General features: G+C 29.2%; 1 protein-coding gene across 1 annotated transcript; it reads left to right on the forward strand.

Moving 5' to 3' along the window:
* The first annotated feature begins 33,493 nt into the window (after nt 1-33,493).
* LOC142325738 (adenosine receptor A2b-like) lies at nt 33,494-86,635 on the forward strand. Its single transcript, XM_075367771.1, has 4 exons — nt 33,494-33,808; nt 46,226-46,511; nt 66,190-66,350; nt 86,258-86,635. Exons 1-4 carry the CDS (start codon nt 33,494-33,496, stop codon nt 86,633-86,635), a joined length of 1,140 nt encoding a protein of 379 aa, XP_075223886.1.
* Nucleotides 86,636-144,179: the final 57,544 nt, after the last annotated feature.

The following is a 144,179-nucleotide window of genomic DNA, read 5'->3' on the forward strand; positions in this document are numbered from 1 at the left end:
ATTTGAATCTTTTACTTCATTTTGTACATCATTAATATAACATTACGACTCCCTTTTCCCATGGTTAATTTTCCTTCAAATTAAAAATGTTATTAAAAAAAAAAGATTGTAGTTTTATTTTTGACTAAATTTTTAGATTTCTTTCAAATTATTATTTTGTTTTTTTTTTTAATTTGTTGCCTTCGTCACTTTTATAATTAGTTTTTATTTACAATTACTTTTTAATAAAACTGTCCTGATTCGTTACAATAAAATTAATGTTTTCAGTGATTGATAATCTCTCAAATTATATTCAAATTAATACTGAGAGGATTTATTTCATAAAACTCCTCAAAATTTTCTTTAAAACAGTTTTAAAAAAGGCTTATTTTGTAATATTTTAAACATCTGATTATTAAAAATATATATATTTTAAAATATAACATTTTTTTTATATTTAGTAATAAAAAATTAAATTAAATATATATATATATATATATATATATATATAAACTCTGGGGTATATCCATAAAAAACGATTATAGGTTTTATATTGTAGTACCAAATATAGTGTTTATTTTAATAGTCTTGAAGCGACAAAATTAAGTTTTAGTTTACACATTCTCTGTCAGATAGCTGCTGCATTAGGTTGTTACATAGGCCAAACTGTTTGAGCCCGGGCTTCAGCACCATGTCACAAAGGAAAGCACTGCGCGTGTACTGATTCGCAGAAAAAAATTGGTGATTGTCGTACAAAGAAGTACTCTTGTCTCGCAGACACACCCGTGACTCTCCTCGCTAGATCTTCATTATAACGTCTCGCTGGACCTGTTCGCAGAATTCCGCCAAACTCACACAACTCGCAGCCTTTACTCACTGAACTTGCAGAACTGCCCTAGCGGGACCGATGCCTAACGTCTAGCAGACTGGTTCTAATAGAACTCCGCCGAAGTCATGTAACTCGCAGCCTCTTCTCGCTGGAGGATGTAGTAACGTCTCGCAGAACAGAACTGATTTTTAGCTGGTCTTGTAAAACCATTTATACTGATAGCCTCTTCACCTGTCGGACCGGACCCAAATCGAAGCGTGAGAAAAGTTGACCGAGGCTTTTGTTCCCATGAATTCCACTTGGTCTCTTCTCACCGTATAAGGTGTTTATTATTTGTCAGCGGGCAGTATAACAAGAGGATTGTAAAACGGACCTATTATTTACAAAAAGGGTTCTCCATTTTGTCTCTGTCTGGATTCCTCCAGTTATTATTCTAATTATTATTGTCATAATAATTGGAAAGAATCCGTTACTCAGGCCCGCTATACCGGACTTGTTATAATATTGTCTTTTACAAGAAATTTTTACGCGTGTAATCTCTTAATACCCATGTACCGCGGACGTGGAACAATAAATTTAATTATAATATGAAATTTTTTATAAAAATGATTTTTTTAACAAATCATTATATATTTTTAAACATTTACTTTTGTGAGGAAACAACTCAAAATCAAGCTTTTTTATCTTTTTTTTTAATTATGTAAAAAAATTTTTCAATTTTTTGTTTCTGTAATTTTGGTACGAAATAACCTTTTTTTAATTTGTTTTTAAGAAAGAACTGTTATTTCCACTTCTAAATAATATTAACCATATTATATCATACATATGACTTTCTGAACTACTTGCCGTAGACTTTAGAAATTGTATTATTAGCATATTCATGGAGTTTGTTAAACCAAATCATGATTTTAACGACATAATATTAATAAATGTTTAAATAAAATGAATAAAATTATTCACCGATTATTTTTTGTTAGTTATAATTTGAGTGTTAATAATCATACGCCAAGGGTTTCGGAACTTCTTGTGCGCGTTTCATGTTGTTTATAACTCAACTATAAAATCAAAGGAAGTTAGTGGTTTAAACCGTTGTGAAATAATCTAAAATAAATATAAAATAAGATTTATTGATAAATTATATCTTATAAAGCTATTGATATAATTAAAAATAAATAAAATTTTAAATAAGTGTTTAATTGACTCGTTTATTGGACTCCTACATTAATTTGATATTTAACGCGAGTATTTAACAAAGTTTTATTGAAGAGTCGAGAAGTATGAAATCCGTAAATGGAATTTAGAAAAATCTCCTCATTTAATTAAAGTTTCTGAAATATGAAAATAAGTTTTGAACTCTTAACGTTTCATTTAAAAAACTTCGTATAAAAATTAGGGCTAAAAGTCTCATATAACTTTAATAAACTTTTTAAATTTATATGCTCTTAAATTTTCCTATCACGTTCGTTTTTCATAATATTTAGTCTATCATAGGCTGTATTGGAGGTAATAATTCGATGAATTAATAAACTTAAAAACCGTAAAAACTTAATTTAAAATGTATTTCAGAAACTATTACAATGAATAAAATATTCATTGATCATTTTATATTAAAATTATCGTAATTTTTGTCAGAAAATCAGGGGCCAAAGGATTTCAGAACGTCTTGTGTATGTTTCATATCATTTAAAATGCAACTGTAAAATCAAAGGAATTGTTAAAAATGTAGTGGTCAAAACCATTGTGAGATAATCTAAAAAAAAAATATAAAATTATCATAAAACAAGATAAATTATATCTTGTAAAGTTTTAATGACATAATTAAAATATATATATATCATTAACAAGTTTACAAGTCCATTAATGTGAAAAATAACGCTGAAGTAATTATAAACAAACCGTTGTATGCTAAACAGAATAACCCCTCATTTCTGCTTGAGGAATGGGTTACCTTTGAAAGGTTATAATCGTTTAAAGGAACGAAAGGATTACATGGATACTTGGACTCTTTCTTTCAATCCATTTAAAAAAAAAATAAAAATATTGGTGCATGACCCATAGGTCATAGGTATACGTTTTTGTTTTTGTATACTCTTTTTGGTTATTTTCCTTTTTGATTGAGTATTTTTTATGTAAATGATTTTTATGGTTATTTTAATTCTTTATTCTTTGATTTTCTTGTTAATAATTATTTAATGTTTTATTTTATTTTATTTTTTGATTAAGTTTCCTTTATTTGACTTCCATTTATGATTAGCAAAGACTCATGTTGATTTTCAGTTAATCAAAATTATAAATTTAAAGTAATTGGCGTTAAGTTCTGATACCAATAACTTGTAATTTTAACCGAAACATAAATGCTAGTGATTTATACTGAAATGTACAGCGTTGCTTGTTTACAAAAAGGTTGAATATTTATATTTAGAAACCGATGGTTTTTTAGTCTGTTTTCTGATCAATTTATTTTATAATTTTCTCAAGATAACTGGTTTTTATTGGGATTAACACTTTCGGTTAATATATTAGACTTAATATGTACATAAAACCATTTACGAAGGACTGGTATTTCAGTTTTTTTCACTTATTTATTGAAATAGCGTTAAGGAATTTAATTTAATGGCTTAAATTAGAATTTAGGTTAAAAATTAAGATGTTTCAGTGGGTGCAACTATGTATAGAATTCGATACCGTTAAAAATGTATTATCCTTTCAATTAAACACTATTTAAAAAGAATATAACAATAGTATACCTTAAGCTATTATCATAACATATTTTTGTGCCTAGAAAAAATGTTCTTGCTGATTAATTTAATAAATTATACTTTTTCTTTGATTTTATTTTATTACACTCTTAATATACATAAAAAAAAATACTGGGAGTAATTATAATGATCACATTCCTGTTCTTTGGGGAGAATAGATTTGTTTATTTTAAAATTGGATAAAATTGTCTATCTAATTTTAGTTCTCTTAAAGTCAATAATTTTAAGCTACATATCCAATAGAACGTAAGAGGTTACATATAATCCTAAAAACATGACTGTCATCTATTCTTAAAGTTCACTTCTACAAATCACGGTAGTCATTTATGTCCTCCACATTTCTCACACACATAAGTTCACTTTAATAATAGGTTTATAGTTTCAATTTTTATAAGAAAAAAAAAATTAAATTACGATATGTTTAAATCAATATACGAAGGTATGTCGTAAAGCTATTTGTATAATGTTAAGAGTTTAATAAAAAATAAACTGATGTAAGCACACATGACTTCCTTGTAGCCCTATTAAATTACACATACACATTATTTTTAAATGAAATTTACATAAATATTATTTCACTAATTACTTTTGATAAACTTTGATAATTTTTAATAATTAATTAATTTTTTAATAATTTTTTTAAATTTTAATAATAATTTTTTGGATAATTTTTAAAAAATTTTTATTATTGAATTATTATTAACGGTAAAAATCTTTTTACAATCACGGTTAAATAATTATTAATAAATGATTATATTTAAATTACAAAAAAAGAACTTAAAAAAAGAGGAGATGAAGTCTGATTCGAATCGATGTGCCTTCCCGTTGTAAGATCAAATATTTTATTTATTAAAATTTTATTTGGCTATAACTGTGGAACCAATGAAAATAACTACCACTTATGATATATCGTTGAAAAGCTCTCAATAAGGCCTTATAACTGCAGTTAAGAAAAAGTCAAAAATCCAAATGTTTTTTTGGATTTTGGGCTATTTTGGATAGTTCCGTCGATTACAATAAAAAGGGGAAGTTCACAACTAGATGTTATAACAGTACTAAATCCAAATTGTCAATATCCTACAGCTAATTGTTTTTGAGTTATGAGAAATACATACATACGTACAGATGTCACGCCGAAACTGGTTAAAATGGATTCAGAGATGGTCAAAATGGATATTTTCATTGAAATCTGAAAACCGAAATTTTTCGCAATCGCAATACTTCCTTTACTTCAAACAAGGAAGTAAAAAAGGTTGAATCTAAAGAATTTCTTATAGGTCATCGTTACAGAGGGTATATGTTACGGTAAATTTGATTAATCCAGTGATTATGCATAATTACGATGAATTTGATTGATCGCCTCTAATGTCGAAGAATTTATTAAATATTCAGCACTTTATTAAATTATAACGGTCGGTTTACATGTTCTCGATTTTAACATATTTAACGTATTAAAATAACAATCGACTATAAGCAGCAGTAATTACTGAATTTATTATTTAAATAATCTAATCATTAGTGTTAACTGGTTGAGGTTAGTGACCGAAGCGAGCGTACGTTATGTTTGGCTAGACCACCCCAGGAATGTAAAACCCACCGTGTTGGTCTAGTGGTGAACGCGTCTTTCCAAATCAGCTGATTTGGAAAGTCGAAGGTTACAGCGTTCAAGTCCTAGTAAAGCCAGATATTTTTACATGGATTTGAATACTAGATCGTGGATACCGGTGTTCTTTGGTGGGTTGGGTTTTCAATTAACCACACATCTCAGGAATGGTCGAACTGAGAATGTACAAGACTACACTTCATTTACACTCATACATATCATCCTCGTTCATCCTCTGAAGTATTATCTAAAACGGTAGTTACCGGAGGCTAAACAGGAAAAAGAAAGAAGAAAAGCCCAGGAATGTAAAACCCACCGGGTTGGTCTAGTGGTGAACGCGTCTTCCCAAATCAGCTGATTTGGAAGTCGAGAGTTCCAGCGTTCAAGTCCTAGTAAAGTCAGTTATTTTTACACGGATTTGAATACTAGATTGTGGATACCGGTGTTCTTTGGAGGTTGGGTTTCAATTAACTAACATCTCAGGAATGGTCGAACTGAGAATGTACAAGACTACACTTCATTTACACTTATACATATCATTCTCATTCATCCTCTGAAGTATTATCTGAACGGTAGTTACCGGGGGCTAAACAGCAAAAACAAAGAAAGCCCAGGAATGTAGGGGGAAAAACCGGTAGGGGTGGTCTAGCCAAATATAACATAAACACAATAACACTAACATAACAAAACATAAATATAAAACACTGACCAACCCACCAGCTTGGTCTAGTGATGAATTCATCATCGTAAATCAGCTGATTTGAAATCGAGATTTCTAAGGTTCAAATCCTAGTAAAGACAGTAACTTTTATACGGATTTGAATACTAGACAACACAGATCTATCTTGCTAGAACTATCTATGGTTCTACTAGAACCATACATCTCAGGAATAGTCGACCTGAAACCTACATTTCATTTACATTCGTCCTCATTCATCTTCTGACGTAATACCTTACGGTATTACGTAAGGTAATTCCGGAGGCTAAACAGAAAAGAATGAATGATTATCATAACATAACCAAACATAATTTACGTTCACTTCACCCGCTAACCTCGTCTAATTAACGTTAAATAGATAAATTATATGTTACTCTCCAACATTAAAAGCGATTACTCAAATTCACCGGTAATTAAGCATAATCACCGGATTAATCAGATTTGCCATAATATATACATGCTGTACTCATGACGAAATATATTTTCCGATGAGTTGGAAGATTATTAACCCGCTTTATAATAACGTACAAAAGGGAGTGTTGGTTTGTATTTTGCACTTCACTTCTCTGTTTATCAATGGAATTTATTTCGTTTGCAAAATTTATCGTCAAAAAATGAAGAAAAACTAAAGAAAATTACCATCTTTTAAATTACTTCATAATTATACGTAACTTTGCGCCTATCTTTCATTATAATATATTTTTTATTTACTCTAAAATAAAATTTATTTCTATAATGTCGATACAAATCAAATGCAATGCAATATTTTCCGTACTCAGTTGCGTTGAATTTTAACATTTTTTCCTGTTTACGATTGTAGCTCTTAATTTATAATATTTTTATCTTTACTTTTATTTTATCTTATCGGTAATCAAGTTGTTTTTCTTCTTACGTAAAAACTATAGCGGCAAAATAAATTTATGTTGATTTAACTAAGTCGAAAAATAAGAAATTATTTACTTAATTGGAATTGAATCTACTGATTTCAATATTAAATAATGTTTATTACGTAAATATCACTGTTACTTGGATTTCACCTAGAATAAACGGATACGAAATACGTCACCATTTTTTGGTTTGAAGATTTAATTAATACCTTACAATTTTTAATAAATTATTTTTTTTTACTTTTAATTAATTTTTAAATCCTAAAGCTAATAAATAATAATATAGAGATGAAATAATTTTTAAACGATAAGTTATATGCTAAAAAATTCCCACCGGTATATTTGTTAAACAATATTTTAGCGCCTTCATTACTGCTGAATAATGATCAACGTGTCAGTTTATTTTTAACTTCTATTTCTTTAAAATATTAAGAATAACCATTGCAAGCGGTGTAATTATTTTTCTTAAATATCTTTTCCTCGAAATTTTTGTTATTAACATATTTTATTACAACAATGTCTGACATCGTACACTGTCGAATAACCGATTTGTATTTTAATTAAACTTTTTAATGTTAAAAAATTAAGATGCTAGTCGAATAAAAATTTTACTTTACACGCTTTTATTTATAATCTTCCGAGGAATCTTTTCCCATGTTTATTTAGACAAATTATTAGGAAAAATATTTTTCCTATATTTCTCTTTCTAATCAACGGGAAAACTAAAGCTGCTTAAATTAACAATTACTAATATAAAATAGTTATGCAAATATATTTTATTTTCCAAACGTGTACGTTGCAATATGTTCAACTAAGGAACAATCAGCTTAGATAGGATGCTTAGATATGAGGGACTACCATAAGACGAGATAGCGGCTCAATTGGAGCAAGAATGGCAGTTGGAATGGTCACGCTCAAGAGTCGGGGATTGATATAGGTAGGTGGTATGGAGGTAGACGCGGAAACGTTGACTTCTATATGACACAGTTATTATCGGGGCATGGATCTTTCGGGCACTACCTAGCCAGAATTGGAAAAAGGGACTCACCACTATGTGTTTTTTGTGGAAACACAAAATGCGGAGCACACTATATTTGTATGTCCTAGATGGGCTGAAAACAGGAGGTTAAAAAAAACAAATCGATTAACACCGGATAATCTAATTAATTGGATGGTACAAAATCAAGAGAACTGGGACTGGTTCAGAAGGTTTGCTGGAGAGATCCTGAGAACTAAGGAAGAAGAGGGCGGTAGACTGTGATTAAGTTAGGTAGGGAAGGGTGGACAGTCTCTCCGTGGAGGGCCCGTATGCCCTGGTATGCGGGTTACTGCGAAGGGGAAGAACTCCAGGGGAGATGGGAATAAAAGAAAAGACCGAGTCCCGGCCGGCGGTGTTTCTCCCTGCGGGCGTCTAGGCGCTTTGTGGGGTGGATACCGTCGGTTAGAGGCATAGGCGTAAAGACCGAGACCCGGTTCCCTGCGGAGGGGCTGGGGGACGGCATCGCCGGACCTTGGCCCTAACGCGGGGAATTAGAGGCAGGCAAAAAATAAAACAAAAGATCCAAGACCGGGGGGGGGCCATCCTGCCGTGCCGGATGTAAAGCCGGTAGGTGGGGGACGCCCCCTTTGAGTAGAAGGACACTCTCCCCGACTGAGTATACTTAAATGGATATCCGGTCGGGGAGAGTAGGGAAAAAAAAAGGAACAATCAGCAACTCCCTACGATTCGTTGATATGCGGATGACATGTAGGACATGTAAAAAAGGTGTAGTCTTGTACCGACTCAGGCCGACCATTCCTGACACGTGTGGTTAATTGAACCTCAACCAACAACGTAAAACGGTATTCACTGTCCAGCATTGAAATCTGTATAAAAGCAACCAACGTTTACTAAGATTTGAACCTTAATACCTTCGACATCGAAAATCAGCTGTTGAACAATCGATTTGTTATGGCAAGTTTTTTCACAAGACCAAGTAATAATGATATAATAAAATTTATTTCAGGTCATATTTAAGTCTTGCATATTAAAAAATAACACAGAAAAATCGTGTTTATTTAACAATTGTTAAAAATGATCAAATATTGTTCCTTTTTTACAATTTTTTAATTAGATTTTTAAATAAGTTGTTTGGAAGGTTTTTTTTAAATTTAGATTGATAATAAATTAAATACGACTACGTTGTGCGACGAGTAAATAGTTTTTCGTTCCTTTGGGTATTGATTTTTTTACAATTATATTAGTAAAAATGACAAAAGTTTTTATTAAACGAAAAATATTTGAAAATATAAACCCATGAAAATATAAATTTTTTATCTGTAAATCATAAGTCAACATAATCTATACTTACTGCTTTTAAACAATAATCTAATTGACCGTTTTCACAGCCTGAAATCTTTTCCAAAAATTTTTAACGAATATCTTAACGATAATATTATACTTTAGAAATATACATTATGAATTTATAAAAAAAATTAATTAAACGATTTATAAAGTAAAATGTATAATTCAATTTTTTGTATAAAGAAAAATATTTCTTGGATTTATCTTCTAATAAAAAGATCGCAAAAAATTTTACAATACGTTTAACAGAAATACGAATGAATTTATTGGGAATAATAATAATTACAGCACTAATGAAGATTTAGCGATAACCTTTCATTGAAAAAATATTTACCGAATACTCGTATTTTTCTATTTAAACTAACATTTAGTTCAATCAAATGTATGTTTTTGTTTTTACAATATAATTGTTATTTAATAATATAATTATTATTTATATTTATTATTATTGAAGTAAAAGAGTATATGAACTAAAACAAAATTTGTTGATCCTCTAGATTATTATTTTCAGTTACACAACATGCTTATAATGGTTATTAAAACTACTTTTAGTTTGGTAAATACTATCATATGTAAAGCTATAAATATATATATATATATATATATATATATAAAAAAATGTTTTAAACCATAATATCAGATGGAAGTATATGCAAACTGTATTAAGCAAAAACATATTCTGGCTTATACTATAGCAAATGGGATAAAATTATTCAAAATATTATACTAGCATTATATATTGAAAAAATATGATGAGTTATCTATTTGCTAAGTATATGTCTTTTACGTTGTATGGCATTTGCTAAATTCTTTTTGATTTTTATACTTAATAAATTAAACTTTCTTCCTTTTTCCTGTTTAGCCTCCGGGAATGACCATTAATAAATTAAACTGTATTTTAGTAATGTTATATAATAAATTAAGAAGTATCGATTCTAGTTTAAATTAATTCTGATATTCAGTTTTATTGATCAAGTATTTTTTTATAGATTCGTAAATGGTATTAGAATAATTTATGACATGATGAAAGTTCCCATGAATTTATACCGACATTAAACTATCTTCATTATAAAATAATACTCGTAAAACAAATTTTGATGATACAAAATAAATAATGTAAGACTAAATTTTTATTTGTTCCATTTTCAGTGATGATTTTTTTAAACATTTTATTATTCTATTGTTTACTACTTTTAAGCAATGATGTCTTCATATTTTTCATACATTTTTGAAAATTATATTAATAAAATTTTTATTTGTTAATTATAATAATTTTTTTTATTTACAAATAAAATTTCAGAAAACCGTTTTAACAGATAACTTGTAGGAAAATATTATTATATTATGCTTGTAAATTGAATAAATTATATTGAAAAATACATTAATTTGTCATTAGAAATCCATTAGCGGAATAATATTTCTGAAGTCAAACAAACTTTATGCAAAATTTCATTTATAATTCAAGTCAGAAGTATTATCATCATTTCACCAATAAATAATTTATTAGTACATATTTAATAAAATTATGTTCTTTTAAAAAATGAATAAAGTATAAATTTATTAGCTGTCTCATCCTGAATAAACTTATTTCACCGTAACTGAATTTTTATAATTCAACAAAGTTTTATGTGTAAACTTGTTATTAAACTGGTATTTTCAAAATAGAAAATAAATCCCCTTACTTCTCTTTTAATCAACACGCACAAGATTTTCTACTGCGGTGTATTAAATCCATTATGTTAAAGTTATTTCTAACCATTTTAGTAATCAAATCTCTCAGATCACAGTTCTACTACAGGTTTTTATGCATAAAGTAATAGGATTGGCATTACTCTGTTAGTTAATTTTTATATACTGTGTATTCCATTAAAATGTAATTGATAGTATTATTAATATAGATATAGTGGAAAATATCAGACAAGAATAAGAATCTTTCATTAAATTTTGTTAAATGTTTTTACAATTTTTATTAATATCAAAAATTTAAAGAAAATGGGAAAGCAATACATTCATAATATATAGGAATGTTTTATAGCAAATCTTTGATTACAACACTTCACACCTATTTACTTCCTTCTGCGAAGTAAACGTATTGTGATCGCGAAAAATTTCGATTTTCAGATTTCAACGTAAATATCCATTTTAACCATCCCTGAATCCATTTTGAACAGTTTCCAGGAGACGTCTGTACGTACATACGTTTATATGTATGTACTTACGTACGTATGCTTAGCCGTAGGATGTTGAAATTTTGGATTTAGATCTATTGTAACATCTAGTTGTGCACCTCCATTTTTTATTGCAATCGACTGAACCAAAAGTGTCCAAATAAGCCCAAAATCCAAAGAAAATTTGAACTTTGGGCTTTTTCTTAACTTCAGTTAGCTCTCATTGCTTTTTACAATGTACTTACCTTTTCAACGATGTATCATAAGTGGTACTTATGTTCATTGGTTCCAGAGTTATAGACAAATAAAACTTTAATCAATAAAATATTTGGATCTTAAGGGAAGGCACGTCGGTTTGAATCAGACTTTTTCTTTTAATTCAAATATATTGATTTATTAATAATTATTAAGCTCCGATTGCAAAAAACGTTTTGCGACGAATAGTAATTTAATAATAACAGTAAAAAAAACATATATATATATATATATATGAAAAAATATCAGAACTTATTAATGAAAAAAAAATTATGTACTTTTCATTTAAAAAAATAGTGTGTATGAAATTTAATAGGCATACAAGGAAGTCACGTGGTGCCCACGTTAGATTTTTTTAATTATAAGTTGTTATAATATAATAAAAAGGTAAATAATTCCGAACATAAAATAGTTAATAAAAATATAAAATTCTATATATCTTATTATAAATATCTTATTCTATTATGCTTTATGTAATTTTTTGTCGTCACAAATTAAGGTCCCCTTTCCAAACTGAAGTCAAGCCTACTTCAACCGGTCTAACTTGTGGTACGTAGTTACCTACATGGGAGGTTTTCTCAAGTCAAATACAACCAGGAATTGTATGACTGCATAGAATCTATTAGAAGTTCCACAGGCTTCTGTTCTAGGTCCGATTCTATATTTGATATACACTGCAGACCTTCTCAGTACAGAAGATTTATAGTTACGTCCTTTGCAGACTACACAGCGATTTTGGCGGTAGATGGTGACCCCGATCTTGCCTAGGATCAACTGCAAGTTGCACTCGACTTTATCAACGAATCGCTGCATAGGTAATGGTTCAAAAGTCAATCCTGCCAAATCGAGTCATGTGACATTTACCACGAGAAATAATTGCCCACTGGACAGTATTCTCATCTTTGATGCGGACACGGTACGGTACCTAGGGTTATATCTAGATCGTCGATTGACTGGAAGGATGACTCAGGGAGAATAGGAGACAACTGAACGCTACACTGGTACGAATGTACTGGCTCCTTGGTAGACGGTCTCATTTGTCCTTGACGAATAAAACGTTGCTGTATAAGGTTTTCTTTAAACCAGTCTGGAGATATGGTGCGCAAGTATGAGCACTACATGTAATAGCAACGCTCATATCATTTAAGGTTTCAAAACAAGATTTGCAAGATGGTATCAGGAGCCTTATGATTCGCTAGAAACGACGAGGGACATGGATATCTTGGTGTGCATGTGTTCATGAAGAAATACGGAGAACCTGTAGGGACTAAATACTGAAAGTTAGTATTTAACAATCATGTGCATCATCTGGCGCTCAATTTACTTCGACAATGGTAAGACGATTAAGAAGAATATATGTACTGGATCTCGCTGATCTTTGAAGGCATGAATGATCATTGAAGTGCGTGACCTGTGATTTTACTGCGGTTATTAAATTAAATATAAACTATTAGAATCCAAGCTATTTTTACCTACTTTATCTGACCTTAATGTTTGTAATTGTACTTGGATGATTTTAATTTTTGTTACTTTATTTTTATTATCTCCTTCATCTGACTTTATTATTTGTTATCCGTTGCCTTTATTATATGTTATCTTTGTTTTTATTTACTAATTGCTTCGTTTGTGTCATGAGAGGTTATGCATATTATTAATATTGTATTTGAGGTATGCAATCTTTGAATGGTCTACTGACACCTTAGCCATACAACTTTACTTATGTTCACAATCCTTTTGGCGACCGATTGTAAAAAAATAAACGACACGAAAAATAGACGAAGCTAATGAAAAAGGTATTATCATTTATAAAATACATACAGAACACTGTAAAGAGTTTTACTGTGTTTTAAAAATGGAATTATGTATGTATAAAGTATTAAGATCGGTAGAAATTAAAACAGTATTCAACAATAATCTACGGCAACAGTTTAATTTCCGCTATTATAACACACTGTTCATTTCTGTTCAGTAAATTTTGTACCATATAATCTGTAAAAAAAAAGTTTATCTAATTACAAAAAGTAGGTTTATTATTCTTTATTTCCTATTTTTAAAACCAAGTTATTTTTTAGTTTCTTCTTGCTTAATTATTTTTTCTTTTTATTCTTTGTTCATATTTATACTTGCACTTCTTTCTGTAACTAAATAAACCAATATTGCTGTAATATACGATACAGCAAATTATATAGAAAAAGCTATTCCAGAGGTTCTTTACTCAAACCAATTTCATTCTAATTTTATTGACCCATCTCTAAGTTTCAAACATTTTTTTACATCATATTTCAGGAAAAGAAATAGTTTTTATTGTTTTTCTCTCAGTTTTTGTAATATTTTATTTTAATAAATTACAACACTCATTTATTTTTTTAAAAATCTCTTCATAATTTCTGACCCTGTAGAAATTAATTTTTGCCTAAATTTCTTCAAACTGATATTAATGTCTTCCATACTCGTTCATAATTTGTAATTTTTCTAAACTAAAAACAATCAAAATGCGATAAAACAGATATAACAGTAGCTGACATCAAGGCCTTCAAATAGTATCTTTCTTCAAAATTTAAAAAAAAAGATGAAATATCCAAAAAAGTTATACTAAATGCCAAAAAAATTCAAGGAAAAAAGACTTCCTTTTACTCAACATATTTATGTAATTTTTTTCCCCATTTTACTTCAGACAATTTTTTTACTTCCTTGCACGAAGTAAAGGAAGTATTGTGATCGCAAAAATTTCGGTTTTCAGATTTCAACGGAAATATCGATTTTGATTGCAATCGACCGAACCAAAAGTGTCCAAAAAAGTCCCAAGACCAAAATATTTGGATTTTAGACTTTTTCTTAACGTCAGTAATAAGCCCTCATTAGAGCTTTTCAACCCTTGAAAAATGTTCAACGATATATCATAAGTTTTACTTATTTTCATTGATTCCAGAATTATAGTCAAATAAAATTAATCCGACTTCATATATATATATATTTTAACGTTTTTTTAATTTTAAATATATCTATTTATTAATAATTATTAACCTATGATTGTAGAAGGATTTTTACCATAAATAATAATTCATTAATAACAATAAAACAAAAATAATATGAAAAAATACAGAAGTTATTAACGAAATAAAATTTTATGTTCTTTTCATTTAAAAAAAATGTGTATATGTAATTTAATAGGCGTACAAGGATTCTGATGTAGTGGCCACATCAGAATTTTTTTTTGGAAAGAAATAAAGATAACAGGATAACTAAAAAGATAATTAAACCTTTTTCATCTATTAAAACATAATAAGGTAAGGTTCAAGTTAGCCCTTTTAATTAGCCGGCCTCCGTGACGCGAGTGGTAGCGTCTCGGCCTTTCATCCGGAGGTCCGGGAATTGAATCCCGGTCAGACATGGCATTTCCACACGCGCTACAAATCATTCACCTCATCCTATGAAGCAATACCTAACGGTGGTCCCAAAGATTAAACAAAAAAAAAAAAACTTTTAATTATTATTAATTAATTTTATATTTCTATCATCAGTTAATTATTTTTATTATTAATTGTATAAATTCAATTAACTCAATTTAAAATAGAAAATTCAAAAAAGAAGAAGTGAAGAAACTGTTACTTATAAAGGTTCTTGCAAGAAGAAAAATAAAACAATAAAGATACATATTATAGCCCTCAAGATTTAATTAAGAATTGTTAATAAAAAAAGTATAAAATCTAAAAATGAGAAAGAAAATATATTTCATTTTTTAATGCAGAGAATTGTAATTATAGAGTAAAAAAAGATAACGATGGAATATAAAGAATTGCATCCAATTAGCGAGGTGAAATTAAAACCTTTTTTCACATAATATTGCTATTTAAAAAACCATTTTGCTACGTTAAATTAACTATAATTAAACTTCTAAATCCAAGCTATGACTGAAGATGATTAGTCTAATGAAATACAAACTTTAAAAGGATGCTTGGTGAATGTACAAAGTTAAATGTTATTCCTGTATATCATATTAGCAACGACATAGCTTCAATATTATTAAACTTAAATAGTTTAAAGAGGATATACATTTAATCTTAGTAGCTAAACGAGCATATATATATATATATCAACATTGGTTAAAATAACCCCCAGTAATATTTATTTATATACGATTGCAACTACTTAATTACTTAACATTTGCAATGTTTCCAGGTATTTTTTCCATAAATTATTAAATACAATAAGTTCAAAGTAAATCAAAATTAGCAGAAAAAAATAAAGATTTCCAGCGTCCATTAAAATTAAATGTACGGAAGATAAAAATAGATTGGAATTACTATCGTAAGAAATCTTTCTTAAGTGTTCATTTTTTTACTACGTATCTGAATTATTTAAACTTAGAAAAATAAATTAAAAATGGAGAAATCATTAATAATTTACTATATAGATTAAGAAAGATGAAAATAAATATGCCGAGTATACGCAATTAAAATTTGAAAAATAAAGGTAAGTGCGACTTAAAGCGGATAAGCAACCAAAAATCCAAAACTAAAAGTTTTCTTCTTCTATTCTTTTTAATAATATCCGAAATAATAAATAGATATATCATCTAATCAAGATCATTTGGAAAATATCTGTACAAAGACTTTGAATTAACAACTAAGTGGAAAAGAAATTCCAAAGGAAAAATAAGACTGACAAAATTCCAAATATGAAAATTAAAGAAAATGCAGAAATAAATGACAAAAATTACACCTGATAACTTAGGAGATTAAAGCAGGAAGAGATAAAGACGCAGGAAGTAACATTGTTTTAACACTGACAAACTTTAAAAACATTCCTTTTAAAATATACGAAAAACAGTTTTTTTAATTATAACTGCTTCCCCATTTGCGTAGTAGAGCATTAGTTGCTAACCGGGGTTAAAAATAATGAAAGTTATTTTAATATTATTATTATGTTTCTTTTTAACTTTTTTTTCTTAATTTTCCCTACACCCTGGACCGGATTTGCTGTCAAGCATGACTCAGTCCAGGGGCGTGTCCTTCCAACTTTAACCGGCCTATAGCAGGTCCAGCATAGCAGGTCGACCCGCCGGTTCTGGATCTTCTTATTTTAATTTGCCTGACTTTAACTTAGAAGGTGGGGGGGGGGGAGTAACCGAGCCCGGCTATGCCGTTCCCGACATTTTTTTTAAACTAAATAAAGTTAATAAAAGTAAATAAACAAACTTTTCTTCCAAATTTATGGTTTTAGAAATGATATACCGGTAGTATGCACTCAATATATGATATTTGTTGTCGCGTTAAATTTATGCTTTTTGTAAGAAACCTCATAAAACGTATTTTCTTCTTCCTCTTGTTTTGACCAACCTACGATCACAATATTTTAATCATTTTTTTCTCTTTTGACTTCCTTTCTTCTCAGTATTTCTTCATTCTTTATCCATATTTTCGCTTTCGCTCTCACTCTATCTGTAGTCAATTTCATTTTCGGTTTTTCTTCGCACCCTTATTTTCTGAAATTATATTTCTAAATTTATTTCTATTTAAGATTATTTCTTAAATAATCTTATTTAAGTTATTAATGTTATTAAGTTCTCTAGTATCCTTTAAAGTTTCATTAAATCACGCATTATTAACTTTTTGATTAAAAATTATTTTAATAAGACTTTTTTTCCATTTTAAAAAGATAACCAGACACATCGGTCTTCTTTTCGTTATAACATCTGAAAGTTTGTTATTAAATTTATAAAGCTCTTCATTTTTTTCTAAACCTCCACTTGTAATCTTCAATTTTAATTAGCCGTATTATTTTTCTTAAAATTTTCTTCTCTAGCGCTTCAAATTTGCCTATCATATTCATACATAAACACTCCGAGGCATAAAAAAATTCAGGTGTAATAACTATATTATGTCTAATTATGGTTTTTCTGGAAATTGAGTTTTTACTCCATAATTAATTTGTAGTGATACGCAGGATCAAATTTACTAGTTCTAACTTTATTCGAGTATTTAGCCACAGCGTTGGATTTAATTATTTCACCTAGATATTTAAATTTATTCACTATTAATTTTTCCATATTCGGTTTTTAAAATCTTTGGAGCATTTTTAATATTTTCAATAAATTCTTTTTTTTGAAAAGAAACTCTTAAACCTGTTTTTTCAACTAACATTTTTTTTTTTTTTATTTCTGCAGTTTTAATAACCGGAAACAAAACTGTCAGATCATCTGCAAAGGCCAAACAATTGATTTTGAAATTCTTATCCTTACTTCCTAGTTTCACATACTGTAACATTAAAATGTTCTACTGTTTATTCTACTCCCTAATTACTTTCTTAAAAATTATATTAAACAGTAAGATCATCACTTTGCTTCGCACCTGTTTTGATTTCAAAAGGCTTATTTCTTGAAATTTTATTTTTGAGAAAGTATTCGTACGGGTTTCTTTATTAAATTCAACGTTTTATTTTCTATTACTTAAAACTACGTTTTACTTAAAATTCTTCTAATATGTTGAATAAAGCTTTTTTTCTATTTATTGAATCAAGGATTTTTTTAAAATCCACATAAATTATTAATATTTTTACCTCTTTTATTGATTTTTAACTTAAGATTTTATTAATTTTTTACCTTTTATGATTAATATTTTTACTTTTTTTACAGAAATATCAAATAATTGTTTTTAAACTAAAAATTTTCTCTGAATAAGACCGTTCCTTTTTGAAACCTTCCTGGAATTCACCAGTTTGAGGTTATAATTGTTCTTCCATAATATTTACAAGATTTTTAGGAAAATTTTATAAGCTAACAGTGAAATGTCTCTATTGTTAGCAATTCCATCTTTTTATCACCTTTTTATGAAGTGGGTGTATAAGAGCACTTTTCTAATCAACAGGAATTTTTTCCACTTTCCAGATTTGAATAAATAGCGTTTCTAAGCTTTCTACTGTTGTTTCATCTGTATATTACCGTATTTCAACAACTGAATCTTCACCAGATGCTTTATTACTTTTTAAGGTTTTAATGATCTTTTTTAATTATTTTAAATCTGGTAGTTTTGAATCAGAGAATTTTTGATGGGTTCAATTTTTGTAAAATTTTCTTTCGGTTTTTCACAGTTAAGTAGATTTTTTAAATTGTTTGGCCAAGATTTCACAATTCTCTCTATTGTTACCGCTAGGGATCCATCTGTTCTTTTAAAATAAAAACTTGAAGGTTTATAATCCTTTAGCTTATTTTTAAAAGTTCTATAAAAAAAGTATTTTTTGTAATTCTCATGTTCATAATAAATACTAACCACACAACTGTTTTTTTAAATTATTAAACAATTAAATTCCATTAAATTTAATGAAGAATAATCAAATTTGTATAACAATGTAAATACTAAATAAAATACTTTAAAACGTATTTACATTAAATATGTACAGAATGAAAACAAGTAAATTTCTATAAAATAAAAAAATTCATTGAGTACAAACATTGCTTTGTTATTATTTGCTTCTTTTGTAAAAGCAATTTGTGTAGAAAGGCGTTTAGCTAGATCTATTGTGCAATGTAGAGTTACTTAAGTCATTGGACTGCAGCCAGTAAAAGAAAAAGCTAAAAAATCAATGCAAAGGCCCTGGGAATCACAATGGAATATCTCTAAGAAGCAATAGAAAACATGTTACAGCTTTAAATTTTATTGATAGTCGTGAGACGGTTTCTGAAAAGGACCCTTTTGTTGTTTTCACAAATTGATTCTACAAGTTTAGCAGTCTCTGAAGGATTGTTTTTTTTTTCTTTTGATAGAATCTGGCATTGACATTGTTCATTTAATACAAATCCATAGGCTTTTCATACAAAGCTAAAAAGGTTTTTGAACTTGACCATAGTTTTTCCTGACTACTCCAGTAGAAGGGTTAATGTGTTTACATGACAGATTTGTACATGTATTCCTATATACAGGCATGGTTACACTGACTTTCATGAGAACAGTAGCAAAAAATTTGTGTTAGTCGTAAGACTGTTTGATGTTCTAAATAAAAACAATCTGATGTGGACACCATGACTTCCTTGTACGGCTGTTAAATTACATATACACTTTTTTTTTTAAAACGAAAAGTACATAAAATTTTATTTCATTAATGACTTCTGATATTTTTTCATATTTTTTTTTTTATTATTATTATTGTTATTGTTGAATTTTTATTAATCGTAACTTATTTTTTAAAAATCAGAGGTTGATAATTATCAATAAATTCATATATTTAAATTTTAAAAAAAGTTACAAAAAAAGGAGATGAAGTCTGATTAGAATCGATGTGCCTTCCCTTTGTAAGATCCAAATATTTTATTAATAATTAAAAATTTTATTTGACTATAACTCTGGAACCAATGAAGATAAGTACCAGTTATGATATATCGTTGAAAAAGCTCTCAATGAGGGCTTATTACTACAGTTAAGAAAAATCCAAATCCCAAATTGTCTAGATTTTGGGCTTTTTTGAACACTTTTGGTTCAGTCGATTGCAATCAAAAGGAGAGGTGCACAATTAGATGTTACAACAGCGCTAAATTCAAAATTTGAACATCCTACGGCTAATCACATAAGTTTTTGAGTTATCCGAGAACTGGATATTTCTGTTGAAATCTGAAAACCGAAATTTTTCGGAAGTATCACAATACTTCCTTTGCTTCGTACAAGGAAGTAACAAACTGACGGATGGTAGATTCTTCCTAGGGAAAAATTCAATTTTTTGAAAATTATCTGGAACAATATAAAATAAAAGTGCTCACCATAACTTGTATTTAAATGATATCAAAGTATTTTCTAATACAATTATTGATAAAATATTAATAAAAATCAGAAATTTACACAATCTACAAAAAAAAAAAAACATTAAAATTAAAACAAAAACGATTTTCGTCTTTTTTTTAAATTTAAAGATCATATATTAAATTAAAACGAAATTAGTTTGATTTAATATTAATAAAACTTTTATTTATTACTTTTTATTGGATAGAAAATTTCATCTCAAAAATTAGGTTTTGTTCTTCCTCTTCTACCAGAACGTTTTTATCTAATTACGTTGTGTTTTTTCATCAGTACAACTCATATTAAGTACAACTTAGTGAAGTGAATGATATACTCAAGATCTAACGTAAAATATTTAACGCAATGGCCGATTGTGACATGAAAATATTTGCACGTTAGAAGATTAATAAATAAGAAAGTATTTAAGGGTATAAAAAATAGTTGTAATTTTTTAGATTAATTATTTTTAATTTTGTGTTGGTTTTCTAATAATTATTTTAGAGAATACTTATGATATTTTACGAAATCTTAGTTCTAAGGTAGTCTGTGTACGGTCTAGCTCTTTTTTTAAATGGAAATAATTATTTACTTCTAGGAGAATTGCATAGACATAGGTTTTTGTAACTGAAAAAAAAGTGAAGTTTATCAAATTGGCGTTTTTTTAACGTTTAATTTATTTGTTAAAATCATTGATTTAGAAGATGAATGTTTTTTTTTAATTATCAATTTAAAAGAAATTTATAAATAAAATTGTGTAATCTTTTTTAAGATCTAATATTTACAATCCAAGCTTTAATAACGGTTCAGATTATAATTTGGTCTTGTCGAGTCTCGGGTCAATTCATAGTACTGTGTCGCGTAACGTGAACAAATAGATTATTTTATTCAGCAAGACATTAAAATTAACTAGTTAAAATTTAACCTGATTTTTTCTCCTTTTCTTTTGTATTTCAATAAATAAAAAGAAAGACTCTTCTACAGTCGCCAAACCTAATTAAAATACTCCATGAGATTTTTTTTAACATCAGGCTGAGTAGTTTCATTAATAAAATCTTCAATTAAACCTCCGGGACCACCGTTAGGTATTGCTTTAGAGGATTAGATGAATGATTTGTAGCGTGTGATAATGACATCCCTAACCGGGATTCGAACCCGGGGCCTCCGGATGAAAGGCTGAGACGCTACCATTCGCGCCACAGAGGCTGGCTAATGTATTTAATTATTATTACTTTCTCAAAACATCACCGAATCCTAACAAAATCAACCGTTTTATAAACACCACTTACGCGCCACTTGTGAGCAGCTGTAAATATCAGTTGACTGGCATTGAATCTTACCACTTTTCTGACTTGTGAGACATAAGAATCAATTATACTATCTTTAATTTTTATTCATAGATTATTACTTAAACTTTGTATTTACTTGATCGATTAATTAGGACATTCAAGAAATTTAATAATGTATTAAATTTGATATTTTTTTAATAAAATTCTACAATAAATAAATTCATTTATTAAAACAATGCGGTCTTACTATTAGAGTAAATTAAATAATATGAAAATTTGATATAAATTGCTGTATTATTATTATTATTATATTTCTGATATTTATGATATAATATGCAGTATGTACACTATGGGGATCTGTTAACAGATCCATATGATATACAAATATTTGTACCAGATACATTGTGGTTTATACCCATTGTTACTTATCGTTAACCACTGATTTAACTGTTATGCTACAACAAGAATGAAATTACAAGTAGCATCTGCAACTACAAATGTGCAAATGCAGAATTAAATCGAACTGCGATGATATATTTGAATAACTATATTATCTATAACTAAAATTTCTCTTTTTCGTATAGTTTTCGTAGTTAATGATTTTTTTTTTTTTTTCTAAAACATACTTTGAAAACCTTAGTAATTTGAAAAAAACCTAAATTTTAAGTAAATAACACCGTTATATCAAAATGTCTTGATAATAAAAATAAAACTTATATATTTTCACTTAACATGGTGAAATAACTTTTTTAAACTTCATGAATTGTATAGAATGTAGAAATATTTCCTAATGTTCGTGTATGTATGGAATATACCAAATACCCTTACGCTAATCGTAACCCATGACCTTCCAAAAGTAATGAATCCCTTAAAAGCAACAACAAAGAAATTGGAGGAAAATATTTAAATCAACAGAAAAAACAATTGAAATGAGATCTAAATAAATAAACTTATGTCCTTATAGATGAAATTGTATTAGCCTCCTTTGGCTAATAATTAGATATGATTATCTCACCGAGGATTTATAAAAAAAAATTAGATTGTCGAGTGTTCTAAATTTTCAAAATTGGAACTTTTTCATAATCTTTTCTAAATTTTCATATGCCATATGGCACGGCATATGAAGTGTACGACACAACATCCTAAAAGGGAAAGTGTATTATTATACTAAGATAAAACCCCCTTTAAAAATCCTATAATGAAGACTTTATTGTCAAATTGGATTTGATAACAAAGGGAATTTGAGAATACAGTAAAATTCCCTTTGACCAATTGAGTTTATTCCCTATCGAATGTCTTTCAAATTATTTAAAAAACGTCTAATTGTATCTTAAATGCAAGGTTGGCTTGATACATTTTGTCTCATGATTATAAATTTTAAACAAAATACAATTATCTTTAATAGTAAGATACAAAAAAAAAAATCTGATGTGGGAACCACATGACTTCCTTGTACGCCTATAAAGTTACATATAAACATTTTTTTTTTTTTTTTAAATAAAAAGCACATAACATTTTATTTCATTAATAATTCTGATATTTTTTCATATTTTTTTATTTTATTGTTACAGAATTATTATTTATCGTAAATATTTTTTTTTACAATAAGAGGTTAATAATTATTAATATTCAATATATTTAAATTAAAAAAAAAAAAGAAAAAAAATGGTTAAAAAAAAGGTGAAATCTGATTTCAACCTATAATAACCTGATAATTGGCCTATATTTTTAATATTCAGGATTGTTTTTTCTTTTTTTTATTCAAATTTATGAATACAAACAACGTTGTAAAAACAACGGTAAAAACCACCATCATTAATGAACATGCATTTTGTTACGTTTTACTGCTAACAATGAAAAAAAATCTGATGTGGACACCACATGACTTCCTTGTAAGCCTGTTAAATTACATATACAATTTTTTTTTAAATGAAAAGTACAAAAAATTTTATTTCATTAATAACTTATATTTATTTATTTTTTTTTTTTTGTTATTGTTATTTAATTATTATTTATCGTAAAACTTTATCTACAAGCGGAGGTTAATAATTATTAATAAATCAATGTATTTACATTAAAAAAAGAGGAGGTGAAGTCTGATTCGAACCGATGTACCCGGTATAAGATCCAAATATTTCATTAATTAAAATTTTATTTGACTATAATTCTGGAACTAATGAAAATAAGTACCGTTTCTGATATATTGTTGAAAAGGACTCAATGAGGGCTTATTAATGAAGTTAAGAAAAAGTCCAAAATCCAGATCGTTTTGGATTTTGGGCTTTTTGAACACTTTTGGTTCAGTCGATTGCAAACAAAACTGAAGGTGTAAAACTAGATGTTACAAAGTCCTAAATTCAAAATTTCAACAATCTACGCCTAATCGTTTTTTAATTATGCGAGATTTTTACGTACGTACATACAGACGTCACGCCAAAATTAGTAAAAATGGATTCAGGGATGGTCAAAATGGATATTTCCGTTGAAATCTGAAAACCGAAATTTTTCGCGATCATTCCTTTACTTCGTGCAAGGAAGTAAAAATAGATAAAACTTAACCGTAATATTGTTTCTATAACTCGAAGAACTATGTCCGTTTAACGATGAATTTTTTTAAACAATGAATTTTAATTTTAAACTGTTATATTAAAATTATATTTTTCGGTTTTATGTTACCTTAAATGATTTGATATTTGGTCAAGATTATAAAAAAATTAAACCAATTTACAATATTACGAGAACATCATGTTGGGCTTAATGCGCACGCTCAAAACGAGTACAACAATTCACAAAAATGAGATGTAAATCTCATTTTTACTATCCGATAAATGCAAATCCGATAGATGTAAATCTCACTTACTATCCGACAGTAAGTGAAAATCAGAGCTAGCCTATACTTTTGATTTGCAATTTTAAAAAAGTGTAAAAGGACCAGTGACTCAACAATTTTTATTGAACGTCATTTTTTCATTTAAACAGTTTTATAGCACCTAGAAAGAACTTTTAATAAGTGTTTTATACAGAAAATTGTGCATAACTTCATATTTTTTACAATATAAAAATTATACACAAAACATTTTTTACTGTATAATTTAATTTTACTTTTTATTTTCGAGTTTAAATGCTTACTGACATCTGAACTTTACATAGTTTTCATTAATGGTGAAGAAAAACTATTTCGTTTTATTTCTAAACAATTTGTTTTAGACATATTCAGTCCTCAAATAATTTAATATTTTTCTACTTATCTTTTTATTTAAACTAATAACTAATTTTTTTTTTAAATAAAATAAAATTACAATATTTATCCAATTTTGTTACAAAAATAGTAAATATGTGATCACAATAATAAAATACTAAACAAGACCTATATAATTTATGGAAATTGAAAAATAATAAATCTTAAAATAATGTTAATTTGATGACTAATGATGACCAGATATTAAATAGTATGTCTGTCTTAAAATTTCTTTCTAAATTTCGTACTTGTATTTCTATTTATGATATAAAATTAAGAGGTATACACCTCTGTGTCACTCGGTTCATCCCACTGTATTTATTACTCTAAACTGTAATTTGTTCATCATCACATGTGTGTGAACTAATGCCATTTATTTAAGTTACCGCGTCTGTGAGTCAGTGAAACATCGCGTGTTCACGTATATGAGAGGCGGTGATTCGGTTGTGGCAGCTCAGAGGCAATTCCGCCGTCATTTCAACGTCGGCCGACACGGAGCAGTTACAACACGAAAAACCATACTGAAATGGGTTGAACATTTCCGAAACACAGGTAAAGTGAATTCGAAAATGTCACCAGGGGTTGAACGTACGGTGAAAACGTAAGAAAATGTGGAAAGAATGAGAACAGCAGTTCTCCACAATCCGCAACGTTCGGCAAGGCGCCGCGCAATAGCATTACGATTGGGACCGAAATCGGTAAAGAGAATTTTGAAAACCGATCTTTAATTTCATCCGTACAAGATGGGCTGTCTGTGTGCAGCAATTACTCCCAAGAGATTATGAACAGCGGAATGAATTTGTTGCGATGATGCAAGTCCATCTCCGCAATGAACCAAATGCGCACATGTTTACGAGCGATGAGGCGCATTTCCATCTAAACGGATACGTCAACCCAAGACAGTGCATGAACGACCTCTGCATTCATCCCGTGTGACGTGTGGTGCGCGACATCAAGCCGTTATGTTATAGGTCCTTACTTTTTTTTAAAGAGAAGGGTGTAGCAGTTGACAGTGAATTCTCACACGAAGATGATTACCACATTTTTCCAGTCAGCACTCCAGCGCTTGGACACGGGTTCAGAAGTGTGGTTCCAATAAGATGGGATGACAGCACACTATTCCGCTCATTCAATGCAAATCTTACGACAATTTTTTCCTGATCATGTAATTTCCAGGTTCGGAGATGTTCCTTGACCACATCGTTCTCCCGACCCGAGTATGTGCGACTTCGTAGGGAGGTACGTATTCCTCCCTTATTCGAAGGGAGGTACAGTAGATCACGCAGGAGACACTGGAACGGGTGTGGGTCAGGTTCATTTCTCGACTTGAAACATGAATCAGGGAAGATGGTAATCACCTTCCAGATGTAATTTTTGCCACCTAACATAAACGGCATTTGTTTCTCTACATATTTCAGCCAACATAATAATGTTTGGTAAAAATTACCTATGTCGTGTTCATAGCAAAATGGGTATACATATTTGTATCATCCTATAGTATTGTCTCCAGACTGAGTGTTAGAGTAAATCAAATACATAAGTAGATTTGGGCCTACAGACTGTATAAAAATAGTATAATATTTTTAATTACTTAAGCATAATACGTTTTTCTTAGTTATGAATTAACAATATTATTTTTTTATATCCTGAAAGGCATCAAACCTTTTGATAATTTCTCTGTACTTTCTTTCCTAATTCAAAATTGTATGTTCTTCAAAGTATACCCAATATCATCATTCAACATTCTTAATCATTCTCTCGATCCACTGGTTTTTATTATTTTTTTCTTTTATATATATATATATATACATAAATATATTTTTTTTTATAATAGAAGCAATTAAAAATAATTCTAGTTAGTCTTTCTCCATCTATTCGATATACGTGTCCAAAGTAGTTGAGCCTTCTTTTTCTCATTGCATCTTCTATTCTGTACATTCATTTTATTTTATACAGTTCTTCTGCTGGTCTCACTCTTTACTGTCTTCTTTCATTCACGTTACGTCCCAACTTTATTCTTAGTAGATTCTTCTCCACATTTTTAATCGTTAGAATATGTTCAATATTGTTCATAGAATGACATTACATTGCGTCTCACTATTGTGCAACACCTTACTATTGCTACGATCGAAATGGATGTTTTATTGTAGATTATTTTTGTCAGTTTACATACTAGTTCTATTTTATGTTTCTTGTTCTATAGTAACTTGTTTTCTTGGTAATTTGGTTGGATCTACTCTCCGAAGTACCTGAATCTTACTCTTCGCTGTATTATTCCATATTTTTATCTTCCTGTTATCCACTATTTTTGGTGCGATGAACTCCATTTTTTCAAAGGATATTCTTAAACAAAATTTCTCAGTAACTTATTTTTGTACCTTTATATGAGTTTTAAAACCGTTAATTTTTACTACAAAAATAGGTATATAGTTTGCAAATACATTAAATCGACTTTTATCTTATTGTTTTTTGAATCCTAGTTGTTTTTTATACCTTTCCCTTCAATTTATTTCTCCATTTTCGGTTTACTTTCTCCAGAACATAGTTGAATAAAAGTGGTGAAACTATATCGGCTTGTCAAACTCATGTCTTAATGAGTATTATTTATTCAACGTAATATTATTTTATTTTTTCCGGTAAAATTCGACCTTCATCTGTAATCTACTTTTATATACATTAAAATTTAATTAATATTAGATGTCTCCTTAAAAACTGAAAAGTTAAAATTAAATTGACCTGATATTCACTCAGAAACTTACTAGAATAAATTAACAATTCATATTAAAAAATAAAATAACTACATCCAATATATATAATAAAATGAAAATTTTATAATATAATATTTATAAAATAATTTTTTTTTTTTTTTTAAAATAGTTATTTTAACGTAGAAAACACTTCCTTAGAAATCTAAGTATATTTGCAGGAAGAAAACGTTAATTGATAAACTGATTGCAGCTTACTGTTAGAAACACAATTTCAGCAACTGCTTCATCAAAATAGGTAACCCGCTAACCAAATCAGCAAAGCTGCTTCGTAGTCTATTCTAAGACACCCAATTATTGCAGTAATAAAATAATAATTGAAATATATTTAGAAAATTTATATAAGTGAAAAATATTAAGCATCAATGAAAAAGGGTTCAATTTAATAATATTATTAGTGTTAATACAAAATAGAACGTAAAATTAAAATAAATGATGAGAACTAAGGAAAATCTATTGATGAAAATCAATTAGAATTTAAAAGGGTCTGGACATCTAAGCTGAACAGACAGAGAGGCCAGTATTTCAAGGTTTTATTGGAAACTTCTTCCTTGTTCATTTTGATGATAATTAAAGTAACAAGGGGTTGTAATTAATTACAATATTAAAGGAGCACTACAATTTCGAAAGAGATTAGACAGTGTATGGTATACATGCACGTAATTACCCTAGACCTACGTAATAAATAAATATATTTATTATAATACGCAAATGATAATTCTTGAATTTAAATATTTTAGTAGAATATGATTAATAAAGAATTATTATTTTGTTGATCGTAAAAACAATACAATGAATACAGAGTAGATGATAGAATATATGAAATTTTATCGGATATACAGTGGTAATGTTGAGCGAAAGAAAATGACACAAAACACAAACGAATAAAAAAAGACAGCAAATCAGTTAAACACCAGAAAAACTAAAAGAAAAGTCTCAAAAATTCATTAATGATCTCTTAATTTTTTATAAATAAACTAAATTCCCCGCTGGTTTTAGATTTTGTTTAAACTCTTTGATAGTGTACTCTGCTCCATTAGCATTAATTTTTTTTTGTACTAAAAAAGTATTACTTATTTAAGCTACGATTTTTTATTAATTTTCTTAAAATAAATTATAAAAATATTTCCGATTATTATCATTTTTTTAAGGTTCTTTTGTTTTTCAGTAATTAATTTCAGATATTTCTTTTTAAATTTTTCTAAGATAACTCGCAGTCGAAAAAATTGAAATAAAATAATTTTCTGTCGTGAAAATGAAAATTAGAATTCATACTTTACATAAATTTACTTTCTAATAATTATAGAAAATCCTCCCAACCAAGCAATCATGAGTACCTTGTCAGAATATGCATTTTAACAAGACATCTTTTTAATATCCTATTATTTAGTAATACATTGCGATATTCTCCGTCCAATGATTATACGGGAAATATACACACCCACATTTAAGGAACGGTGATAAACCTAATTTATGCGTAAAGAAATTACATCTATAATGGATCTATCCTTATACGATTCAACCGGCATCACAAATTTTTTCGTAACTGAAAACCTAAAAATGGCGCACGCGTATACCGGTTGCAAAACTTCAAGCTTTTCACCGATTTACCAATCAAAATTGATTTTCTCACTAAATTCGCAAGCTAGTCGCCATGGAGACTTCCTGGATTTTAACTTTAGGGGCTCAGACTACGTGATTAGGGATTTTTTACCGTTATTTCGAAGTAAGGTTTGAGTGGAGGGGTAAAAATGAATTTTCGTTACGTTTTGGGGTATGGGCAGTATTCAGATTAAAATTATTTTCTCTTTATTAATTAAATGAACCACCTTACTCTTGCTCCTTAATATATGAAGTTGTTACAATTCAGTCACCAGCAGACATTTATTTTTCTTTTTATTAATTTCTTATATTGTTTAATGCTTGTTCAGATTCCACAGAGTAAACATGAGGTTGTAAGTCTTGAATAAATGTGCAACAATACGATTATTAGTAACCTATTTATATTTATCAATTTATTATTCATTAGTGATTACAATAAAAAAGGTGTTAAACATAATCAAATATTCAATGAATTATTTCTTAATCATAAATATGAATCTGTGACCAAAATCAAAAAATAGTTCATCAAGCAGTATGAAAATACCATTCATTCAAATTGTGGTTTTTTTTAATATAAATTGCGGTTGTGGTTTCCTTACATAAATATATATGTGTATAATTATTTATTTATAGACCTATGTAAAGAATTCTGCGGCTCAAAAATCTCCAAAACTTCTACATCAACTTCATTGAAATTTAGATTTGCTGTAGTAGTGTATCCGAAACTGAAAATTTGATGAAAATTGTTAAACTTTTCCCCGAGTTAAGCTTGATTTTCTCGCAAGATGTTTTTTTCTTGTAATTTGTGAAAGGTCTTTTGATCTTTTATTATATGTAATGTAACTGTGTTAACCACAAACAACTCAAGAATATTGAATAAACGGTAGCAATAATGGTTCTCAGGACAGGATTAAATCGGACATCTACATTTTTTACACGAGAACTGTTTAACTAAACAGTATAGATCACTTCACTTACAGAACCCTACGTCTTCAGATAATGATGGTATATTAATCCCTAATGAGAACCGTGTCAACGTATTAACGCTTAGGAGTTTTATGAAATTATTTATAAAGAAATTTGACATTCAGCTTATGAATAAAATGGCCAAAAACATATTATTGTTATTGACTTATGTATTGTTAATAATCATCTAAAATGCTAAAAAAATAATACGTATTGTACGGTTACTTTATTAAAATATATAATTAATATTTAAAAAATGATTTTTTACCTCTGATTCTTCGGTGTATCTGTTAATATAATTTTGTTTTTATTAACAGAAGAACATGGAAAAATCAAATTAAATAAGAAATAGGTTTTTGTTATAAATAAATACTGATCTGACAAAAAAATTGAATGCAATGATCATGTATCTTAATTATTTTTAAAAAAACTAGCAATACGCGTCAGTGGGATGTAATATATATTTAAGTTTTCGAATAATGTTCTAGGTATAAATAAAGGCCAAGTTGTTGCTGCTAATCGTATTTACATTTAATTAACCCTCCGTTGTTGAACAATAAAACTATGGATACCATAATCTGCTTATTAAGCGCTACAATTTAAGCCAAATTAATATGGTCATATCTCTGAAGGTAGAATAAATCAATGTTGTCCCACATAAGCACTGACACAAGTATATTAATATTCCTGATGCATTCTTTGAACAGCGTACGGTTTTGGAGTAGGATAGAGCTGAACAGGCAACTTACAAAATTGATTTATTCTACTCGTTGGTCTTTCGTAAAACTTATTTGTTCACTATATTGCAAAAATGGAATAGATATAATTTTTTTTTCGTTTTTGCTGAGCTTTCCACAAATATCACATCTGATAGTAGAAAAAAATAATAAAAACAGAAAGTAAAAATTTATTCAAAAAGTAGATGTAAAATTCATCCTTCAGATTTTCTCTTTGACATTCCCATGATTCACGTTGAATTTCATTCTAAATAAAAAAAATCCTCAAGAATTTCTTGAATTCTCTTAAAATTTTGTAAATATTTTCTATATAAGTTAAAATTTTTGTTTTTATTAATTTATAAATGTGGAATTTAAAAAATATATAAATTTTTGTTTCTAAAATGACATTAATGATTCTAAATTACCACCGGTTCACAATAAATAAAAAAATATTAAATTCTCTAAAAACGAATAATTTTATATTTACAATAGGTTACGTGTAAAGTAAAGACCGTTTCATTGTAATACTTATTCTGAAAACTTTATAAATATTTTTTATTTCTCTTAAATTATATATCTTATACTACTTCTCTATACAACCGCCACATTAATTAAAACATTTATCGTAGCGATACACCGGCTTCAATATATCCTCGTCGTATTATTCTGCCGCCAGTCCATTTAGCCAGTGATTAATAGCATTTTTAAGTTCATCGTCACCTGCTAATTGCTTACCGTTCAAAAATTCTCCAACTTCAAAAAGAAATGGTAATCAGAAGGAGCTATGTCCGGACTGTATGGTAGGTGATCGTAAATCTTCCACCCAAATATTCTTAATAAATCACGTGTCGGGCCTGAAACATGTGGACGTGCATTATCGTGCAGCAGGACGACGCCGTCGGTCAGCCACCCACGTCGCCGACTTTGAATGGCACGCCGTAACATACGTAGATTTTGCAGTAGGCTTCTGCATTTATAGTCGTTCCCCGCGGCATGAATAGTAGTATGCTAAACCGATCCCAAAAGACAGTAGCCATCAGTTTGCGTCCAAATGGCTGTGGCTCGACAAAGGTCGAGCCATAGCCATTTCGGTCTGGTTGGTGATTGAGAATGACACCATTCACTTGACTATCGTATTCTCTGTGGCGTGTAATACGAAATTCATGTTTCATCGCCCGCCTGTAACAAATGAATTAAGGAACTCGTCACCTTTTTCTATGTAGCGCATCAAAGATTGCAAAGCAGATCCCATTTCGATTTTTTTGTGACGTTCCGTTAAGACGTGCGGTACCCAATGTGCACAAACCTTTCTGAAGCGTAAAAGGTCATGAACGATGTGACCAATAACAGCTCTTGAAACATCAGGAAAAAAAGGGCCAGGTCGGAAATCGTTGAGCGACGATCTTTCCTGATTTCATCATCGAGGCGATTCAACAAGTCCTCGGTGATTATCGAGGGCCTCTCCTAACGTTCTTTATAATGCACATATTAATTCTGTTATTTCTAAACTTTTCAAACCATTTTCGGATTTTTCTTTCATTCAATAAATTATCACCGTACACAGCAACAACTGTCAATGAATTTCAGCCGGCTTAAAGTTTTGATGGTTTAAAAAACGTATGACCCCACGTATTTTACAGTCGGCGGCAACATCGATTTTCCTATTCATTTTATAAAGTAATAACTCACACGTAATCAAAGATACTACAGCACGAAAACTTACGGATAACAATGCAATGTGTACATTACTGTGGGTATGAACGACACAAGTTCGCCAACCTTAAGGACAGAAATTTCCCAACGGTCTTTACGTTAAAGATATCCCTCGTATACATAGATACCTGTATATAATTGTTTGTAAATACTAGAAGTGTACAATTTTACTAAATTATTATTTTTTTATTTCTTTCAGGAGTTGGCGACAAATGAAGAACAATTGAGAATGACAGTCAGTGTTCTGTTTTACATGAAATTTTGAATATTAAAAAGTGATAGTCTGATTTGTATAACTTAATAACTGCAAAAAGAATATTAGACCGGAGTGTGTTGAAATTTCAATAAACAGTAATTTATAAAAATTTTATTTATACAAACCTATTATAGATACGAATTGTATATCGGTAAATGACACGTGTAAATAATTTACGTTATTCTTATATGAATAATATATTACTTTTAATGTAATTTTAGTTACACGTGGTGTTGTAAGTGAACGTATTTTAATATCCCTCGTATATATTATGAAATGAAATATTTGAATGAACGTACAATGACATGAATATACGTAAATTTCTATAGTAACTTTTTTCATTACGATCATATTTATTAACTTAGAAATGACTACTTTTAAATTATTCAGTGTTATGTGCATATATAACGTTCTTATTTTTCATTAATTTAAGTTATTACATAAACAAAATTCACCACGGTAATGTTAAAATTTGTATTTTGTAATAGTAGTTTACAATGTTGGAAAGGTTATTAAATATTATTTTATTCGATTAAAACTTAGTGAATTGAAGTGATAAAACAGTGTTAAAAGTGATATATAATAAGAAATGACCTTATCTTTAAAAAATCAGGAGGTAGTTTAGCCTCAATGGCGAGATGAGCGATGGCTCAAGAGAAGTTGAACATGGCCTAGAGGCGGCTCCAGTTGCCGTGGCCGGGGCTGTGTTAATAGTTTTCATTTTATCTCCGATGATATTATGCGGTAATTCGCTAATCTTAACGGCTATGTACAGATATAAAAGATTAAGGACTCCTAGTAATTATCTCATCGCATCGCTCGCATCATCCGATCTCGGAGTCGGATTAATTCTTCCGTTCGGAATGTACCTTGAATTAACAGCTGACAACACTACATTTTCATCGTTATGTTTTCTACCGTATTGTCTTGCAATATCTCTTTGCAGCGCTTCTGTAAGTACATTGATTTTAATTTTTCTAATTATAATTTTTGTGATATAATAAAATTAAGATTTTTAGTAAAATTATTTGCTTTATACTGGTCATCTATAATACATAATGTTAAACCCAGACTAATTCAACCACCATCGATCACGCATCGTAAATAGCTTTTACTGAACGGTCAGAGAAAGGATTACAAAAAAAACCATGAAACAAAGATTGTGTGTAGATGTATGTGTGCGTGTTTGCTTTAGATTAGCAAATTGTTTATTTTTCATGATGTTCCCATCAATTTTTCATAAATTGTTTTATAATGAATGATAGATTACATTAATGTTTTATCTCGACCCGACAGAATAGTTTTATAACGATGAATTTCATACACGTATAATTAAATTTGAAATTTTAAAAGAATAATTAAAAGTATAATTAATGATTTTTTTTTATTAATATGGTTGCGTTTAGAGTTAAAGAATTCCATAATAAAATTATCCACGTTTGACTCTTGATAATTGTCGTAATCTAAGAATTTTTACTTGTGCATCCCTATTCACCTGTTCGTAAATTCTACCTTTCACTATTATATAAGTCAACATAATAATTTTTCTCCTTTCATTTTTCTTTAAACTATCCTTCTTTCTATATAATTCTTCCACAACATAAACCCAACCAGAGTCTTTTTTTTATCATTTTAATTTTCTTATTTTCATTACACATTTTTCAACTTCCTATTCTTTTCAACATGTCTTCATTCTATATTTTTAATCCATTTTCTTTTTTCCATAACCAAAATTCTAAGTTTTTTAAGTTTCTTTACTTGTTCGTAAAGGAAAACCTTTTTATAACACCACAGTCAACAATTTAAAATAAATATTTTATAAATTTATTTATTTCGGTTGGTATATTAGGTAGATTTCATAAAAAAAACTACCTATTGTAATAGGTACCATGATTCGACTCCCGAAAAATTACGACAAATATTCGCGTTTCACATCCCCCAGATCACAAAATCATCGTCAGTTCAAAAGTTTATATATATATATATTTCACTTTCTTGTGGGTACGACAACTGCCGTAATTTTGCACCAATCACTTTCAAATTGATACATAAAATATGACAACCCAAAATCTCAGTCGAGTCCGTTAACGAGCAACATCAGATCATGGAAATAGAAGGGGGGGGGAGATTTTTTCGAAAAAAACGAAATACTGCTATAACTTTCTTATTAAGTAAAATATCGAATTCGTTTGAATAACTACTATTGTAGTAACTACAATTATTGTAGAATAGTAACTACTATTCTTTGAATAAGAGCCTAAAACTTATGTAAGTAAAGTTTTTTATATCACCAACCATTGGCCAAGGAGGTGGAAAAATGGGGTTTTGAAGAAAAAAAAAATCGAATTGGTTTAAAGTGATCGTTAGTCCTCTAAACATTACCTAAAACTTTTGCCTGAAACAATTTTTTATATGACCAACCCTTACAGCAAGGAATGACCAATATGCTGGAATTGTAAGAAGACACTTGTCGTCTGCTAAACATGTGAAATTTTTTTCTCATGCAACCATTGTCTTATTGAATAAATTTCAAGTTTTTCTTAACTTTAAGGTGGAAATCTTTTTTATCCCCTACTTAGCACCGGTGAAATCTATCTCCACCTTCCGGCGTGTCGAAAGGGATTTTTTTCTCTGTTAACAATCCCTTGATCTTTCGAAACGCGTTGATTTTTTATTTCAATTCCAGTTTTTTATCGTCGCTGCACAACTTCCATTCCAAATGATCATATATGAGATCTAGTTCCAATCTCTATCTTTACGAGTATATTTTAATTTCCGTACTCTCTTTGACATTCTCAAAATATTTATTGACTTGAATATTTTCATATATAATTACACTAATTTATTATTTCATTTTCTTTTATCAATATTCTTTTACAAATTAGCTAAAAGTGTTAATTTTATAATAGCCGTGCACATTTAATTTAATGATTTTATTCTTCTCTTCTTCCTTACTCAGACGTAACTACTTCTACTGCATTTAAAATAAAAATTCAATCTACCGATTTTTAGGAACACTTACATTCGAAATTTGATAAATTCATAAGAAACTAAACCTTTTTTTGCACTCAATATTTCCTATTCTACCAATATATGATGGTCACGTTTCAGTATTACCTCTAATTTACTCCTGAATGATCTGCAACTCAGTCCGATTATAATAATTTCTCAAAATGTCTTCTGTTGTCAATCCATTTCTCCAGTCCTGGCAGCACGAATGAAATTCTACATAAGTATACTGTAGACCCTACAGTACATCCCCAATTAGTTGTCTCATATTAAAAAAATAGCGTTTTGAGCACTTATTAAATTTTATTCTTTTTAATGCTTCCTTTTGAAACGGTTATTTAAAAGGTAGCGTAAATGACTTTTGAAATTAAATACGAATAAATTAAACGGTTAGGGTTGTTATAATTCGAAATTATTACTTTTTTCAGTGCCCTTTAAAATGTGTCACAACGCTATCTTTTCCATATAAAGTTTTTTCGACTTTTACTTAAATGCATTTACTAAGGTAGACTCATGTCGAAAAATATATCCGTTTCGAGATAAGTATTTGCTAAATTTCACTTTTCTATGTTTAACTGTTGAAAAATTATTTAAGGATTGCAGTAACTTGTTTACACTTTATAATAAAACGATTATGTCGTCCCTGGGGGCGTATCATGAAAAAACTACTGGAGAAGCTTTGCAGATTTATACCTTAGAAGGTTGGTCATTTTTTCCAATTAGAATTATCACGATATTCCTCATGAGGGTTAAGATATCAAAAATATTCATTAACGAAAAAAATTAAATATTTTTTAATGAATATCTGTAAAATATTTTATAATAATTTATTATTATTGTAATTGGTTTAAATTGTTATTTATCAGTATTATTTTTACAACCATAAAGATAAAAAATATAGCGGTGATCCAGGCTATTATATATTTATATAATGTGTGTGTGTGTGTTTTCAAGTGCTTCAACCACATGTTACGATAATTTTATAAACCTTGGCTTATTTAATGCATTAATGAAAAAAAAATATATATATAATATACATATATATTGCAATTAATTGTCCTTATACAAGAATCATAAGAAAATAAATAAGTTTGAAAGAATAAAAATAGTTAGCGACAGAAAAGTTAAATTTTAAGCTGTACAGAGTAAGTTTCTGGGAAACGTGTCTCCTTTTTTGTGCAACTCAATAAAACAAATCTAGAACAAATACTAAGACCTTTATCTTGACGAGAAGAAAAATCCAAAAATTGTACAGAACACTGTTAAATAATTGATGTAATAATGCTTTTAATATTTAAATAATTACCATGATATTAAAACATTTACTAGCAGCAAAACTGAGGTGTAACATATATTTAAAATTTAATTTACTGAATCGGCCAACGTGATATTGCTGGTTTTACTTAACACTGACTACTTAATAGCGGTCATTATACAGGTAACACTGTTGTAGTTCATAAGGTCTAGGGATAAATAATCGCTCCACCAAGACGAATAACGTAGATAATATTCTAGCTACCTAATAATCTGGAAGGAGATTTTCCGTATGAGCAGTATTCACTGATGGTATTATCGTTTCATTAAAATATATTTCTTCAAATTTAATAACTAATTTCACCTCATTGCACGTAATTTTCCTCAGTTCTAATTTAAAAAAAATATATATATATATTTAAATTTTATGATAATAAAAAGTATTATTTTTGATACTGGAATAAAATTAAACCTATAAAAAGTTTTTTTGAATGGTATAAATTAGTCATTTTTTTCTCAATTAAATTTTGGAATGAAATTTCGTTAAAAAAATTTAATTTGAAATGCACAAATCATTAAAATTAATTTTCTATATACATATTTATTTTTTGGATGACTAGCATCATATGAACAGAATAAGTTATCGTTTATAAAATTGTAAATGATATTAACAGTTTGCGAAAAATAACGTTTAAGTTTTAGTTTTATACTACTTGTGTTTTTTTTTTTAATTTACCCGTACCTAAACACGTATATGATTGTGCAAAAGAATTGAAAAAGTAAAATAGATATACAGAATGAAGAATGAGGAGGTAAGAAGATAATAAAGATGGGGAAATAGAATGATAAATGAAAGTCTCTATTGGATCACGTACTACACAGAGAATGCCTAAGCATATGGTAGTGTAGGAAAATGTTATAAAAGAAGAGGTAAAGCTTTGAATTTTGTTCAAAAAAAAAAACAATAAATTACGTTAAAAATGTAAGAGGAAATTTGGGAAAAACTGAAAACAAAACAAAATATGACCAACTGCTTTCAGTCAGAGGGCAGAGTTAGATATACGAAAAACAGGAAGAAGCAAAAACATAAGAAAATGATTTCCATGTTTTTAATATTATTTTTCAATCATATCACTGTGAATTTTTCACTGATGTTAAATTTACTCGACTGAATGAATATTTTTTAAAATGTATATTTTTTTCTTTATTATTTTATAATTTAAAGAAAACCTTATAAATATGCAACGGATTACAGAATACTAACAGAAAGTTTCTTTCAATCAATCTCAGAACAATAGTAGTACCTGTTTTCAAAAACTTTTCAATCACTGTTAATAAAACAAAACAAAAAATGTGTTAGGTTTAATTTCTACAAACTTCTATCTTTTAAAATTCATCCATACGGTAAACATGTTCAAAGTTGTTGGACTTCTTTTTACTTTATATTGAAATAAACTGTATTGGAATTTATACTGATGGGGAAAGAATTTAAAATGAAGAACTTTTATTTTTAAATTTAACATATATTTTATCAGTAATGTTTCAAAGTTGTAACAATAGAATATCAGTTTTAGTTTCTTTTTTGTTTATATAATAATTATTTTTTTAAATTAATTTTCCAGTACGTATGTTTTTCTTTCTTTTTAGTGGAATAAAAGCAATCAGTTAAAGAAAACAATTATTTATTTACCCCAATCGTATTTAAAAATTTCGAAATAGACTGCGTACTGCAATGAAACAGATAATCAATCTCTCTTTCTGTACACCATTAAGGGAAAATTATATATATGTTCGAGTACATAAATAATTACTATTGGATAAAAGAACAATTTATCTTTTTTCTATTTTAAAATTTAAATCCAATTGTAATTTCCAAGAGAGTCTATTAATTTATTTTTTAAATTAATTGTTCCAACATATGAGTAAAACGTTTTTATAGCTATCATATGTTTTACTTTAGAAGAAAATGCTTATCTGATATCAAAATTTCATCTAAAATTTGAAAAAATATACATACATATAAATAAATCGAAATAATTTTTTTAAATATTCATACATAATGGAATAGATTATTATCGAAATTGTACCGATGAGGGTAAAATTTATTCAGCTACCACAGTTTATTTACGGTATTCCTAAAAATAAACAATGAAATTTTTTTCAAAGTCAAAATAAGATCTTTTAACTATATAAAAAGCTTAGTTTTCCGTATATCAGCTATTTTGTGTTTATTTTTTATTGTGTTTATAAAATATAAATTAATTTATCAAGAATCAATTGAAATATTTTAATAGAATTCAGTGTACATGTCTAAACTGATATCTCAGTCAAAAAATAAATAAATATATGTCTTTCACTAGTATATTTAAAAATGGTGGTTGTATTATTTCATTAACTTCTTTGTTATTGTGTATTTATTTTTACTTTCCAGGCGAATAGTATATCAAAGAGGAAAGTATTATGATTATATTAAAAATTAATAATAAATATTATTAATTAATAATTAAATTAATAAACATGTTTTTTTGCAAATCTTTACGTTTTAGGGTCCAACTAATTCATCTAGATCAAAATACATATTTACGTATGTATGTGCACATGTATGTACGTACATTCATTACGGGATATCGTGAGAAAACCAATTCCAATTTTCTTCAGAGATATTTTAAAGAAAACTTTATTAAAGCAAATTTGTTATCCATTATCAATATATAAAATAACGCAAAAATTTTTTTTTTTCAAAAAATCAACCACCAATTTTTAAAATTGAGCTATATGTTTTTGTTCTTTTGCTCTATCTTCCTTCGGTTTAAATACATTTCAAAGATTTTTTTGTAAGTTTATACAGAGCTATTAAGAAATGTCTACAATTTTTCTTAAATTATGGTCCTCAGACCTAAAATGAAGAAATGGTGTTTTTCAATTTTTTTTCCTTATTAGTCTTTCTCAAAGGGGATGTTACATTTAGAGAAAACTTTACTTAAACAAATTTGTTAACCTTAACGTATATTTTTAGAAAAGTGTTTCTTAAAATTTTTCCCTTTTTTTTACTTTTGCTCTCTTTTAATTTTTATTATTAATAGTCGGAAAGGTCATGCAATTTTTTGCCAGCATTTTCTTTTATAAAAAATAATCCTAACTATTTCATTATGAACAATATAACACCGAATATGTTTAAATCTAATTAAATACAAACGAGTAGTTGCAGCAATAGTTGGAATGAATCAATCAAAATGAAGGAACCAATATTCATTTCCCTTATTAATAAACAAATATCAGAATTAAAACGTGGAAATGACAAAATCGAACTTTAAAGAAGGGTGTTTTATGTTTTATTATTTTAAAATTACCTAACTGAAATCTCTTTAATAGTCTACTTCCACAATATTTTAACACTCTTCTGCAGTTGTCTAATTCTAGCCAAGAACTCAAATATTGTCCTCAGTTTACCGTCCTCCGTCTTTATAGAACAAAGCAGAAAGTTTCTAAAACCTGTGCTATGTATATCGAGAATAAATTAATAAATAATAGATATAAGTAATATTTCAATATTATTTTTAGATTGCTTTTGTTAAATATTACCCTATGAAGATCTATGCTTATAGCATCTTCTTGTTTCTAATTCTACCTGGTTAAATTTATTGACAAATGCAGTCAATATAGTCCGAAGATAAAACAAATATTAGTCGAAGATTATAAAATGATCTTTAATTCTATATGGATATAATAAGTATTATTAAATCAATCAATATAACTACTTAAGTAGGATTTATAGTTGTCTCTTTTCCTTCCTTTATCAGTATGAGTCGTGTTTATTTCCATTGCAACAAGACCGGTATAGCAGACTTGAGTAACGAAATTCTACCAATTAAGAGGAATCCAGATAGGGGCTAAGAGAAACCCTTTTAATAAAAGTATGTTTAACAATTGTCTTTTGTACTACTGCCCGCTGACACACGATAAACAGATGTTCTTCCGTGAGAAGAGTTACTGGACCAGGTTAAGGATGCATGGGAACGAAAGGGCTCGGCTCAGTCGAGCCGGCAGGTAAAGAAGATAGGAATATCAATACTTAAGACCAGTTAAAAATCAGTTCTGCGAACCAACCTAGGGAGACGTTACGACATCATTTTCGCGAGGATAGTCTTCGGTGAGAGTCTGCAGATGTGAGTTTGCGAGTTGAAGTCTGCGATGTAAATTCTGCGAATCAGTCCACGAGACGTCAGTCAACGAGAATATTCTGTGGGGAGTTCAGTGAAGGAGCTAATTTCAAAGTGAATTAAGTCGCCGAGGTTAAGGTAACGTCACAAGTAATGGTTCGGTGAGTTATTGTGACTATAAGTGAAAGAGATTATGTACTAAATGTCATTCAAACTGTTAGCGTAGTCTTATTTGTGAACAGCAAAGGTATTTGCAGTGAGCGTAGTCTTATTTGTGGACAGCAAAGGTATTTGCAGTGAACGAACTTTATATTTGCCTCATCTATTGTACTATTGTTTGTTAATACAAGATTAGTGGTTAAAAGTGTTAAGACTAGCGGTCAAGCTATATCTTTTGTCAGCGGAACTGAATTCTGCTTCTCCATTCCTATTTATCTACCTGTAAATAAATCCTGATGGTTATTTTAAATTCTATTTTGTATATAATTTCTGTTATTTATCATTAACATTTATGACTAGTTGTTAGTTATTGACATTTAATGATATTATTATTTATTTTTTTATTATTTAATCTTATTATTCTTTACTGTTGCCATTATTGTCATAATTCTAATTATTAATGCGAGATGTTTTTTTTTTATTGTATGTTATTATTATTATTACTATTATTCTGATTATTATTGTGGTTATACTTACTATGATTAATATTTGTTTATTTAATATTTTCCATTAATTGTTTTATTATTATTAATTTTATTACCGTTATCATTATTATTGATTTGTCTTGTTTTATTTATGTTTTTAAACCAATAAACAATATACACACATTCTCAACTGTCAATCTCTCAATATCCTGATCGAGCAGCGAACACGCGACAATATCATGTAAAAATGTTTAATTCTAAACCATTCCAAAATTCACATCTTTTGTAAACATTTTTATTACTTTTGTTCTTTTGGTATTCTTAAATTTTATTGAAGTTTTCTGTTTTATATCAAACGTGTACAAACAAACAATTTTAGTTTAAAACTAGTAAACTAGGTTTGTTCTTTAGAATATTTTGGATTTTTGTTGTTAGTTATACGGTAATAAACGAATAAAAAAGTTCAATACTGTAGGGACCTAAGTTGTTTTACAGTGCTCACAATAGATCAGCTAAATATGTTACAAAACTAGAATCTAAAAACTAAATTCCCGTAAGATTAGTTTCCTTTATGGCTCGCTTAGAACTTTTCACCTCAACTGGTTTATGCAGTAATTTCTTTTAACTTTCTTTTAAAAACCGAAAAAGTGTTTATTCTACGGATACCATGCCATAATTTTTCGTTCGATTCATCAATCAATAATTATTTTTAATCGGAAATTGAAGTTTCATGAAGTAATAATTAGTTTTCATTTTATTTTTTTACAGATTTTTTGATCCACAGTTGCGGATAATATACAGTAAAATATAAGTAATCATATTCAAGGGCAAAACCATTGTGGAACAATAGTCACTGTGTAAAATGAGGAAAATGTGGAAAAACCATATATGAACCTTTGTGAACATTGTCAAAAACACATTACACAGAATAATACAATAAGAATGTAACAAACTTCACAAAATATTATACTAGTGTAAATAAAAATCGTATTACCATAGGGTAGGAAAGGCTTCGTTAGCGAGTGCAGACTGGTAAAAAATCTCGCCCTGATTTCTTAGGCTACGGTAGAAATTAAGCCAGACTGTATCAAAATTAAAACATTATTCGATAAAACTATATCTTGTAGAAAATCTTGCTGACAAACTAAATTTCATTAAAATACCCTAATACATTCTTAACAAAAACGTTTTTCTTGGAAAAAACCCAAAATGTTGAACAGAGAGAAAATAAAACAAGATAGGACATTTTATGAAGTTTTTTGTTTATTTTAATGCCTTGAATCAATCCGTTAATTTGGCCAAAACCTTCCAGGACATGCCGTATAGCTACTGCCTGAAAAAAAAAGATTAAAGAGAGTGGAAATAGCGAAAAGAAGCGAGATATGGATCTTTCCAAAAGAAATTTTTTTCGTTTACTTTGAAGTCCTGAATCAGTCAATGATATTTGGTCAACAGCCGGAACATCCTGTTGGAGGATAAAAAATGGGTAGCGAGATGCCCCCTTGACCGTTGGGGTGAAAATTCAGGTCAAAACACACATACAATCTGTTCATACCTGAACATTTTTAGCAAATTTTCACTTTTTTAATCAACATATTTTCGAGGTGTGAGATGAAAACTATTTAGAAATAATGCTGAATAGCCTACCGAACACTACACAAAATCTCAAAAATGTTAAATGGCAAAAGCTACTCCTTTTTTAATTTTTTCCAAAATTTAACACTCCCACCCCCTGACGCCTAGAGATTTTTTGAGCCATTTTCGAAAAAAATTATGTTGAACATGTCCGGAGATATCAGTCTTAATACTCGTACACGTAATTTCCGGAAAGTTTCCCGATGTTTTTTATGTTATTTGGATTCAGGGGACCCTGAAATCCCCGAACAAATAACGGCATTCGCAAAAACTCTAACATCGAAATATTGGGTATACTTTCCCTTTCCACGCTATTTAAGCGTGGAAAGGAAACATCATTGGCTTTCCTCATGCTTTCACTTTCTTTTTCGATTCTTATTTACTTTATAGTAAATATTCCTAGATAAAGTGGACACATTCAATAAACATAATAAATAAGATGGATATTCATTACTTAACAGACATTTGTTGAGTGACGTATTAGTTTGTTTTTTTTTTAAGAAATGCATATAAAGAGAATTATTAGAATTTATATCAGTTTAATTTTCAATATTGTAATAAGACCGGTATAACGGACCTGAAAACGGATTCATACCAATTAAGAAGAAAGTAGTAGAAAATATAATAATGGGAGCAATCCAGAAAGGGGCCAAAAGGAACCCTTTTAGGTAGTAAAGGTAACAGGTCCGTTTAACAATCGTCTTTTGTAATACTACCAACTAAAACACAGTAAACAGTTCTTCTTCCGTGAGAAGAGATACCAGACACAGGTTAAGAATGCATGGGAACAAAAGGACTCGGTCGAGCTTTCTCACGCTGGGATCTGGTCCGCCAAGTAAAGAAAATAGGAGTATAAATACTTCGGGGAAGACCAAATCAGTACAACGAAATCAGTCTAAGCGAGACGTTATGATGTCAGTCTGCGAGATGAGAGTGCTACGATAGAGAAGTTATTATGGAAATTCTACGCGATCAAGGTGACGTTACAAGTAATTCCATTGTGGGCAGTACACGAAAACATAAAATGGTTCGCTGAGTTACTTTAAGATTATAAGTGAAAGAAATAATGTACGAAATTTCATTCACAAATTGTAAGGATAATTTTATTTGTGTACAGCTAAGATATTTGCAGTAAAAGAACTTTATACTTGTTTTGTCTATTGTACTACTTTTGTTAATACAAGACTAGCGGTTAAAAGTGTTAAGACGGCAGTGTCTTTTGTCAACGGGACAGAATTCTGGTTTTCATTATTTACCTACCTGTGAATAAATCCTGACCGTTACTTTAAAACTGTTTTGTATGTAATCACAGTTTATTATAATTGACATTTACTATTGCTATTATTATTGTTGTTGTTTTTGGGATTACTGCAATCATTATTTATTTATTTGTTATTGTCATTATTCTAATTTTATTTTGAGTTGTTTATTATTGTCGCTTATTATTATTACTATTGTCATTATTATTGCTTTCTCTTTTTTTACTTATGTTTTTTAACTAATAAATTGTAATTATATAAACATTTTCAACTATCATTCTCTCAATATCCTGATCGAGTCGTGAACATGCGATAATATTTACTGCATTTAATTTTTTTTTTTACTTAATTTAGATAAAATTTCAAAAACTATTCATTTTAATTTATTTGTTAAAATATTAGACTTATTTATTTGATTACATCATTCCAAAAAAGCGAAATCTGGAGTTGAACGCGCATTAATAATTTGTTATCGTAAAACAATATTTAATTGTTTTAAGGTGAATTAATATTAATCATCAACGTGACTAGAAAGAAAGATGAATTCATATTAATTCAGTTTCAAGTAGATTATAAATTTGTCTGTCTGTATGTGTATAATTTTATAAATATACCTATAATGAGTTCATTTCCATAAAACGTACTTTTGTAATTTCTATCTACGTTTAGGTTTTTATTTATTATAACCCAAAGAATATCTTATTTTCATTTTCGACTTAATATTTTCATAATTTAAATAAAATTTCACAATACGTTTCACGAACTTGGTATTTTTTTTATCTTCGTAAAGGTTGATTAATATTGAAAAAAACTTTTATTAAAAACGAGTTTCTCCGTTGAATTTCATTATAATTATTTCGTATTTAATAACTTCATGTTAAAAAAACAAAATACAAGTGTTTTATTAAAAATAACTGAAGAATTTTAAGAACAGTTCGCTGAAATTTACTCATTTATTTAACCGCTTGGTTAGGAGAGTGGTTATCTCTTCAGTATATAATGAGAAAAATTTTCTAAATTATACTTTAAACTGTATACGTTTTTCTTCATCTTTACAATTCTATTACTTACAATCATAATCAGGACTTACTAACAATATTTATTAAAAAAATGACGATGGCACTTATTAACTCAGTGTTGTAAATGTTAATACTTCCGTATAAAATTATTAGCTGTTAGGATATACTCCTGAAGAAGAAAGGAACTAGTCAACCTAACTCGAAATCTTGTTCTGAAATATTTCGATAATATTCTTCTAATGAGTTTACACAAAACACGATAGCAGAATTATTTTAAATGACCACGGACACAGTATAAAAATAATAATTATAGTTTAATAGCATTTCATGAATTACATAATTACCGATTGTATTTTTTTAATTAAAATAAGTGTAAATTAATGATTTCAGGTAATAGTGATGTCTGCAATAGCCGTTGATAGATTTACATCATTAGCTCAACCGTTACGTTATAATAATTTAATAACACACGCTTCGGTAGAGAGATATATAACATTTTTTTGGTTATATGCCGGCCTAGTTGGATTTTCACCACTTCTATACTTCCAGTGTGTGATTGAACGAAATTCTTCCTCGCCACAACCGAAATCATGTTCCTTCTCATCACTTATAGACAGACGTGTTCAGCTATTTCTTTTCTGTATGGTTTATGGACCCAGCGCCATAATACTTCTAGGTATGTCGTAAAATTAATTTATATAATATGTTATTGATAAAAAAAAAAAATAGATATATTTTATTGTAAATCAATAACAGGTTCTGCAGTGGTTAAAACGTATTTTTACTAAAGTTAAAATAATTCTCTTGACTAATTCAACATTTTTATCTAATCATTAGAATTAAGACAATTTTTACATATATTTGAATAATTACGAAAATTAGACTGGTGCTAAGATAATAATTTTAAAAATGCCTTCAGTATATGAATACATGCAACTGAATTTTGTCTTTATACGACTATATCAAACAAAAGTGGAAGTGTAAAACTTTTACATTCTATTCGAAAACTGGTCAACATTTGTTGTTAGATTATAACTGATAAACATAATTTAAAAATAAATAAATGGTGACCTTGTAAATATAGGATACAATGCAGCTACGTATGTACTATCTCATATATACGAATAAAAATACAATCCATATATATGATTGTATTTTTATATGATGTAAAAATTGCAATCCGAATTAAAAGAGCTAAACCTGGTAAACAGGAGACAGTAGAATTAATTTAGAAAAGTAAGATAATTTTGATAATCCATAAATGAAATATATATTACATCGTATTTAAAATAAAATGGTTATTATTATATCTTTAAAACTAAGTATTCTTTTGAAATAAAATTACTATTGTTTTATCAAGGCTATAAATTTCACTGTTATAAATTATTGATAATTGAAGAAGTTACGGTATAAAATGTGTTGTTTTCCCCATAAATCTGTCATGAGGCAGGAATCGGTTGAATATCTTCTACTTTTCTTCATTCTGTGTATCTTCCTGTTATTTCTTTACAACTTCTTCCTTCTTTGACAACTTTTAGCTCTTCTTTCCTATTCTTATCGTATTTAATTTTTCGTTTAAATCCTTTGCTTCAGACAATTAAGCATCTCACTAATCAAATTTTCTTTTTCTTTATCATAACAACTTTCAAAGCTTTTCAAGCACTCTTCTTTCGACTTTCTAATTTGCCGTGATTCGGATCCGTAAACACTCGGAAAACCTTATTTATATCAGTTTTCAGAAGTTCTTCCGCGATTTAAAAAGGTTCTCACCACATAAATTGTAAGTTTCTTATTTCCTCCACACTATAATTTATATTATTTATTTTGATATTATAAAAAAAACAGTTTTCCTCCTGACGGGAAGTATAAGTCTACCATATTTAAAGATAAAATGTTATTAATATAACTGAAGTTCGATTCTTTATTTATATTTCGACTTCCACCTACCATTCTCTGTTAACTTTATCCATTTAAAGTTGGATGTAATTACACAACCGGAAACAAACTTTTATTACTTTACTTTTACTTAAAATTACATAATCTTTATTATTAATGAAAAAACTATGATAACTTGCATTCCAGGTTCTAAAATGACTAAAACTCTATTAATGTTTTTCTTTTATATAAAAAAAATCTGATGTGGACTTCCTTGTACTCCTATTAAATTATATGCACACATTTTTTTGCTGTACTTCATTTGAAAGTGAGATACGATCCTCCAATTCTTTAATAAAGTGGGCAGTTACGCTGAAAAATGGTCCTAAAAATTTTCAATTTTCTTAGCATTTTATATTAGTTTATATATTTTGCACATCAGTAAAGTAGATATGTGGTGTAAGCGAGAACGTGTCGGATACGTAACCATGCACACATCGGTTTGAATCCAACTTCATATACTTATAGTTTTTTAACTTTTTTTTTTAAATTGAATATATTGATTTATTAACATTTATTAACCTTTGATTGTAATAAGTTTTGAATTAAAATGAAAAATACATAAGATTTTATTTCAGTAACAACTTCTGATTATTTTTCATTTTTTTGTATTATTATTTATTTTTAATTTTTTTTTACAATCAGAGGTTAATAATTATTAATAAATCAATGTATTTAAGTAAAAAAAAGTTAAAAAAATATATGTATATGAAGTCGGATTCGAACCGATGTGCCTTCCCCTTGTAAGATCCAAATATTTCGTCAATTAAAATTTTATTTGACTATAACTCTGGAACCAATGAATATAAGAACGACTTATGATATATCGCTGAAATCTCACGAAGGCTTATTACTGCAGTTAATAAAAAGTCCAAAATCCAAATGTTTTAGAATAGAAACCCCGCCTTATTTAGAGGTCTGACTGTATACACATTTTTGGCCCGGCTGATTGCAATCAAAAGAGCAGGCGCACAACTAGATGTTACAACAGTCCTAAATACAAAATTTCACAATTCTACGACTAATCGTTTTTGAGTTATGCGAGATACACACGTTCATACGTCAAGCTGAAACTAGTCAAAATGAATTCAGGGATGGTCAAAATGGTTATTTCCGTTGAAATCTGAAAAGTGACATTTTTCACGATTACAATACTTCCTTTACTTTATACAAGGAAGTAAAAAAATTTTTTTATGTAAAAAGTCACATACTACTTTCAGATATTTGTGAACAAAATCCTATTTATTTCAAATAGGTTCTAAAAACATTAAAGTTCAATTAGCAAAATAAATTAATCTCTTCACCCGAAATTAACTACCACGTATACTACCTTTAGCAAGGATGAGTGATTCAGTTACATCAAACCGTTGCCCTATCAAAGACGCATTATAAGATTAATGGTGATACATTATGTTCAATTTCGGAGAACTTCAACCATGAAACCTGAGATATTTAAAAGTAGTTTTAATCGGTCATAATAATGTTATTATTTTATTTCACTTCATATTTGGGTGAGAAGTAATAATGATCATTTTTTTAAAATAAAAATTAAGTTTGTAAAAATAAATGTGCGAGGTGTGTATGTGTGTGCGCGCGCGCGCGTGGATATTTTATCCATAGTTGCTACACGTGGTTTATTCTATTATCTTTCTTAGGATTTTTTAGAAACCTATGAAATATGTTATAGAAACAAGAAGGAAATTTTAACCGATACTCAAAAAAGTAATTTAATTTGCATGTTATTCCGAAATTCAATTTAATTTTTTATATTTTTTATTGACATCCTAAACCTAAAAAACCATTAAAAAAGAAGTATATATATATATATATATATATATATATATATATATATATACTTATTGTGTCCGTTATATATATATATATAAACTTATTGTGTCTAGACTATAAGACTAACTGAACTCGTTCATCCGGTTAATTAATAATTGATAAAAATATAACCAAAATCCAGTAAGTGAAACACCTCCGAATATGTTTCCGAGTTCTGAAAAGTCTTCCCTTTATTTTCAAATTTCGTGATTTTATTACAATCCTAAATCTCTGGTAATATTTTATTATTTATAATATTACTTGTTTGAACTATAAAAATAATTATTTTAGGTAAAATATGAAAAATCTGTACCGAATGTACGTTATCATTAGCGAAAGTACATAATTTAAATGGATTTAAATATATTTAAATTTTATAGTCAATTCTAAGGTAAAAAAAAATTTATCTATATTTAATGTTTTGTACAAAAAATTAAAATGTTAATCGAGTATTTTAAAATATAAAAAAAACCAAAAAATAAATTGTTTAATTATGATATGGTTTCATTTTTGATAAAGTAATTAGTTGATAATTAGATATAAAAGTTATATATTTCGAATTATAAAGGCGAATTATTCAGTCACGTTCCTACAATAAGAATCATTTTTTATCTGCGAAATGATAATTTAACTGGGTCGCAATTTATCTATAATTATAATAATCCTAAATAAATATGAGCTGGTGCCCTGTAATACCATGAAACTAATTTATACAATAATTGTAATATTATTACCGTACCGTAATACGATTATTTTTACTATTATAATGGTTTCAGAATTGTTATCAGCGTTTCAATATCGTAATTTTTAGATTCACTTATTGAATCTTACAATCTGATAATATCTTCTACCATGATTAAAGATATTAACGAATTTTACAGACTTATGTTTTCTTATTTACATTTACTAATTTACAAATTTTTCTGACTTACGTTTTCAGAAATATAAATTCAGTAACAACTAGTGTGATTCTAAGTATCTATTTTTACAAATATTTTAGGATGTAAAAAGAAAATTAAACAGTTATTAAAAAATGCGATTTATCTGATTACTGTTCCGGTTTCTACCCCGAGTTTGACAAACTCACAAAAGAAACAGATGTTGCATCACTTGGAACGTTCTTTTGAATGCGAGTTATATTTTTTCTCAAAATTCCTATCTAGAAAGCATAGAAATTTCTTTCACATAAGAACTAATAAAAAAAAAAAACTGAAACACCTGTAGGACTTTCCCATCACGCGGCTTTTTTCTGATGCACGGCTTACACACATATGAAATACAAAACTTAATTTTAAACATTTATCATTTTATTAAAATATAATAATTTTGTTTATTTAATTTAATGATTCTAACAAAAGCGCGATTCTAAATATTTTGTCGTTATAGACAAATATAATATCCAAATCGAACCAGAAATAAATTTTTTCGAAATATCTCGACCTCAGCGACACCTAGCAGGTCCAAACTAATTCAGAAACCTTTGCGGGGCGTGCGCACAACAGCTCACAAACTTATAATAAAATCTTATATTAATTATGCAATCGTATGCAGCTTGTTAAACATTTTTTTTTTTTTATTATTATTTACACTTAATTCACTAATGGACATTTTCACAGTTCTTTTTCTGAAAAGTTAGAAAAGGTGTCAGAGTTTAGCTACTTTTGCCTGCGAGATCTTCAGGTTTTTTTTCTTTTTGCTTAGGTACGTTTTTGCTTGCAAGATCTTCCGGATGAATTTAAAAAGAAGTAAAATTTTGTAAATGTATCTTGTCCGCACAGGTAATATTCTATCTTCTATACATAAATATATAAAGAAGGAAGTCTGTTTGTATATTTGTTTATTTGTTTTGTAAATATCTCGACACCGGCGCTACCTAGCGAGTAGTTTTTTGAAAAATTCTTTATTTTTCACTACCTAATATATATTCTGAATATGAGCCAAATCGGTCTATAAATACAATTTTTTCCAAATATCAAAACCCCAGCACCAAGTAGCGGATCAATTTTTCGTAAAAATATTTCCTTCCATGTAACTAATATATAATCCGCATATGAGCCAAATCGGACCATAAATGGAATTTTTCCAAATATTTCAGCCCAACGCCATCTAACGGGCCTTTTTTTCTGAGGTATTTCTTTCCATGTAAGTAACACATATTCTGAATATGAGTCAAAACAGACCATAAATACAATTTTTTGAAATATCTCGACCCCAGCGCCACTTATCGAGTCCATTTTTTTTCAAAAATATTTAATTTCACGTAACTAATATTTATTTTGAACACTGATCTCTATATAACTGGATAAGAGGATCCTTATGGCGTAAAATACAATTAAGCGTTCAATATTGAAGCATACTCCAGCGCCGCAGAATGAGTGGCTGGGTTCTAAATAAAACCATTGTACGCCTGCGCGACTATAATCGTGATGGTAGGGATGTTAATTCTACTCAAGTCAGGTAACCAAACAATGGATATAGGCCGATTACTCTTATTAATAATATGGGAAAGGTGGTTGGGAGACTGATAGAAGGCAGGCTTAGAGCAGAGCTTGAGGAAAAGGGCTGTCTACATCCACAACAATATGGATTCAGAAAAGGCCGATCTACCATAAATGCCTTAAAGTAAAAAATTTGCCTTTAAATAGCAGGAGCGGTACCTGGAGGACCAGGAAAATCCCCCTAGTGATAATGCTGGACATTAGGAACGCGTTCGGATCAGTCCCCTGGTTATCTATAATTGATGCATTGCATGAGATGTGAATAAGCGAATATCTAATAAATCAAGTTAATCACTATCTACATCAAAGGTTTCTTGAGATCAAAACTTTGGAAGGTAAGGCAGTTTTCCAGATGTTTGGTGGCGTTCCTCAAGGTTCTGTGCTGGGCCCAACCTTGTGGAACATTTTTTATGACGCAGTCTTCAGACTGAATTATCCTGAAGGAGTTACTGCAATTGGCTATGCTGATGACATAGCAATCCTCGTTGAGGATAGGGATGTAGATAACTTAGAACGCAAAGCCGATCTGGCATTAGGAATTATAGATGAATGGTTACAAAGAAGCCAACTACAGATAGCCCCAGGGAAGTTCAGTTGTATTGCCCTTTCCGGCAGAAGACCTATTAGAGGTGTAAATTTGAATATCAGAGGAGAGCCAATTATGCAAGTCAATGAGGCAAAATATCTGGGAGTCATACTCGATAAAAATTTGAGATTTAGCAGACACATCGATATGATATGTAGTAGGGTCACTCCAATGGTCAAAGCTCTGAGAGGACTCTTCCAGAACCATGGAACACCAAAAATAGAAACTAAGAAATTAATAACTGCTGCAACAACATCAATGATATTATACGCGGCCCCGGTTTAGGGACATACAATTAGTATTAAACGGAATAAAGGAAAATTGAGAAGCGCGCATAGACTTGCACTGTTGAGGGTGGCCGCTAGTTACAGAACGGTGTCCTATGACGCGCTTTGCGTAATAACAGAGGTTCTACCAATAGACCTGCAGATTAAAAGCAGGATGCTTAGATATGAGGGACTACCACAAGACGAGATAGCGGCTCAATTGGAACAAGAATGGCAGTTGGAATGGTCACGCTCAAGAGTCGGGGATTGAACTAGAAGACTAATCCCTGATATAGGTAGGTGGTATGGAAGTAGACGCGGAAACGTTGACTTCTATATGACACAGTTATTATCGGGGCATGGATCTTTCGGGCAGTACCTAGCCAGAATTGGAAAAAGGGACACACCACAATGTGTTTATTGTGAGGAAACAGATAATGCGGAGCACACTATATTTGTATGTCCTAGATGGGCTGAAAACAGGAGGGTAATTATAACAAATCGATTAACACCGGATAATCTAATTAATTGGATGGTACAAAATCAAGAGAACTCGGACTGGTTCAGAAGGTTTGCTGGAGAGATCCTGAAAACTAAGGAAGAAGAGGGCGGTAGACTGTGATTAAGTTAAGTAGGGAAGGGTGGACAGTCTCTCCGTGGAGGGCCCGTATGCCCTGGTATGCGGGTTCCTGCGAAGGGGGAGAACTCCAGGGGAGATGGGAATAAAAGAAAAGACCGAGTCCCGGCCGGCGGTGTTTCTCCCTGCGGGCGTCTAGGCGCTTTGTGGGGTGGGTACCGTCGGTTAGAGGCATAGGCGTAAAGACCGAGACCCGGTTCCCTGCGGAGGGGCTGGGGGACGGCATCGCCGGACCTTGGCCCTAACGCGGGGAATTAGAGGCAGGCAAAAAATAAAAAAAAAGATCCAAGACCGGGGGGGCCAACCTGCCGTGCTGGATGTAAAGCCGGTGGGTGGGGGACGGCACCTTTGAGTAGAAGGACACTCTCTCCGACTGAGTATACTTAAATGGATATTCGGTCGGCGAGAGTAGGGGGAAAAAAAAAAAGGTAACCAAACAAACGGTCATTTTTGCAAAACAAGCAGAAAATCTTCTACAACTGTAGAAGATTTATATAGAGATCAGATATATAGTTATATAGAGATCGTTGTTCGAAATACAAAATCAGAACATTTCTACTGCATCGGTTTAATACATATTTTATCCCTACTCTTACACTTACCTCTGCGCAAGCACCATTTCATTTTATTTAGTTCTATCCACCTATTTGGTAGCGCTAGTTTTTACCAATTCCAAAAGATGAAATCCTCTATCCAGTTATACAGAGATCATTGATTCTGAATATGAACCAAATCGGACCATAATTACAATTTTTCGAAATATCTCCACCCTAGCGCCATCTAGCGGGTCCAAACTAATTCATAAAACCTTTGCAGGCGCGCGGTTTATGAACGAATACGCGACAAACAAAACATTCATCTATATATATATATATATATATATATGTGAGTTTAAAACACGAAACAGAATTTAAAAATTAAACAGAAATATTTAAAATGAAATCAATATTTCGATTTGATTAATTTTCAACCAATTCATAACACGTTTTGCATTAAAAGCAAACAGAGTGTGACTGAGTGAATGAGTGTGTGTGTGTATGTGAAAGAATATACACGCGTATATATGTGCAAGTTGTTAAGCGAGGGATTACTTTATCACGTTAAGACTGATATACAAAATACAAAACCTTGTATTTTTGTATGGTAAATTTAAATTTTGGCTTTCACAAGATCCCAAAATTCAAAGGAAAGTTCCAAAGAAAATACATCTGTATTCTCAATTCTTTGCCACCTTATTCTCCAACCGTACCGAAACAAAATCACAATCCATACTGATGTGTAAACACTAACAATTTATGTCATCACTTACTTATATGAATAAAAACACTAACATAATCATGAAAACTGGTACAGTGATTAGGGATGTACTGCGATTATTATCCTTCTACGTATATAAACTAGGCGACCTGAAACAATGAAATTTTTGTTTCGATTTGTTACAAATAAAAGATGCTGGCAGTCTTTTCAATTTGCACCTTATTGAATACAATATATTGTAATTTGTGCTTTCCTTTGAAATATAAAATCACTACCGATTTTCCTCCATAATTTAGTTTAGTGACCTACGCTTTAATTATTTTTTTTTTAAATTTGATAACATCATAAAATAAGCTCAAGAAATGACTGAGCATCTACTCGAAGTCTAAATTTCTTCGAGCCTAAATGCTTAGAACAGAATATTTCTTTTCTTTTATGATATTATTTCTTACAAGAAAAGATATCTTCTCTTATATTTTTGTTTCACTTCTACTTCTTTTTAATTATGCTCCTGACTGTACAGATTTAAGTTAAAAATTATATTTTAATTATTCTTGAATCTTTAGTCTCAAAAAAGAGTTACAGCTATCATGAAAACATCATCTTTAATGGTGGACCTATCCCAATCTAAAATATCAATGAAATCATTATCATCACCTTTCTTTATTGTGAGTTTCTGAAGTCTTAGTAATTTTTTTCTTTTCAAATTAATTAAAATCTCAAATCTTCTCTTGCAGCTATCTCTGTTTTCATTATTTCTAATTACCAGATATTAATTAAATAATAATACTGTAGATTGATATAAATAAAAACTACTGCAGTGCAATCACTTTATCCTGCACTAAGTGTATTACTCGGAACAGTTTCTAAGGAAAGGTTTTGTGTAAATTATCAACGCAGACTAGAATATCGTATGGGAGTGCACAAAAGCCCACAAAGAAATTAAGTCTACAGGCATACCGAATACATCGCGTACAGGGAATCAACCGGGTGGAAAGTAATGGGGTGGACATACTGGATAACGTGTTTTTAGAGATGAGGCGTATTTTGACCGGTTACATCAATAGTGAGAACAACAGATATTGGTAAACACAAAATCCACACATCTTACATGAATCAGCGCATCACTGACAGAAGGTTTGATGTGCGATTTCTCCATGAAGAAGTAGGCCCGATTTTTTTTAATGAAATGCTTGACAATCTGGACACCAGAACAACATTTAGAATACTTCATTAGTTTAACAACAATTACAACAGTAGAAAGATTTTTACTCACTTTTTACTCACGTAGTTTCTGTATATCTTAAAAATATAGAGAACATCTCTTAAGGATAATTAATCAGACTGAACAATAACTTCAGAAATTTTTTTTGCTGATGGTTTCGTCCGGTTTTAAATTCTGAATATTGCTGAGTAGTTTTTATTAGAATACAACTACTAGTTTAACTATATATATTGTAAAAAATTTAGTAAAGAAAATGTAATTTCAAAATTATTTCGATACTATTTAAACAGAGCAAAGCAAATCAATAGTATTCACTTGGACGAAAGCCATCTTTTAATAATCCATTTAGAGTTCATGCAACAAGTAACATATATAATATACAAAATACATTATTTCTAATAAAGAGATTATTTTTAAAAGAAATAAGTTTATAGTATTAAATGAAGCATAAATAATTAGTATAAAATATTTATATTTTCAATATGTTAATAATAGGGAAAACTTTTCTTCAGGCTTGTTTAAAATAACAATTAATTCAGTCTTCCATTTCTATATTTTCTTATTCTTTTGCTTTGTTGAAATTATTTAACTGTTTTGTTTAGATCCATAGGAAAATACTTCTAGTGAGTACTTCATACTTTTACTTCCTTGTACGAAGTAAAGGAAGTATTATGATCGTGAAAAATTTATGGTTTCAGATTTTAACGAAAATATCCATTTTGACCATCTCTGCATCCATTTTGACTAGTTTCGGCGTGACGTCTCTTCGTACTACGTATGTATCTCGCATAACTCAAAAACGATTAGCCGCAAGATGTTGAAATTTTGGATTTGGGATTGTTGTAACATGTAGTTTTGCACCTCCCCTTTTGATTGCAATTGACTTGACCAAACGTGTCAACAAAAACCAAACCAATTTGGATTTTGGACTTTTCTCAACTGCAGTAATAAGCCCTCACTGAGATTTTTCAACGATATATCATAAGTGCTACTTACTTTTATTGGTTCCAGAGTTATAGGCAAATAGAATTTTAATTAATGAGGTATATGGATCTTACAAGGGAAAGGAACATCGGTACAAATCCGACTTCATATACACATATCTTTTTAACTTTTACTTTTTCTAACTTAAATATATTGATTTATTAATAATTATTAACCTTTTACTGTAAAAAGATTTCAATAATAACAATAACAAAAAATTGAATGATTGGAAGTTATTGGTGAAATAAAATTTTATCTAATTTTCATTTAATTCAAAAATGTTTACAGAGGTTAATAATTATTAATAAATCAATATATTTAAATTTAAAAAAAAGAGTTAAAAAAATATATGTATATGAAGTCGGATTCAAACCGATGTGTGCATGGTTACCGATCCGATTCGTTCTCACTTACACTAGATAACTACTTCAGTGACGTGAAACAGAATTAATATATAAACTAATATAAAATGCTGATACAGACACTACAAAATAGTAATGCAATGTGGTATCCACCACAATGCAATTGTGTAATTGTCCAGTTTAATAAAGAATTGTATTGTAAAGAATTGCATATGCAATTGATCGTATCTCATTTTCAAATGAAATAAGTTTAAATGAAGTATAGCAAAAATTGTGTTTACTTAATTTAATAGGCGTACAAGGAAGTCATGTGATGTCCACTTTAGATTTTTTAGGTTCATACAACATAACTACAGCTTTAGTGGCACTAGAAATCCTCACCTCAGTGTGTAAATTCTAACCATAGCAACAAAATTTTAAGTATGACGTCAAACCATTTCTTACCCTTTCCATTTGGTTTAATCAATAATAAATAATTTAACGATCGTAGTTTAATAACTAATGGAAAGAGGAAATAATACAACACCGACAAAAGCATCTTCCTACCATGAAAAGAAAGTATACTACCAAAGTAACAAAATACAAAGGAGAGATGACTTAATTAGTAATGACTCAATCATCTAACAAGAAGAAAGTATAAAAGAGTGTCAAACAGGATGTGATTTCAAAGAGGTGAGTCGGAATGTACTTCAGCAATTCCATTACTGCAATCAAGTATTTCAAGTAGAAATATCGTTACATTTTGTTAGTTGTACGTTAGATTAAATACGTATTTCAAATTTCCCTGATCACCTTTACTTTCAAAAGGAAACCAACTTAGTCTACGAGTTTGTAATAAAACTTTTACTTCAACATGATTTTTTGTACGATTTTTGCAAACTTCATATTTTCATTTATTTATTTTTTTTTTTTGGTTGATGATATCGCCACTTAAGCTTGAAGGTTGTGCGTGGGATATGAAAATGGAATTTTTGTAGCGTATGAAAAATCCCATGCCTAACCGGGATTCGAACCGAGACGCTACCACTCGCACCACGGATGCCGGCAAATTTATTAGCAAATTTAGTTCATATAATCTTTATATCATCTTTCATTATTGATATAATCTTTCAGTATTTTCTATTAATCAATTATAGTTGATTTCTTCATGAAATTAAATAAAAGTGTAATAAAATACAATAAAAATTATAGGTAGATAATAAATTTCGCCGTACGAATATGCTGAATCGTTGGCTATTATTTAAAAATATATTCAGGCAACGTTGTTTTATTTAATTACTGGTACATTTTAAATATTACATGGTATTTTACTTTAATTCATGCGTTTTATTATTCTCATAGAATACGTTAAGTCTTTAATAAAAGAGGCTGAATACAAATATATGACCTTTACAATTTTCGCTTTTCCTTTCTATTCCGGAATGTTTTAATGTATTCGTAGCATATACTATGAATATAGTACATATTATTATACTGTAATATATATAGTATATATTTCAAGACTGTATTAAAATAAAAATTGTGTCTCTTTTACTTCTAGTTTCTATCATTCATATGATTTAAAAAAAAAAAAAACAGTTAATTTTATATATTCCTTTGTATAAGTTATATTTTGGTATCCATTCGCAAAATTATTTCTATGATACTGTTAGCGATGAGTTAGGATTACAAATATCTATTCGTTTTTTATTACATATTTGAACAGGGCTGTTCGTAAGCTGAAACAATTATTAAAAAAGGTCTAATAAAATGAGACATTTAAAAGTTAATGGAGGATCTTTCTTCTTTGCGTAGAGATACCAACTCCCTATACAAGAATCTTTAATTGCCTCCACCTACATTTCTTCCTTTAAAGACGTTGTATTATTCATAGGCTCAGAGCGTCGAGAGAAGGCTGACTAATTTTCTGCTTACTTGAGTAATACCTTTGAGCCACTTGACATACGGGGGGCTGGCGAGAGAAGATTCGCGAATTCTTAAGCGGTCCGATTCCTCTGAATGTTCCTGTTAAGCCATTTTTATCATCGGAGGTTCTGCAAGTAATAAGAAAGGAGCAGTATTCCCAAATATCCCCAGGCTTTTTACAGGTGAAATATAATAAGGAGTTGTCTGTGTTCTTTTACACTAAGTCAGGAGTTCCTCAAGGCCGTCTTAAATTTTTAAAACCTGTTAAGAATTTTAATAGCAGTCTTATATTTTATCTTCACAGCGGGACCTTCCGACACCGGACTAATCCCCTATCGCTTCATTTACCGATGATACGTCTTTCTTGTTATCGATGTAGACCCAACTCTAGCTTCAAAAAAACTACAATCTAAATTGGACCAAATCAACGGATGTATATCTAGATGGAAGATTAGGATTATCTTGATGGAAGGTTAAACAATTAAAGTCGAGTCATATGTAACATTCGCAATGAAGAGAGGATACTGCCAACGGGTCCACCTCGATGGTGTTTTCATGTCGCGTACTTAAAGTGTATGGTACTTTGGCCTTCATTTTGATCGTCGTCTGATGTGAAAAATCCATGTTGTGAAAAAAGGAAAGCAACTGAATATTAAGTTTAAGAAAAAGTTGCCGAGCAGGTAATCACAACTTTCACAAACAAGCAATTTCTGTACACGTCTTTTCTGAAACCGATTTGGACCTATGGAATCCAGGTTTGGTATAGTAAAGGCAGCAGCACCGTCGTTTCAGCGATTCCAAAACAAATAACTGAGGAGCATAACAGAAGCGCCTAGGTTCGTAAGAAACAGTGAGATCCGCGAATATCAGGGTTTAACCAACTTTCGAGAAGAAATTCAGCGATTTATTCAAAGCGGTTTATATAAAGTATACTTTGTATAACTGCGGCTAAAAAAACAACGTAAATTATTTAGCTATTAATCTTCTAAAAATAGTGAAGATGATAGAAAGCTAAAACGACCCCACGTGTTGGAACTTGGTGACGTAATGTAATTTGAGTTTCAGCTGCATCAAATGGGTATTACACATCAATTCATTATTTCCCTTCGTTCAGTTTTAGTTGTTTTTCTTTCGTTATTAATTTTAGTTTTATTAATTTTTTCCCCTCTGTGTTTCATCGTTCATCCTTTGTTTTTGTTTTATATTGAACTACCAATAGCAGCTCAACATAATCCCTAATGGTTTTGATAATAACAACAGTTCATAATCCATAATGAGAACCAAAATGATTCTCTGGCTTAACTTTATGGGTGTACTTACATTGAACGTTCTGTGTAGGAATCTTAGTAAGTAACTTTTTAGGAGCTTCGACGGAGGCCTCTCAGCATATGATTATGAGATCATATTTACGTATATTTTTTTTTAATATTGCAACCGATTGTAAATTTTATTTTCAAACAAACAAATATTTGTATTTATGTATTATATTACATGTATTATTATATGTATGTATTAGTGCTTTTATATTTTTATTTTATATATATATATATATATATATATATATATATATATATATGTATATAATATAGGACCAGGTATTATTATTAAAATTATCTTTATTTATCGTAGTAACTAATTACACATAACTAAATTATAAAACAACACACTACTTCCCACGCAAAACGTTAGTTACATTTTAAGCTTTTCAAGTTCATCACGTTCAATAACTCATTCATACAATATTCAGCTACCACCCATTTATTTTCGCTTGTTAAGAGATGCTACCTTCTGCGATATACCCATTACCTTTTGTCTTCATACAATTCCCGCTGTTAAGATGATCTGCAATTGTATTGATTCCCCTCCTACTTCCTACGTTTCTCCTTACTACTAACATTATATTTTACGTATTCTAACCGTGTTTAATATATATATTACAAATAAAATAAATGACAAAGATTAAATTTACAGATATCATTTGTAACTTTAATGAGTATATATAGTTTTCCTCTCTTTTTCATATTTTTATAAAACTGAAGCGTGTAATGTACTACTTATAATCAGATTTTTATTAAGGTTTTATAAATACATAAATAAAAAATATATAAAAATATCATTATACAATATTTTATTTTAATTTTTATATGATTTATATATAAATTCGGGCGCGTGAGATAACAGTAAATATAAATATTTTCCTTGTAAACTTTATTATGATATTTTTTTAAATGTAAAATACACTTCCATAAAATTAGTAAGGTAAGGTAAGTTATTTTTCAACCTTTATTTAAACAAATTATATTTTTCATCATGTTCATCTTCAGTTCCCTTTTTTTAATTTTTTTCTATTAAATCAATTCTTATATATTTAATTAAAATTACCCGCGAAAACTCTGTTATTAGTATATTTTTAAAGGTAATATATTTTTTTCGCGATTATCAAGTACTATTCAAAATTTTTTTTGCCATTATCAAGTACATTCGATGACATTTTATGAATTACCAAATACTCTTTTAATAGATAACAAAAATATGAAATAGGAGGTACTCCGAAAATGTTAATCCCTACTTAAATAAATTGAACTTAAGTTGAAAATTATCTTGTTACTATTTCGGAACAATTTTATTTTCACTGTTAACTAATACTAATTTAAATATAGCTGACATTTTTATTAACTCACGCACGTGTATCGCTGTGAACCACAGGAAGAATGTTCTTTCAATAATAAACAATTTTTACTGACTTACTTAAAATTTTACCTAACTAGTCATATTTATTCAGAACAAACACGATTTCGATCTGACATCTCGGAAACCAATGCTCGCAAACAAACTCATCTCACTACTACGTAAAAAGACGTCTTTTTTGTTTGTTTCCAATAACCACGAAAACTACTGAATCAGTCATTAAGAAATTTTAACTGTAGCTTTCTTACGATCTCGGAATATTTACCAAAGCCCAAACCTCATCATTCTCACTACTATATAAATTATAAATAAATAAAAAAGAGTACAAACAACCTAAAATGTCTTTTTGTAAATAAATTTAATGTCGTTTGTAATTTGTATTTGAAGTCGAATGTTCTGAGGTTCAAATCCTAGTAAAGGTTAGTTGCTTTTATACGGATTTGAATGCGAGGCAACGGGATACCAGTCTACTTTGTTGGTTGAGGGTCAATTAACAAGTCTAAGGGATGTCGGCCTGAGTCTGTACATGACTACACCTCATTTACATGTCATACATATCACCTCATCTAAGTGGGCCGTGGGGGAGTTAGCTTATTGTTCTGTAGTAGAACAAATTGTAACGAACATATTAAGAAAACAGAGTAAATAAATGAATGTTGTTTATATCGACCACTGTCTACGTCAATACCGACTTTTTCAGCCAGTAATATGTAATTTAATGTCATTGACTATAAAATATCAGTCTGTATTATTATCGCAATATAAGTAAAAACAAATTAGCTCGATAACATAATTAAAGGGAATGATAACTATTTTTTTTACATATTTAACATCTGAGGATTTATTAAACGAAATTAATACATTTTACCCGGTAAATTGTGAAAAGCAATAACTCACCGCAGTAGCCAACACGTAATAACTAAAAAACTATTTCCAACTTTTGAAGTTCTCTTAAGTTACAGCGCTGGCGATGCTGGATCAGCGGATAGTATATATATAACATAGGAACACAAAGTCAGATCCCAAATAAGCCACTACGTAAATAACAGAAATAATATAAGTACGGAGATAAAATATTCACATCACAAATATTCCATATTATAATCCTTTAGGTAAAAAACGACCATTTACAATATTATGATATTATTACTTAAAACAAAATACAAAACACTAACACATTTCGTCTTCAATGCAAGGCTTTACCAAGTACAACGCTTCCTTTTTTTGTATTTTGTATTATTTTAAGTAATGATATCATAATACTCTAAGATGGTTGTTTTTTACCTGAAAAATTATAATATGGGATATGTGTAACGTGAATATTTAATCTCGTATTTATATTTATTTCTATTATTTAAGACTAATTTGGGCTTATTTACAACTTTATATTAATTTCTATTATTTCTAACTTATTTGGGATCTGAATATTTTATGATCCTATTATTTTAACATCCAACCGACAAGTTTTCATTTATTATATATATATATATATATATATATATATATATATATATATATTAATTATATATGTACACGCGTAAGAATTGTACACTCGTTTGCTCACACACACACACACATATATATATATATATACTTCAGACAGACATGTATATTTTACAGACCTCTGACAGTTTGTATATACGAGCTCGTATATTCTAGCCGATCAGGGCTCGCATCGTTCGCCCGACAGTCTAGTCAGGGGGTTCCGTTCCTGGACTCTTGATACGTTCGTTAACCTCATGGTTGTGAGAATATTAAATACTTGCAGATATTCATTAAATAAAAATAAAAAACCTTATTATTAACTTTTACTTTATTATATTTCTGTTGCCATGGTGATAGAAATACAATAATAAAGAAAATTTTTTTCTGTTTAATGAATATCTTTAACTCCCAAGAGGGTAGGAACTTGATCTATGGCTTAAAACCTTCCCTGGAATAACAGGAGTATATTCTGAAGTTTGAAAAGTAATCGGTTGGTTGATTCTCGCGTGACGATGTTGCAGACAAATTTTCACATTTATATGTACGTGTGTGTGTGTGTGCATGTGTGTGTGTGTGTGTATGTGTGTGTGAGTGTGTGTGTGTGTGTGTGTGTGTGTGTGTGTGTGTGTGTGTGTGTGTGTACATGCGCACGGTAACTATCCGTCATCATGTTTTATTATTTCCTGATGGACAATACATAAGATATCTAAGTTTAATACAAAGACTACGGTTTGATTTACAAGAAAATTTTATTTAAAAATAGTTTTTTACGATTTATGTGCGTCACTATTATTTAATACAAAAAAGTAAAGAGTTTCTATAATTCAAATCAAATAAAATCCTAAAATAATTTGATATATAAATTTTCTTGATTAAACTTATTGGTTTAAAATCGACAGATATATGATTTAAATAAAAACATTTATTGAATACGTAAAAGATTATGTAAAATGTAATAATAAAAGGTAATTTTAGTAATATCCGTAATAAGGTTACAAACGGTATTTGCATATGAAAGGTGTTTGACCAAGTGGATAGTAATCATATCAACTAGATATTAAGCTATTCAGTTGTACTAAATTACAGTAACTGAATACATAAAATTTAGAGCAAACTTATTTTACGCTGAATTGTACTGGAATGTAATTCTATTACATACCTTTGCATAATATTTATTGATTTTCTGTTTTTTATTATGATTATTATTTTACATAAAATACAGATGCAAGCACTTCTCAGTTTTATTTTTCACGATAGTTTTGCCATCTTAATATAAATGCTTCAGTATATCATATCATAGAAGAAAAAATTATTAAAATATTTATGATTATTTATAAATTTAAATTTTTTTAAACCTTTTTTGTTACTTCCTTTTTTTATAATAATACTCAAATTAATATTTAATATTCAATTTAATACTACGAATAATCACTGATGTGAGAATTGGTATTAAATCCACAGTACTGAAACGATTGACCAGAATCATTATGATATAAAAATTCCTTTCCACAAAAATAATTATAAAAATCTGATGTGGACACCACATGACTTTCTTGTACGCCTATTAAATTACATATACAACATTTTTAAAATGAAAAGTATTTTATTTCATTAATAACTTATGATATTTTTCACATTTTCATTTTTTATTGTTATTATTGAATTATTATTTATTTTAAAAATGTTTTTACAATCAGAGGTTAATAATTAATAATAAATCAATATATTCAAATTTAAAAAAAAAAGATGAAGTATGATTCGAACCGATGTGCCTTCCCCTTGTAAGATCCAAATATTTAATTAATTAAAATGTTATTTGCCAATAGCTTTGGAACTAATTAAAGTAAGTACCACTTATATTGTTGAAAATCTCTCAATTAAGGAAAAGTCCTGCAGTTAAGGACAAAAGAACTGCACTTAAGGAAAAGTCCTAAATGGGTTTTTTTTTGGACAATTTTGGTCCAGTCGATTGTAATCAAAAGGGAAGGTGCACAACTAGATGTTACAACATTCCTAAATCCGAAATTTCAACATCCTACGGCTAATCGTTTTTGAGTTATGCGAGTTACGTCCGTACAGACATCATGCCGAAAACTAGTCAAAATGGATTCAGGGATGGTCAAATGGATATTTTTCGCGATCACAATACTTCCTTTACTCTGTACAAAGAAGTAAAAAGTAATAAACTTAAAAATTAAATAATGAATTTTACCGGATAAATTCTTAAAAATAATAATAAGGAATAATATCTGAACGCATCACACCTTGCTCATCAGCTCTTCCTAACAAAAGATTTCTAATTTGAATCCGACTGAAAAATTAATCTGTTTACCGTTCTACTTTTGAGCTCCGAGTAAACAGACTTAATAAGTTTTTAAAAAGTAAAAAGTTTAAAAGTTGGTTTTGCAAATTTTACATTATTATAACAGTGAATAACATGATAACACAGCACTGCTGACATTAGTTTTCCAGGCAACAGAGACAACAACGAATAAATTGGATGCATCTTATGAAATAACGTTCTTCTTTTCATTTAATTTATAATAACATTAAACAAAACTCAAACATTTCATTTAACATTTAAGTATAAATAACAACTGAGTTAAAATCAATAGCCTATCAATTGACTGAAATTATATATTAAAAAAAAAAATATATATATATATATATAATTAATTTATTTTTTTTTATGTCTTTAGGTTGCTATTTTTACATTTATATCGTTGCAAGATATCATGCTCGTGCTATATACACCGTTGAAGTATCACTAAGACAACAACAAGACAGTGGCCATACACGTTACGGCCAAACACTTGCTATAACAGTTGGTCTGTTTATATTTCTTTGGGTACCATTCCAGGTGAGTAAATTTTCATTTAACAATAATAAATCGTTCAAATACATCTACTCATGTAATTCATGAAGTGCAATTCATGAAATCATAAAACAATTAAAAATCTAAGTTATACTTAACCAAACATTTTATACAAAAAACTAATCTATGTACTTAAATTTAAGGAAATATTTTTCCTTATATAGGCTTTATAAAAAATATTTTATTACTATAGGAAAATCATCAATTAATTTCCTACTTAAGACCTTTGTATATCATAAGACAAATCTTACACTTTAATGATAATGATTAAAGCGTGAGATTAAAATCATGACATGTTTAAATCAGCCTGGTATTGAACAAAAGAGTTCCTCAATTTCATTAAACATGATAAGTGAGTTAAGTCCATTAGTCAGTATATTAATATACGATCAATCATTAAAAAGTAAAATTATTATTAAAGCTTGAGTCAGAATAGTAGTAAATTTATTTAATTTGAATAAGTTTGTTTTTTCTGAGCCTGTTTCAGACATGTTTACCGGCAAATTTACACTTACATTGCACTAAATTTGTAGCTACGTCAGGCCCGGCAAGCCGATAACAGTAATTTCCTTCGCCTATACCTAAGTACCCAGACCCGGCAGTAGCTGGAAAGTAGGTTACGAAATACATACATATATTTGTTTATCTGTTTGTCCTGGCGATAGTCAGGAGTAGCTAAACTAACTAAAGCTATGGGGTGAACCTTGATTGAAATTTAACTATATATTGATTTTAAATGTTGTGGATTGCCGATCGCATTGAGAAAAGATATTGCTATTTTATGTAACTTTAACATTTTTTGTCGTTTCCAACGGCTGAAAACTTATTCAAATTTCTAATCTTTTGAAATCATCTTTTTACCTTGAGTATGTTTTTTAATTTTCAAATTAGGCAAAAAGGAATCGTCAAGTATTGATATACTGCCAAGTATTGATAACCTACTAATTAAACTCATGCAATGTATGATAATTTGATTAAAGTATAACTACAAAGTATAAAGCAAGTTTTTAGAAATTTTGAAAAGTTTTTGTAATATTATTTCTCTAGATGGTGTACAAAACTGTTAATTATTCACTTAGAAAATTTCTTTGTACAAAAATTCAAATAAATACATAATCTAATAACATTGAAAATCAAAAATTCCATATTATGTTTTGATAAATCTTTTTAAAAAATAATACATAAATAGTAAGTATTTAACATAATTTTTTTTTTATTTCAATTAAAAAAATAGAATGAAGAAACAATTACGACTGAAAACGTTGTTTTGCGCTATTTTTTCTTTACTTACTTAATCATCTGCAGTTGTCATTTTCATTCTGAAATTTACATCACTATGTAAATTTTATAGTGCGGTGTGTAATTATCCCCGATTAGATTCCTTCACAGCATTTAATAAAAAAACATTGGTAATTAGAGAAAAGTAACATTAGTTTAAGATCAACTTAAGAATTTTTTTTTTAATAAAATACGTAATTAATAATGAAATTTGCACAAGAATAACTTATTATTATTATTAATTAAAACTAATAAATCTTCTAAATTTATATCGAGATTTTTTTTTTTAAATAAGTTATTTTTTTTTTTAACAGATTCCGTTTTTCACAATAATATAAGAAAACAAATAAAAACCTAATTCTATAATAATTTTCTACTTGGTATAATAAAATAAAAATCCTGTAAAACCAATATAATTTATTACAATGAGGGTCAACGAACTTACTTAAATCCAATTCATGAATTAAAAAAAAAACTTAACTTCGTCTTTCAATCTCTTAACTATTACAGCCGTAAAATATATAATAAATGAAAGAAATACTCTCTGATAAACAAACAAAATAATTTCATGAAATATGTATGTAAATACATTTTATTATTATAAAATTAATATTCCTCTCAAACAAAATTTATGCTTCAGATAATGAAATCAAACTTCCTACATCTACAAAATAAAACTTTTTTTTATGTTTTGATATAATCTCAAACAAAAACTTTACTTCAGGTAAATTACTTTTTAGTATATTACAAAATATTATCCGTTAAAGAATTGCAAATGATATAATAGGCTGTTTTTTTCCAATTCCTGCTAAATATCTCTTCTATATCGAATATTAGTCTAACTCGTTAATGTAATTATGTAATTACCAGTTCAGTTTTTAAAGTTTAAGTAATCTCTTTCAAAAGATAATCGGTTAATAAAAGTTTTAAGTTTCACAGTTTTATTTAATTTACGTGTAATATAAAACTTTCCATGATTTTATCAGTTTTTTAAACAAACCAAATCAAACTTATTAAATAAAGAGTTTTCAAAACTTTTCCAACTCGTGACTGAGTAACAAGTGTCGCTCTCCGTTGCAGAAGTTAGATATTAATGACGATATTACTCGAGTTAGACAAGTATTTAACAGGTGGTTGAAATTGTTAGATTTTAATTTAGTGTATATATGTTGAAATGTATTAGGACATGGCTTATTTTATTTTATTATGTAATTATTTCGTGCATGCGTACTTTGATCAAATGCATTGCAGCAGCAAAGATACAATAATTATATAAAAACTTTCTGTACCACTATAAAATAATTTATAATAATATAATATTCACATCTTAATACAACAGAGCACTGCGGAACGCACACACACACACACACAACTTATTAATTTATGTATTCAGATGTCCTTCCAGATATTATTGGCGTTGAATGCCTTTTCATTGGTTAAAGAGGAGGCACAAATCTGCTTCATATCCATAAAAATATTCTGAAACGAAATAGTAGATTACGTGAACTGATATACTTAAAATTTAACATATTATACCAAACTTTAAACACGGTTTAGCTAAGAATTATCACCGATAACTGAAAATGATAGCAACATCACCCATGAATGATAGCCGTATTGCGTTGTAATAAAATATTACAACGTAAGTTTTGAAAACTCAGTACACCAAGCCAAGATAAAAAAGGGTCCTGTAGTAATTCAAAAGTTTGGCAATTCGTCCACTTGTGTGTGTTGATGAGCTACTTTTACCAAACTCTTTTTCCGATTCTTACTAGATTTTATTAACAGGATTTTTGATACTATGATATTAACCAGAACAACGTACACATAACAACACTTTCCAAAATTCTTCGTTTCAAATTTACAGCTGTTATTTTTCAAAAGAAAGAGTTTTTTAACAGAAAGATGATGGAAAGGGCGGTGGTTGTGAAGTTTTTATCGCCAGTCAAAAACGTATATTCTTCCCTGCTCTCCTGATTCACCCGAAATTATTTAGTTTATATTACAGCACTACGCATTAGATACTTTATTATTCATTTTTTACTCTATCTTTATGTCTAAATTTGTCTACGAGACCCGCTCCCTACTGCTATCATATAATGCCATAAGATTATACATTGCCATTGTTTAAACTTCCACAATTAACTGCGATATAAAATTACGACTTGTACTTTAATTTTAACTTTGTTAATTCAGTTATTATTATTAATTGTTTTAGAACTCAATTTGTTAAATTCAGAACAAAATTAATCAGGTTCATTGACTAATTTATATACATATGTTACGGGTTATTTTAATATAAGTAAAATAAAGTACAGTTGCCTTAAAACGTATTTTCTTCTTTCCTGTATATTTACAGTATATGGGTTTACATATATTTAATCCTTCAGTATTTGATGTTTTTAATTTAATTTTTCTATGGAACCTAATCTTTTCAAATAGCTCAGGAACAGAGAGGTACTTTTAGAAATAAAATTTACTATCAATTTACATAGCAAAAAAGAGCTCTTAAAGCATTAATATTTAAATACAGAAATATGAGATGTGTGTAACAAAATACGTTTTTCTACGCTCTAAAATGTCTCATGACGTATATTATTTGAAATCCATTTTCCTCGATCCTGAGCCCTCCATTTGTATAAAAACTACTTCTTTGATGTCTGTTAAGATATCAAAATTGTTTTCTTCTCTTCTTTTTTTCATTCCAGGTTTTCTTCAATAATCTTTTTCTATACATAATTCCTCTTTTATATATAAGTAAGATACGAACTTACTCTTCTCAAGAATACACATCGAGCTCTTTTGTACCCTTACACTTCTCAATATCTACTTATTATTCGTTTCGTTTATTTTCTTTTCTTTATTATTATGACCAAAAACTTTTGTCGGATAAATTATAGGTATGTATATTAAAATGTCCTTATCCAAAAAGTATAGAGAATTTTAATATTAAAACTTCTAAAAAAAAATGTATTACAAACAATAATATTATTGCAGACAAAATTAAAAATAGAATAGATGAGTATCGAATAAAAGAAATCAATAGTATAGTACAGAATTCTGCTCAGTTTATTAGTAAAAGAATAAAACCGAAAGGAGAAGAAAAGAACAAAATGATTTTGTATAAACTAAAACGAAGTTCAAGGAAATTTTGGGCGATACCACGTGTACGTGTTCAGTGAATTCTGTCAATGTTTACCGAAGACAGATTAAACTCTGCGGGAAAAAGGATGGGTATATGCTTTCGTAACGTTCACAAAACTAATCCCTGACTCAAATAAAATAAAAATCAATAATGTCGTAAAATTTTTTTCGAACCTGTTATGTACGTTACAATAATATTAGCCCAGTGTCCGAGGTTTTTTCTTATTAATTAATAATTTTTTCTGTTTTTAATTTAGTGAACAATATTCCATAACCGTATCGGATATATTTATTTATTAAAGCTAATTTAAGGTTCCCCGTTTATTCTCCAGATTTTTTGATAGATTTGAAACAAGTGAGAAATACTAATGCAAATGAAATATACTCCCTCCCCCTCTCTCCTCTTTCTAACTCTCTCTCTCTCTCTCTCTCTCTCTGCGCGCGCGCGCGCGCGCGTGTGTGTGTGTGTGTGTTGTGAGGTTTTATTCCTAAATGATTAATCCGTTTATAATTAAATTCAGAAGTATATTTGATCTTCATCCTGTTTCAAACATATCATTTAAGATTACAATTAAACATCTTGAAAAGGTAAAGTACCATCCAATCCTAGTCAGGATAGTAAAACGATTAGCATTATTAATAAGAATTACATTTTAGTATCAAAGATATTTTCAACAATCTCTAATGTATACTATATTTGTTAATTTACAAATTTTTTCTTCGATACCGTCATCTTGATTAAAACAATAATCGTACTAAATACGTAACAATAACAACAGTTAACATGATATTTCCTACGTTATATGTTTTGTTTTTTTTTCATTAATTTATCCTATTTGTGATAGGAGCACAAATTAAGCAATTAATTTTTAAATGTGAATAATTGATTACTGAATCTAAAAGGCTGAAAAATTTAAACCTATGTGAAAAAAGAATTCTATGAATATTCATACTGATGATGAAAATTTTACAATATTTTTCAATTTTGATAGTTATTTGTCACAAAGGCTGAATAATGTATTACGCCTCTATAATTGATGTGATAAACCTAATTCATCATACTACGTTCATCGATTAAACAAGTAATCTTTTCAGTTTAGGAAAGAATAATGAAAATAATTTGGCAAAGGCTCAACCATCTATTTGTTTACAAGATGAATTATATCTTGTGAAAAACTGGTTATTACAGAATATGACTGACAAAAAACATAAATTGATCATAAACATTTTTTGTGTAAGATGTGATTGAAATATTAAATGAAAACCTTTTTTAATGACAGATGGAAAACATGAGAAATTGTTATTTCATGAGCTAATTTATTAGCTTTTTATATATACATATATATTTATAAATATATATCATTAATTTTACATAAAGTTTTTTATGTTGTTTTCTCCATCCAATTTTCCAGCTATTGATGGATCAATTTATTTAAATTTGTCAATATATAGGGAAATACACACTACTACCAGCTAGCCAGGCCTGACATAGCTGCATTGTAAGTGTAAATGTACTGATAACCATGTAGTCTGGAACAGACTCAGGTCAACCACTGCTGACACTTGTGGTTATTTGAAATCCAACCCTAAAGAACATCGGTATCCGCAGTCTAGCACTGAAATCCATATAAAAGCAATTCCCTTTACAAGGACTTCAACCTTAGAACTCTCGAGTTCCGAAATGTAGTCTTTTGTATTAAAACATTATTTTATAATGCGTATTGAAAATGAAAACTATTTTAGAAATCTTTACAAAACCTTCATATCCACTTTGAAAATCATAGAATTCTTCAAAATGAATAAACTGTTTGATACAATTAAGGAGACAATTTCACTTAGGGTACATAAAAAAAAAGGGATGTTTACCATATTAAGCAATGGTAAGTTATTAATAGCTTGATGCTTAGAACGATCTCTAATCAAAATGATTATGGAAACCACCTTCTACATCTCAATACTTAAAATCGTAGAAAGTACTTTATAAGTTAAAACGATAATATCGGTGAACAACTTGAAAGATAAAATTTAAATGGTTTAGACATTTCGCTACAAAACAAGATGATTTAAAAACGATGTAATTTTTTAAAACTAAACCAAAGTATAGTGGAAGAGGGAAATAAGAGAAAGCAAGAGATAAGCCAAACATAAAATGAAATCAGATTATAAGGTACTAACAAGGATAAGATAAAAAGCCAATTTAAGATGCTGGCATTGAAAACAGATAGTTTTAGGAGTTAAATTACACGTCTTACAGTGGAAGCCTGAAAGAAATGGTGATCGAAACTGGGATTTACGATTCTTTTAAACAATTTTCTAGTACCCAGAAACATCAAGTAACAGAAGATCGTTTAATATTATTCTAAGAAGTTACAAAATATATGGCGATGAAGTATTGTTCCTAAAGTCAAAATTATAAAATACGAATTCAAGTTCAACTTGAGAAAAAGTAAATATTTAAAAGATTATTGCCTTATTTAAAAAAAAAATATATGTATATATATATATATATATATATATATATATATATATAAGTAATTAACGTATTATAAAAAATTATTCTCTCAAACGTTTATTACAATTAATTATTTTGATAATTTTTGTAAACTTCTAGTGCAATCGGGCAAATGGAATTATAAAAAATTAGCTACTGGAAGATAACGAAGAATTCAAGTAAAATAAATAAATGTGGCAAAAACAAAATAATAACTGTATATAAATAATCAAGCTAAAATCTGATGTGGACACCACATGACTTCCTTGTACGCCTGTTAAATTACATATACACATTTTTAAAAGTACATAAAATTTTATTTCCTTAATAACTTAATTGGTTATTGAATTATCATTTATCGTAATTTTTTTTTTACAATCACAGGTTAATAATTATTAATAAATCAATATATTTATATTAAAAAAAAAAGTTAAAAAAATGGAGATGGAGTCGGATCCAAATCGATATGTCTTCACATTGTAAGATCCAGATATTTCATTAATTATATTTTTAAATTTTACTGCAGTTCGTACAAGGAATTAAGAAGAATTCTTACCCTACAGTAAAGAAAAATGATGCTATTAGGCATTTTTTTAAACTGTATCAATATTAAGTAATTCAGAAGAAATAATGTTGCTAAATCTTTCGTAAAAGAAACTTGATTATTCTAAAGATTAATAATTAATAAAATAAAATTGTTGAAAATAAGATAACATACATAATAAATATTTTGTTAGTTTAATTATATTCTCAATTTAGAAAAATCTGAGTATAACATAAAATTGGAAACGCCAATCAAAAGCTCACTTATTACCGTAACTGGCGGACTCCTAGACAGTCGAAACTTTTGCAAAGTTTCCATTTAGGCTTCAGAAAAAAGTACATTTAAAATATTTAATATCAAATAGTAAAATTGAACGACTCGTTATTTTTTCACGTATAAAAAGCCAGAAAATATTATTTTAAATGTTCATTTATTTTATTTATAATTCAGCAGGCAGAACACTGAACAATTAGCACTTGTTGGTTAAAAAGGCAATAAATTATTCAAACTAAAATCTCCCTTCCCGTAAGTTTCATTTTAAAATTATGGATATTTGTCAATCAGACGAAACTCCAGAGAAAAAAAATTAGATTTCAGAAATTTTGATAACGTTTTCTTTAAGATTTTAAGAAATATTCCTTCATAACCTTAAAAAAAATATATATATATATATATATATATATTAGCATCCACGTTGCGGCTTCACGCACGCTTTATGGTTACTTGCGTTTCCGTCGCGATCAGGTGTTGCTTAGGCTGTCAGTGCTCTGCTCCCTGAACCCTTCTGTGTTCATTAAACTTATTCTTCTGAGAATAAATAATAATTAAAGGTTGGAAAAACTACCAGTGTATTGCAATTTCTTCAAACCACCAATTTGGTCTGTACAAGATCCACTTTTTTTATTTTTTTTTCAATTTCCCTTCACGGCTCCGCTTGCAAAATACAATTTCAGAATTACAAACATTGATTACCATCACAATATTACTCAAACAAATTGATTCAGTAGCGGTAGCAAAAAACGGCAAATATGTTTTCCCTTAACATATTAAAATTCAAAAAGCCTAAAGATGTTTTTAAATATTTATCTAAAGAGTATTTTCAAGCCAAGATCGAGTGACTCTCGTTTAGCATAGTCAGGAATGAGGAAAAAATTTGCTATCATTTTTCGAAATTTTTTTCTACAAATTGGTTTTTAAATATTCACCTGAAGATTCCACAAATCAAAAATAAAGTGATATTTTATTTGTTACAGAGAAATTAAAAAAATATTCAAATTTAATGTTAACGCATTTTAACTCTTTAAACTCCAAAATTCAAAAAATTCTAGATATTAGATTTTTCGCGGTCAGGAGATATTTAGTAGATCACGGCTCGCTTTGCTCGCCCTTCACGTCTAGGTAGAAGGCTCTGCCCCTTGTACCCCGCTGTATTCATTAAACTCATGCTTGTGATAATAATTATGATAAGTAAAAATTAAAACTGTTCAATTTATAAAAAAAATTGAGTGTAATGCAATTTTTCAGAGCAACAGTTTGGCCAGTACAGGACCCGAAACTTTGATCTGAAGAATACGGGTTTCAAAATAGTCTACCTCCACCTAAAAACATTACTTATGGTAAATATTACTTATGGTGTGGTTACCCAACAACCTTCAAACGGGTAAAAATGTATTTTGCCCGGATTTTAACGTTACCCGACATACACCAGTAGGAGAAGTGACAATTTTTTTTTTTTTTAGTCAAGTAACCGGAGGCAGTTGCAGCCAATCGCGTCGCACTTACAGTAACAAAATCAGTGGCAGTGTTGGTTGAATCGCGTCGTACTCCGTTGCACCTCTTAAAAAATCTAAATTAAAAAAAAATGATTTTTAAATATTTATCTGAAGACTATTAGTAAAGCCGAATCTAGTGAATATCTTGTTTACATAGTCGCAAACGGAAAAAATGTGCAATCATTATTCAATTTTTTTTTTTACCTTTCTTCACCCCTTTCAAAGTCGAATCTCAAAAAATCTAGAAATCGGTTTAAGACATTTACATGAAAATTACAAACACACAAAAAATCAAGTTGATATCTTCTTTTGTTACCCATAAATGAAGAAAATAGTAAATTTCAATGTTACTCCATTTTAACCTTTTAAACCCGGAATTTCAAAAAATATTTTCTTAGTGTGCACTTACACCGTAAGAAGAACAGGTATACTAATTTTCTTCAATTTATCTTCTGTAGTTATTGCTGGGCGTTGATGAATCAGTTGGTTAGGACAAGTTGCTTTATAGGTGTGTGTGTGTGTGTATATATATATATATATATATATATATATATATATATATATGTGTGTGTGTGTGTGTGTGTGTGTGTGTGTGTGTGTGTGTGTGTGTGTGTGTGTGTGTGTGTGTGTGTGTGTGTGTGTAGGAGTATGTTTTCAGTCTTTGAATGGTTTAATGCACTTCATTTCTTTCTATTCTGTGCCAAAATTTTAGTCCGAGTATACATCATATACGAGTATATTTTTAAAGATAAATTCAGCCCTTACATTTACAAAATTCAATTGTAAATTTCTTCAGTTCATTTTAAAATAGTTTTACTTTATACTCTACTATGCCATATCATTTTCATAATTTTTAAGGAACAGTATATATCTCTAAGTAACTAATCTAGTTTTCCTGAATTTTCTATTCTCAATATTTTGCTACTAAAAGTAGAAATCTCCATACAAATACTTTTGAGAATTTCTTTCTAATTCCATATTCTATATTTGCTACAAGCAAATTTTCTTTTGAGGAAACTTTTTCTAGTCTATTTAAATCAATCTTCGATATCTTCTTTTCTAAATCTATTTTCAGTAATTTCACAACCTAAATAACGAAATTTCATAACTTCTAACATATTGCATTCTTTTGTCTTAATATTAAACTCATTATTAACTTTCTGTCGCATTTCAATAACTTTATTCTGCTCCTGTTTACTTTCAAACAGAATTTACTTCTTCTTCCTCTTATTTTATTACTTTGTATAACTCCTTCGTAGTTACTGTTAAAATATTGTTACTAATCTTAACAATATTATTTTCATTCTCCAGACTGTAACACTACTCGAAATTTTCTTTGCTTTATTGCTTCTTACAGAGACAGGCTAAATTCTGTCTCGCTTCTTTCCGTTTCGGTACTTAACTTTCTTCATACTCTTATAGTGTCATTATATGTAAATTATCATGACTTTGTTTCTTTATATTTCAACTTACATTTATTAAAATCTGTATACGTAATATAAAGACCATTTCCCGTACGAATGATCACAGTTAAAACAAATTTTTTAGATGATTTCTACAAAAGGCAATTACTCGAAAATATATTATATTATATTTATATTAGTCTGCATATTATTCAGGCTAAATTAATCTTTTTATTTTAAATAATTTTAGTCATCACTACGAAAACGGTATTATCCTTTAAGAATTTTTATTTAACCTCAGGACCACCGTTAGATATAACTTCAGAGGATGAGATGATAATTTTTGAAACGTGTAAAGGCCGAGACGCGAGTGATCTTTGATCCGGAGGTTCCGGGTTTAAATCCCGGTCCGGCATGGCATTTTCACAATCTACAAAAATTGTCATTCCTCTCATTTTCTGAAGTTATACCTAACGGTGGTCCCGGAGGTTTTTTGAAAACCTCCAGGACCACTATAGGGTAACTTCCCCTGATCGCATGACAATTTTACAATTAAACAAATGAAATGCCAATTTAACCAGTTAGATGGTTCACCTTATCTGGATTTATTAAGAAATAATAAACACAATGTCACAATGCTACGACGTTAGTTTTCTCTTTAATTATCAAAAATTTATAAAAACAATAATTTTCAGTTATAATAGATTAGTATGTAGAAATTAGATTTAAAATTGATTAACACTTGCCTTTATTAATTGGGAACGTTTGGTTTTGATGATACATTAATGTATGTAACACTAGTACATCTTGAAGTTATGTTTCAGTTTACAATTTACCAAAGTGAAGAGAGTCGGTTATTATATTAACGTTCAAATCATCAATAATAATGTCACTACAATAATACCTCAATATAATCTAAAACTTTTTGTCTTAAGTACATAAAATATTGGTTCGGTTACAAATTATGAAGTACCAAGAAATAAGAGTATAAAATGAAATACTGTTGATAAACGATTGAAAAATAAACTCCCTTTGGAAAAAATACGTCAATAACTTAACAAAGATTTTCTTGTAAGCCTCTTATAAAACCTTTTCAGGAAAAAAAGTTGGTAGTCTATTCGAACATTGCTCTGAATACACAATTTCATTTTTTAAAAAGATTTAAATAAACGGTACCTGAAATACTTTTTTAAATATAAAATATATATAATTTAATATATTTTCAATATAACACATTTATAAAAAGTTATACTATTTTTTGATGAATTTTTCAGCATTTATTATTCATTATTTTAAATAAACTGGTATTTTAGATAAAAGTAATGCATTTTATTTTTATTCCGAGCTTTTTGTACTTTACAATTCATTCAATTCTATTTATCGTCTTATTTTTTTAATATTTTTTTATTTTTCAAGTTCATGGAAAACAGGTACAAGATAAATATTTCCAATGTAAAATACATTACTAAAATGATATATTTGTTTTTTTAAGGGTTGAAAAAACTTTAAATGTTTAAAAAATAAAATTGTTGAAGAGAAATAAAAATTAAAATAAAGAAGAAACCACGTTCGAAAAAGTTATCTCCATTTGGCTTTGCTGGATAAAGAATTTTTTACAATAGCCTAATAGTAAATTTCTATGTGAACAAGTAAGAGCAGTCTGTATCTTATTTGTTTCAACAAATCTTGACTTTTCTCTGACACATGGACTTCCACAAGAAACATCTTCATTTGCATCTAAATCTAAAAAACAATAGTTTCATGTTTTTAATGTATATAACAAAAGTTTCTTTGATAATAGAGCTTCATTATTAAAAAAATAAAACGTTTAAACAAAAAAATTTCTGTATAATTTGAAAATATTAAAATTTTGACAAAAATTAATCAAATCCTTAGACGTGACTTCATAATTTGAATTAGTATTCCTTTTTATGAAAGCAAGTGTTTTATTTGATTTAAATATATTTTTATCCCAATACATTAAAAATTACAGTGTTTGTAATTTGTTAGGTTTTCCTTTTTATTAAGATACCACACAACATTGAAAGTACAAGCCTTTATTTTCATCTTCATCGATCCATTACAAATTTGCATTTTCTGCTGTTGTTCTAACATTCCTTCCACTGCTTGTAATGTTCGTTTTTTGAATCTTATACAAATTTTTTCACTGTCTTTTACATGAGATGTGATTTTGAATGTCCTAAATTTCGTCAATAATTTTTAATAATGTTATTAAAAATTAACAGTAATATTGTAATTAATTATTCAAATGTCTGTTCCATTTGAATAATTAAAAATATATAGACTACCTTAAATGTTTATCAAAAAAAGCATAACAACTTTTAGCCAAGTTAGTAAATAAAAATATTTTCCTTACAAAATATTTTATAGCGTTTTTGTAAGGTTTATTCACGTCCGTTATGATTTTTTAATAAATTTCTTTTTTTTATGTACAGCTCACTAATTTTCTGAGAATAAACTGACGTAATCTACAGTTATATGTTGCAGACAGATACGATTTACATTTGTCACAAATGTATTTGACTTTTCTATTCTCTTTTGAGTCGCAGTGTACATTTCTAAATTCCTTAAATTATCTATTTTCAGATACAATTATAAACTCTTAAGACATACGCTCAAAAACAATCAAAACATTCTTTTTATTTTTAAAATTTTTAAAAAAATGTGAACCCAAAATGATTATTACCTCCTTGACTAGATTTCAGATTCATAAAACACCTGTACCATATACAACAGGAGAATAGAATCAATACTGCCATTAAAATTTGTTTTTATTCCAGTACAAAATGTAGTAATCATGCTGGAAACTCATTAAACGCTATTTACATCCATTAAAAATAATAAAATATTTCAATATTATATAGACTTATTTAGTTGTATAGATTTCAATAGAAATAGACGAGGATTTTTTTTTAAATACAATTTTTTTCATTGAAATGATAATATTTACAACAAACGACAAAATATTATTTTAGTTCGTATTATTTTTAAATTATATTAAACAATTTTTTTTTTTTTTATATCTTATTGAATAAAACTTATTGTACAATACGTAAGCTATAGGTTTGCCACTCGCCAACTGCTGTGTCTACGCCTAGTCATGCAAAATACAGAAAAATATAAACAAATTAACTTTATGCGGTACGCACTACTTCACAACAAGATTCTTAATGCGTTTGCATTTAATGCACAAATGTGTCATGCTATTAATAATCGGATAATGTCATCTGGTTAGACAGTACAACAAACCCCGTTCGCTCGTCCCTTCTAAGCCGTCGACAGTTCGGTTGACAAGTCAGGGTCAAACCTTCAGCTCAACCCACCGGGTTGTCTAGTGGTAAATGCGTCTCCGCAAATTAGCTGATTTCGAAGTCGAGAGTTCCAGCGTTCAAATACTAGCAAAGGTAGTTTACTTTTATTCGAATTTGAGCACTAGAGATCGTGGATGCCGGTGTTCTTTGGTGGTTGGGTTTCGATTAACCACACATCTCAGAAATGGACGACCTGAGATTGTACAAGACTACACTTCACTTACACTTATACATTATACATATCATCCTCATTCATCCTCTGAAGTAATACCTGACAATAATTCCCGGAGGTTTAACAGGAAAAAGTCTTCAGTTCACTTAACGTATACTACTAAAAAAAGATGAATTTTCTTTTCAACATTGTTTATTGCAGTCCAAATATAATTTTCTGCTGAGTGTAGGTAATAAATATTATTTTAACATTTCATTAAATTTCGCATTATTCTATTTGCTTTAAATGCATCAATTAACCGTGTTTAAATAAAATTATCCGTATAAAAAAATCCCTATATTAAAGTAATGTATTATTAAACGTTATTAATACTTGTAAATGTGAATATATTTTATAAATAATTACACATTTAATTTTTCTGATGAATTTTAAAAGTTTATAATAGAATTTATATTTGTTAGTAACCTGCTCACTAACTACTTTATAACCTATTTATTAACCCTACGACAGTGACGTGACCAGCGGTTGGTATTCAGTAACGTCGGTGTACGAGACCGCAAGTTTTACTGTGCCACCTTTTGTATTAAATTTTTTTTTTTTTGTTATCTCATTGTTATATTACGTTGTTTTACTTTTTCAACTTTAGTACTATTTTTCATATTGTATATAAATGATAAAAGATTTTTATTTGAAGTTTTTACAAAAATCTTTTTACAATTAAACACTTTTTCATAATTTTTATATTATGATTAACTTTAATAAAAGTTTGTAACCTAATTTAAAATTACAATTTCTACTTATAATTAACAAAAAAACATACTACAGTTATATGTTGCAGACAGATACGATTTACATTTGTCACAAATGTATTTGACTTTTCTATTCTCTTTTGAGTCGCAGCGTACACACCTTTCTAGTGTCCCTTCCGTTACGACCTTTTTTCTTCTGTTTCTTTGATATTGAATATTTATTCTATCCAAAGTCGCATTGTCCGTGGCAAATATTGTGAATGTGCCCTTCTTTTCACGTGATTTGATATCAGTGAATTTTAAGACAATTCTGTATAAAATTGCATCGCAATATCTTTTCTTTCGGACACGCCAAAAATATTAATGTCAGCTACATGTAGAATACGATAAAACATCACCTTAGCACATCACCAGCAACAAGTATTTCGGCAACAATCATAATTCGAACATAGGCGATCTACGACATCCACACCACCCTTGTGTCATTGTATGAATATCATAAGGTTTCCCAGATTCTTTATCAACTTTGTCATCACCGTGTGCTGACGAAATCACTAATACGTTTTTACCGTTTTTGGTTATGTAGGAAACCAACGTCACAAGTTCACCGACCCCAAACATGCTAGATCCTGCAGGATGATTTTTACCTTGTACGAACTGTGGAGGAAGTTCCTTTTTGTTGCTTCTTATAGTACCCACTGTGGTAAAGTTGTATTTTGTTGCAAATAATTTCGCCAATGGAATGCTTGAAAACCAGTTATCAAGCGTAACATTTCTCCCTGTTCCATAAATTGGTTAGCACAATCTTTCTACTACTTTCAATGGGCTGGCATCTACAGAGTACGGCCCCTCAGGCTGCTCACCAATGTAAACTTTAAATTTACATTGGAGTTCAATGTAAGAAACAACGAAGAAAAAAATGTTAAACTATTTTTTTGGCTTCGACGATATATACTGCCTAAATGAGCATCGGCCTCGAACTCATGGTAGCATTTATTCTATTGTCGCTAACTCAGATAAAGAATAATATTTTTTACAATTGCCACCAAATATGTCGAAAATACTTTTAATACATGCTAGCTTGCTTATCAACTAGTTCTCGTTGTGCTCGAGTCACCTTGTCATCAAATCTTATATTTCGAAATAAAAAAAATAATCGCCGACATAGTAAGATGAATTATTTCTGGAGTGCTATCGTCTGATCTGAATATATCTTCAGCGTTGACCCGATTAATTATTTTAACTTCGCAGGAGAACAAAATACCCAATATGGCTTCCATTTCAATTTCATCTGTATATTTTGTGTAAGTCTTAAAAGAATACGGCGAAGGAGTGTTATCAATATGCATATTCGTGTTTTCATTAATAACTGAAATTATTTCCGAAGAAATAATTTTTTCCCATATCTCTAAAGGATCGGTTATCCCTTTAGCCGTACGTTTTTTTTTTTTTTTTAATCGATATCTTTAATATTTTAATCCTCATTAGGAATATCGTGATAACTCTGATTGCAGGTAATGCTCAAGCCTCTAAGATATAAATCAATATATTTTTATTAAAATCTGGTTATTAGTTTTTGTTTTTGCGTAATGCGAGCAAGGGATCACTCCTAGTTATTATATTGTACGTAGTATAGGTAGATAAAAGAATGAATAAAATAAATTATTGCTAATAATAAACAGTTCTATTCCAGATAATGCGCTTGTATGTGCGACCGTTATGAGTGTTTTGATTGGAAATCTAAATAAAACCGGCAAACCTCTGAGAAACTAATTATTATAACTGTCATTTTGGAACAGAACGGAACACAAGGATAGCGGAAGTTTATTATCTCCCTATTAATTGCAGAGCCTGGAAGGATGTCCCTTGCTGCTGTGTCTTTCGTTTATCGGGCGCGTCATTATTTATTTAGTGGCGGTCATAGATTTTTGTGTTTTATTTATGTACAGAGTTCTTATTTGGGTTCCGGTCCTTTAGACCAGTGAGAAATAATCGACTGGGGCTGATCGTGGGAGATGAACTCTCGGCGTGATTCCCCTTCGGTCCATCCCCTTTCGGTGCTAGCGACATTCAGTCAACAGGAATACGCCCTTCGGGAGCCCTAGTGTTTGGAGGAAGCAATGCATTCCCCAAAAGGGAGGAAGCAATGAGAATCGCATCTGCTGGCTGGGGGACATAATTGTAAGAATTAGGTAAAGAGTGGTGGGTGATAAGTGAGGTGAAGTTACTGTCATTTTATATCAAAGTTTAAAGAAATTGTACAAATATGTATTCTTATTTACATGTATTTTTTATATTACTACATATAGAATATTAATTTTAAAACTTGTGACTTGTTATTGTTAACTAAATCATTTATTGGAAGAGAAATGTACAATTCAGAATATGTAACAAAAAAATCTTAATTCAGTAATTAACATCAATTTTTTTTATTATTATTATTATTTTTTTTTTTTATACAATTATGTAGAAATTCTAATACATTAATAAGAATAATACAACAAATTTATAAAAACAATAGCACTAGCGTGTTTTTAAAAATAAAAATCTGATTTTGTTCAGTATTTTTTATTCCTAAAATGAAAAGCGTACTATCCTTTGTAAGTAAAACTTTTTTAAATTCAGTATCAGCTTAATTACCAATCACCGACTTTCCTAAAAAACTTTCTTTATTATGAATTCATTAAAATTAAATCAGTTTCTTTTTTCTTTGTTTTTATTTAAAAAACCAGTTTACTTTGTTTTACATCAAATAAGCGAGACTGATTTGTTAAACAAAACGTACCCTCGGTAAATATTCTAATATTAACTTCGTTAACATATTTCTTTTAAGGAACCATTGAATAATATTTTTATGAATAAACATTAAAAGTTTAAGCGTGTAATTAATGCAAATTAATGCAAAAAAAAAGGAATGATTAAGATGTCTTGTTATTAATGTATATCAAAATTTTATTTAGAAGTAAATTACGTCATTACTGAATGCTGTATTGATTAAATTAATGGTGCAGATCATTAAAAATTAAAGTTCCTTTCATTACTTTTGTAAAAACATATACTTAAGGAATATACTTGCGTATATTGCGTACTTGCGTATCGACAGGTGTTTAACTACTTTTGTATGTTTTAAAATATGGTAAACAATTCTATCCAGATTATGGAATTGGACAAAACGCAGATTCAGATGCTAACATAAATCTGGATAGTATATTAGGGATTTTGATGTGAACAAATTTGAAAAATTTATTATTTGTTGAGCAAAAACAAAATATACTAGTGGCGCTGTCTCCTCATTAAACTAACCCGTTCACCAGTTAACTATACCCAACAAGTACCATGAGAATACGCAAAGGAAATTAGTTTTTAACAGTGGCGGCTCATAGCTAAAATTAGTGGGAATGCTGCTCCAGAAAAGTTTTTTCTAGGCCTTTTTAAAGCCATGATTAAAGTTTTCTATAAAATAAAAGAACAAAAAAAATGAATCAAATAGAATAGCTGGAAACAGGATAAAAATCTCTTTCTTTTTCCTGTTTAGCCTCCGGGAATTACCTTTCAGATAATACTTCAGAGGATGATATGTATGAGTGTAAATGTAGTGTAGTCTTGTACAGTCTCAAGTCGACCATTCCTGAGATGTATGGTTAATTAAACCCAACTACCAAAGAACACCGGTATCCACGATCAATAATTCAAATCCGTGTAAAAATAATGATAATAAATAATTCTACACTTTATCACATTCAAGAATATGGTATACGGTATTTAATCGCATTGTGCTTAAAAACCGTAATCAGTTTAACCGAATAAATAATAAAATGTTAATACCGATAATATTTTTCAAGTATTGATAACTGAATAAAATGTCCGCTTTAAAACACTACAGTCCAATTGTGCTTAATTTAAATTTCTATGTACACAGAAACAAACACATAATTAGTTTTTACTAACAACCTTCTCTTTCGCCCTTCCAGCGTGTTTTTGGACTGATTCAATCAAAGAGCCCTTGTTTTCCGCTATCTTCTGATCAATATTGAAAAAACACCACTTTCATATTCCTTTCACCGACTAAAACTAGAAAAGGGAACGAACAAGGAACGTTTCATACACACGCGTAATAAAAAAAAACTACCTTCCACCAGCACGCCAAGGTCAGGACTGCGGGAGTTTTCTCTTCCTCGCAGCCGCTTCCTATGTGCGCATGCGCACAACAGTCAAACACCACGCCGCTGGAACTGTGAAGCGCACAGTTCCACACAAAGATTTTTGTATCTTTTTCATAAATTTGAGGATAGCTACTGACATTAAGCTTACGGATTATATATTGTACAAGTATAAAGAAAGAATTAAAGAAAAAAAGGACTCATCTTAAATGTTATTGATAATATCAAGAGGAGATAGGGGGTGCTGCAGTTCCACAGTGCCTATGCGTGAGCCGGCATTGGTTTTTTAACTAATCCATCCGCTAGTTAACTATACCCACAAATACCATAAGAACTCGCAAAGGAAATTAGTTTTTGTTACCTTTTGCAGGATTTCGATTCCTGATAACAAGTATCTTTTCAATCACTGTTAACTATGTAAAAGCACTTTATTTTATTAGATATTATAAAACAATATAATAAAAATATAGTAAATATATTATATAATATAATAATCTAGTAAAAATTATATATAATTTTTACATTCTATTTTACAATTTTTGTTTTACATGCATAAAACAAAAACCTTTTTACTGTATTTGAATTAAAACGTTTTTACCAATATAAAATTTCTACGATTATTATTTTTAAATTTAATTTATAATATCAAACCATACGAACTCCATTTCCGTGGTTTTTCTCATTGTCCAAAAACACTATGAAAATATAATTAATATAAACTAGTTGATGAAAATCATTAATGTTAAAAAAAAGTAGAAGGAAGGTTCAGACAATGATAAACTAATAATTTTCCTCATAAATTGTTGTTCTATTAGAAAGAAAATAAATTATTTTTGTCTGGTTTCAGGTATGTATGCTGATGGATGTATTTAAAGGAACAACTTTACTATCAGACTGGACAGGAGTGTACCTTGCATTACCAATATTTGCGAGCAGTGCGGTTAATCCATGGGTTTATGGTTACCGTAATTCCGAAGTGCGTGGTGCAGTGCGAAGAGTGTTAGAAGAATTACTAGGTAAAATCGGATTCGATTCTCCGCAATACTGTCCTGAAGTTACACATCTTGATCACGCCGAAATGAATAGCTTCGCTTCACATATAAGGTTATGTGCGGTATCTCCGATGAGATGTACCTCACTCCTTCTACCGCCGGGCGAAAGTTCTGAATTAACAGTTAAAGAAGTCTTGGGACATGATATAGAACATCACGATCAAAGTAACTGACATCCGGCATCCCCCACTCCAAATGGAAGTGCTGTCATAAATGGATTACCCACGCTGAAAATAGATCAAGTTTGAACTATATCCACACACAAAAATAAAATGTCTACTTTTAGTATAAGGAAGAAATCAGGCTGTGCTTGTCCTATTGAATCAACACGCTCAAATAAATGAGTTTGATTCATATAATTTCCTACTTTTTATTTAATTATCAATATAAAATAGTGGTTCGAAAATTCTTTAGATTTTTTAACCGATTTAATAGTTAGATTATGTAATGTAGATAAGCTTGATCATACAGACTTTACCTGGGATATACCATTAGAAAATCACACCCCATTACCTCCACGGTCTTCCTCTCACTCGGGAATTGTCAATTTAACTACTTTCTTGCAACATAAATCTCTTAGAGTTACAATCCCATGAATATGAATATGATTGTTGATAATGAAAAAGAAAATATAAATTATATATATTTTTTTAAATCATTTATATTTCAATATAAGAGAAGAACTTCAAAAATATAGGAAAAAATAATTTTTTTTACAACTTTGAGCTCGGTATTTTTAACTAACTAACTGATAAAATTTGACAGATTGTCAATTTTAGTCGAACCTGGTTAAAAATTTGAGGGAAATAATGTTGTGTTTTTTTATTGATTTATTATGTCAAAAAACTGTTCTGAAGAAGAATTATTTTTAATTAATTTTAATAAATTATCAAATATGTTTTCAAAAATGATTTAAGAATAATAAAAAATTATCAACTGATTTTTTTTTCAAAAAATGACTAATTATTTAATTTTTTATTAAAAAACGAAAGAAGTTCTTCTTGACCGTAGTGATAATAATTTTCAACAGTAATGCTTTGTACAAAATGTTACTGTAGAATCAAAATTAATTGTTATAAAAATTAATTTCGTATTTTAAAACGAAATAATCCATTGTCATTTTAAATTTGTAATCAAGGAAAGATTCATACGTAAATTTTCTATTTAATAAAAGGTAAATGGATATCTGGATGATAACGTGAGTATTCCTTTAGAAGTAGCTTATCCAACGTTAGTTTGCTATGAATGTTAATTGATAATAATTGATGTCTGATAATAATTGATGTCTGCCTTTACTAAAAATTTATGGTTAGATTTTTTAATTAGATCTCATAGAATTTTTCGTGATATGTAAGTGTCGTTCTATAAAAATTTCATATTTTTATGTAATACCAATCAAAATTAAATTCATAATAGTTTTTCACTGATAAGGAACATTCTTTTCAATAGTTTATTTTTCGAATATTAACCGAGAAAACGTCTGAAAAAATAAAATATTTCTACACATTACTTTTTCAGAGGATTACTGGGCATGTAGCTTCCTTAATTTCATAAAATACAAATAAAAACAATAAACGGCTGATTTTGATATTAAAATATAAAACCTTTACGCTGAATTTATTTTTATTAAAACATCTGTTGGTAGCGGTATAAAATTCGTTCCACAATATATTTTTTTTTTAATACTGTTATTTATAGTCAAATCAACAATGTCAAAAACTCAGACCGACCATTCCTGAAACGAGTGGTTAATTGAAACCCAACAACAAAAGAAAATCGGTATCCACGAACTAGTATTTCAATCCGAATAAAAGCAACTACCTTTATTAGAATTTTAACCTGACAACCTCGTCGTCGTAAATCATCTGATTTACGACGAGTTTATCATTCGACCAACCCAGTGGATTACAATAATAATAAACCACCTGTGGTTTAGTAGGAGAACGCCCGCCTGAAATAACAATAATTTTTAATTCCAAAGATTACAAGAATAAAAGAATGATGTTATTATATATCACTTAATACTCCATTCTATTTTTTTTTAAATATGACCTCAATTTTTTTAATATATTTATTTATTTAAAATTTTATTTTAATAAATTTATTACACATAATAGTTTCAATAAATAAAAAAACTGACTAATCTATAATATTGAGTCAGTAGAGTTTAGATTTAATTCATTTTCTCCTTTCTAGACTAATTTTTTTTATTTAAAATTTGTTAGTTTTTAATTTTCTTTTACACATAAATATAACTAGTATCTTCTTTTCTATTTAGAAATTAACAAAACTATACTTTTATGTTTTACATATCTAAATTAAATAATTTTAATGCCTAAGGTTCACGACGTTATAAAATATATTTTATTTAATATTATTAATTTAATGATACGTTTTTAAAAGGAATTGAGGAAAAAATATTAGGTGAAATTATTTTTTCTACGGTAATACGCAAAACCTGTTATTCTCGAGAAGACATTACAATTTAACATAAAATTAATGAACAAACACGATAAAAAAAATTAAATTACTTATTATAATAACCAAATGGTCGTTATACGGTTACGACGAAAAAACTATCTGACAATAGAAGATCAAATTAATAAAAATACCATCATTTTATCCATTTCTTAGCCTCTTGTTCCTTTTTTCGGTTGTCGCATCATGGTTTATGCTAACGACGGGCTCCTGCTGGTCGAAGGACGTTCGCGGAAGGGGTTGAATTCCGAGCCACTCAAGCATGCTGGATACTCGATCTATGGGGTCATCAACATACGATGACTTTTAGCCCGGAGAAGACCACGATGATGCTCCTCAAAGACCGTTTGGCTGTGAGTCCGCGTATCGTTGTCAGGCCAACGTGTTAGATATGTTCAGGTTCAAAAGTACGTCGGGATATTTCTTGATGAGAAATTGCTGTTTAAGAAGCCCCTTCAATAGGTCGTGGGGAAGGCCTATAACGCCTTGTTCGGGATTCGACGTGTGGTCAACTGGTCAATCCTGATTGGGGTCTTAATTTTAAGGCTATGATTATATTGTATAAGGACGTCTGCGAGGCAATTATGCTATTTGCGGCGCCTGTTTGGGCGGATAGGCTAAAATTTAAAAGCTATCGGGATATTTTGTTACTTGTTCAACGCCTTATATTGCTATCGGTAACGGGTGGTTACCGTACACTTTCACGAGAAGGGATCTTTGTGATCGCAGGCGTAAAACCTACAGACTTGATTGCGTCCGAGAGGCAACAGCGTTACGTTGCTGAGAAGTCAGGTGAACTGACATCGGGAAAATAAAAGAGATACAACAGCATGTGTCGACCTGTGGCAGGCCAGATGGGATGATACAGAGTGTAGGCGTTATACGCATGATCTTTTTCCTACAGTTGTTGATTTGCGGGACGCCTCTTAGGTACACCCGAACAAGTATGTGACGCAATTTCTTTTAGGGCATGGCGCTTTTCGAGATAGATTACAGTAATTTGGCCTGGAGGACTCTGGTATGTGTTCGCAATGAGGATTATTGGACGACGCTTATCATTTTATATATTAATGTGCTAGGTATGACTTAATGCGCACGGAGACAGTTTGTCGGCTTGATGTTATCGGGTCGACACTTGATCTCCGCGTTAATTGGAAAAGCCGGGCCGAATGGATGATCGAAGTAATTTTATCACATATTCTGGCGAAAGAAAAGATCGCTGTGATATTCCGCTTGGACTTTCCTTCTTTGTGTTTAGGTTTAGTTTCATTGTTATTTTGTTTTATAGTTTGTTAAACTGTTGCTGTTTTTGTTTCTGTTTGGTAATATATTTGTTTGTTTTTCGTTAGTTATGTTTTATGTTTATTGTTACTGTTATGTTTTGTTAGTGTTTTTGTATTGCATTTTCTGATTCGTTATATTTCAAACTCATTTTTACCTTTAGGGTAAGTATAGTTCAGTTCCTTCGTTCTTAGAAAGTCATTCAGTCTTGTTTGAGACTTGGCTAGATGTGTTTTGTTTGGAGTTTATGTTAGTATTACACCGATGGGAATATCTCTTGTGACATTCGGTGACATCCTGGCGGAGACTAGACGGAAAGATGTCGTTGCCGACGTACTTTAGATGACCTCCAGTAAAGCCTATAAGGGCTAGGTACGGAGGGGGGATGGCGTGGCGACCGAAACCATCATATACTGGGTGTCTTCCCCTATGGATTCAAGATAAGAAAAAGGATTACTTAGCACTTTCCGTTCAGCTAAGTGATTGAATTTTCTTTTTTACTAGTAACATATCCTTATATCACTACAAAATTTATAATAGATAAAATAAAAGTTTAAAAAGGTTAAAAAATAATATCAAACAAGTATAATTTTACAATCGCATACATTGATCAAACAGTCATGATGACATAATTTTTGAAATGATTTAGGTGTCTGTTAAAGCACCACCACGATTTATTACTAGGATGATACATAGACTTTTTGGCGTCTTTTTCCATCCATCTTTCGTGTAATTTCATACCTCGTCCTAATCTAACCAATCCTTGATTAGCACAATTCTTTAATAAGCGAATCATTATTGATCCTTCACTCTGTTTCAATATCCCCCGATCCTACCAAAGGTTCAAACGTTAACAATCTCATAAAACATTTTCTTAAATAAAAATTGATCTCCAAACCGAAATAAGATGTGATTTCCCTATTGTGCAATTTTTCAAAATGTTCCAAAAAGATCTACTGTTAGTTATTTTACTTTATATCTTATAGTCGGATATTACAGCAACAACGGTCATTTTCAGCACTATAAAATAGTCGCTGATGACGGTCTCTATATGCTTCTAATTCCAATCTTCTTCGGTCCAAACGACTAACACAGATTGCTTTCAAAAAGTCCTAGATCTTTCTCCCCTTTGCCTCCGAGTGTCGGTAGAAAGGCATTCGGCCGGTAAAAGGTATAATGTTTCATATGAAATACAGTTTATTTAATCATACTTTTTAAAAGATATTAAGGAAAAATTATTGCAATTATTTTTCTTACGGTAATACGCAGAATTTTTGATTCTCAAGAAGTTATTACAATTTAGTACAAAACTCCTGCAGGATTTTCTTCTCGATGCTATACAATATACTGGAGTCTACCCTTATTCTTCTGATCTCTTCGTTTCTAATCCTGTTTCTTAAAATTATCTTCATTAAAAACCATTTCCATTAAAAGAAGCTTCTTCAATAAGGTCATTCATTACCCTAATCTCAACCACCCATTACACTTCATTTATTGTTTTGAAAACAAGGTTTTAAAAGTTTCCCAAACTTCATAGAATAATAACAGTGAATATAGTTCCCTATTTATTATCTTTCCATTATGTATTCCTCTAGTAATTTCGTGATCATCTCTAATATCAGATCTCTATTAAAAAAAAACATAAATTTCAGATATAAAATACATATGTAAAGAATTTACTATATCTTAAATGAAAAATTTTCAATCTAAACTGTTAAGGTAAGAAACAAATATTTTTTTATGTAAAAAATTGAACATTATAATCAGAATTACGTATTCCGTATGTCAAAGAATGTTTTTACTATAAAAAACTACGTTTTAATAATTTATACTAAATGATAGTCCTATCAATTAATCATCAGAGTTGCCAGACCTACCAATTAACCAACCCAGTACGAAGACTGAAACGATGTTGTAGAGGGATCATAAGGCATGCCTAGTTAAAAATATATACTGTTTATCTAAATTAATTGACATGAAATCCCCGGTGGAATAGTGTTCTAGCCGGTCATCTTTTAAAACTTATTTTAATTGCACGTTATCAGATTCGCTTGTTTTATTTTATTTTTATAGTTTTAAATAAACTCTATAAAAAGTTGAGAAACGTTATATACTTTTTTCATTTATCATTCTTAAATATCATATTGTCAACAAAACTTTTCTTTTTTTATGATTAACCTTTATCTTATAACAACTAGGAAAAGAATAAATTAGTGAACAAGTAATTATTTTATTTTAAAATTATTTCTACACATTTATTTTTTTATTAATATCAGTATTTTTATAACTTCATTTTTCCTTTATTTTATAACTTTTGTGATTTTATTCTAAAATTTATAATTAAATTCCTTTTATTTAATTTACAATATTGGGACATATCTAATATGCAAATAATTATTACAACAGATATACTACAAGTCCTGACACTACATCAGATAATGTTTTCATGGTTATATTATTTTCTTTAATAAATTATTACACCAAAATAAAAGTTACTATAAGAGAAATTCAAGTCCTAACAATATTTTTCACTTTACTTAGTAATTCAATCGTTTCCCAAGCATCTACAGTCTGCTTAACCTTTACATGTAAAGGTGTGAAGGTTGACATTGTATACAATAATGTTTATTATTAAAATCCTTAATTATGAATATAATATTATAATATAATATCGGTTACGAATGTAAAAAATAATTTTTGAGGAAAATCAATAAATTCAATATAATATTTTAAAATTTAACAATTTTTAACACTCTACCGTTATTTCTTTTTAAAAAAAAATGCGTTTAGAAATTATATGCCTTTCGTTTTTTTAGTCAGATTTCATAAGAAAGCTACCTACTGTAATGAGTACCATGATTTGACTTCTATATATATAATGTATAATCGTATATTTATTTCACTTTCTTGTGGACACGATAACTGCCGTAATTTTGCGCCAATCACTTTAAAATTGATACATAAAATATAACGACCCAAAATCTCCGTCGAGTTCGTCAATGGGATAATCTAACCATGTTGGTGGAAACCGGTTGGGGTAGGGGCTTTTTTGAAAAAAAACAAAATATCGCTATAACTTTCTTATTAAGTAAAATATCGAGTTAGTTTAAAGTTCCTACTATTCTTTCGATAAGGGCCTAAAACTGATCTAAGTAAAGTTTTTTGATATTACCAACCATGGTTCCAGGGAGTAGAAAAAATGGGGTTTCGATGACAAAAAATCATACCTCCCTTAATAAGCACAGTATTGAATCGGTTTAAAGTGGTCGTTAGTCCTCTAAAACGTTTTTCTGAACAATTTTTTATATGACCAACCCTTACGACAAGGGATGACCAGGATGTAGCTGGAATTATAAGAAGATGGGGCTGTCGTATGCCAAACATGTGAACTTTTTTTCACATGTAACCATTTTCGTTTGAGTAAATTTGAGGTTTTTCTTAACTTTAAGGTGTAAATCTTCTTTATTCCCTATTTAGCACCGGTGAAATCTACCTCCGCCTTCCGGCGTGCTAAAAAAGTTTTTTTTTTTTTAATTGAAAACTATATTCCTAACAATGTCTTTAATTCAATCGTATTTAATAAACAGTAAAATAATAATAACTGAATTATTATTTTATGAATAATTTTGGAATTTTATATATGAAAATAATATTTTAAAAATTAAATATTTCCAATTATATTTTATATCTACAAGTTTTTCTTTAATAAAATTAACATAATTTAGTAAACTATTAATCACAGAATTATACAAATATGCTTACTAGATAAAAGTAGAAATTGGTCCCTGACTACTTTCCTCTAAAGAAAGTACAAAGCCGAAGAAAAAACCTAGAAGTACTAGTTTATAGCCAATAATTTATTGCTTTAGAGAAAGAAATGAGACGACCATTATAATTTTCAAAGTAATTAATTGTTCCTAACCAAACTTACTTCTCGAGTGTTACCTAAGTTTAATATTATAGTTGATTTTAGCTAATTTACTGTAGTTCAAACGTATTTTAAAGAGACAACTTTATATAACTTAAAAACAAAATATGATAATTATAGATAAGTGTAAATATTTTTATATTGTAATAATATTTCCTGCTATATTATGAGTATTATAATGTTTATTAAATGTGTACATTATTAATAAATGACATTAAAGTTTGATACTTTTCGTTTAAATTTATTATGATAAAAATAATAATTATAATGTTATCTATATTAGACTACAATGAACTTTTTCATCCATCCTTGTAACTACAAAAATTCGACTGGTGAATATTTTAATCAAATGTACGTACTTTAATTAAAAATTATTCTTTTCAGAATTAGTTTTAAATTACGCTGTTTACAATTAATTTAAAATAGCTTCTTAAGTATTTTGTAAAAAAATTCGTATAAAATATTAGTTGAAGTAAATATAACATAATAAAAAACTTCGATTAATGTACTAAGAAATAATTATTTGTTATAATTAGGAAAAGATACATCACATAACTATTTAATAACATCTACTATGTTTTTATTGTATGTAAATAGTCTACTTCATGGAGAACTAGAATAACATGTGTGAGTAGTTTTGTAGAAAAAATACAGATTCTTAATGTATATTTATTGTTAAATATTTTATAAAACTGCAGCTGGAGAATAGGTTTATTAATGAATTTCTAAACACTGTATTATTAGATTTTATATTGTTGAAGCACTTTCATAATATATATTACTTCATCAGAAACTATTTTTATATAAAAACATTAAAATTTGTTTAATAATACTATTTTTGTGTACATAAATAACGAACAGAGAGACCAAATATATTCTCACTCATACGAAAAAAATGTGTATCAAAATATTAAGGGGCTTCACCTTAATAATTAAGTTAATCATTATTATTCAACGTTTATAGATTATACATATTGGAGTCTAAACCATAATGTCATCTCTTAAAGCTCCCTCAAAATGTCAGAACTAGTTTTAAGATACAGAAATGGGCTGTCAAATGTCTGTCTGGTGATCATAAATATAAATCGTGTAAACCGATATTTAGAAAATCTGATATGTTTTCTTATCCTTATGTTTACATTTATAAATACGCGATCTTTGTTAAAAATAATAATAATTGCTAATTTTTAAATTTAAAAAAAAAAAATATCCCTCATTCCTATCAAAGAAGATAACAAAATTGTTTTCTATAACTCAACGCAATACTTCGACTAAGAGAAAAGAGCCTTATTATGGTTTTTTTTTTTTTACATTATTAATAAATTCCAACCATTTAAAATTTCTTCCCATCAATTTATTTAAAATATAATTAAAAGATTTTATTTGAAAAAAAAACAATATTACTCCGTACATAAATTTTTAAATAAAACTAATTAAACAATTTGAACTTGAATTTTCTGCATCCTGTCATTAAGTACATCACTAAATATTCCTTCCGAATTGTGAAATATTTGCTGCTTCATGTGTTTTATACACTGTATCATTAATATAGACTTGAATATTTCTTACCTTATAATTTATGTTTTTATATTTATAATTTATTTTTTAATGATGTGTTCTACATAATATATATTAATATTTACCGATCACAAAAATATTTATTTACTTATCTAAAGGCGTAAGATTTACAATAAAACAAGTGTGTATAAAAAATAGTACAAACAAGTATAAAAAAAACAAGTATATATAAAATCAAAAATAACTATTATCTAAACAATTTAATGATGTATTACAATATTGTAATGATTTTTAAAACTAATATCTTAGAGAAATTTTACATTATTTAAATAACAAACTGATGAATGAAAAAACTAAATTCGATAACATTTTATTTAAACAAATTATAAACAATAATTAATGATTATTAGGTTGGCCAAACTGTCTTCATTTCATATTACCATAACAACTGAGATTCTTTTACTGACAGGACATGTTTTTACTTTTACTTTAACTGTTACTATATTTTAGTATTAAAATTACTATATATTTAATAATATTACCATCAATTGTTATGAATATAAAATTTTAGTTTATTTATTTTATCTCATTTTAAAGGAATAATTTTTTATAATTAATTAAGTATACTTTGTCCATACTCAGGAATATGCTGAGGATGTACAAAGTTTCGAAAGGACTAGAATATGATTCAAGTTATAGTATTGAAAGGATTTAAACATTTTATAATTTTTCATAAGCTGAGCTCTAATTATTTATATTTTATATATAAAAATTAGTGTTCCAAAAATATTTTCTGAAGATAGGCTAGGACGAGATTTTAAAAAGTTAGTTAAAGATCCAACTTTTTTGGCCTCAAAGTTTATTTACAATAATTCCATATACATAGAAACCATAAGTAAATTTGTCATACAACACTGACATGAAGAGAACTTTCCGTTGAAATTTTTCAAAGGAAAATATATAAGTAGCGGTAGACTTTAAGTAAAAAACGTAGAACAATGAAATAACAAAACCTAACATAATTAACTACGACTAACTCCTAGCAAAATAATGACATGAAGAACAATAATACTTTAGGGAAGAAATTCCAATACAAATATCACGATTATCTCTCAGATACAACACAGGGAATCGTTTCAGCTGTCAAATATTTTCGTGGTTGTTTAGCCTTAATTTGGATTGCGAACTGAATCGTTGAACTTCCTCAATGAATTTAATCCCATCGGTGGTAAAGTATGTAACCATCGTGGGATTATAATCGATGATGATCGAAACGATGGTAATCCAAAATAGTATTGATCTCGCTGTTCCTCACAAACCCACAGTGCTCCCAAATTTTTCTGGAACCGGTGGATATGAATGTTGTTTCTACACGTCATTCCCAAGAATTGGATACCGTAAATCCATACCTGCTTCAGAAGTACTATGTACAACAACTGTTTGTTATACAATGACAATTATGACCTCCTGCCTAGCAACCAGTACATCTCTTAATATTTTTAATATCTTAACCTTGAAGGGAGCTAGGTCTTCGGTAGATGGCTTAAAACTTTCCCTGGGATAACACCAATGAATCCTGTAAATTTTTAAATAATCGGTCGGTTGGTTCTGTGTGATGCGATAACAAACCAACAGACGAACTGTATATATGTATATATATATACATATTTCCGAATAACCGTGATCTGTTAGATCGAGAATGTACCTGATGCATGCAAAAGTTCAGCGAAAGTCTTCAACTACTAACTAATACCCCGTTTGAATTTTGAAAATCGAACGATTGATTGCAGAAACATTATAAGAGCACACCACTGAATTCTCTAAACAACGCCCAAGGGCACCCGTTTGTTAACAGTTGATGATGATTGGTCTAGCCTCCCACGAGGTGCCGCATATCTCATCCCTCTAGCCTCACACGCAATCCCCACGGAAGCCAATAATTTTTAAACAGAAATCTTTTAAATTTATTTGATATTTTTTTTAACGTAAATTTAATTGTATTATTTTTGAAATATTATTCATTCGATTGATTCGAATAATTTAGTACAAACCAACTCATACAGTAACAGAGATTCACAGTTCATTAATTCAATTCATTAAAAATTGTGTTTCAACCAATGGAAAATTTCCACTACTAGGTATATTTTTTTCCGACATTTTTCGAGATAAAATATATCAATAAAACCTTCTCTCTTAAATCTTATATCTCTTATATCAAAAACTCTCTTCCTACTCATATAATAGCACAGATATAGATAAATATGTTAAGGTGCTGATGAAAAAATACATATTATGAAAGAGCTTCATTAACATTAAAAACAGAATACGATATCGTGTATTTAATTTATATATATATATAATTTAAATAATAACTTAATTTGTTTAAAGATAAAATATTTATCTTACTTGGAAGAATTTCATTTAAAAATGTTTATTTATTTAACTACTACACGTCGAAAATTTAAGCTTATACTCGTAATATGTTTATCGTAACGTAGTTTAGAATTTTAATTTTACGTAAAAATTAATTTAAAAAAAACAATGTATATATATTTTTTTCTTATATGTCAATTAAATTAACTCTTATAAATATACCGCTGTACCTTTTTTTTATAATCTGTAAATTACAGTTCAAAATATGTTTGTAAATATTAAATAATAAATAATATATACTTAAAATGAACCTTATTTATTTTGTAACACAAATTCCTTTTGCTTTACTTTCTTTTAGTAGTTTATTTTTTCAAAAGATATTAAAAGGAAAAATAAAAATATGTTTGATTTTATGTTTTTAAAAAAATGCCATTTTACGAGTGGCTTTGTGATGTTCCGTCAGATCAGCGACAAGAACTACGACTATTTTATGTGACAAACAAATGTGTTAATAATGAAATTGAAATTTCATTTCCCAAGAAATTCAATTTTTTCCAGGTTTATCAATTTTTTTTCTAAAAGTTTTACCGAATAAGAAGTATGCCCTTAAAAATAATTCTTATAATAATGAAAAAAAAGTCAATTACAATTTTACGTTTTTCATAATTTTTGGTTATTCTAGCTTGTAAGGTAATTATAAATTTAAGTATTTTAATATGATTTATTGTTTGAAATAAAATTATTTATATATTCTTAAACAATTTATTATTTTATATTATTCAACGCTCATCTATATTTTTGTTATATATAGCAGACGAGGGCATTTTTATGAATTGTTTGCCAGAGTGAATAAACATAACATTTCAATGAATGAAATATAATCTAAGTAAACTAAGTAATATTCAGAAATTTGATTTACTAGAATATTCTCTAAAATTCACATTTAACTTTAGCTTAAACGGTAAAAAAATACACCGCATCCTTGTTTTTCAAAATAGTAAAAAACATTATTAAAATTTACTTTTTATAAATAGAGAATATCAGTGATAAATATGAAACTTGTTTATATTTAAGCCAAATAAAGTTAATTTATATTAAGTAATTTTTGGGAAACTGATATTATATAAAAATATAAATGTGTATATGAATTGTAAATTCTGGTCGGAAATACATGTTATTAATTACAACAGAATTTAAATTTTAAGTTGTTACTAATGAATACCGTAATATCATGTGAACGACTATATCTGAATATATAGGAGTTGTAGACAGATGTGTACCCATTGTGTTACGCAAATGAATGCTCTAGAATAGTACATGTACTACGTTAAGCTTTATAAGTTAACTCGTAGTAAATCATTCCATAGAGAAACAAATGAGGTGCCAATGGCATTTCTACATTTTACTTTCACTCTATTTATTTTTTTTATTATCTCTAATTTTCTTATTGAATATAAAGAAGATTAAACAAATGAGATTATTTCCAAATCTCAAATGCATTTGAGCCCAGCATAGTAAAAAACTTCTCATCACTCAAATATATATAATACGACGTTTTCTGTTTAGAACCCAATCATTAAACAGGGAAAAATTTCGTATAATTTCTTTTCGTGATGAAACAATTGAATGCAAGACTAATAATAAGTATTCAGAAATCTCTTGTATACAATCTCATCCTGAACAGTCCTAAGACTCTTCATCTTACCGCAAGACCAAAGTTCAAATCAATACTATCTATTGAAACCTATATCATGACACTTTAAGTAAATAATTCCTTCGATAAACAAACGAGGTGATAATGGCATTATTACATTTTACTTTTACTTTATTTATTTATTTTTTTTTTATTCTCTATTACTTCCCTTCCTTGTACAAAGTAAAGGAAGTACTATGATGACGAAAAATATCGGTTTTCAGATTCCAACGGAAATATCAATTTTGACTCCGCAAGAATTCATTTGAGGTGACGTCTGTACGTACGTATCTCGCATAACTCGACCTAGGATGTTGTAATTTTGGATCTAGGACTGTAACATCTAGTTGTGCACTTCCCCTTGTGATTGCAATCGACTGGAACGAAAGTGTCCAAAAAAGCCCAAAACCCCAAAAATTTGAATTTTTGACTTTTTCTTAACTGAAGTAATAAGCCCTTATTGAGAGCTTTTCAACAAGGCATCATAAGTAGTACTTATTTTGATTGGTTCCAGAGTTATAGCTAAATAGAATTTTAATTAACGAGATATTTGGATCTTACAAGGAAAGACACATCGGTTTGAATCAGACTTCATCTCCTTTTTTTTTAACTTTATTGATTTATTAATTATTAACGCGTGTTTGTAAAAAAAGTTTTTACAATAAATAATAATTATTCAATAATAACAAGAAAAAAATCAGAAATTATTAATGGAATAAAATTTTATGTACTTTTAAAACTGTGTACATGTAATTTAACAGGCATTATTACATATGTGTTTATGTAATAGATCTGGTGAAACATCTGATTATTTAATATCAATTGAAAATTATAATTTATAATCGTATTATTTTTGGAATTTTTAATTTAATTTCTGTTAATTTTATCTACGGACATTAAAGTTAACTACAGTGATTGAAAAATACACCCTCACAAGAACAACATATAAACTGAGGCATACATGCCCGATCTTTAATAAATTGCAAAAAATTCTTATCATTTAGCTCATTGCTGCTCTATAGTCGGACAATATTATCCCTAGGTGGCAGTTGATCATCAATTCGTTTATTAGTTTTCTGTTGCCAATCATTTAATCTATAATTATTTTAATTTTTGGTTTCATATAATTCTTCTGATCTTAATTTGTGTACACATTTTCTAGTTTTCGAATTTTCTCTCTCTTTATATTCATCATCGTCACTTTAATTTTTTTATTCTTACCTTTTTCTTAACATTTTCTTTCTCTTCATATTCATCTACTTGTCGTTTTTAAAAAAATATATTTCTTCATATTATTTTTATTTTTCTTGTATGATTGTTTCTTTTTCATTTTTGATAAAACCAAACAATCCAATAATAAAAACTGATATTTTACACAATAACGTCGAAATTAACATTTTTTTAACCAGTATACAGGAGTTCATTAAACGGAATAGTTTTAATTTTATTAACTTTTGATTATACAACACACCAAAAATCTAAAACGTTTATTAATCAGCAACTCATGAAGATACGAATAATACAGATATAGTAATACGAATAATAAAGGGACTTTTACTCTGTCCTAATATTTTATGTAAGATTTTTGAATTAATAATTGCATAAATATTTGATAATAAACACTAATATTTCAGCAATTGTGTAACTGTCGATTTTATTAAAGAACTGGAGGATCGTATCTCACTTTCAAACGAAATAAGTTAAAATGAAGTGCAGCAAAAAATGTGTATATATAATTTAATAGGCATACAAGTAAGTCATGTGGGGGTTAACATCAGATTTTTTTCCTTATTTAATACACGGAAAATTATACAAAGGAAATTATTTCTTTTTAATAAAAAGAAAATCTTCCTTTCTTTCAAAGGAAAGTTGTATTTCTTAAAATACGTAAATCAATACGTGTATTCTTTATGCTGTATTTTTGTTTTGTCTATGATTATACTCCATGTAAAACAAATAAAAAATGACGAAGGGCTCAATTACACAAGTAATACAATATTTAACTGTTATATTTGGCAATAATCATATAAATCTTTTAAATTTTTAAAACATCAATTTAGAAAAACGCTCCCTAAAATTTAAAAATCGCCAACAAGATAGTTGAGGCATCACTAAAGATCATTTCTAATGAAAACGAGTCTAAACAAAGCTTGGAGAATATATGTCACATAAATTTACTTTATTATTTAAATTAGTTCAATTTTACATATTTGAGTATTTCAGCTATTTATGTCCAACTAACTTTCATAATTGATTGGCAGGTCAAGTTTAAATATTACAACGTCATATTTAAAACAGGATGACGTAAAACAGCTTAATCTCAAAATTTAATTTTGTATTCAAACTCATTTTTGGAGATATCTCTGACTTATTTGCACGTCTGGTTTAAACGGATCTATAGGGAAGAAGTTAAACGGCAAGAAAATTAACAAAGCTGAAGTGTCTGCTAAGTATTTCATATGGTTTATATTTATTTTCAAAAAGAAAATAATAATATTAAATCTCTCGTATAATACCTTAATCGGTTTCAAGTTTAATTTTCTGTTTATTGAAAACAAAAAAAGGAAAAAATATTTTAATAAAAAATTAAATATTAAAAAAAGTATGCAATATATTGTTTGAAATCGTACAATAGAAGAGAAAATAAAATATGAATGGAAATATACATCTTGAAGAATATTTTTCAACGCCTTATCGTGAATATAAAAGAAAAAGTAAATTTTACATATAGATAAAACTATAACCTTAGTTTCCTTTTAAAAGTCTGACATAAAACAAACTTGAAACTTGTCACATATATTACAGTAATCGGTATATTTTGCGAGGCCCTTTTAATGGCAAGCAACTTCCGTCATTCCTTTAGAAAAAATATTCTGTCTTCTAAAAGATAATTCTGATTATCATTCTTATAACCATCTTGGTTTTGTTCTTAAATTTATTTGAAAAAAATAACGTAAAAAAAGGTTTTTCTTTCGTACATCTATGTTTTGTTCTATTTCAATTCAAAATCATCAGCAAAAAATATCTTGCTAAATAAGAATTTCTAAATATTTAAAGAGGCTAATTCTATTTTTTGTTTCAGATAAGTGTTCACATATATAATTATAATAATTCAAAATAAATAAACTATTTTTTTTCTTTTTTCAATAAAAGTTATTCTAAAGAATAAATTATGGACGATTTGATAATAATGATGTCAGCCGGGTTAAAAAAATAAAAAATAATATATTCAGCACATTATATGAAAACAGGTTACTATATTCTATAAGCGTACACTTTATACGTTCTTGAAAATCTTACACCACATTATTGTCTACATTCCTGTTTTCTGTTGAGTACACTGCTATGAGAAAAGATAATGGAAACATTCCGTAAACTACCATTAATACGATAGGATTTTCTTTCTAAACAAGCAGGCTTTTATGAGATTTAACACTCGCTATTAGAATTTATTTTATATTACATTATAACATCAAATAAGATTATTTCAAAGGAATTCATTTTTTAGGCCGTTTAATGAAATTCTAAAAGATGAATTTTTTAATTTTTACTAAAAAAGTTTTGAGATTATTTTTTGTAAAAAAAAAAACACAAAACACCATATTTCAGTTAAACCAAAAAAAGCTTAAACCTCCAGAAACTCGAAGGAAAAAATGACATCACTACAAATTTTTAGGTATCACTCTTAAAACACTAATTGAAACAATATGAAGCAGTTATAATGGGACCCTTCATATGAGGAAATAATCTTTCTAGGAAAAAATCAAAATGGGTGTAAAAATCCATCTTTTACGAGAAAACTGATTTATATCTAACATACAGGAGATTTAAACTTTTTACAATACCTAAATTTTTTTAAAGATTATTTCGATGAAATAATAATGAATGGATTACAATTACCTCAGGGTGGTTCACTATTATGTTGCTAAAAAGGCAATCCCATGGGCTAGAAAGTTAAATATAACTAATATTCCTTAATAGGCTGTAGTTAAACCAATTTTGGAACAGCCACTGCATATATGAATCGATGTAAATGGAATAAGCAGACTACAATTACTTACAGAGATGCTTAAAAAAGTAATGAGACGAAAAATATTTCAAAATATTTCTATTCCTCTTCCAAATTACGTCGACATTATCCATACTAATTTATTAGAAATTAGTATACAATTTAAAATGAAAAAAAAAAGTTAAATGGTAGTAAATTACAGTAGAAATTACATATATTTATACGCAAAACATGAATAACAAAAAGTAACATCATGAAATTCTTTTAAATAGATAGAATAACTTCAATAAAATATTGTAGATCATGGATTACTGTAATAAATATTGTTGGCTATTATAAAGATCTTTACTTACGAACATATAAAAGCACTCCACAGTAATCTATATTCGTTGTTCACCAGTCCACTTTATAGAAACAAAATATAAAAACAAAAATAAAATTAAATTAAAAATAATACTAATACTACTACTCATAAAATAAGACCACTCACTTGAAACCGATGGAATATACAAACACATTGAAACGTATAATACACTCGATAAAATTTACTTAATGGACGGACACATTTCAGATTCTATAAAATTTTCTGATCACATACTAAAAACGTGGCTTTTCAATTTAAAAGTTTTCTCGATATAACTTTTGCTGATATTAAAATTAAAAATAATAGCTGTTGTTATACATCACTAAATTTCATATTCTTTTTTTTATATGCAGCATTAAACATTATCAGGTAAGTGAACATTTTTGTTATACATAAATTTTGGTACAACTGTTTTAAAAATAATCATTCTATATTTTATTTTTAAATTTATATATAAAAGTTTAGCATTTAATTTATTGAAATAAGAAGCGTTTTTCTTTTTTAATTATAGCCTATTACAAATAAATTGTGTACTTTTATTATCCTATAACTATCACACTGCCATTAACCATACATTAAATAGATATATTAATAGATACTTCCTGAACTTTCAACGAGGTTAAAGTTCAAACCTTCTAGTAATTTATAGATATATCTATTTATCTGTGTATTAAATAACTGTTTACAAGTTTAAAACTTTTAAGAAGTGATCATTATAAATAAACGAAAGACAATACAGTCAATTAATAATTTAAATTAAACAGCTTATATAAACTAAACATAAATTATGTTTAAACGAATGCTAGCAGAATCAATTTCTCAAACATGGTTACCGCTAATATATTAAAAAATTATTAAATATTATTAAAAAGTACGAATCCACCCTACCAGTAATTAATTTTGAACTTCTCAAAATCTTTCAGACCTTAGACCATCGTCAGGAGATTAAAATATCATTATAAAATAAAGATAAAAGATTAAAAATAAAGATAATTAGTCATGACTGATTAATGTTTTAATTTTATTTCATAATGATATTTTAATCTCCTGACGATGGTCTAAAGACTGGAATATCTTGAGAAGTTCAAAATTAATTGTTCATAAGGTGGTTTTGTACTTTTTAATAATATTTAATAATCTAGCAGAAAAAACAACTTCGTTAAAATACAAATCAAAACTCATGAGTATTAGTGGAATATGAGAGGTCAAGAGAAATTATTTCTCTCGATTTCCGTATTTTCTTACAATATTTTATAAAGAGGGATTTGTTATATAAAATCTCTCTAAGTCATCTCTGATTACTAAGGGTTTTTTCCTGTTTTAGCGTTCCAATTAAATGGGAGATTTAATCTAAGTTAGGAACCAACATTTTAAAAACTACTATGGACTTGAAATTTATATACAGTCTTATTAATGTTATAATTTAACTAGGGTACTAATTTGGTTGAATAAAGTTTATAAATTTCTAAAATTTTTTTTTTTTTAGTGTTAATTTTTTACGTTAAAACAGCGACTTTGTAACGTTTTTATTCTATCGGTTTTCACTTTATGTTGGTAATAATAGTACATCAGTTAAATATAATGATGCTGAACATGCACAAAAATGTTCAAGTTAATTTCTTCCCCCGATCTTGAGAAAAGTGGTTGATTAAAGTTTTTTTGGAGATAAGAGGTTGGTTAATTTTGTTCAGTCTTATTGCTGACTTAATTTTGTTAGCAGTGCAGTGTCGTAATGCCTCGAAATTGTGTAAATGATGTGAATGCCTTTTATTATGTATGTGGTGAGTTTAACGTAAAATCAAATAGAAAAAACAACACACCTTTAATTAAAAAAGCATATCATTCGTACTTTCAATGTAAAATTGGTGATCAGGATAAGGCGTGGGCTCCTCATATAGTATGCACTAATTGTTCTGTATATTTAAAAGGATAGCTAAAAGGTACACGGAAGGCTTTGCCATTTGGGGTACCTATGGTTTGGCGTGAACCAAAATCTCATGTAACTGATTGTTACTTTTGTTTAACAAGTCTGGAATTTTTAAAAATTTAATCATAGTGTAAAATATCCTTCATTGCAATCTGCAATCAGGCCTGTACCTCAGAGTGAAATTATTCCAGTTTCTGAGCCAACTGTGAACTCATGTTTTGTAAGCAGCAATGAAGAATTAAGCAGTACTGAAGAAGACAACAATGATTTTGATTTTGAATTATCTTCCAATAAGCCACATCTTATATAACAAAGTCTTAAATGATTTAGTTAGGGATTTAAATTTAACGAAAAAATCAAGGTGTACTGCTAGGATTAAGACTGCAAGATGGAATTTACTTCAAAAAATACAAAAGTTTCAGGCTTTTGAAGCCGACAAAAAGAACTTTTTCCGTACTTTATTGGTGAAAATAATTTGGTTTATTCCATCAGGTTCATAAACCTGAGGTCTGGCATCTTTTCATAGATTCGTCCAAGTATAGTTTAAAAGTGGTTCTACTTCCCAACGGTAACAAATACCTTCGATACCAATAGCTTATGGCATTAATTTGAAAGAGACATACGATGTGATGAAAGACGTTCTTGAAAAAAAAAAATTATAAAAAAACATATCTGGAACATACGTGGTGATTTAAAAGTTACAGCTATTTTGTTAGGCTTGCTGTCAGGCTATATTAAGTACATTTGTTTTCTTTGCGAATGGGACAGCCGAGCTAGGGATAAATATTATGTTACCAAAGAGTGGAAGAAACGAGACGACTTAGCTCCCAATGGGAAAAATATTATTCATGAACCCTTAGTTGAACCCAAAAGAATATTTTTATCCCCTTTCCATATCAAGCTAGGAGTAATGAAAAATTTTTTAAAAGCAATGAAGGAGGATAGTCCCGGATTTTTGTACATCAGGCAGAAATTTCCAAATGTAAGTGAAGGAAAAATTAAAGGAGGAATATTTGTTGGTCCTCAAATAAGAGAGTTGGTCAAAGATGATGTATTTAACTCGATGTTAAATAATGTAGAAAGTGCACTTCATTTAAGGATTTGCAAAACTTTTCTCGGCAAACAAAAATCCGATTATTACCACGTTATTGTTAACTTCTTACTTCAAACAGAGCTATGGGATGTAATATGTCTTTGAAAATACATTTTCTCCACTCGCATCTGGATTTTTACCGGACAATCTCGGAAACGTAAGTGACGAACAAGGTGAACGTTTCCACAGAGACATTTCGGTGATGGAAAGACGCTATAAAGGGAAATGAAATACTAACATGCTAGCCGATTACTGTTGGACATTATTCGGGATGTGTCTGAGGCTACTTATAAAAGAAAAACATCAGCGAAATCATTCTAACACAGGTATGGCTATGCAAAATTATAAATTTTGCAGATTTTTAAAATATATCTTCCCTTAATTTTTTTTGAAGGGTAATTTATTTAAAACTAAGAGTGATAGAAAAATTGTATTTACAGATCTGTAATGTACGTAAAAAAGCAATTTAATAAATGGTATCACATTTAGAGAAACATTAAACAATTTTATTCGTCTATCAGTGTTATCAGTCATTAATTGTCTGTGCTTAATTTGTTATCTTTGTAAAATAATAGCAATAGAAATGGAGCAATCATTAAAACAAATAGAAGCATCTGCTACACCAGTTGAAGGGTTTTGAGTCCTACAAATACAGTTTTTGAATCCTTTCCTATATGAAGCCTTTAAAGCTTTTATTTGGGTTTTGGATTTCGCCACTTAAGCAGTGTTTCAGTAGTTCTGATTGTGTTAAGTCTGTATAAATAAGTTTAATAGCTGTCATTACTGCGTTAGGTAATGAATGTCTATGAGTGCATTCAGTTATTTTCTTTGGCTTTATTATAATTACACCAGGTATCCTTGGGACAGAACATTTTTTAATTTTTCAGAAATTTAGAATTACGAATCAACGAACGGTCAAGAAAAAATTCATAAAAACGTATCTACGACTCGGAATTTAATAAATTATATATAATAAATTTAATAATAATTTAATAAATTAAAGAAAATATCAAGTAAACCTATGGTATTAAATTCAAAAAATCAAAATTTTGAAACAAAAATCGGGAAAAAACTGTTTAATCTTTTATTTTAATTTTCATTACCAAAAAAGGGATAAAAATCAATAATAGTAACATTGGTGAATTTTTTTTTGGAAAAAATGACAGTCATTATTTTAAATTATAATTGCGTTCTGTCTTTTAAATTTGTATTAATGTACTTAATTTTTTTTTTTGTTATAAATCCGATTTTTTAATTAAAGAAATAGGAAATAGAGTGGGAAAAGGGTTAAGTCACTGAAGCACGCTGTAAAACAAATCCGCAAAGAGAAAAATAGGTTAATTTGACAATAGTAAAAAGCTACTCCTTTTATAATTATTAAAAGAAATTTTTTTAAAATGAAAATTATAATTTTCATTTTGTACAAATGACATATTAAAGATAATAACTGCTTTACCACTTTCAATCAAATCTATGAAATAAAATTTATACTCGTATATCCGTTTAAAATTTAAAATTTGTTCATCTTGAATCACCACATCCGCTAATTCAGTCTCCTACATCAGCAATCGTGAATCAAACCGAGCATCTAAGTATATAATAATAAATTAAACAAAGATTTAATTTTAATTATTAACAGGTATTAACAGAAATCTATTAAAAATGAACTCAAATTTTTTACCTGTTAAATCATTTTTATTGCATTTTATAATATAAGTAACAAAATACCAGTTTTTCCTAAATATTTTAAATGTATAACCTTTCACTTACACTAAATTTTAATTATTCAAATCCCCAAAAAATTACTTTAATCTTCAAAGAAGCAATAAAAAGTAAATAAAACTGTTAGGCCGTAATCAGATAAAACGAAACACTAAGACCACAATTTTTACGTGTTATCCATCAGAGAGGAGGTACTAATTAAAAATTTTGCCAACAGTCAACGTTATATGATTAGACATTAGATAAATCTAATGTCTGATTTTTAACAGGTACATTATCGAAGAATTTTAAAGGACTCTTTAGATCAATTCTTTGCTTACCTCATCGATTTCTTATTCGAGGTTGATATCTGTTGGGCCTTTACGATGCGGTATGCAATAAAAAACTTTACTTCAATATATATTGGTTGTCCCACTTATAAATAAAAGAGCGCTCAGACTCACAAACTCAATCGGATAGAAAACAAATTTCTGAATCCAATTTTAACTACTTTTCCTCCCTTTTCATTCTGTTAATAAAAATAATAAATAAATAATTTTATTTATTTATTTTCTTCAGGAATAACTTAAAAATTTCAAATTTCCAAGTGTTCAAAAAGATGATTAGATAACCAAACACCTTAAAATAATGAAAAACAAAAAACCCTAAAAAAATAAAAAATGAAATATAATTTAAAGTAACAGGTAAATAACTCCTTCAACATAAATACATCAACCTATCATACCGATAACGAGGAAAAGACCCACGGATCCAAACGATAAAATAAATAATAAAAACAACCCTAAGAAAGAAAAAAAATTTAATGTTGGGTTTCACCTTTTTTGCAACCCCTTAAATGTTAATAATAGGGCAATTTATGATTAATTTCCTTATTATTTGGTTGTCACAAATGAATGTACCAAATTTCAGCTTTCTAGGCAAGCAGATAAACAAAGAATCAATCAATGATGACTGCTTTTGCACATTAAACTCTATATAACATATAGATAACATAAATTTAACACTTACACGTACACCTAGATTTAAACATAAGTTTTACTTTTGTATAAATAAAAATTGTCATGGTGCCGATGAATTACCTTGCTGCCATTCAGTTAAAGCATTGTCAACAAATTAGTTCACCTGATACAAACTTTTTTTTTTTTTGGACTGACCCACGAGCTGTCGGACTCCTGCTGGTGGTCTAATCCAACCACCATCAACAGACTACCGACTAAAACCACCCCCTTTGGAGTAACCCTACGCATCCCGGAATCACCCCGAGGCATTACTTCGAGATGTGTAGACCCCCTTACGAACACGTAGATATATCGCGACTTCAATAGCAATCTGCGACTCAACTTCTATTACCGTCAACCTTATTGGTAATTATGGATAAAACCTTGCCTCCTCCTCGGTTTTCTTTTTCACTACTGCCCTGATAAACGTGGGCATCTGATTCAAACTGATTCGTAGATAATCCCAACTGGTCGTAGTTAAATTATAATTGGGCTTTTTCAGAAAAACGTAATAATATGATAAAAAACAAAAAATAAAGATAATGAAATAAAAGTAATTATATAAAATTCAATCAAATTCTTTAATTTGATTGAATTGTATTTTTTTACGTACCATTACATTTTAAAATAAAGTTTGTTACTCACTCCCTCTTTATACACCTAAATTTAAAATCTTTTCATTGTATTTATTAGCAACCGCTGAATCAGAAAGCTATAAATCTTAAATTTCAATTAAATTTGATTCCACAAGTAAATTAATATGTAACTAATTTAATTACAATGAAATATAATAGAATAAACATTTATAATGATTATATATCTAATAATTGGTATTTATTAAATAATCGATGGATGAAGCCGTTACCTGATGAAAATTAATCATAACAAAAAGAAGGCAAATAAAATATTTTATTTGATTTTCACAAAATCTATTAAAAAAGTCTGATGTGGACACTTTGTGTAATGTGGACACTTTTATGTGTAATGTATTTGGCACGCCAAATACATTACACATCCTTTTTATATATTTATATTTTTTATTAGAGATATATTTTTTTTTTTTTGTTATTGAATTACTATTTATTGTAAAAATTTGTTTGCAGTTACAGGTTAATAATTATTAATAAATCAATATATTTAAATTTAAAAAAGAAAAAAGAAATCAAGTCGCATTCGAACCGATGTGAATTCCTCTTGTAAGATCCAAATATTTCATTAATTAAAGTTTTATTGAACTATAATTCTGAAACCAATGAAAATAAGTACCACTTATGACGTATTGTTCAAAAGATCTCAATGAAATCTTATTACTGCAGTTAAGAAAAAGTTAAAAATCAATATTTTTTTTGATTTTGGACTTTTCTGGCCACTTTTGGTCGTCTATTGCAATCAAAAGGGGAGGGGCACAACTAGATGTTGTAACAGTCCTAAATATAAAATTTCAGCATTTTACGGCTAATCGTTTTTGAGTTATACGAGATGTATACATACATAAGTACGTAAAGACGTCACGCCGAAACTAGTCAAAATGGATTGAGGGATAGTCAAAGTGGATATCTCCGTTGAAATCTGAAAACCGAAATTTTTCGCTATTACAATACTTTCTCGTACGCGTACAAGGAATTAAAAAACACAGAAGCTGTTTAAGCACACAGTACCTTTCTTCCTTATTCATTTTCTGTTCGTAACATCTTTGAAAGGTATTGTGTGCCGAAACAATTTTTGGGATTTTTTAAATAAATTCTGCAAAAATCATATAACATTTTTTTTTCTTTTGTTGTTTTTATTTATAAAATTAATTTAATTTGTTCAACACTGATATTTTATTGATAAATACAATTTAAAAACTTGTGTCATCACCAGTCAAAGGTTTATTATTGTTATACAGTACAGATAATTAATTTAAATTTTGTAGATTTATTTCATCTAGATGGATAAAATATTTTGATTAGCTATTAACTGCTGAATATTTTGAAGAAAATAAACCGAAAAAGATGTGTAGCAGAAACCGCGGTTGTGTGAGGCTCATATTACAAGATGTAATGATAATAATCCAAAACCTCAAAATCCATGAAGCAATAGGCTCAGACCAGATAGAAAGAGAACTGTAAAAAGCTGTAAGGAAATATTTAGCGGAAAAAAGATACCGTTAAATTTTATGAAGCACGGTTGAGGAACAAAGAGATAGCCGGCAGGAGACATAAAAGTTAGTACTTATATAAAATGCTAACAATTTTAGTCAACACATCACATCAACACAAGCGGAGTCCACGTGCATAAAATGGTTAGTTACTATACGTAAAAGGTCAATGTTACCACCTGCTGAATAAGATTAAAAATATTTCATTAATATTTTGGTTCCTATAACTTAGTTGGAACTTACAAAGTACCTCAACTGTTCGTCACTATTTAAATAATTAAAATATTTTAATAATAAAAGACCCAAAAAACGAATTATATTGCAACTGTTACTTAATTCATCATATAAGGGTATGTTAATTTTATTTTTTATCCTTTTATTAACGATAATCTTAAAAAAAAAGTTTATTTGAAATGTTACGGTTAATTTATTAATCTATCAAACGTATGCTATTTTTATATTTATTGATTAATAAAAAGGGTTTTACACGTAAATATTATTCTGAATAAAACAATACTTTTATCATAAAAGCAATAGATACAATGAAAAATGTTATTTATCTACTTTCCACACTAAACAATTTCACAAATATATTGCATTAACGGCAAATTTTTAAAGCATTAGTTAAATCATTCAGTGAATTTCAAATCGTTAACAGATCATCAAACTTTCTAGTTCTCAACTTCTACTTTTCAACGAAAATTTTTTGCAGGTGAATGTCAAATCCCTCGTTAATTTAGACGACTTATACACGGATTTAAAATGCGCTGACGCTTCATTAAAATAGACGCTGATTAAGTTATATATATATATATATATATATATATATATATATATATATAAGGCTATTAATAACGCATTGCATTACCCTTTTCTGAAAATCATATTTTTTATCCTTTATTATGAATGACTAGGTCTATTATCATTCTCAAAATAAATCATTCGACATAATCAATATTTTAGATAACATATTTACAAAATTTATAATTAATATAGGAAATAAACGAAATTTTTTTTTACTTAACGCACAGATTAATTATTCATAGAATAATACAAAACAAAATATTAACCAGTATTTTTTAAAAATAATAACATGATTAGCATAACATTAATGTATCTTTTTTAGAAAAAAAGCTGCATTAATCTACACGCATATTCAGTAGAAACGAAAGAAAAAAATTAACTTACCATAGATTCAAAATCTATATTTAATTTTAAAAAATCTTAGAGCACCTCTAAGTAGATTAAAAAATATTTGTTAGCGAATTAGATAATTTGTTATAGTTCGAATAATTAATGTTGATAAAACATATTCACATGGAATACAAGTATTATCGGATGAAAATAAACAACAAAATTAGTTGCAATTAATTACAAACTAGTAATATAGTTTAATATTCACATACATTTTTGGAATGTATTTTATTTAAGTTTTAAAAACATAATTAGTGTGGCTATTAAAAGAATTATTTAACTAGAAACTGGCTCGCTAATAACCTCCAGGATAACAGCGAGGACGTTAGGCGCCTAAAACGATTACATATATTAGATGTGTAAGTTCTCCGAGATTTGAGGTGAATCAGCTACCCTAGGGTGTTATGCATCGTCAAAATTTTTCATTCTGTTTCGCAACTTATTTTTGTTGGTTCTTTGATTTGTTTCACTGTTTATTTGATCAGTTATTCTTCGTGTGATTGATAAGACTATTTTTTGGTGTTTCCATTGCTTTTTATGTTCTGAACTTTATCGTATTCCTTGAACTTATGTATACCTTTGTACGTACTTCTGTATTATTTAAGTTTATTATATATTTATGTATACCGTTGAAGATATGTGTTTTATATATATATATACACATATGCATTCATATACAATTCTTTTGAGGGATTTCAGGGAGGGAAACCCTCTTTGGGTATAATTTTTTTTTGTATTCAAATTTACTTATGATTCCAATTCCAATAAATTGAGACCGATTATAAATTAAATATTGCAGCAAAAATATGAATACTTTAAAAAATTTAATTATGAAATAACTATAGGAGCAGTATCGAGCCCAATTTGTGTTTACTTCCTTGTACGAAGTAAAGGAAGTATTGTGATCGCGAAAAATTTCGGTTTTCAGATTTCAACGGAAATATCATTTTTGACCAACCCCTAAATAATTTTGATTAGTTTGGCATGACATCTATACGTATGTATGTATCTCGAATAACTCAAAAAAGATCAGCTGTAGGATGTTGAAATTTTGGATTTAGGACTGTTGTAACATCTAGTTGTGCACCTACCATTTTGATTGCAATCGACTGAACCAACAGTGTCCATACAAGCCCAAGATGCAAAAAATTTGGATTTTGGACCTTTTCTTAACTGCAGTAATAAGCCCTCATTGAGAGCTTTTCAACGATATAAGTGGTACGTATTTTCACTGGTTGCGGAGTTATAGCTAAATCAAATTTTAATTAAAGAAACATTTGGATCTTACAAGGAGAAAGTACATCGGTTCAAATCCGACTTCATTTCCTTTTTTTTAATTTTAATTTTTTTTTTAACTGAAATATATTGATTTATTAATAATTATTAACCTCTGATTGTAAAAAGAATTTTACGATAAATAATTAAATAATAAGAATAATAAAAAATTAAGAAATATCAGAATTATTAATGAAATAAAATTTTATGGTCTTTTCGTTTTAAAAAAATGTATATATATACAAGGACGTCATGTGGTGTCCCCATCAGATTTTTTATAAGCTATAAAACAAACTTTATTGGTAAATTAAAAACTATATAGTTTTCATAAAACCCGTAAATTGTTTAAAGTGAGAAACCGTAATATTTTTTTAAACCTATAATTTTTAACAAGATTAACAGAGAACAGTAATTATATACTTAACGAATTTTCCACAAATTATTTATTTCTCAAGGTCCTGAACTTGACATGACGGGTTTACGTATACATGAATGTGCAGGCATGAGAGTGTAACGATTCTTGATGACATAATATATATTCTGTTCTTATTTATAATCAGGTCAAAAGTAGAATAAGATTACTTACCGTCACCTTTTTTTTATGGCTTCTTTAAACATGCTGGTAGAAAAAAAATATATTCGCAAGCTAAATAATCGCTAGAAAAAAATATTTTTCAACCTGTTAATAACGTTTGTTAATAAAACAAAAGAACTACGTAATTTGATATACTTAAGAAACCTTTTTTCATTAATTTTCTATATATTTAAGTAAAACAGTTACTTAAATATATATATATATATATATATATATATATATATATATATATATATATATAACATAGCGTGGCAATGAAAAAAAATTATATAGAAACATATAAACATAGGTATATTTAATTTTTTAACTATTTATGATCAAAAACTAAATAATCTATACAAAATTTATTTATATTTGTAATTAATCTTGTTTTTCTTCACTTAATGTTTTTAAACTAGTTTCAGCAGTTGTCATCATCAGGAAAAATGTATTATTTTTATAAATTTTACGTACCCAAACACATATTATGAACAAATACATTTTTTATTTTATGGACGGAAATAAGACATATTTAGAAATGTTAAATATACAAGCGCTGAGCAGTGCAGCAGGGGACAGCCTTTGCTCCTGCGGTCGTTGAACTGAGTAGACGGTTGGTGTAGGAGGGGGACTTCTCTTTCATGCATAGTGGGAATTCTAAACTAATAAGGGGTGACTTATGACATATACCTTTGTTTTATAATTTTACAACTGCCAGAGAAATATGTTCTGCCAAGCATTTTCGTTTTCACTTGTAATACTTTTTTTTTTATTTGATACATCTGGTCTGTTATTAATTTTAGTAAAACAACCAATTCTAAATTTTACTTATTGTTATGTAATGTGACAACACCACTATAATGGACCAGAGTAACGGATTTCTTCCAATTAAAAGAAAGAAAGATAAAAATAATAATGAAAATAAGAATCTAGAAGAAACTATCAGGAATTCTTTACTAAAAGTATCGGGATCGTTTAACAATTTGTTTTTTGTAATACAGACAATGGCACCTTCAAAATCTCTTGCTCGACAAAAGGGTTACCAGAACGGAATAAGAACTTATAAAAAACCGTAAAGGCGCGGACAATGAAAATTATTACGCTTCAACAAAGGGATAATACGGATACTGGTTCTGCAGACCAGGGAATATGAAAATATGAATACTGATTCAAATCCTAGTAAAGGGAGTTACTTTTATAGGTATTTGACTACTAGATCGTGGATACCGGTGTTCTATGGTGGTTGGGTATCAATTAACCATACATCTAAGAAATGGTCGACCTGAGACTGTACAATACACTTCATTTACATTTACACATATCATCCTCTGAAGTAATACCTTACGGTGGTTTCGTAGGCTAAAAATAAAAAGAAAGAAGGGGATATAAATACTGCCAAGGACCAGCGGAGAGCGCCAGTAGTTCTGTGAGGCCGTTTTTGGAGCAGTCGTGATAACAATCAATAACAGTGAGTATTTTCGCAACCCCGAGTTCGACGCGGTTGCGGTGACAGCGATATCAGTGTGTGGTAACGAGTGAAGAGTATTTTATGAGTATTCCAGCGTGGACAGTGGGGTGACTGCAGGAAGTTGTTCGGCGAGTTATTGGTAAACCGTAGTGAAAGTGAAGGTAATCGACTCATTCATAACGTATACGGTAGTTCAACTGTAAACAGTAGAAGTAATAATATTTAGACTTTTCTAGTGTTATGTTGTTGTTAATGCAATATTAATTTACAGCGATCATTATAAAGTTTTTATTAAATTGGACTGTATTCTGGTATTTATAGTTTAACTATCATTAAATAAATCTTGCCTCTTTATTTGAATTACTATTATGTATGTTATATCTATTTATTTTATTTTATTTGCTATGCTTTTAGAGTAATAAAATATATTTATAAGAAATCTTTACGTCTCTCAAAATCCCTGTCGAACCGTAAACACGCGACAATATTTAAGCATTACTTTCACGAAGCATATTTACTTGTACTTAACACAATATAGTAAAACGTTTCTACTGTTCTACTGCTTATTTTCCCAACCATCTCCCGACCATCAGTCTGGTGCCTGATTCCTTTTTATCTGTTTAGCGTGGTAAGGATACACTATGAGGAGTGGTCTGAAGGTGAATATAAATTATTAATTATTGTAATTATTTCTCCCTGCTAGGTCAAGTACGACGTACTAAGGTATTTTCATTTACTGTTCTGGCGTGATTGCTTCTGTTTGTAGATAAGTCATTCCCGCTTCCTAGTTTAGATAGATTATCTTTATCTTGTGGAAGTTATAAATAGGTGTAAGGGATGAGTGACGCCTCTAAAAAAAAAATATATATACATATATATATATATCTATAGATATATATATATACATTCTTTTCGTTTAATGATAAGAAACGTTGTCGAAGACAATAACCGAATTCTCTTCTAAAGGACATAATACACCGCTAAACTATTTCTAAATAATTCCAATTCGTGTAATTTTTTTACGAATCGCGTTTTTATCAAAATCTCACCTTTTTCTCAATTGACCTGCGGGGTTTTGTTTTCTTTGGAGACCGTAATTCATTAGAAGATTCATACTCGAGAATCACGTTGTACACTGAAGCAGCACAACTTCTACTTACGTTAGCAGTTTATTAACATCTGAAATCAACGTCGTTTGATTATTCTGTAATTGGTAAGCATTACTCTCCTTTTGTAAGCATTTAAAATGATGTGTTTTTCCCCTAGACTTAAGGGCTTTTTTTCGCAGCCCACAAATCTTTATATATAAAAATGTTAAGTTCGTTTGTGTACGGCTTCAAAAACTCAAAATGTTCTGCACCGATTGAGCTCAAATTTTAGCACGATATATAACCCGCATCAAAGATTGTTTTTATATATTTTTTGAATGAGTCACATACCCGTGACCGCGAGAAAACAGTTTTTTTTAACGGTCAGTTGTGTACCAGTGACCGCGCCATCTGCCGGAAGCGAGGAGAACCACTCACCATACTAGCTAACGACAACCGCAGTCACATGTGAAACATACCTGTTCCCAATTACATTGTTTATTAACAAAAAAAAAAAAAAAAACGTATCCACTTGCATCTGATTCAGATTATTATACAATCTGAATTAAATATTCACTTTATTCGAGGTACTTTTGTGTGATCGTGTCGTGATTGAGCTGCGCCTTTCACCAAGCTCTGAATTTATTAGAAAACGACCAACAGTGGGATATATGTATTAATGACGCGTGCAACACTGCATATCCAAACCATATTCGCGCATTATTCGCAATTATATTGACCGCTTGCTTCCCTTCATCTCCCACAGAGTTATGGGAAAGATATCGATCGCATACGGCTGAGGATATTTTGCATAGAGTACGCCTAGAAAATACCAATATGACCATGGAATTTACAGAAGGCATTTACAACGAAGGATTGATAAATATTGATATTTATTAAGTGCTTAGCTATTGCAAATAAAGTTCTTAGTCAATTGGGAATGCCAGCACCCACCCGAGCTGCGATTGCTTCATTTTATGTGGATTTACGCCGTGAACAGAGTTACAATATTGGTGATCTACAGTCATATGTCCAATCAAACATTCCCAAATTAACGCGTGAACAGAAAGGCATTTATGATCGCATAATGCAAATGATAAATGACGGAGTTGGGGGACCTTCTTCTTGGATGCGCCAGGAGGAACTGGGAAAACATTCCTCATTAGATTGATTCTAGCAAAGGTTCGATCAAAAAATGACAATTATCCTGTTGCGGAATATTAATCAGCCAAAACTCTGCAACGGCACGCGACATGCAGTTAAGAAATTGATAAATAACGTAGTGGAAGCAACGATTTTAACGGGGCCTTTCAAAAGTGAAGATGTCCTCATTCCTCGAAAACCCATAATCCCGACCGATACACCATTCTAATTTAAAAGATTGCAATTCCCAATTCGATTGGCATTTGCAATCACAATCAATAAAGCTCAAGGTCAATCTTTAGAATTGTGTGGTTTAGATTTAGATGCGGATTGCTTCTCACATGGGCAACTGTATGTTGCGTGTTCCCGAGTCGGCAAACCAGATAGCCTTTATATCTACGCAGACAGTGGAAAAACAAAAAATATTGTATATCCACAAGTATTGCAAAATTAAACTTCTATGAAACGTATGCTTTGTTTTGTTTCTCATTTCTCATCCATGCAACCACAATGTGCCACAGCGAACCGTGACGGGTAGAGCTAGTATATATATAATATATATTATTATTATATGTTGTTGACTTATGTATAAGTACTATCGTAATCACGTTAATTTAAAGTAAATTATTCATTTTTAATTTAATAGATGTGTAATTTCTGTATATAATATGTCAAAACTTTCTGAAAATAATACCTCTTGTATATAAAATTGAAGAATTAAAAATTAAAAGATTATCTGCGATTTAATAAAACTTAATAGAAATTATTTAATGTTTGAATATATACACCGGCTTTCTTGATAATTGGCCTATATTTTTAAGATTCAGGATTGTTTTTCATTTTTTTTAAATTCAAATTTATGAATACAAACAACGATTAAGTAAATACGTAAAAACCACCATCATTAATAAACATGCATTTTGTTACGTTTTACTGTTAACAATGAAAAAAAAAACTGATGTGGACACCACATGACTTCCTTGTAAGCCTGTTAAATTACAAACTTTTTTTTAAATGAAAAATACATAAAATTTTATTTCATTAATAACTTATATTTTTTCATTTTCTTTTTGGTATTGTTATTGATAGTAAAAAATTTATCTATAATCAAGAGGTTAATAATTATTAATAAACCAATGAATTTACATTAAAAAAAAAAAAAACGAGATGAAGTCTGATTCGAACCGATGTGCCCGTTATAAGATCCAAATATTTCATTAATTAAAATTTCATTTGGCTATAACTCTGGAACCAATGAAAATATCACTTATGATATATCATTGAAACGCTCTCAATGAGGGCTTATTACTGGAGTTAAGAAAAAACCCAAAATCCAAATTTTTGGAATTTTGGACTTTTTTAGACATTTTTGATCAGTAGATTGCAATCAAACGGAGAGGAGGTGCATAGCTAGATGTTACAACAGTCCTAAATTCAAAATTTCAACATCCTACAGCTAATCGTTTTTGAGTTATGCAAGATACATACGTACAGACTTCACGCCGAAACTAGTAAAAATGGATTCAGGGATGGTCAAAATAGATATTTCCGTTGAAATCTGAAATTTTTCGCGATCACAATCAAAATACGATATTTCAAATCAAAAGAAGTAATTCCCTAGAACATTTCTCCTTGATAAGTTCAATATACACAAATACACCAAAACAAGATTTATGATGTAATTTTTCCGTAATAATTTATTAAAACGAGAAAATTACTTTATGATATATTCGAAAGTGTATTAACATAATAATAAAACGAAATGTTTACTTCAAAACGTATATGATTATATCAAAATATAGCTCTATATATAAAAGAAAATTCAATAAGGGTCATTCAATATAGGAATGTTAAATCAGGTAAAAGTTGTATTTTCAACGCATAAATATATAGCAAAATAATCACATTTATTTCCTTCTTCAAATTAATTTTTATTTAATGATTTAAACATCAAGTTTTAAATTTATATAAATCCAGTAAGCCTGCTTAAATTAAGACAATATAAAATATTTTGGACGTAACTTAGTTACTTTAATTAATTTTAGTACAAAATTTATTAATTTAATAGTATAAACTTCAATTTTTCCATATTTTATTAAAAAATTTGTGTTATTATTATTATTAATGATGAGATTTGTGATTTGGGAGTTATCTTTGATATTAAACTGCTATTCAACCAGCACGTATATAATATTAAATCTAAATCGAGAAGGAACCTTTGGCAAATAGTTTAGGTGAGTCGGCACTTTCAGCCGGCACTTACCATCTTGCAGCTGCACCAGACGATTGTAAGACCGGTTTGAGGTACTGTAGTGTAGTTTGGAGCTAGAGTATAATATACACTACTCAGAAGGTTGAGACTGATTGAAACCGAAGGTTTCTTTACAACTTGCGTCTACGTGGACAATTTTGGAGGCTGCAGTCACATGAAGACGAAAGTACGCACTTGGGTATTGCTTCCCTTGAGAGTATAATGTGTGAGCCAGAGGCTTTATTTATCTACAAGGTGATGCTCGTCGTATATATTTTGACATTATTCGAATCGGGTATAAAGTGCCCTATGTTAGTAGTACAAGGGACAAACTGTTCGTTTATTCAAAAAAGGATACCTTGTCACTATTGGTAAGAAGCTGTGAAAGTATTAATGAAGTAAACGAGAACGGGTAAATTTATATTTTTAATAATAAATATGAAGTCTTCAGAAAAAAATTAAAAGGCTTATTTTGGACTTAACCAGTATATCAATGGATGTAATATGTATAAACACAACTACATTGGAGGAATTTCTAACTTTGACACGGGAAATTATATTTTAGATTACAGATATTAATTTGATATTAGTTTTTTATTTCTTACAATTAATCTGTTTTGGTTCCATTTATCTCCCTGTTAGGAAAGTTCAAATACACTAAGGATTGCTAATTATTTCTGTTCTGTTGCACTTGTCTCTTTTATTCAAATACATCTCGCTTCCTTGTTTGTTAAATATTCTTCATGGAGTTTGGGGCGGCTATGAGGAGACCATCCATTATAAAAAAAAAAATCATTATTATTACTATTTCCGCATTTTATTTTATTTTTGCAGAAAAAATATAGAAGTATGAAAATAGAAGCATATTAAAATAAAGAATAAAAAAAAGTAGAATAATTCAAAGTTCTTTGTGTAATTTAATAAGGAGCATTCCTAAGAAGGGTTTGGGTACAGAAAATTTATTTTAACGTTATTTCATTAACTTCAGAACCTAAAAGTGAAAAAAAAAATTTAAGTACAAGATATTTTCTCAAATTTATTAATGTATAAGGAAATATTCTAATGCAGAAAAAGCTATTTATTTATTTTCGTTTGGTAAAAATGAAAATGTTCTAAATAAAATATGCTAACACAATAAAAATAAAAATAAGAGGTACAGGATAAAATTTACTTGATATGTGTGCGAGAAAGCGCACAAACTGGAATTTGTCTCCATTTTGGTGACAAATTCCAGTAACTGAAAGTAGTAAAGTGATGGTACACTTTCTGAATGTTTATTTAAGTAAAATTAGTTCCATACGGAAATTAATAATAAACTCACGCTAATTTTATAATTTATTAAACCACAAATCGCTTTTCTAATGGAAGTTTTACTTAAATACTTTCCATTGTACGACTTATGTAATGTATTTTACGTTTATTTTTGAATCAGATTTATTAAAATCATTTACAGTGTGTGTGTATGTGTGTGTTTATTATTATTATTATTATATACATATATATAAGAATAATGTTTTTTTAAATGTTCCGTTTTAAAATTTTTTTTTTTTTACATCCTGAAATTAATAAAATACTATTAAAAGATGTTTGCTACACTTAAACCCTTTTTTGTAATGCTCCTTATTAAATTACACGATTTGTAAATTTTAAAGAAATATATCAACAAAATATATTTCTCTTCAACATGATATTTTTAATTTCCCTTGGTGTGATAAATTAGTCATATCTTCCAATGATAAAATGACAACCAGGTTTCAAGGTTCGTATCTCGATAGGCTTGGAGTTTTTAATTCACTCTAAACGTCGCCATATGAAAAATAATGATAACTGAAATTTTCAGGTGTCATCCGAAATTACAGTAATAAAACAGTAAATAATTAAATAACTTACTCACTCACTATTTGATAAAATAAATATTAAATAAATGATTAAATAAAAAAAAAATTTAAACATTAGAGATATATAGATAAATATAGGGATATATAGAGATATATATAAAATATAGGGATATATGGATATATATAAATATAGGGATAAATATAGGGTAGATATAAATATAGAGATATATAGTTATAAGATGCGCTCCTAGCATTTTAATTATAACTTAAAATGACCAAATTTAAATGCTGAATTTTTCAAAAACAAACCTATCACTTAAATAATATTAGAATTTTCTTATTGGAATAGAATATATCGCCAGTATACTTTTTAAAATATGTAAGCCATTTCAAAAATTATTACATCTTTATCAACTGGAAAACTAGAACACGTTCGCGTTTGTAAAACATTAATTTAAAAATTAAAATTTTGACAATGATTAATAATCATAATCACTAGGCACTGAGGAAATAAAGGATGTATGTTTCATTTTATACATTGAAAAATAAAAATTAATAAATAAATACGAATCATTAAATAAACGAGTTAATCTAAAAAATATTAATATAATAAAATTAAAAATCAAACGATTTTTGAACAAAATATTTAAAAATATACTTTTAGACATTATAATTTAAAAGAAAAAAGTCAACTTAAGAAACAGTCTATACAACTTAAATCTAATAAACCACTGTAAATTGGAAGTTTCAACGGTTTAAAATGTTTTTAAGGTAGCTTTATTCTTTTAATTAGGGTTCCCAAAAATATTATTTTTGTTTACTAGACAAAGTAACTTAAGTTATTTAAACAAACAAAAAAAATATCTTATAATCATCCTTAAATATATTCTCTTTTTAAAATGACTATTATTTTAATTATGATTGCCAAAAACAATATTTCTTACTGTTTGGATCAATATTTGTTTTATTTTTTAATTTTATTTTATGCGAATTGTCAGTGTTTCGTAAATAATATTTATTTGTTAATTAATACCTACAATTTTTTATAATAATAATATTTAATTTTTTTTTTCATAATAATATTTTCATTTACATACATACTAACATCATCTGTCGTAGATTCACTCGCGCTATATGAGTACAGAACTTCAAAGATTATAAATAGTTTTTTTTTTTTTTTTTTTTAGTAATTATGTATTATGTGTGAACTGTTGCTCTCAGAGTTATAGCTATTCACAACTTAATGGATAAATTAAAATGCTTAGATAAAGTTTGTGTGCCTAATATCAAATTTTTTAATGAAATCATGAGAATATTGAAGTTGTTCAAAACCTGCTTGGCCACCGATATACAGCAAAATCCAAGATTTTAATCAGTCCATTTTTTGGAATTACAATGGATACATATATTTTAATCATGTTTAGCACTCTGAATATCTTTCAGGTTCACTCAATCAATTTTAGGATAATAATCGATAGCTGATTTGAGACCTAACATATTTTTCGATTTTCTGCTGGGCGTATACGTTGCTCTTTAAGTCTCTGAAAACGGTCTGGCGTTATTTGACCTTGTCTACAATCATAAATTCTAATAGCCCTGAAATTTCTTCTTCCTATCTGTGACTTAGGCATTATGGAAAAAATCTGATGTGGGCACCGTATGATTTCCTTGTACGCCTATTAAAAATTACGTACACACATTTTTTAAAAAGTCCATAAAATATTATTTCACTAATAACTACTGAATTTTTTAATTTTTTTTTATTGTTATTATTGAATTACTAAAATTGTCAAATTTTTTTTACAATCAGAAGTTAATGCATATATTAATAAATCAATATAATTAAATAAAAAAAAGTTAAAAAAAGAAGGAAAGTAAAAAAAGAAAAAAATGCTGCAAAGAAAGAATAAAAAAGAGGATTAATATAAAGAGGAAGAAAACGTTAAGATCAAGGAAAGAATAAAAAGATTAAGAGAGGATGTTCATCATCCTCTCTTAATTGAGAAAAATTGAAAACTAGAGAACGTTTACACAAATTAAGATCAGAAGAATTATACCAAACCAAAGAGCGATTAAATGATTGGCAACAAAAAAAAAGATATACGAAATGATAATCAACTCCGATTTAAGGAAAATACTGTCCGAAATATCAGAGGGAGTAATGAAGTAAAAGATAAGATTTTTTTGCAGTTTATTAAAGATCGGGCATGTATTCCTCAGTGTATATGTTGTTCTTGTGAGGGTCATTTTTATGTCTGAAAAATAGACCCTCACTCTGTAGTTAACATTAATGTAGATAAAATTAAACAAAATTCCAGAATAATTAAATTAGAAAATCTAAAAATAATACGCTTCTTAACTATAATTTTCAATTAATATTAAATAATCAGATGTTTCACCAAATCCTAATAGAATTGTTAAAAACTCTGAATATAATTAATACGTGTATATGTAATCATATAAACGTATGTAATAAATAATGCCTATTACATTACAAATACACATTTTTAAAAGTACATAAAATTTTATTTCACTAATAACTTCAGATTTGTTTTTCATGTTTTTCTTTATTTTATTATTATTAAATAATTATTTATTGGAAAACTTGTTTTATAGTAACCGGCTAATAATTATTAATAAATTAAGAAAATTAAAAAAATAAGTTAAAGTCTGATTTAAACCGACGTGCCTTCCCTTGTAAGATCCAAATATTTCATTAATTAAAATTTTATTTCGCCACACCACTGGAACTAATGAAAAAGTACCAATTATGATACACCGTTGTAAAACTTTTAATAAAGGCATATTACTGCAGTTGAGAAAATGTTTTGGGCTTCTTTGGACGCTTTTGGTTCAGTCGATTGCAATCAAAAGAGGAGGTGCACAATTAGATGTTACAACAGTTCTAAATCCGAATTTCAACATCCACACAGCTAATCGTTTTTGGGTTATAAGAGATAGATACATACGTACGTACGTACAGATATCACGTCGAATTTAGCCAAAATGAATTCAGGGATGGTCAAAATGGATATTTCCGTTGAAATCTGAAAACCAAAATTTTTCTTTTTTACTTCGTAAAAGGAAGTAATATTAATATCAAATTGCAATTCGAATCTTTGCCAATACGCATATGGCTTACCCTGATGAAACTTCTTAGTTCAGGTGCACAATTCCACACAGTGCTTCTTTGCTTGCATGTGGACTAGTTCTCGGGGGTCGCTGCCAGATCAGACAAGCCCCTTAGGGTTTGTAACAGAAAGGGTGGTGTGGCGACCGGTAACTTCACAAGGTGGATGTCTTCCCCTTACGGGGTTGGGATGCCAGATTAGACAATGATATTAAATTTAATAAAGCACATAATAAGTTTCTGAAGAAGTCGATATTGATATTAAATATTCCTCAAACCATCAAAGTTCTGTTAAACATGTAAATACTTGTCATTCTTTTTAATTTTATTATCAGACTAATTCGTTTTTACGTATTATTAATTACATTAATAATAAAAACTGATCTTTTATAGATATTGACATTAAATTTAGTAAATCACATAATAATGTTTGAAGAAGTCGACATTGAAAAAAATAATGGTCGATATATACAGCGACAATTGATGCAAACAATATCTTTCGATGTAGAGGATAATAAATTTAAAAAAAGAAGTTCTAGGTATTTAGTTATACTTTTTTATTTATGACTTATGTAGCAGTGAGGTTGGTGAAATTAGAACTGTTAAACATTTCCGGGGGTCATAAGAAAGCTACAATTAAAATTTCGTAACGATTGGTTCATCAGTTTTCGCAGTTATCAGGAACAAACGAAAAAGACGTTGTCTCTTACAACGTCTTAGTAATGAGATATATTTTATTTCCTTAGGGTCTACTGATGATGGCTATTTATAATGAGAATTAGCTATTAAGAGCTATGAGCTCTTATGAATTAACTTTTGAGCTACTAAGAATTAAATTATACGAATTTCTTTTGTGGATGGTTTGAGCGTTTTATTAATGCTGTTTTTTATTCAAATTTTAATAACCGTTTAGTGCAACGCTTTTTTGTATTATCTGTTTATATTCTATCCTACTAAAGGGCATTTGTATGTGTGTCTGTCTGTGTTTGTATCCGTCCTCATTAGCTTAGCACCGCAGTGTACCAATCACTAGCGGAAAATCCCGATTCGTTAGTATGTCTCGTGGTGGTTAGGTGTATAGTTACTATAATATATAATATTGTATAGTTACGATATATTATTATATAACGATATATATGCGAAATATATATTAATAATATATTTTTTTTTGTACGGAGCACTAGCGGAAAATCTTGATTCGTTAGTATCAATTTATAGAGTTAAATTTTTAATTTAACTTTAGTTATATCAATTTTCATCATTCAAAAAAAAAATATTTTTACACAGAAGGTAATCAATCAATTTTGGACGCCTAATATTCCCATTCCGAAACGTCGCTCGCCAGGACACCCGCCTGGAGGGCCTAGCTGTGGAGATCGTGCCCACGGCATGCCTCTGTAGCTAGTTTCTTATAAATGTAAAAAAAATTTAAAAACGACTCATTCATTTAATAAGGAAAATAAATATATCTGCGTTAGTATGTTAAGTTTTATATGGAAATTTAATTTTTCACTCGCTTTATAAAATTACAGAAAAAAATACGTATTTATATAAAACAATCATACTTTTAATTATTTATAGCACTCCAAATTATCGGCTGGTATCTCAGAAATATTTTTCAGGGAGATTTCTTATAGATACAAAGTTCAACAAACAAAATAACAAAATTAATCTTAAGGACTTCCAACTCGCGAAAATAAATACGCTCACATCAACAAATAAACATAAGATTCGTCTTAATTTATCCAAAGTTTAAAATAACAGATGTACAGTTAAATATTTAGTGCAGTCGAGTTTGTGAATAAATATATCGGAAATAAACTTCCGGTTTTCAAGAAGCTGCTTCAGTACAAATTTAGGAGTTCGGATATATTTATATATTTTTCGGCTTTATTTGAATGGTTTCATAGATAATTTTAAAAGAAGATTTCTAAAGCTAGGCAAGGCCTACCTACATAACTGTTTAAATTTTTCGGTTATTGTTTGTTTATACATATATTTTTTAAACGGATTTACTTTATTAAAAAAAAAAAAAAAAAAAAAAAATAGTAAGTTTGGTACTTGGTACTCTTTTATTATTTATGAATTTTTTTAAAGACTTTATGCCAACGCATAGAGTCAGAAATTATAATGAGCTATATAATTATACGTTTAATTGGTGTAATAATAAATATTTTGCCCATACCTCACTAAAAATTATTAATGCTTTTTTTTAATATTTAATATAAATTGCTAAAAATAAAAAACCGTAAAAAATAAAGATTTTATAAAAATCCAGAAAAATAGTTTTTTTGAAATAAAAAATAAATATCTTCTACAAAAAAGCCAGACTGCCTTGCTATTTGGCTGTTTTATATGTCGCGGCAAATAAAAATATTTCCTACTTTAGAACGTGATCAAAATAAACGGAAGTAATAATTTTTTCTTTACCCAATATTAAGGTTATAAAAATGAGGGTGAACGAACAGATAATGTACACTATCTATAAAGATACGTAACACCACTTTAATTTACGGAATAAAAGCAATAAGCAACATATCTGAGTAAATAATAAAATCTTCTAAATTCCTAAATAATAATATTAATAATGCCTCTTGAAAACATACTCAACAGTGACATTTTGAAAAGTAACACGGAGTCAATTTTACCATTCGCGTAGTAAGAAATAATTTTTCTGGTTTTGGTATACATAATTTTTATAATACTAAATGAACTACCATCATCGTAATCATTTTTCTTTTGTCATCAGTAATTTAAGAAAATGCTAAGAAAATGCTAACAAAAGATTAATTTTTCATAAAAGTAGGTTTTTCATATGCATTTACGTATAAAAATTAATTTCACTAATTTATCACAACAAAAGATTTGTTTATTCATAATTTTGTTTCCGTACGCAAATAATAAGAAATGAAAAATAATTTATATGTTTTATAAAATTACAGACATTCATTTAGTCAAATTAAATTACTTTTTCGTGAACTTCTTTTAAACAATCTTATGTAGAAGCTAATTCCTCTGTGCTTGGTCAACGCCAAGTTGGAAACATTCAAAATAAAAAAAATTGAACATTAATAAGTTAAAATTTAACCATCGTTTCGTTTGACCAATACGGGTAGCAATAAAAGTTTACAATTTTACTACAGGGCTGGAAAGGTGTCATTTACAAAAATTTAACTTTAAAAGTTAGTTTATTTTGTTATTTAAGTCTCGGTTAATAATCGTATTATAGAAAATATTTTAAAGACGGTTTTTAAAAACAATCATTTCTATGTAACAAAAAAAAAACAGGCCTATGAAACTGAAAAATTTTAGAAATTTTTAAAATTACGGAAATTAATTTTAACTTTAAATTTTAAACAAGAAGACTTTTCGTTAACTTAATATGATTTTTATCTGGTTTAATATTGTGATAGAAATAGATATCGCAGATAAAGAAACGTCAAAGTTCCAACTTACAATATCATAACGAACCACAAGCTTCTAATTTGCCCCGCTCAAATTTGTTCGAGCTTAAATTGAGCATAAACTCAAGAACAACTCGACTAACCTTCATCAAATTTTTACATGCACAACTTCACATAAACTACCACAGGATATATAAATTTAATGAAATTAATGTAGTGGTTTGGGAGATTTTTGAGCCACAAAATTTTATAAATAGGTACTTTACGAATTTTCGTACCTCGAAACTTAAAAAAGATTCTTTTTCACCTCCCAATTTCACCATATAATCTTTCTTTCTATTCCTGTTTAGCCTCCGAGAATTATCGTTCAGGTATTACTTCAGAGGATGATATGTATGAATATAAATGAAGGGTAGTCTTGTACAGTCTCAGTTCGACCATTCCTGAGATGTGTAGTTAATTGAAACCCAACCACCAAAGAACACCGGTATCCACGATCTAGTATTCAAATCCGTGTAAAAGTAACTGCCTTTTCTAGGACTTGAACGCTGGAACTCTCGACTTCCAAATCATGTGATTTGGGAAGACGCGTTCACCACTAGACCAACCCGGTGGGTTTCACCATGTAACCTGAAACTAATACTGTACTTTCTTCGAAAAATGAGTAAAAAATCAACTTTTAAAGGAAAGTCTTTTCACTTTTTATTTATTTATTTTTTAATATCCTAATTTAAAAAAATATATTTTTTAATTGCAAATATTCCTGTCACACCATTTATTAAGATACATTTGGAAGTGATCCTTCCACCTTTCCGTAATTTTCGTAAATTACTCTTAGTTCTTGGAGTCGTTCTATATCTTTTGACATTCCATTTGCATGGATTTTCCATTACGTTTAAACAGTTATTTCTATTATAACTTTCATCATTCAGCACAAAAATATTCAATTCGTGTTTTACAGCTACCCAGATTTCGCTCCAATTCAACTCCGTACACTCTGCACTACATCTTAAAAACCTAATAATTTCGTACTGTACAGCCTCAGCCTGTGAATTAACACCGTCCGTGTCTCGCTACAAAAAAGAATAACTACATAATTACGGTAACAAAATAACATCTGAAGACGTTTCTCGTCTCACCTTATTCCTAACTGTTTTATTGTGCTATTCATTCACTGATTTGCTCTCTTTTATTATCAATATCATATTACAAAGAAATGAAGTTCACATCCAATCAAATTTTTAAATAGCTGGTTGGTTCAATCGGCATGGCAGATTATCAATTAATATATTCACTCTAATGGGCTTATTCTTTTTAACCTGTGAATTTTCAAATTATATAATTTTAAAAAAATAATCGTGATTGTCGACCTCCGTAGCTGAGTACGTAGCGTCTCGGAATTTTGTGCGGAGGTCCCGGGTTCGAATTACGTTCAGACATGGCGTTTTTTCATACTCTACCAATTTCCACCGGGCTAATGATCGTAGCTGTTGATGCCCGCTCATTCAAAAAATAAATAATCGTGATTAACCCAAACAATGAGAGAATTTTTCGTTGCATTCAATAATTTATAGATAAAATAAAATTACATTTTATTCCTAACGAATAGATTTCAAAAGTTGGTTAAAATTATTTAAAATTTTACAAAAATTAAAATGAAAGTAGAATTAATTTATATTGATATAATTGTTTTCATACATAAAAAAACTAACATGTAGCTTAACCATAATTACTTTCCTTTTTTTTTTATGAAAAAACTACCAACGTATAATAATCTAATTTTCCATTTCTCCCACATTAAGATTAATTTATTTTAATAGGTTTACTCCCGGGGGACACAATAGTGAGTGAGTTTTCATACCACCGGCGAGTCGGACGGGAAGTCGCGGCTTTCGAGACCGACTTACAATCTTCTCAGGTCACTGAGGCAGAGGTGCGTCAGTTGATCTGCATTATGATACGGCACAAGGCCCTCGGATATGATTGTATCACGGTAGAGCTCCTCGTCCGACCGCTTCCAGTACTTCTTGTGACCAAGAAGTAGTAGTTAGTACAGTAGTAGTAGTTAGTCCTCTAACTACAATTTACATTAGGTTGCTTTTCGCCGGTCATTTTCCGATGTGTTGGAAGCGTGGAAATTTGGTATCGTTGTTCAAATGTTGCGACAAAGATCCTGCTATTAGTTCTTCTTACCGTCCACTAACGCTCTTGCCTGTGATTGGTAAGGTTTTTGAGAACGTCCTATATTTGCATATTAATGTTAGATTAGTCACTTATCATTTGCTAATGGACAACCAGTATGTTTTCCGACCGGGCAAGAGCACTGAGGATGCCATACTAAAGGTAATGGATACAGCTTCCTCTAGTTCACGCAAATATGTATTAGGGATTTTTCTGGACATATCCAGGGCATTTAATAACTTATGGTGGTTCTCTGCCCTGATTCAGATAAAGAAACGTAAATATACACGAAATGAATTAGAAGTGCTCTCATGTTATTTCAGCCATCGGACCGTTTCCCTGCGTGATGGCGGCTAGGAGGATCGTAAGACACTAACTAAAGGATTCCCTCAGGGCAGTGTTTTGAGTCCCCTTCATTGGATTATAGAATTCGATTCCATGTTGCGTTTGAGGTTGCCATGTGGTTGTAGTGTCATCGCTTATGCTGACGACGCGCTGCTGCTGACTGAACGAAGTAAAGTTTCGAGCTGCTCATGCTTGTGAAACACTCCGGCTGTGGAGTCCAAAAATGATTTTCAGCTCAGAGAAAACCACAATGATGTTGCTTAAGGGCCGATTAGCTGCTTCCTGACGAATCCGGGTTCGAATGACTGGTCTCCCCATTCGGTACGTTACGACTCAAAAGTACCTTGGCGTTATCCTTGATGAGAATTTTTGGTTCAAGGAACATCTACAGTATGTGGCAAAAAAGGCCGCTGATGCTTTTTATCGAATCCGTAGAGTATTCATCTGGATTGGGAGTTGAATTACCATACCATGCGTACGTATCCTTTGCAAAGGTGTCAGTGATATTATTATGCTATGCTGCACCTGTCTGGGCTCAACGCTTGGCATTTAGGTGTTACGCGGACATTTTGCTGCGAGCCTAGCGACTTCTCTTGCTGGCTGTTATAGGCGGTTATAGAACAGTCTCATAGGAAGTAGTCTGTGTTATTACCGTAATCAAACCAATAATATCTTGGCTAATGAGCGTAGCGTTCCAAGGTAAAGCGTAAAGGTAAATAACTTATTGACGTTAGAATGAAAGCAGGAGATGGAAGATCAGGGCCTTGCGTCTTGGCAGATCAGGTGAGATGAATCCTGCACACGCAGGGTATATTTCTTATAGTGTCTGATTTAGGTGCGATTAGATGGGTTTCCCCCAATCAGTATATCACACAGTTTCTCTCCGGGCATGGTACCTTTCGGGCGAGTTTAGCTAGGTTTCGTTTGGCGGATTCGAGTCAATCCCCGGATTGTGAGAGTGATACAGTGCACCATGTCCTTTATGTTCTCGATATGAGGTCGAACGTTCACGAGCTGGTAGGGAACTTTAGAGAATGCATGCTGTTAGAGAATGCATTTCTTTCTGGATCTCCGTATTAACTGGATGATCCGCGAGGAATGGTCTATAGTGGCTGGTTTTCTTCACGCCCATGCAATGTGTAGGTCTACAGAGGGAATTTAATCGAGGTATTTGATCATGGTAGGATCCCGGGTGGCTAGGGTTCCGGCCTAGGCATTGGATTGGTTGGAGGAAGGTGCATTGTGCCACGGTTATGTTGGTATCGTTTGTGATTCGATTTGAGGCTCCCACTGGTGGGGTGATTGCACTGCCGGGGTATGTTAGGCCGTGCGACCGGAGGCGTGGCTTCGTCCCGCCAGTGGTGGTCCCTGATTGTGACTTAGTAATGCCGTGCGAGACTCCATAATGGCACCGGGTAGGAGTGCGAAGTTTTTCCTCGGCTCCTGCGCGGGCCGAATGAGGTTACGTTCCCCCTTGTTAGGTTGACCTAATCTCTTGCTACAGGTAGGATAGGGACGGGGAGGGTTGCCCCATTGAGGAGGGGGGAGTTAGCTGCCCGAATGAGGTGGTTGGCTCACCCCGAAGAGGCTCTGGGGACCCCGGCGGGAGATCCTCCGGCAGGAGGCAGATGGGGGGGGCAGAGACTGCTGCCACGACACTGCAAGGTGACCACGCTATGTCCTAACGGGCGGAGGCTGGTTGCCTTGGGGTGTTTAATAAGATAAAAAAAAAAAAAAAAAGGTTGACCTAATCTGGTCGACTTACTGGGTGCAAGTCTGAATTTCGATGTTGAGCAAAACATAATTTTGATTGGTATGAGTGTAGCAATGATTTGACTTACAACTCGTTCGTTTTCTGAGGCATTCACAGTCACGAACGGTGTTGTGAAATTTAGACTAGGCGCCGGGTACGTCCGCGCTTATGCAGTCTCGGTTAGTTAGTTTGAGGGAATTATGTTAGATTGGATGTGAAGATGTCGGTATGTAAATGTCTGCCGAGGCATTTACATCGGTGGCATTTAGACCGAGACCTGGTTGATGACTGAGATGTAATCAGTCAGAGCGTCTAAAGGCGACATCCGGTAAAGCCCCTCAGGGCTCGGAACGGCAGGGGTCGTGTGGCGATCGGTAACGTCGCAAGATGGATGTTTTCCCCTACGGGGTTGGAATGCTGAAGGCCTCTAACGCTACGGCCCAGTTATTGGAACGATTTTTGAGAAGGTATTGTATCATCGTATTACTGATAAATTGAATTCCAAAAAGTTTTTGATGGATGATCAGTACGGTTTTCGCCCAGGCACGGGCACGGAAGTTGCTATTTTTAAAATTATGAAAATTTTTTTCTAGTGAGTGAGAATGTCTTAGGTATCTTTTTGAACATATCAAAAAGGGGCTTTTAGTAATTTGTAATGGCTCTCTGCCCTGTTTCAGCTACAGAAGCGTGATCGTATACAGAATGATGTGTTATGTAGTTATTTCAGCAATCGAAACGTTCTTGAAGATATATACGCAATTCAGTTCCTTTGTTTAGTTACGTCCTTTCAATCTTACTTAAGACTCGGTTAGACGTTTTTGTTTTGAGTTCATTAAATAGTAGAGCACCGATGGGAATGTCACTCCTGGCATTCGCATCGGTGGTATTCTGGCCGAGGCGGACTGGAATATGTCAAACGTCGAGGTTTCGAAGTTGACCTCCGGTAAAGCTCATAAGGGCTAAGAACGGAGGGGCTGGCGGAGACTGTCTTTCCCTACGGGGGTCAGGATGTTCTTCAAGACAGCGTCTCAGAAGTAGGAAAAGCGCAATCTTAAGGTTTTCTGCAGTGTAGTATTTTAGGACCTCTGCTCTTGGTTGTTGAATTCGATTCTTTCATGCAGCTGAGGTTACTCAGTAGATGCCGCGTCATCGAGTATGCGGATGGTAGGCTTTTGCTGGTTAATGGAAATTCAAAGAATGAGATCGAATTCCGGATAGCCCAGGCTTACAAGATACTCCAGTTATCTTATAATAGCAAACTCCTACTCCTACTCCAATAATCTTGTTATGTAGCAAACTCCTACATAAGATGGTGTTTAGCCCAGAGAAAACAATGATGATGTTCCTCAAGGGCAGACTAGTTGTTACACGATGACATCTTGTATCAATGGCAGGTCATAGAATTAGGTATGTATCACTGCAAAAATGTCTAGGTGTTATCCTTCACGAGGATCTTCGATTCAAGAAGTACTTTCAATATGCAACTAAAAAAACTTGTTCTGATTTTTTCGGTATTCGGAAAACAGTTCACTACGATTGAGGGCTTAATTTCAGAAGTATGCGTATTTTATATCAAGGTGTATGCGAAGCTATAATGATGTATGCTGCATCTATTTTGGCTCATCGAATGAGATACAAATGTTGTAGGAATATTCTATTGAAACCCCAACGTCTCCTGTTGTTATCTGTGATTGGTGCCAATACGACTGTCTGTCGAGAGGCAGTTCTTGTTATTTTTGGTATTAAGCCCATTAATAGCCTTGCGACTGAGCGCAAATTCCGTTATGATGCTTAGAAAGTAAACCAACTTACCTCTAAGCGCGTAAAAGAAATAAACGACCAAGGTTTCCATTTATGGCAGATAAGGTGGACTGAATCGTTCAATGGCCGTTACATGCATGGTATTTTTCCTGAAGTGAAAAGTATGCAGCTAGTTAGGCGGATTTCTCCTAATCGGCATATTACACAGTTTCTTTCTGGACATGGTGTCTTTCGAGATGGGTTGGTCAGATTTGGTTTGATTAGTTCACACTTGTGTCCGGAGTGTAGGACCATTGATGATGTGCGCCATGTCTTATATGTTTGCCCCAAGTACGAAGCTAAACTTACTAAAGTAGCTAGAGAGCTAGCAAGCATCAATTCTGATTTTGATCTTCAAGTTAATTGGAAAACTGAAAGAGAATGGAACATAGAGTGCTGGCTTCCACAGATTTTTAGCCCATACGATCTAGATGCATAGACAATAGAAACCCGGATGGCTAAGGGCCTGCCTGGGTGCTTAATTCGCCAAGATGGGCGTTTTGGAATTGAGCCCCGTTTAGTTGAGATATTCGCTGTTAAGACGAGAACGAATATATGGAAAACTCTTGAGATGGAGTTGCGGTGTGGGAGGGTGTAGACATTGACCCCGCTCCCGAAAGTGGGCCACAGCAGAGAGAGATAGGATATGTTTTCATTAGAGGCTTATTAAATTTGTGAATTTGTTTCTTGATTTTTAAGTAAATCGAGAACAGAACTTTCAGTAAATTGAGTTGTAGTAAAAAATTGTCACTGTTGCGATCAACACCTGTTACGTTGGTATGAGGAAAGTATTTTTGGTGTTTAAAGACACAATCAAGTAATGATCTGAGTGCATAGTCTGAAGTTAGATGTGGGAAGATTAGGAAGAGTTTTTATATGAAACCTTCTGTGTTAGAAGAAGGCGCGTGGGTCGCGCTTCCGCGAATCGATTAATTTGATAGTTGACGGTTGTAAGTTACGGTAGGTGGTCGTGGTTGGAAGAAGCAATACGAAGGCGATAGTAAATCGTAATTACACTGAGGGAAATGTCTGTCGAGGCATTTGCATCGGTGGCATCCTTTCAGAGGCCGAACTGATGACTGTGTGTTGTTATCAAGTTTAGAGAGTCTAAAAGACGACCTCCGGTAAAGTCCATCAGGACTAGAAACGGAGGGGGCGGTGATGGTACGGGATCGTTACAAGGAGGGTGTCTTCCCCTACGGGGGTCAGGATATGACTGACCGAATAATAACAGCACAAACATCATTTAAATGAATACTCAAATGCTAGACATCATTTGTTGATCAACTGTTATTGCCAGCCTATGAAACAATAAAAACCTTTAATATGTTTTAGAAGGATGTCTTTCAGATTTATTTTTATAATTTTTAACATTTGTATGTAAATTGTTCTTTTTAAAATCGAATCACTTTTCCAATCCAGTCTGTATGTTTTGTTTCTAATTCAAGTTGAACTTCTCAAATGTGTGTTTAATTTTAATATTTACATTAATTTTCTCAGGATTAAATGTTTTACTAAGTTAACTAGAAATTTTTCTTTGTTTATTTGTAAATTAACAAGTTATTTTATTTTAAATCTTACAACCTGTATTTTCCGACAAAATCTTCTCGTGTTTTACCTTGTTTTTCTTAAAACCTAAGTGAAAAAAGGTCTGGAATCACTTTTATTCAATTTCTTAGATCAAAAGCACCAAATTTACCCCAAGTGTTTTAGTACCGTTTAATTTCGCGGAGAGAACAAAAACAGGGCTAAATGTTGATGTTGCTTAAATGTTTAAGTACTGAAAAAATATATCATACTTTAACTTTAATTTATTTAAGTAAAAAATATTACATACTTCATAAAAATCTACTGTTCTTTTGATAACGATACTTCATTTAAGAATTTACAACAAAACTAGTACGTTCGTAACACTACAGATATCGCTAGGTACCAAAGGAGGGAATTCCTTTCATCCGGGGTGGATCGATTTTTTGAAGCGAGATACGAAAAGCGCCTGTGTTGCAGCATGGCCACGAACCCTCGCTCATGAATATTATTACTTACTGTTCTGTGATATTTAAATTCCAGGTGTATTTCTTAAAGCGGACTTATTTATTAATATTTTTTAAAACGTAATATTTTAACGTATTTATTTTTTAAAAAATGTAATGTATAATTTTAAGAATTTATAATGACGAATTTAAAGGAAATGTAAGAAATTATAAGAGAAGTATACTTAACCAATTACGTGCCTGTATCATCAAGGTAAATATACATTCATATACTTGCATATCAGTTTTTTAATTATTTTTGAAGACTATTATAGATACTAATTTTATTATTTTATTTTCTAATTTACTTTATTTTTAGAGGAAAAAATTAAAAAAATAATTATGAATTAAATTTTAGTTTCTATAACTATAAACAAAACTTATCATTCTTCGCAGGTTAATTGCATATCAGAAGATGTGTAACAAAACGCATGGATCTCACAATACTATTAAAAGAATGAATTGTATTTTTAAAACGAATTTTAATAAAATCTAATTTTTTAATTGTGAAAAATCATTTATTACATAAACATTTTTTAAAAAATTTCTCCTTTTAAAATGTTTAAAAACCACTCAGTAATACAAATACTTAAAGACTTAATAAACAGTAAGTAGCATTCTTATAAAAATAAATAAATAAAATATTAATGATTGATTTTTTAAATACCTGTAAATATGTTTTCTTAAGATATTGTTCGGATTATATTTTACAATTTTCCCGATGAAAGGTAGTGAATTAAACTCCTTAGAAAATATCTGGAGGTATATTTTGGGTAGCAAAAGTTATTCATAAATACTTTATACTTTATGTAAAGAACTATTTCCCAAACTAATTTATGAACTTAATTTATATTAACAATATGGTTTTTTTTTAATAATCGATAAAGTTTTTTTAAATAAAATTTATGTTTTTTTTTGTAATATTTCAAATACACTCTTATCAAGATAATCGTCTTTACATTAATGTAGATTCGTTTCAATATTTTTATTGCGCGTTTCGGCTTAATTGAGAGTAAGTTAATAAATTTGTTACAGTACTATGCCGTATTATATATTTATAAAAGCACATCTTGCCTTAATATTTGATTTTTATGTTACGTTTTGGCTACAAAAAAATCACAGAAAAAAGATAATATTTGCGTTGTTTCATACGTCAAGGTTTACAAGTGAATTTATTTTCTCACAATTTTTTTTCATGTTTTATTTTTATACTTTATAGTTTAGTATATTCTATAACGACAGAAAATTATTGTAATCGTCCCCCCCCCCCCCCCGAAAACAGAAGATTTTTTGGGAGGGGAATTCGGGAAGTTAAAATTATGGAGTCATAAAATGTTAAGAAAAAAATAGTTATGTAAATTACGTCGGTATGTTTACAAAACGTGAAGATCATTTGTTTTCAAATGCGTCATAGTTCTATTTATGAGACAATGATGTTATTAAAAACTAGAAACGGAATCCAAAAGTACCTTGTTAAGAGGGAGACAGGGATCATACAAGCCTTATTTTCTGGAAGTGTTGCGATATCGTTGCCGAGTTTTTACACTAAAATACAAAATAAATATAATAACATATATTATACAGTTAATTTGTCTATAAATGTAATATCACTTTTGAAATTATATAAATAACCTGTGCTAAATAATTACTTACCTACATGTATTATGAAATTTTAAAATAATAACATTTTCTTGATGTATACCAACACTTTTTTACCTCACAATTTGTTTATTTAGTCGGTTCCGAGTAAGGAACCACAAATAAATTGTTAGAAAGAGCACATGATGAGCAGTTTCCAATGAAGAACCTCAATAAAACATACATATACATAAAAATATAAATAACGTACATCATACATGTACATATATAAAATTCATATGTATAAACACACTTGCACAGAATTAGACCACACACGTACAAGAATTCATAAAGGTCTGATGAAAAATATATAAATAAATAAAAAGCACATTACACAATACACAAAGAAATATTAACAACAAACTAACACATTAAACAATAAAGTCAGAGAAATAGTAATATAATGAGCTCATGGAGGCAAATGGAAAGAGGCTAGGCTCCTCATCATGGTATAGAAAAATGGTCAGTCATCACATTTCTGTTATTGAACCAGCTTAAAAGTCACTTAGATTTTTCCAAGTTCAGCACATATAGATTTTTCAGTTTCCAGACAACCTTATTGTTATCTAGGAGATTAACTTAAGAAAGTTCATATGATTATCTAACCGCTATCTATAATTTGAATCGAACCATTTGACCTCTTTGTGAAAATAAGATAATTAATTCTAAGTAATCATTAATTTCCTTATTCCGTGTGAACCATGGTGACTCTAGAATGGATTTGCCAACTTATTCTAGAAACGTTGTATAATTTCAATGTTTACACTCAATAGCTGTATTCCATACGTCCAAATCTTATACAAATTTATTTTACTGTTATACAGACACTTTTGAAAATAGAAAACACTGCTTCGCACTTTTTATTAGGATTTTTATCAAATCTTTAATTGATTCATATCGTTGAATATATATAAACATTACGAAATTCAATACAAAAAATAAAACTTTGTTTAAGTTTAAAATGTTAAAATTTTTTAAAAGTGCTTATTTAAACCATATGTTATCTTTAAAACATATTGGCATTAATATATTGAATGATGTTATTTGTTTTAATAATTTTTAATGAAAAGGATTTATTTCTACAAAAGAAAAAAAACGATTTTTGTGTTCCATCTATTTTATACTTAAGCACAAAGTTTTATGGGATTCTAGCTTAAAAAAAAAATTATTTATTCCCTAAAATCCAACAACAGTATTCGAACTTAGAGAATTTATGGGATAAAGACAGAGTTGCTACCACTCCACCATAGAGGATTATAATGAAATACACGTTTGTTACTTTGATGCTATAATGCTTCAAACTATAATATTTATAACATAATACAATTTTATTTATTTAAAAATATAAATATAATAATTAAAGAACTAATAATGTATTAAAGAATTGATAATTAAAGTACGTTTAAAACGAATGTCCCAGATAAAAAACATAAAATGCAGAACTAATATGTTCAGTGAAAAGTAATTCTTACTGAAGCAAAAAATACAGGCTATATTTCAGCTATGAAAATAACCCTTAAAACTGTATATAATATGTTTTATAATACTGAAAAATTGCACAATGGTCTGTTGTACTTTCAACAAAACCTATAGCTCTTATCTCTAATGATGCATTAAATAAGTAAAAAAATTTGAAAATGTGCCAAAAAAGCAAAAATATACATATATATATATATATGTACACGATATTAAGTAATGCTGTAAACACATTGTGCCTGTTGCTTTGTAATACGCCAATAATCTATTTCTGTAGAATAAAAGAGAAAATGAATACCACCCTTTAGTTAAATACAATGCAGTTATAGTAAGTAATGTAGGCTTAACAGTTAATGATCCAATTTAAATTTGAATGAAGAATACATTTCATAAGATATTTTTGATTGTTCTATTTTTATATCAATAATATTAATTTTGAATCTAGATAACAGGTTAATCTTTTATTAGTATACATATATATAAGAATCATAATTACTAACTGAAAACAACGTATCTAATAATTATATTTTGTGTTTAAAATATAACTTCTAAGAAACCAAACTCAAAATCTCTTGGATAGAAAACATTAATATATTGTTACAAATGTGAATTTTTTTATAATTCAATTACATGGTACTCCTAAAGTATAAAATATTAATTCTTTCTAACTAAAATTATAGTAATTTTTTGTCATTTAAATGCAAGAAGTAGGGCTTTTAAGATTTTTTTTTAAATTCTACTTAAAATTTCAATTAAAACTTACAATTTTCCAGAAACCGAGAAAAAAAAATGTTTAATATAAAAATAATACCACAAATTTACATTGGCACAGGAAAGAGTAAAGCTAGTACAAAGCAATTTTAAATCTAAGGCAGAAAGACAATCCCTGTTAGTGCATTAACAGTAATCTAACAAAAGGAAATCCCACACAATTAATAATAATAATATAAACAGTGATGGACAAAAGCACAAATTCTGTCAGGAACATAAAAGGATAAATGCACAAATGATCTGTGCCATTAGGCATATTCAAATCAGGATGAATGAGGAAAATAAATAGCGATAGAAATTTGGCATCGCAGTACTATTATTGACTACTATTACTCAGTACTATTATTAACTATTATACAGTTAGGTACAGTGCGCATCTTGCAGTTAAATTTATTTTCCCGATATCCCAAGTTCGCGGATATAGATTTCATTTGGGAAAATCTTAGTACAGAAAAATTGTAAATCTAGATTTGTGTGATATCTGTTGCTACCACAATAATGAAACGAGAGATTGGTTGAAATCATTCTTTGGATTATCTTTTCTACCACCTGCAGAAGTATCAGATACTTATGAGGAACTAGTTAGTATAGCCCTATCAAATAATAACAAGCCATATCAAATAATGTTATCACTGGTATACAACATTATATAATAATGTTAGTATAGCTCCCATCAGACATTACTGATTTCTCAGATTACATTGTAGAAAAATATATTGACACTTCCAATTTCCCTCCTCACGTCTGAGCCATTGAGCCTACTGATGGCCTGTTACTGAGAACAACAAATGGGGATGAAAATTTTCATCTGCATTTCAAATCATTATTCCATTCAAAAAACCATTTATATATACACTTCTTGAACATTTGAAAGAATTACAAAGTGAAACGTATGTAAAAATTAATAGTGGAATGAAATCACTGGCTCCAGAAGAACGGAAACTGACAAATGTGAAGTAAAATTGACATGAATATGCAAATAGAAAGATTTCCTGCCTACAATATATAACAACTGTTGGCCGTAAAATCAGTTCAAGAGAAATATGAAATTTTTTTTAAATACGAAATTGTCATCTTCTATGCACGGTGTGTAATTTATACTTTTGACCTACAATTCTGATTTGTGTTTTCGTCATACATTATTTTTGTTCATTTGTGTTTATGTCCCCTACCCAACAAAAACTGAAGGCAAATGGATAATAAAAAACTGGTTAATATTCAAAAATAAGAATCAGTTTATAACAGATAAGAGCAAAATGATGTTAGACAATAATAGAGAATCATACCAAATTTCTATTTTATGTTTCAATGTTTTTCTTTCATAAGGATAGGCAATCTTGAAGTGGTAGTGTTTTAATATTGCTTAAAAACTACTTCTGAGATAAAATGATATTTTCAAAAGGCATCGCATCAAAATTAATACAACAAAGAAAACTGGATATATTCATAATAAAGTAATATTATCAACAATAACCAGCTCTGAAATAATATATTTCAGTCATAAGAACATATGTATCCTTTTAAAGTATAAAAGTACTGTTCCCTGAAGGAATCTGGCCAAATTTAGGGTCCTTCTCTATCACATCCAATAAATAATAATAAATAAAAATCTGTAATATAATAATAATAATAAATTAATATAATTATACAATAAATAATAAAAATATAAAATATAATAACCTACTTGAAAGTATTTTTGCAGTATTTGAAAATTTAAAATTTGGTTATGGATTTTATAAGTTATAATCAAGTAAAAGCTTTCAGGATCACAGCTGTGAAACATGAACGTTTTTCAGATTTACCAAAATAAAAACTTCTCAAATAACCTAAAAACTTTCAATAGTGGGATAATTTTTTTTTATGTATACATATATGAAAATCTAATTATCCATTTGCATGATAATAAACTTGACCACACATAATATTTACTTGATTTACCGTAAAATTAAAAACAGGTGACTGTGTTGCCCTCTTTTAGTATATAGAAGTATTTCCTTCTATTGCTTTACATTAAGATAGTATTATAGCTAGGCCATTAGAACATCTGAGCTCAGACCTTTAAAAGGGCTATTGTAAAAGTATCAACTGTTCAATTATTTCTATCACAAAAGTTAGCACCTTTGTGGGATTCAAACTTATCCAATATATTAACAGGGCATAACTTTGCTGTAGCATTGTGAGTTGTAAAGTTTAGAAATGAATAAAACAATCAATATTATCACTATCCATGAAATTTGGGCAAAATAATGATGTATTTTGGAATTTCAGAACTTAATATCCTGTCATTTATAGGCAAGAGAGTTGTGTACCGTATCTTTAATAAATAAAAGTAATGTACAAAAATAGTTTAAAATGTTTTGTTGTAATAAAATAAATAATGAAGACCACTCCATGTGATCCGGTCATTACCAGTCTAACATGAAGAAGAATCTTGATGGTGAAATCAAAAAACTCATTGACTCACCATCATATTGGAATTGATTTTACTGGATGTTTTTATTGCAATCCTTCATGAAATCATTGACTAGGATTATTTAAGTTAAGAAATTCTGTTTACTACATAATCATAAGCACTCATATTCTGAAACTGCAACATGTTGCATTTGCTAAGAAAATTTGGATGAAGCGTTACCAGCGTACGCAGTACGAACTTCTCTGAGCGACATCAATTTATTCAAAACGTTGAGGATTTTTGGGTTACAAGTAATTCATAAGTCATGTCAAATTGAAACTAGCTTCTTAAATACCAGACTGATGGTAAAGGGATACAAGAAGGGTGTTTTGAACTTTATATATTGCTATAATAAATATTACATTCTGGTTATCTACAG

This window comes from Lycorma delicatula, chromosome 5, assembly GCF_047948215.1.
Source record: "Lycorma delicatula isolate Av1 chromosome 5, ASM4794821v1, whole genome shotgun sequence".
Classification (NCBI taxonomy): Eukaryota; Metazoa; Arthropoda; class Insecta; order Hemiptera; family Fulgoridae; genus Lycorma; species Lycorma delicatula.

Excerpts from the sequence above, each read along its gene's own strand:
- LOC142325738 (XM_075367771.1), top strand. The coding sequence starts at position 33,494 with ATGAGCGATGGCTCAAGAGAAGTTGAACATGGCCTAGAGGCGGCTCCA. Across the intron at positions 33,809-46,225 it reads TATCTCTTTGCAGCGCTTCT|GTAATAGTGATGTCTGCAAT; the intron begins GTAAGTACATTG and ends TAATGATTTCAG. Across the intron at positions 46,512-66,189 it reads CAGCGCCATAATACTTCTAG|GTTGCTATTTTTACATTTAT; the intron begins GTATGTCGTAAA and ends TTATGTCTTTAG.